Below are 144,179 nucleotides of genomic sequence, written 5' to 3'. Positions count from 1 at the left end.
GGGATCAGCAGAGGCCTATAAAAGGCCGCGAGAGGCAGCGGGAGTTCGTGGTCGCTGAGGCGTGAGTCCGGGGATCAGCAGAGGCCTATAAAAGGCCGCGAGAGGCAGCGGGAGTTCGTGGTCGCTGAGGCGTGAGTCCGGGGATCAACAGAGGCCTATAAAAGGCGTACTTGTGCAGCTACAGGGAGAAGGCAAAAAAGAAGTAGAAAGAAACAGAAAGGTGACGTCACAGCCTAGGGGGTAAGTGATTGGCTGGTGATTGGTGAGTAGTTTTTCTTTTTTTTTATATTAGTCAGTAACTTTTAACATTGTTGTTGCCAATTTAAGTGTATCTAAGGGTTAAGTCATGGCAGGAGAGCTCGGCCGGGTGTTATGCTTCTCCTGTACCATGTGGGAACTCAGGGACACTTCCGGTGTCCCTGACGACTACGTGTGCGGGAAGTGTATCCACCTCCAGCTCCTGACGGTCCGCGTTGCGGAATTGGAGCTGAGGGTGGATTCACTCTGGAGCATCCACGATGCTGAGAATGACGTGAGTAGCACGTGTAGCGAGTTGGTCTTACCGCAGGAGAAGGGTCCACAGCCAGATAGGGAATGGAAGACCAGCAGAAAGAGTAGTGCAAGGAAGGTAGTGCAGGAGTGCCCTGTGGTCATCCCCCTGCAAAACAGATACACTGCTTTGAGTACTGTTGGGGGGGATGACTCATCAGGGGAGAGCAGCAGCAGCCAAGTTCATGGCACCGTGGCTGGCTGTGTTGCACAGGAGGGCAGCAAAAAGAGTGGGAGAGCGATAGTGATAGGGGATTCAATGGTGAGGCGAATAGATAGGCGTTTCTGCGGCCGCAACCGAAACTCCAGGATGGTATGTTGCCTCCCTGGTGCAAGGGTCAAGGATGTCTCGGAGCGGGTGCAGGACATTCTAAAAAGGGAGGGAGAACAGCCAGTTGTCATGGTGCACATTGGTACCAACGACATAGGTAAAAAAAAAGGGATGAGGTCCTACAAAACGAATTTAAGGAGCTAGGAGCTAAATTAAAAAGTAGGACCTCAAAAGTAGTCATCTTGGGATTGCTACCAGTGCCACGTGCTAGTCAGAGTAGGAATCGCAGGATAGCGCAGATGAATACGTGGCTTGAGCAGTGGTGCAGCAGGGAGGGATTCAAATTCCTGGGGCATTGGAACCGGTTCTGGGGGAGGTGGGACCAGTACAAACCGGACGGTCTGCACCTGGGCAGGACCGGAACTAATGTCCTAGGGGGAGTGTTTGCTAGTGCTGTTGGGGAGAAGTTAAACTAATATGGCAGGGGGATGGGAACCAATGCAGGGAGACAGAGGGAAACAAAAAGGAGACTAAAGCAAAAGACAGAAAGGAGATGAGGAAAAGTGGAGGGCAGAGAAACCCAAGGCAAAGAACAAAAAGGGCCACTGTACAGCAAAATTCTAAAAGGACAAAGGGTGTTAAAAAAACAAGCCTGAAGGCTTTGTGTCTTAATGCAAGGAGTATCCGCAATAAGGTGGATGAATTAACTGTGCAAATAGATGTTAACAAATATGATGTGATTGGGATTACGGAGACGTGGCTCCAGGATGATCAGGGCTGGGAACTCAACATCCAGGAGTATTCAACATTCAGGAAGAATAGAATAAAAGGAAAAGGAGGTGGGGTAGCATTGCTGGTTAAAGAGGAGATTAATGCAATAGTTAGGAAAGACATTAGCTTGGATGATGTGGAATCTATATGGGTAGAGCTGTAGAACACCAAAGGGCAAAAAACGTTAGTGGGAGTTGTGTACAGACCTCCAAACAGTAGTAGTGATGTTGGGGAAGGCATCAAACAGGAAATTAGGGGTGCATGCAATAAAGGTGCAGCAATTATAATGGGTGACTTTAATATGCACATAGATTGGGCTAGCCAAACTGGAAGCAATACGGTGGAGGAGGATTTCCTGGAGTGCATAAGGGATGGTTTTCTGGACAAATATGTCGAGGAACCAACTAGGGGGGAGGCGATCTTACTGGGTGTTGTGTAATGAGAGAGGATTAATTAGCAATCTCATTATGCGAGGCCCCTTGGGGAAGAGTGAACATAATATGGTGGAATTCTGCATTAGGATGGAGAATGAAACAGTTAATTCAGAGACCATGGTCCAGAACTTAAAGAAGGGTAACTTTGAAGGTATGAGGCGTGAATTGGCTAGGATAGATTGGCGAATGATACTTAAGGGATTGACTGTGGATGGGCAATGGCAGACATTTAGAGACCGCATGGATGAACTACAACAATTGTACATTCCTGTCTGGCGTAAAAATAAAAAAGGGAAGGTGGTTCAACCGTGGCTATCAAGGGAAATCAGGGATAGTATTAAAGCCAAGGAAGTGGCATACAAATTGGCCAGAAATAGCAGCAAACCCGGGGACTGGGAGAAATTTAGAACTCAGCAGAGGAGGACAAAGGGTTTGATTAGGGCAGGGAAAATGGAGTACGAGAAGAAGCTTGCGGGGAACATTAAGGCGGATTGCAAAAGTTTCTATAGGTATGTAAAGAGAAAAAGGTTAGTAAAGACAAACGTAGGTCCCCTGCAGTCAGAATCAGCGGAAGTCATAACGGGGAACAAAGAAAAGGCAGACCAATTGAACAAGTACTTTGGTTCGGTATTCACTAAGGAGGACACAAACAACCTTCCGGATATAAAAGGGGTCAGAGGGTCTAGTAAGGAGGAGGAACTGAGGTAAATCCTTATTAGTCGGGAAATGGTGTTGGGGAAATTGATGGGATTGAAGGCCGATAAATCCCCAGGGCCTGATGGACTGCATCCCAGAGTACTTAAGGAGGTGGCCTTGGAAATAGCGGATGCATTGACAGTCATTTTCCAACATTCCATTGACTTTGGATCAGTTCCTATCGAGTGGAGGGTAGCCAATATAACCCCACTTTTTAAAAAAGGAGGGAGAGAGAAAACATGGAATTATAGACCGGTCAGCCTGACCTCAGTCGTGGGTAAAATGATGGAATCAATTATTAAAGATGTCATAGCAGCGCATTTGGAAAAAGGTGACATAATAGGTCCAAGTCAGCATGGATTTGTGAAAGGGAAATCATGCTTGACATACTTCTGGAATTTTTTGAGGATGTTTCCAGTAGAGTGGACAAGGGAGAATCAGTTGATGTGGTATATTTGGACTTTCAGAAGGCTTTCGACAAGGTCTCACACAAGAGATTAATGTGCAAAGTTAAAGCACATGGGATTGGGGGTAGTGTGCTGACGTGGATTGAGAACTGGTTGTCAGGCAGGAAGCAAAGAGTAGGAGTAAATGGGTACTTTTCAGAATGGCAGGCAGTGACTAGTGGGGTACCGCAAGGTTCTGTGCTGGGGCCCCAGCTGTTTTCATTGTACATTAATGATTTAGACGAGGGGATTAACTGTAGTATCTCCAAATTTGCGGATGGCACTAAGTTGGGTGGCAGTGTGAGCTGCGAGGAGGATGCTATGAGGCTGCAGAGTGACTTGGATAGGTTAGGTGAGTGGGCAAATGCATGGCAGAAGGAGTATAATGTGGATAAATGTGAGATTATCCACTTTGGTGGTAAAAACAGAGAGACAGACTATTATCTGAATGGTGACAGATTAGGAAAAGGGAAGGTGCAACGAGACCTGGGTGTCATGGTACATCAGTCATTGAAGGTTGGCATGCAGGTACAGCAGGTGGTTAAGAAAGCAAATGGCATGTTGGCCTTCATAGCGAGGGGATTTGAGTACAGGGGTAGGGAGGTGTTGCTACAGTTGTACAGGGCCTTGGTGAGGCCACACCTGGAGTATTGTGTACAGTTTTGTTCTTCTAACTTGAGGAAGGACATTCTTGCTATTGAGGGAGTGCAGCGAAGATTCACCAGACTGATTCCCGGGATGGTGGGACTGACCTATCAAGAAAGACTGGATCAACTGGGCTTGTATTCACTGGAGTTCAGAAGAATGAGAGGGGGCCTCATAGAAACGTTTAAAATTCTGACGGGTTTCGACAGGTTAGATGCAGGAAGAGTGTTCCCAATGTTGGGGAAGTCCAGAACCAGGGGTCACAGTCTAAGGATAAGGGGTAAGCCATTTAGGACCGAGATGAGGAGAAACTTCTTCACCCAGAGAATGGTGAACCTGTGGAATTCTCTATCACAGAAAGTTGTTGAGGCCAATTCACTAAATATATTCAAAAAGGAGTTAGATGTAGTCCTTACTACTCGGGGGATCAAGGGGTATGGCGAGAAAGCAGGAATGGGGTACTGAAGTTGCATGTTCAGCCATGAACTCATTGAATGGCGGTGCAGGCTAGAAGGGTTGAATGGCCTACTCCTGCACCTATTTTCTATGTTTCTATGTTTCTATGTGCTAGATTTTTGGCTCTGCTGTGCCTCTGTTTGTGCCCCGGAGGGGCGGTAAATGGTGATTCTAGGCGTAATGCCAGGCACCCAGCTTGTAGCACCCAGCCAGTAAATTCGCCTCATGGTTTACGGCGACTCAAAAACTTACCGCCCCGCCCTCCAATTTCACTGAGATCATGATGTCAATCGTTGTGCAACACTCCGCTAGTGCCTCGGATGCAAATTTCGGCCCTAACGCCTCATTAAACGCCGCCCCAGGAAACGTCTGCAGAACAGACATTCCCAGGGTGCAGCAGGCGGTATTGGCGGCGTATTTAAATGGTGGGATGAGGCTTCTACATCGCCGGTCACATTGACTGCAACGGTTGGGCACAGCATGCCGTGTGAAGCTCCGACTTGCAAATGGCACTTTTATCTGCCATTACAGTGCCCTTCCAAGGTCAGTGAGAGAATTTAACGGGGGCATTACTAGTTCGCCAGCGTATCATACAGGTTGCTATTACCAGGCAGCGTCAAGCTAGAAGAAGGGCTTCTGGCCCTGTTGGCTCATGGATGAGGTGAGGCCGAAGATGTCCGGGGAGGAGGGCTTACGCCCCATGGGTTTACAGGCACCAGCGCTCATGACTCCAGTTCTCAGATGAGCAGTGTGTGAGAAGGCTGCACTTCCAGGAAGTGCTGACTGAGATACGCCATCTCCTACAGGCAGACCGATGCCTGGATCACGCTGGAGGCAGCCTTCAATACTCCCCTCAACAGGTGTCTGAATTCATTGTGGTGTGCTGCATGTTGCACAGCTTGGTCATCATGAGGGGCCAGACATTGCCAGTGGGGATTGCAGGCCCACCTCAGGAGGTGGACGCAAAGAGGAGCCTGGCGAGGCCCCCATTGGATAACCACATCATCCACGGGGGAGGCAGCGTGGAGATGCTGCCGGACCAAGAGTCACACGTCACCAATTCATAATGGACCGGCTGCTAAATGTAGGAAACTGAGGGATGGAGCTAATACTGGACACACTATGTGCCCCCCATAAAAGCACATCTCTGCTGAACGTTGGAATGATACACAAGACACCAATGGCAAATGATGAATCGATGCTGCAACAAAGTAACAAAAGCTCCCCTCACCAAAAGAAAACCATACAGTACACAACGTTATGTTGCAGGGCACTGAACAACAATGAAGTTCCTTAATCAACAAAACTTTTTCTAGCAGCAATTTTTGTCTGGGACGCAAAAACTTCCTTGTGTAATGCCTGATTTTGCGCCCCCGATCATGGAACTTCATTTTTTGATGAATTTTGCAGACGAGGGTGCAAACTTTTTCCAGACGGTATCAGGACCGCCCCTCCGCCATTACCGCCCCGAAATCACTAAAGCCGAAAATCCTCCCCCATGTATTTCTAAGAACCTTGCGATAATGTACCCAGTCTTAATCTGAATATTCGAAATACGGTACATCTCCATCTAAATGGTCCATGAAATTAGAAAGATAATACGCCTGTTAAAGCAGAGAGCCTAGGAACAGACTCCAGTGATGTCAGTGCCATCAGTAGAGGATGGAAGTAAAGGGAAGGAAACCGAATTTCAGGTATAGTATTAAAACCAAGGAAGTGGCATACAAATTGGCCAGAAATACCAGCGAACCCGGGGACTGGGAGAAATTTAGAACTCAGCAGAGGAGGACAAAGGGTTTGATTAGGGCAGGGAAAATAGAGTACGAGAGGAAGCTTGCAGGGAACATTAAGGCGGACTGCAAAAGCTTCTATAGATATGTAAAGAGAAAAAGGTTCGTAAAGACAAACGTAGGTCCCCTGCAGTCAGAATCAGGGGAAGTCATAACGGGGAACAAAGAAATGGCAGACCAATTGAACAAGTACTTTAGTTCGGTATTCACTAAGGAGGACACAAACAACCCTTCTGGATATAAAAGGGGTCAGAGGGTCTAGTAAGAAGGAGGAACTGAGGGAAATCCTTATTAGTCTGAAAATTGTGTTGGGGAAATTGATGGGATTGAAGGCCGATAAATCCCCAGGGCCTGATGGACTGCATCCCAGAGTACTTAAGGAGGTGGCCTTGGAAATAGCGGATGCATTAACAGTCATTTTCCAACATTCCATAGACTCTGGATCAGTTCCTATGGAGTGGAGGGTAACAATGTAACCCCACTTTTTAAAAAAGGAGGAAAAGAGAAAATGGGGAATTATAGACCGGTCAGCTTGACATCGGTAGTGGGTAAAATGATGGAATCAATGATTAAGGATGTCATAGCAGCGCATTTGGAAAGAGGTGACATGATAGGTCCAAGTCAGCATGGATTTGTGAAAGGGAAATCATGCTTGACAAATCTTCTGGAATTTTTTGAGGATGTTTCCAGTAGAGTGGACAAGGGAGAACCAGTTGATGTGGTTTATTTGGACTTTCAGAAGGCTTTCGACAAGGTCCCACACAAGAGATTAATGTGCAAAGTTAAAGCACATGGGATTGGGGGTAGTGTGCTGACGTGGATTGAGAACTGGTTGGCAGACAGGAAGCAAAGAGTAGGAGTAAATGGGTACTTTTCAGAATGGCAGGCAGTGACTAGTGGGGTACCGCAAGGTTCTGTGCTGGGCCCCAGCTGTTTACATTGTACATTAATGATTTAGACGAGGGGATTAACTGTAGTATCTCCAAATTTGCGGATGTCACTAAGTTGGGTGGCAGTGTGAGCTGCGAGGAGGATGCTATGAGGCTGCAGAGTATCTTGGATAGGTTAGGTGAGTGGGCAAATTCATGGCAGATGACGTATAATGTGGATAAATGTGAGGTTATTCACTTTGGTGGCAAAAACAGAGAGACAGACTATTATCTGAATGGTGACAGATTAGGAAAAGGGGAGGTGCAACAAGACCTGGGTGTCATGGTACATCAATCATTGAAGGTTGGCATGCAGGTAGAGCAAGCGGTTAAGAAAGCAAATGGCATGTTGGCCTTCATAGCGAGGGGATTTGAGTACAGGGGCAGGGAGGTGTTACTACAGTTGTACAGGGCCTTGGTGAGGCCACACCTGGAGTATTGTGTACAGTTTTGGTCTCCTAACTTGAGGAAGGACATTCTTGCTATTGAGGGAGTGCAGCGAAGGTTCACCAGACTGATTCCCGGGATGGTGGGACTGACATATCAAGAAAGACTGGATCAACTGGGCTTGTATTCACTGGAGTTCAGAAAAATAAGAGGGGATCTCATAGAACCGTTTAAAATTCTGACGGGTTTAGACAGGTTAGATGCAGGAAGAATGTTCCCAATGCTGGGGAAGTCCAGAACCAGGGGTCACAGTCTAAGGATAAGGGGTAAGCCATTTAGGACCGAGGAGAAACTTCTTCACCCAGAGAGTGGTGATCTTGTGGAATTCTCTATCACAGAAAGTTGTTGAGGCCAATTCACTAAATATATTCAAAAAGGAGTTTGATGTAGTCCTTACTACTCGGGGGATCAAGGGGTATAGCGAGAAAGCAGGAATGGGGTACTGAAGTTGCAAGTTCAGCCATGAACTCATTGAATGGCGGTGCATGCTCGAAGGGCCGAATGGCCTACTCCTGCACCTATTTTCTATGTTTCTATGTTTCTATGTTTCTATGAATTAGAATCATAGATTCATACAGCACAGAGGGAAGCCATTCGGCCCATCTTGCCTGTGCCGGCTCTTTGAAAGAGCGATCCAATTAGTCCCAATTGCCTGTTCTTTCTCTATAACCTTGCAAATTTCTTCTTTCTAAGTAGATATCCAATTCTCTTTTGAAAATTACCATTGAATTTATGCACACCACCTTTTCAGGCAGTGCATTCCAGATCAGAACAAATAAAACATCTTTGCAATATGAAAGTAAATTATGAGATTAAAACCTAGTTGTCCTGTGTTGATTCTTGAGGTTAAAACCTAATTTCCACCCTTTTTTGCAAGAGGAACGATTGTATTGGGTCATGCAGAGGGTCTGCACACTTGAGCCTGCCTAAATTCCATCGCATGTTAATCTCCTTACTCTGCTATCTGTAAACTTGTCAAGTGAATTGAATTGGGGCAATTTCATCTCAGTCCCATGGAACAAAATGTTTCATGATCCACCACACTTTGGGGCTGAAATTCAACAGCCCACCGCCCGCTGCTGCCGACTGCTGCCCAGTGCTGCCGATATTCCTCCTGCAGATCCGCCCAGTGCCACTTTGGAGGTGGCCTGGAGCGGGCGGGAGGGGAGAACCGCCAGGAAGAGCCCGCTGACGTTAGTGGACGGCCAAGTGGCGCAACTGAGCTCCCGCCCGCCGAGTTCCCAGATTCCTGCGGGCGGGAGTCGGCGGAACTCGGCGGCAGAACGGGCGGGGGGGGGGGGAACACCGCTGCGAAGAGGCTGGTCTGTCCCCGACGGTAAGTCTGAAGAAAAGTTAAATGAACATTTAAAAAAAAAAATGTCAACAGAGACTTACCTGCATGGGGTCCCCTGAAGGTCTTTGGATAGTTTGTTTATTTTTTTACTTGTGATTTTTTTTTTTCAGCTCTTCGACCCTCTGTGAGCCCGACTCCATCCTCGGAGGCACTCGGGCGACAAGCGCCTCTGCCGCCGAGAATGAGACCTCCCGCCCGCTGCCGCCCAGATTGGCGGCGTACGTCGTCCATTTGCCGCCCGCTGACCTTCGAGGGACCTCGTCGATGAATATCCCGCCCAAAGTACCGTCCGTCACCTCGGCGGCCATCGGCGGCACTTTGGGCGGCACTTGGACGGGCGGGGGCCTTGCTGAAAATCGGCCCCTTTGGCACTGAACGTCCAAGCTCGCTCAGGGAGGCCATAAAAATGACCGAGGTGGGAAATCAAAACAATTCATACAACATTTAGCAATAAGCAGTTCTTTTCTTAATTGGGGGTTAAGGTGCGTGGTTGGATTCGAGTGGAAGGAGTTTTTTTTTTCATTAACGGGATGTTGGTGTCACAGGCAAGGCCAGCATTTATTGCTCATGGTGGTGAGCCAATCTCTTGACAACTGAATGGCTTGCTCGGCCATTTCCGAGGGCAGTTAATAGTCAACCACATTGCTGTGTGTCTGGAGTCACATACAGGATGGCAGATTTCCTTCCCTAAAAGGACATTAGTGAACCAGATACTAGCTTTTTTTAAATTCCAGATTTATTTAACTGAATTTAAATTCAACAGCTGCCGTGGTGTGATTTGAGCACTCATCTCCGGATCGTGAGACAGATAGATTTTTGGACTCTAGGGGAATCAAGGGATATGGAGATTGGGCAGGAAAGTGGAGTTGAGGTCAATGATCAGCCATGATCTTCGTGAATGGTGGAACAGGCAAGAGGGGCTGTAAGGCCTACTCCTGCTCCTATTTCTTCTGTTCTTATCATGAGTTCAGGCCTCTAGATTGCCAGTCCAGTAACAATGCTTTGCACGTTCTGCATCCACCCAATACAATACTTGGCCTGCTTGATGCTGCCAATGTAAGAAAGATTTATATAATGACCTCAGGACACCTCAATGCGCTTAACATCTAACTAAGTACTGTTTGGAGTGTAGTCACTGTTGCAATGTAGGAAACACGGCAGCCAATTTGCACACAGCAAGCTCCCACAAACAGCAATGTGAGAATGACCAGATCATCTGTTTTAGCGATGTGGACTGAGGAGAAAATATTGGGCAGGACACCGGGGATAACTTCGAAAAACGTGCCATGGGATCTTTTACATCCACCTGAGAGGGCAGACGGAACCTCGGTTTAACATCTCATCCAAATGACGGCACCTCCGACAGTGCAGCACTCCCTCAGCACTGCACTGGAGCATCAGCCTAGATTATGTGCTCAGCTCGTATGAGGCGGGACTTGAACCCACAACCTTCTGATTCAGAAGCGAGAGTGGCCCCAGTGAGCCATGGCTGACGCAACAGGCTCCCAAAAGTATATTGTTCCATTGTTGGACCATTGTCTTCACTCACTCTAATGGCCATTGTAATGTATTTGCTTCATGGGTTCTTGCTTAAGAATTCATAGCAACACATTGCTATTAAGAACTAGTTGGTTTATTAACAAAGGTTTGACAATCACACTACACATTACCAGTTCATCCACCGGGCTCACAACTGCATACCTCATCATGGACGACCTAGACCCAACTGACTGGGGTTTTATTGAGTCTTGTAAACATCACATGACTGGCTAAGCCACTCACAATGCAACAGCTCTACAAACCTGTGAGCATACTCACTGGTGCATACATTACAGCCATGAAAGTAATTCATTAAAACATTTAAATTAAGAAAATCATGTTTCGTCACAGCGGAATCTCTGCTGCAGGATCAGTAAATCCTGCCAGTTTCACAAGTTGATGCATTCTCTGTATAAAACTGTTTAAACTATAATGCATTTAGGAATTTTAAACCTCATCGTGACCCATTGAAATTGGATGAAGCTTGCTTTGGTTTTGAAACTCACCCACAAACGCCTCCATGCTGTAAAGGGCTGTTAAATCTAGATGACAGATGGTCACTAGGAGAAATAACTTGGTACAGTAGGCATGCTGTAACTCCTAGCTATCTGATGGTGTCGCAGAAACTGGCTAAGAAATAAGGCAGACATTTACGAAAAGGTCCCTTATGGGTGAAGCAGATGATTAGTGGAAGCAATTTAATATTTACTGTGAACCAGATAATGGCTTAAGTGTGCGGAGTTGAAAGGAACTACCACAGACTTTGTAGGCAGTAAGGAATTTGACTGCAGGAAGTTGGGAGGGTTGGTCTCAAGAGCCAAGACTATCACTTTTGATTTAATAGATTAATCCGTTGAACTTTGATTCGTGGCCGAGAGAAGGTACCTCTCAGACTAATGACGCCCCTTCTAACTTCCCACCCACCGCTGACTGCTGTGCACGGATATCAGTCAAGTCGGTAACTGTTAAGAGCATCACATGCTTCCCGAACTTCTGAATGGTCACATTCTGCATTGCAGGAGCAGTTTTAACAAGTGTGCCTTTTATGGGAAGAGCCTTACAGCAAAGGATGGAACTCGAGCAGACTCCAGTGTTTCCGTGCCAATTTGACACATGCAGTGAATCTTTAACCATTGCGTTTGTTTAAGCTGTTTTCCTGATGTCCAGTTGGTGGAAGCTATCTTTCCCAGGTCTCACCTTACATGTGGATGGACTGTGTGTGTTACTTCATCTCACAAACGATCGTCCATTTCTAATGCTTTAGATTTTGAGGCCATTAGAGTTTTTTTCAGCAGTGATCCGCCTAGGTGATGGGTCAAAGCCCAGAGTGCAAGACACCGCCCAGGCCAGAAAGAGTAAAAGAAAGTACAGCAACATACCATAAACAGCTAATCATAGAATCCATAGAAACTTACAGCAGGGAAGGAGGTCATTTCGGCCCATCGTGTCTGCGCCGGCCGACAAAAAGCTATCCAGCCTAATCCTGTTTTCCAGCTCTAGGTCCCTAGTCTTGTAGATTACGGCACTTCAAGTGCACATCCAAGCACTTTTTAAATGGTAAGGGTTTCTGCCTCTACCACCCTTTCAGACAATGAGTTCCAGACCCCCACCACCCTCAAAGTGCTCAAACACTCTAACACCACCATTACTATTCCTTAAAATCAGTCGTCATGTTAGTTCACTAGTTACGTTGCAAGACCCAATCGCCAACACTCGTCAAAAATAAGGCTTGTAGGATTGCAAAATTCATGGGGAAACCCTCCCCCCCCCCCCCCGCCAGTGTTTGGACTCATTGGAAAGGGAATTTAATTTGGAACAGTCAACCAGAAAGTTTGGGATCCTGAAATGCACATGGAAGAAACTGCGAGGTTTTATCGAATTTGGGATTTTTACAAGGCAGATTGGATCCGTGTGGAAAGGGCTGAAAACTAAAGGATAACTATCCTTCAAAGAAACCAGTTTGGGTATTGAAGTTGTCTGAGCTATCGAAGCTAAACAAATTGTCTGGGGAATTGTGTAAATTCGAAAACCTTTCTCCCCAGGAGATATTAACATAGCAACAATCAACTCAGAGATAGCCAGCCATCACTCTGAGCAGAAAACCCATCCAGTGCATACATAATGATAATGGCCCTTCCAGCCCACATGGAAACCCAGGCCTAGGCAGACATTGCAAATACCAAAGCTAATTTTTCCCGATTGAGAAACAAATTCAAACGATCAGCACATCCAAGACAGGTTACCCTTAATGGGCCCGCCAAAATATGATAAAGAGATATCGAGCCCACCAAAAATAATCGGGGCTGATTTGGCGCGTAGATTAGAATGGCTCCAAAAGTATAACTGGGGCCCGGTTTTAACGAAAGAGAGCGAGCAGGCATTTATCTATTTGAAGAGTGGAAGGATGGAGAAAGACCACCACAACAGTTTTGTGTAGCTCATCTGAGCACCAACATCTCCAACCTCGATGACACTCTGGGGCCACACTGCCCTGCTACCGAAAGAAGAAGGAAGAACATTATCACGGCAGAAAGCAGCTCCCAGTAACTTCGGACATCGCCATTGCAGCAACAACTGACCACAGCCAACGTGGTAACATCGAAAACACCGCGATCGACCAATTCCAAAACCAAAACTCCTGAAGAAGAAACTGAAGATTTGAAAGTTTCCACTCTACAATCTAGATCTAGCTACCAACAGGTGAAACATTACCTAAAAAGACTTTACAACCTATTTCTGACAGAAGAAAGTGGGCACTCACCCCATAAGTCCAATACATGCCCTACCGCATCAGCGGACACCACCCAACGAAAGACTACGCAGTCAGAAGTTCTCTACGACGTTCGGGGTACGACAAGCAGAACCTACAGAGTCCAGCGAACCCCAAAATCGTGAACCACCGCCAATGGATAATAAAGGATTGGTGAGCATGATCTCTGTTTGCCCTGGAGTTTAACCTAGTCAGAGTTAGGCATTGGGAGGTGGGAGGTGTATTATTTTCTGCAACCCCTTTGAATGTGTGATGAAGTGTTCTTTATTCTAGCCATTTCAAGCTTGACATTGTACTTTTCTTGTCTGTAATAAAATCAAAGTTCTTTGCACCAAACCAGTTGTCTCTTGCACTTTGTCACATCCCCCAAATAAATCCAAAGTTTAGAACCCAGGGAGTGGGAACGATTCGAACTGCTCTGAAGGTCAGAGGTGAATCTGACCCCACACACCACCCCCTACAGGCTTGCATTTATATAGTGCCTTTCATGACCACCGGACGTCCCAAAGCGCTTTACAGCCAATGAAGTACTTTTTTTTGAAGCGTAGTCACTAGTGTTTTTAATATAGGAAACGTGGCTGTCAATTTGCACACAGCAAACTCCTACAAACAGCAATGTGATAATGACCAGATAATCTGTTGACTGAGGGATAAATATTCTCAAGATCCTGCAAATCCATTGGCTGGGTAGGTGCACCAACATCAGTGTTCTCGCTCAGGCCAACATTCCCAGCATCGAAGCATTGACCACGCTCGATCAGCTCCATTGAGCGGGCCACATCGTCCGCATCTGACACAAGACTCGAAAAGCAACCGCTCTACTCTCAGCTTCGATATGGCAAACAAGCCCCAGGTGGGCAAGGAAACGCTTCAAGGACATCCTCAAAGCTTCAAGGACACCCTCAAAGCGCCCTTGATAAAGTGCAACATCCCCATCGACACCTGGGCGTCCCTGGCCAAGGACCGCCCTAAGTGGAGGAAGAGCATCCAGGAGGGCGCTGAGCACCTCGAGTCTCGTTGCCGAGAGCATGCAGAAAACAAGCGCAGGCAGCGGAAGGAACATGCGTCAACCCAGACTCCCCACCCACCCTTTCCTTCAACCACGGTCTGCCCCACCTGTGACAGAGACTGTGGGCCCCGCATTGGACTCTTCAGTCACCTGTGAACTCACTTTTAGAGTGGAAGCGAGTCATCCTCAACTCCGAGCAACTGCCTAAGAGACAAGAGAGAGATAAATATTGGTCAGGACATCGGGGATAACGCCCCTACTCTTCTTCGAAATAGCGCCATGGGATCTTTTACGTCCACCTGAGAGAGCAGGCGGGGCCTCAGTTTAATGTCTCATCCGAAAGACCCACTGCCATGCGTTTCTATAGCAGCAATCTTGATAAATCAAGTTGAGCAGGTGCTCAAACACTCCAGAATCAGTCACCATGTTAGTTTGCTGCCCACTTTGTAAGAACCACACGCCATTGCTCGTTAACATGTACACCGCAATCGATCACCATTCCATCGTGACACTGGCTGCGTTACCTTTCAGAATGACTCTGGTATGCACCTCTCAAGGGGCTCAATTTTCAACAATGCCATTTTTTGGCATACAGCAAGAATTACGCCCGTTTTTGTTGGCCCCGACTACTCCAAAAATATAACTAGCAAGTTTCCCCGTTCTATTTTTTTAAATTGGTGCTGTGCAGCCTGTCCTTTAGCTCCGCGGGCTGCAACCTAATGTCTGCGCCAAAAAAACCTTGCCCTCCCCCTTCTGCGCATGCGCGGGGAAAAAAAAGACGTCTTTTACATGACTGCTAGGGGCGCGCATGCCCACTACAGCTCCCGGTCTGCATTTGGCCACTGTTAAAGAGCCAGTTGTTTGTGAGAACTTTAATTCTCAGTGAAAAAATCGGAGCCGCAATACAATATGCAATGCGGCTCAAGGACCAAGAATTTCTCACAGGATGACGTGGAGGCACTAGTTACTATAATTGAGGCCAGATGGCACGAGCTGGACACCAGCAGAGGTCACATAAAAGTTTCACCAAAAGTAATGAAGAAACGCTGGAACTAACTTGCAGAAGATTACAGTGCAATGGTGACCATCCCGAGGTCTGGAGGCCAGTGCAAAAAGAAGTGGCAGGACCTTGGTCAAGTAGTTAGTGTAAGTAATATTTTCATTTATTCACTGGAACTGCAATTGTAAATGTGACCATCTGTATGTCCCACCCAGCAGAAAGACACCCTCTCTAAAAAGTTATATTTAATTTTGGCAGAGGAACGTGGCACTCGACAAAAGGGAAAGAACTCATGTTCTCACCGGGCTCAAGGGTCGGCCGGCAGAATTGTTCCCTCGCCCAGACACAGGGGCTCGACAAACAGCGCTCCCCCCCCCCGCACCCCCCCCACATCCCCGCCTCCCCTGGGCTTCTTTTGAAGCTGCCGCATAGTGTAAGACTTCTCATCCCTTCGCTTCGGCTTCCACCCACCCCCTCCCCACCCCGAGCCCCTGTGTCCAGGTGAGGGAGCGATTCTGCCGGCCGACGCTCCGACCTGCGAGCCCGGTGAGGTTCGTTGGGTGGTGCCGTGGCACTTTGAAAAAAATCCAAAATTAAAGAATTGCATTAGACTTCCATTTTCTCCGTTTTGAGTGTGAAAAAAATTAAGCTTCATAATGCATATTTAATGTCTTCTTGACTCCCTCCAAAACTTTGCATAAAAACAATGGTGTCTTTCTGCAGCGATTTTTTTAATGTGCGCTGTTTTTTCTTAAGTGCCCAGAAAGTTTTTTGGGAGTGGTCACATACACCGTCCCAGGAAAAATGTAAGTTGGCCAAACTTACATTAATGTGAAAAACTGGCGCAGACATCAGGTTACGCAAAACTATGACGCAAAAAAAATCCTAACCTAAAAAAAAATCGTAACTAAATTACTCTGGTGCAGAAACTTTGGAGAAATTTGGATATTTTAATTTACGGCAAAAAAAAGCGGCACGTGCCAAAAAAACGGCGCAGATAACTGGGGAAAATTGAGCCCATTGACAAGGAAACAGGTTGTAAGGACAACACGTGAGTGACAATCACGCACTCAGCCCAGGCACAAGAGTCGACTTGCAGTGTTCATTCTGCTGTATCTCGGAGCGTTCTCTTTACTGTCACGGGCTGGATACAGGTTGGTTTGAAAGTATGTGCGCTGTGCCATATTTCCCTGCTCCACTGGCGTCTGCTTAATTCAGGTTTCCGAAAAATGAGTTCCAAAGCTGGGGCTAAACCTTAATAAAACCTGGAAATGTCCCTTCTTGCCTCGGTGACTGTTTTCGCCAAGTCTATTTGTGAAGCTCCTTGGGATGTTCTTTACATTAAAGGCATTGCAGAAATGCAAGTTTTCTGAAAATCGTGCATCTTGCACAACTGCTTTCCCACTTTGCTACAGGAAACATTTCAAGTTCTCTCCATAGCAACCTGGAGCAACAACAACAAAAACAATAATACAGAACCTTTAAAAGAAAAGAATGATTTGCATTTATATAGCGCCTTCACGACCACCAGACATCTGAAAGCACTTTACAGCCAATGAAGTACTTTTTTGGAGTGTAGTCACTGTTGTAATGTGGGAAATACAGCAGCAAACTTGTGCACAGCAAATTCCCACAAACAGTAATGTGATAATTGACCAGATAATCTGTGTTTATGATGTTGATTGAGGGATAAATATTGGCCAGGGCACCGGGGATAACTCCCCTGCTCTTCTTCAAAATAGTGCCATGGGAACTTTTACGTCCATCTGAGAGAGCAGACGGGGCCTCGGTTTAGCGTCTCGTCCAAAAGACAGCACCTCCAACAGTGCAGCACTCCCTCAGCACTGCCCTGCAGTGTCAGCCTAGATTTTTGTGCTCAAGTCCCTGGGTGGGCCTTGAACCTACAATCTTCTGACTCAGAGGCGAGTGTGCTGAGCCACAGCTGACACGATGTAATATAGTAGAACATCCCAAGATGCTTCACAGGAGCGTGATTGGATAAAAGTTGACACGCCTTCAGTCACCTACATCACGAATGTTGTTAAGAATGTTAAAAATTTATTGGAAACAAATTCCTTCTTTTAAACTTGTTTTTCTCAGAAACTCTAATGGTTCCCAAATGTATTTATTTTTTACTTGAATCTGATCTCGCTTAAATTCAGTAAAAGAAAACACTAAATTCTAAAGGACTATTTGTCAATCACTGCATGGCCTGCCATCGGAGCTGTACATTCTTGGCTACTGCTTCCATGCCTTTTAAGGAAAATTTGCTGGTCCCACCCTCCTAGTGGGATTCATCCTTGAAGAAGTGCAGCCCTATCCCCATCCTGCTGTCCCATCGAGTATGGCTGCCTGCTGGAAGCACAGCATCAGTCAATGTGCCACATTGACTCTGACACTTTCAGCATTTGGTGCTTGTGTTTTGATCAATTGAACTGCAGGAAGTTATAGAAGCACTGTGTGTGTGTGTGTGTGTGTGTTGGGAAGCTCAACTATGAGGATGTGTGGTGACCAAAAAAAAGATCATTGCAAGAAGAAGCTAGAAATTCGTTATCGCCCCGGTTCGGGCATTAACTTTTGAGCAATTTGAAGTTTACCGGCAGGCGTTAATCAATCTCACTGCCGGCTAACTTCAGTCTCGGCACTCAAGGAAGGCAGGGGAGCGCTAAATCAGACGCAAATGGCGTAGGTGATTGGCGTTTGGCTCCAAGCAATAACCAATATGAGGTGTTGTGTGATCGGGAGTGAGCATTGGCGAAGACGCCGTTCAGAATGATTTGGGGAGTGCAGCACGGCGATATGCTGTGGGATGAAATGCAAAGTCCTTTGACGGTCCGCAACACTCCGGGAAATAAGCAACCTTTATTTGGCTGCAGATACCACCCTGCGCTCTCTGCCACTCAGAACTGACATTTGGAATGGAGGTTCCTGGACAGCTGAAGTACATCCCTTTAAGTAGTGTCCCGCCAGCTGCCAGCCAGCTGGTTCACGCCTCCACTCCCTGACAGTGTCGGCGAGAGGCGGTAAGGCGGGGGGGGGGGGGGGGGGTGGCGCTACTGAAGTTTGCAGAGCGTGCGCCCAGTGAGCGTTGCACATTCGCCGACGTCATGATCTGCATGGCAAAAGATGCCGAGGTGCCAACTATTATCGCCGACGCAATGGGGCCGGCGAATTTGCCGTGTGGCGCAGGATTCTCCCCGTCATGACGCTACTGCCTGAGCGCCCCATTAGCGCCCCCTCCAGGCACTAACTGGGGGTGCTAGCATTCCAAATTTCTCCCACCGCCTCCCCCCCCACCCCCCAATCTCTTCCATGTCAATCATAGCTTGGGTCTGGTGTGCAGTTTTTAGTTTAGATTGCGTTGGTGAATAAATGAATGAATGAGCAAATAAATGGGCCGCGTTACAAGGGCTTAGCAACTGGCTATTTTTATCTGCAGTGAAGAGGAAACCCCATGCAAGCACAATCCTGATTCAAGCATTACATTTCCTGGCAGAGAAGTTGTGTGTTTATCAGGACATGGCTCGACTTCCAAATGATACTTGTAGATCCAGACTAAATAAAAACCAGCACTTTGCGGTTAAGCTACGATCATTCAACTGCAGTGCCATACTGTTTTCCCCCTCCCCCACCCCCAACCCCGTGTACACAGACAGCAAGAACTGCTAATTGATGTCATATTTCAGATCCTACATTTAGCCAAGGCATTTACTGGGTGCCATTAGTCCCTTCCCTTTTCCATTTACATTCCTGAACGAGATTCATTAGCTCCTTGATAAATAACATACCACGAGCCTCTTTACCATTCCACAAATATCATTCGCTATACTGATGGGGTTCGGTGAAGAGGGGTGGGAAGTAATGTCCCCACTAAGCTACGTGGCCGAGCAGTGGTCTGGAGGTCCCGCGCTGGCCGCTCACCAGCTTTTAACAGGAAGAAATCCCCGCCCCCATGCATGAAAATCTGAATGGACTGCTCGGCCACTTAAAGGGACAGCGCAATAGAAAAAATTAGACGGAACATTGGTGGGAAGAGGCTTATGTGTAGCATATACACTGGCATGAACCTGTTGGGCCGAATGTAAATACTCTGCACAATACTTTATAAGAAGACCCCTGCGTCTGCTTTCACTGGCATTGCCCGAATTAATTATAGAAATTTACGTAGAAACATAGAAATTTACAGAGCAGAAGGAGGCCACCTTGGCCCATCGTGTCCGCGCCGGCCGACAAAGAACCGCACTGCCCTCGGTCAGCAGCCCTGAAGGTTTCATATAAACCTATGAACAATGAACAATGGCAGAAAGGTAAAGAGCACCCAGCCCAACCAGTCCACCCCACACAACTGTGACACCCCTTACACCGAAACATTCTACAATCCACCGCAACTGGAGCCAAGTGATCTCCTGGGAGAGGCAAACGCCAGGTAATTATCATTATCGTAGGCAGTCCCTCGAAATCGAGGAAAACCTGCTTCCACTCTAAAAGTGAGTTCTCAGGTGACTGAACAGTCCAATACGGGAATTACAGTCTCTGTCACAGGTGGGACAGACAGGCATTGAAGGAAAGGGTGGATGGGGAGTCTGGTTTGCCGCACACTCCTTCCGCTGCCTGCGCTTGGTTTCTGCATGCTCTCGATGATGAGGCTCCTGGTGCACAGTGCCCTCCCAGATGCACTTCCTCCACTTAGGACAGTCTTTGGCCAGGGACTCCCAGGTGTCAGTGGGGATGTTGCATTTTATCAAGGAGGCTTTGAGGGTGTCCTTGAAACGATTCCTCTGCCCACCTTGGGCTCGCTTGCCATGTAGGAGTTCCGAATAGAGCGCTTGCTCTGGAAGTCTTGTGTCAGGCATGCGAACAATGTGGCCCGCCCAGCGGAGCTGATCGAGTGTGGTCAGTGCCTCGATGACGGGAATGTTGGCCTGGCCGAGGATGCTAACATTGGTCAGGAAAGAAATCTGGGAAAATTCCTCTCCGACCCATCCAGGCGATCGAAAATAATCCAGGAGATCACCCTGATTGATTTGAGGTAACTCGTATTCTCCTCTTTCAGAGGTTAAGCTCTTTTTCCCAGCTGTCTGACAGAAGCAAGTCAAAGGGGCCTCTCCCCAGCATGAGCATCCTGACACTGAGAATGACTTACTGGACTGGGGCCAGCGCTGAAACAAAACAAAGTACTTTGAAAAGTATTTGCCACTTGGTGCCTGGGATTTCTTTTGTAAGCTTCTAAGATTCACATGCCAAAAGAGTTCCTGATGCTCTAACCAGAGGAAGTCAAGCATTTAGTTGGACTTTTGCTACAGACAAGAAGCAAGTGGCGCATGAGACATGAGAAACGATTGAATGAGAGAAGTCTATTCGGTACCATTTAATCCGCAGACCATATATGTGGTCTAACCTATCATGAATTTAGCCCGCACATTTAAAATATTGAGGGTAACTTTTCCATCAAAAATCTGTCTGATTCCCCCCACCAAAATATTATCACATAATATTTTCAGAATATTATTATTCAGAATCGATATCAGCTGTGGCTCAGTTGGTCAAACTCTCCCCTCTGAGTCTGAAAGTTGTGGGTTCAAGTCCCATTCCAGGCACTTGAGTGCAATAAAAATCTAGGCAGGCACTTGAGTGCAATAAAAGTCCAGGTAGACACTCCTGTGCAGTGCTGAGTGAGTGCTACATTGTTGGAGGTGCTGTCTTTCAGATGAGACGTTAAACCGAGGTGCCGTCTGCTCTCGAAAGTGGACGTAAAAGATTCCATAGCATGATTTCGAAGAAGAGCAAGGGAGTTATCCCTGATGTCCTGGCAAATATTTATTCCTCGATCAACATAACAAAAAACGATTATCCAGTGATTATCATATTGCTGTTTGTGGAAACTTGCTTGTGCGCAAGATGGCTGCCGCGTTTCGCACATTACAATAAGGGATGGTTTTCTAGACCAATATGTCGAGGAGCCAACAAGGGGGGAGGCCATTTAGACTGGGTGTTGTGTAATGAGAGAGGATTAATTAGCAATCTCATTGTGCGAGGCCCCTTGGGGAAGAGTGACCATAATATGGTGGCATTCTACATTAGAATGGAGAATGAAACAGTTAATTCAGAGACCATGGTCCAGAACTTAAAGAAGGGTAACTAGGATAGATTGGCGAATAATACTTAAGGGGTTGACTGTGGATGGGCAATGGCAGACATTTAGAGACCGCATGGATGAACTACAACAATTGTACATCCCTGTCTGGCGTTAAAATAAAAAGGGAAAGTGGCTCAACCGTGGCTTTCAAGGGAAATCAGGGATAGTACTAAAGCCAAGGAAGTGGCATACAAATTGGCCAGAAATAGCAGCGAACCCCGGGACTGGGAGAAATTTAGAACTCAGCAGAAGAAGACAAAGGGTTTGATTAGGGCAGGAAAATAGAGGATGAGAAGAAGCTTGCAGGGAACATTAAAACGGACTGCAAAAGCTTCTATAGACATGTAAAGAGAAAAAGGTTAGTAAAGACAAACGTAGGTCCCCTGCAGTCAGAATCAGGGGAAGTCATAATGGGGAATAAAGAAATGGCAGACCAATTGAACAAGTACTTTGGTTCGGTATTCACTAAGGAGGACACAAACAACCTTCCAGATATAAAAGGGGTCAGAGGGTCGAGTAAGAAGGAGGAACTGAGGGAAATCCTTATTAGTCGGGAAATTGCCTGATGGTCTGCATCCCAGAGTACTTAAGGCGGTGGCCTTGAAAATAGCGGATGCATTGACAGTCATTTTCCAACATTCCATAGACTCTGGATCAGTTACTATGGAGTGGAGGGTAGCCAATGTAACCACACTTTTTATAAAATGAGGGAGAGAGAAAACAGGGAATTATAGACCGGTCAGCCTGACATCAGTAGTGGGTAAAATGATGGAATCAATGATTAATGATGTCATAGCAGCGCATTTGGAAAGAGGAGACATGATAGGTCCAAGTCAGCATGAATTTGTGAAAGGGAAATCATGCTTGACAAATCTTCTGGAATTTTTTGAGGATGTTTCCAGTAGAGTGGACAAGGGAGAACCAGTTGATGTGGTATATTTGAACTTTCAGAAGGCTTTCGACAAGGTCCCACACAAGAGATTAATGTGCAAAGTTAAAGCACATGGGATTGGGGGTAGTGTGCTGACGTGGATTGAGAACTGGTTGGCAGACAGGAAACAAAGAGTAGGAGTAAATGGGTACTTTTCAGAATGGCAGGCAGTGACTAGTGGGGTACCACAAGGTTCTGTGCTGGGGCCCCAGCTGTTTACATTGTACATTAATGATTTAGACGAGGGGATTAAATGTAGTATCTCCAAATTTGCGTATGACACTAAGTTGGGTGGCAGTGTGAGCTGCGAGGAGGATGCTATGAGGCTGCAGAGTGACTTGGATAGGTTAGGTGAGTGTGCAAATGCATGGCAGATGAAGTATAATGTGGATAAATGTGAGGTTATCCACTTTGATGGTAAAAACAGAGAGACAGACTATTATCTGAATGGTGACAGATTAGGAAAAGGGGAGGTACAACGAGACCTGGGTGTCATGGTACATCAGTCATTGAAGGTTGGCATGCAGGTACAACAGGCGGTTAAGAAAGCAAATGGCATGTTGGCCTTCATAGCAAGGGGATTTGAGTTCAGGGGCAGGGAGGTGTTATTACAGTTGTACAGGGCCTTGGTGAGGCGACAACTGGAGTATTGTGTACAGTTTTGGTCTTCTAACTTGAGGAAGGACATTCTTGCTATTGAGGGAGTGCAGCGAAGGTTCACCAGATTGATTCCCGGGATGGTGGGACTGACATATCAAGAAAGACTGGATCAACTGGGCTTGTATTCACTGGAGTTCAGAAGAATGAGAGGGGATCTCATAGAAACATTTAGAATTCTGATGGGTTTAGACAGGTTAGATGCAGGAAGAATGCTCCCAATGCTGGGGAAGTCTGGAACCAGGGGTTACAGTCTAAGGATAAGGGGTAAGCCATTTAGGACCGAGATGAGGAGAAACTTCTTCACCCAGAGAGTGGTGAGCCTTTGGAATTCTCTACCACAGAAAGTTGTTGAGGCCAATTCACTAAATATATTCAAAAAGGAGTTAGATGTCGTCCTTACTACTCGGGGGATCAAGGGGTATGGCGAGAAAGCAGGAATGGGGTACTGAAGTTGCATGTTCAGCCATGAACTCATTGAATGGCGGTGCAGACTCGAAGGGCCAAATGGCCTACTCTTGCACCTATTTTCTACGTTTCTATGTTTCTATCACTATACAACAAAAGTAAAGCGCTTTGAGATTTCCAGTGGTCATGAAAGGCGCTATATAAATCCAAGTCTTTCTTATATTCAGTCACCTTTACATCTATTCAACCCTGACCTGGAGTCCTCCAGACAACTTGCCACAACCGAGCTGAACACTGCATCAGTTGACAACCAGAATATGGGAATGTGAGCAGAACTGGCTTTGGAATCACAGACTGAGTGTGAGGTTGAAGTGTAAGTATAAATAAACTCTCCATACATACATACCTAATATCATAGCGCTTCACCCCAGTATTATTTACATCAAGATGCTCTGTCCAGACATGACCCAAGTTTGGAATGACAAAAACTGTAATTGTACTCCCAAGTTTTAATATTTCAAGGGAATAGTGTATGAAAATATAACACTTTTTCATGCGTTACAGTAGTTCACTGACATGATTGGAATGTCACCTTTGGACTCAATCCATCAGGATTCAGTAATGTAGATTGTGATACCTCCTTGATATTTCAGTTTTGTTTCAAGTCCTTTAGGTGTGAGGGAGAAAACCGGCAGTCTTCTTGGTCATTTTACATTTGGTTATTTGCCCCAATGGTATGCTAGCAATAGAACACTTTCCATTTCAGGAACCCAGAAAGAAAGACTTACATTTATATGGCACCTTTTAAGACCGCCAGATGCCCCAAAGTGCTTTGCAACCAATAAAGTACTGTTAGAAGTGTTGTCACTCTTGTAATGTAGGAAACGTGGAAGCTAAATGTGCACAGCAAGCTCCCACAAACAACAATGTGACAATGACCAGATAATCTGTTTCAGTGATGTTGATTGAGTGATAAATATTGGCCAGGACACCGGGGATAACTCCGCTGCTCTTCTTCAAAATAATTCTATGTATCTTTTGCATCCACCTCAGAAGGCAGACAGGGCCTCAGTTTAACATCTCATCCAAAAAACAGCACCTCTGACAGTGCAGCACTCCCTCGATTGTCAGCATAGATTTTGATGCTCACATCTCTGGAGTGGGATTTGAATCCACAACCTTCTGACTCTAGAGATGAGGGTACTACCAACTGAGCCACGGCTGACCATCTGTGTCAGCATCAAGCACTCTCAGGTTAGGTATTGCACAGCAAGATGCAATGTAAAATTCCTTCAACTCTGCCCAACAATGTGGCTCAGGTGCAAGCTCAAAAAAAAACACCCTTTAATGCTTCACTGGTGCATAGTTCCATTTCTCACACTAAGGTCCCTTGGCCATTAATGCCAGTTGTGTACTGTAAGCTTGGAGCAGCGTGGCAGCCCCGACCTGCGAGAGATCATCAGCGGCAGGTTGGGGCCATAAAGAGAGTGGCGAGCGGTGGCCCCTGGAGCAGCATGGCAGCGTACCACTGCAAGGTACAGAGCGAGCTGGTTCAGGTGGGCGACGGCAGAAAAGAGGGCGACTGGATAAGATGTCATCAAGGTCCAGGTCGGTGATTGGAGCGTGGACAGGTACAGCAGGTTGGGGCGCAGGCGAGGCGAGTGATCATGGAGCGATATGATCGGGGCCCAGGAGAGGCGTGAGTTTGGGACCAAAAGAGGCGAGGGCCCAGGAGCATCATGGGCCAGCCCACACTGCGATGTGTGTGCGCACTAAGTCCGTGCAGCAGAGCTGGTCTCCAGTCGTCCTAGTTAATCCTTGCCACTGGACCAAGACCTGGCTCTGTCAAGCCCGTGCGGTGGCTGGTGTACATCGGCCTCCACACATTAAAATAAATCCACACACAGGCATCTTCCACCCTTCAGGATGTAGTTCAGGACCTGGAATATTAGGTCCTTCATTGAAACACCTGTGAACTCATCCATTTTTGGCGTGGAAACGAGTCATCTTCGATACGAGGTATCGCCTATGATGATGACTGTAAGCTCATGTTCACTGAAAATTGGATTAAGACTGCCCTAGCTCATTTCCTCTAAGACCCATCGTACAACCAGCAGATTTTCATACCATCAGTGTAAGCTGGATTTAAACCCAAGGCCCCAAAGGCAGAATGAGGGTATCTAACCCACTGTACCATCCATCTACTCCAAATGCCTCAAGTGCCTTAACTAAAACTGAAGCTAGTTATTCAAACATTGTTTCATATATTACCCAGAGTACAGTTTGTTCATACCTCTAGAATTGCATTGAGCAAAAGGATTAAACATGAGTGTAGCTCGGTTACCACAGCATGAAACCAAATTGCTTTGACTACAAATTACAGATTTTGCTTAGCAACTAGTAGAGTCTCCATTTACCCAGATGGCCTTTAATCATTACCGGGTCCTGTTTATGGTTGCCTAACTACTGCCTTGTAAATCACTCTGACTTTGGCTGTTTTTTAAATCAAAATAGTCCCAATTCCTTGCGCTTAGAAACAAAAATGCTCATTTTTACAGAACACACTCATATGGTTTAGAATTTAAATGTTTCTCTTTCAAAGCCAAGCACCAATTACCTGCTCGAGCAAAGGCACTCGCAGATCCCATCCAGGAAATTACGTTACTTAGCCAGAGTACTTATGGAAAGGTAGGTTGAGATTTGATCGCTGCGAGCATGAAAAGGAAAGACTTCCGGTATTAAAGAAGAGCGAATCGGCCCACAATTGAAGGAAGGAGGGTGCAGCTGATTGTCACGAGCCCTGGCCACTTCAATTGATTGATTGCCTATGGACAATTCTACAGCCCTTTAGAAACATAGAAATTTACAGCGCAGAAGGAGACCATTTCGGCCCATCGTATCCGCGCCGGCCGACAAAGAGCCGCAAGGCCCTCGGTCAGCAGCCCTGAAGGTTACATATAAACCTATGGACAATGAACAATGGCGGAAAGGTAAAGAGCACCCAGCCCAACCAGTCCGCCCCACACAACTGACAGCCCTTGCACCGAAACATTCTACACTCCACCTCAACCGGAGCCATGTGATCTCTGGGGAGAGGCAAAAACCAGATTAAAAACCCAGGCCAATTTGGCAAAAAAAAATCTGGCAAAGTTCCCCTCCAACCCATCCAGGCAATCAAAACTAATGCAGGAGATCACCCTTTCTCCCCCTTTCACCTACATTATTGGAGGGAAAGAAAGAATTGCATTCATATAGCAACTTTCACGACCACCGTAAGCCTCAAAGCGCTTTACAGCCAATGAAGTATTTTTGGAGTGTAGTCACTGTTGTAATATGGGAAACACAGCAGCAAGCTCCCACAAACAGCACTGTGATAATAACCAGATCATCTGTTTTAGTGATGTTGATTGAGGGATAAATATTGGCCAGGACACCAGGGATAACTTCCCTGCTCTTCTTCGAATTAGTGCCATGGGATCTTTGATGTCTACTTGAGAGTGCAGATGGGACATCGGTTTAACATTTCATCCAAAAGACAGCACCGCACTCCCTCAGCAATGCACTGGGGTGTCAGCTTAGATTTTTGTGCTCAAGTCCCTGGGGTGGGACTTGAACCAACAACCACCTGACTCAGAGGTGAGTGCGCTACCCACTGAGCCACAGCTGACACAGTAGGGCACAAAAGCAAAGGAGAAAGAAGAAATTAGAAAGGGGAGTTACAGGATCCAATTGGGGCAAGGTGGCCGAGTGGGTAAAATGATGGACTATTGATCCATTTTGTGTTTGCACCCGTGGGTTCAAATCCTATGAAGACTGATTATTTTGCTTAGCGTCTAAATGGGGTGGAGGAGCAAAGGGCAGGGGTAGAGATACATAAATCACAAAAAGTAGCAAAGCAAGTTAATAAGGCCCTAAAAAAAAGTACTAAAGTTCATTTCTAGAGGCGTAGAACTGAAAAGCAGAGAAGTTATTGTTAACTTGTATAGAACCTTGTCTAAACCACACTTGGAGTACTGTGAACAGTTCTAGTCCCCATATTATGAGGCTTGATGAGGGCAATGTGGTTGACGTGGTGTACATCGATTTCCAAAAGGCATTCGACAAAGTGCCACATAATAGGCTTACCATCAAATTTGAAGCCCATGCAATAAAAGGGACAGTGGCAGCATGGAGACAAAATTGACTAAGTGACAGGAAACAGAGAGTAGTGGCAAACTGTTGTTTTACGGACTGGAGGACGGTATACAGTAGTGTTCCACAGGGGTCTGTACTAGGACCACTGCTTTTCTTGATATATATTAATGACTTGGATGTGGGTTTACAAGGGCACAATTTCAGAATTTGCAGATGACACAAAACTTGGAAGTATAGTGAACAGTGAGGAGGATAGTGATAGACTTCAAGGGGACATAGACAGGCTGGTGGAATGGGCGGAGAGGTGGCAGATGAAATTTAAAGCAGAAAAACTATGATCTTATTGAATGGCGGTGCAGGCTTGAGGGGCTTAATGGCCAACTCCTGCTATTTCTTATGTTCTTACTGTCATGTATTCAACCAGCATTGTAACCCATGTATAAACTGACCTAAGTTGTACACCATGAGAACACTGACCACTAGGTGGGAGACACTCCTAACCTGGACCTTCAGGTATAAAAGGGGAAGCTCCACCCACCTTCATCACTTGAGTGCTAAGGAATAAAGGACAGGTCACAGACTGACCTTCTCTCAAGCATGGGCCTCGTGTGCATTTATACTGTGTAGTAAGGACGTATCAATGGCGACAAGAAACTGAGATTTAAACCACGCGAGCATGGCCACTAGCAGAACAGATGAGAGGTACTGTGTTAAGGAATGGTTGGGACAGAGATTCAACATTGTTAAAGCAGCACACAGTTCTCCAGACAGACAAGGGCAGTCAGGCATGCCCCAACATGTAGTCGAACCCAAAGGGGGAGTTCAACAGAGACAATGGTAAGCTGAACAGTGATTCACGCCATTGCAAGGGACAATGCAGCCAGTAATGGGGCCATCAACACCTGTTAATGGTGCACTCAAGGACAATAACAGGGGCAGTCAGGGACGATCGACTGGCATGGGACCTTTTGTTTCAAACCGCAATTCATGCTGGAGGCGTGGAGGCATACATTCAGCCGGAGTTTGCAGAGATGAGCAAAATACCTGCAGAAATTGCAGAAATGGACACTGGGGGAAATCGCTGGAAGCTGAAGTTCAGCGAGTTCATGTGGATCACGTATACAGTTCATACACCAGGACGCCACTGATAATGATGAAAGTGCTCCTCAATGGCATCCCAGTATCAATGGAGTTAGACACGGGTGTCAGCCAATCCCTGATGGGTATCAAACAGTTCGAAAAGTTGTGGGTATCCAAGGCCAGGAGGCCAAAATTATCGCCAATTGACGCACAGCTACGGACTTACACAAAGCAGATCATTCCGGTGCTAGGCAGCGCCACGGTAGTCGTGACCCACAAAGATTCGGAGAACAGGTTGCCACTCTGGATTGTCCCAGGGGACGGTCCCGCACTACGGGGGAGGAATTGGCTTGCTGTCATGAACTGGAAATGGGACGATGTCAATGCAATTTCCTCTATGGAGCGAGTATCATGCTCACAGATCCTGGACAAATTTGACTCATTATTTCAACCCGGCATTGGCACTTTCATGGAGGCCAAGGTAGTGATTCACATAAACCCAGACGCCAGACCAGTACACCACAAGGCCAGAGCGGTGCCGTACGTGATGCGGGAAAAGATAGAAGGCGAATTGGACCGCCTGTTGAGGGAAGGCATCATCTCGCCAGTTGAATTCAGTGACTGGGCGAGCCCGATTGTGCCGGTGCTCAAGGCGGATGGGTCGGTCAGGATATGTGGTGATTACAAGGCCACCATCAATCGGGTGTCACTCCAAGACCAGTACCCGCTACCGAGAGCAGAGGACCTCTTTGCGACGCTATCCGGTGGCAAACTTTTTTCAAAATTGGACCTGACCTCAGCTTACATGACCCAGGAGCTGGCGAGTGAGTCGAAGAAGCTGACCACCATCATGACACACAAGGGGTTGTTTGAGTACAACAGATGTCCGTTCGGGATTCGCTCGGCCGCCGCGATCTTCCAACGAAATATGGAAAGCCTCCTCAAGTCGATTCCAGGGACGGTGGTTTTTCAGGACGACATCCTCATTACGGGTTACGATACTGAAGAACACCTCCACACCCTGGAGGAGGTGCTACGCAGACTGGACCAGGTAGGTCTGTGACTGAAAAAGGCGAAGTGCGTCTTCCTAGCTCCAGAGGTAGAATTCCTGGGGATGAGGGTAGCAGCAGACGGGATCAGCCCTACTGCATCCAAGACGGAAGCGTTCCAGAGAGCACTCAGGCCCCGTAACACGACGGAGCTGCGTTCGTTCCTGGGGCTCCTGAACTATTTTGGTAACTTTCTTCCCAAATTGAGCACGCTGCTAGAGCCGCTACACGTGCTCCTACGCAAAGGTCGTGAATGGGTCTGGGGGGACAGCCAGGAAAGGGCTTTTAATAGAGCACACAATTTGTTATGTTCCAACAATCTGTTAACGCTATATGACCCATGTAAGAAACTTGTGTTAACGTGCGATGCGTCGTCCTATGGTGTCGGGTGTGTGTTGCAGCATGTCAATGCCAAGGGTCAGTTACAGCCGGTAGCTTATGCCTCCAGGAGTCTGTCCCAGGCAGAAAGGGGCTACGGGAGGGTAGAAAAGGAGGCGCTCGCATGTGTATATGCGGTAAAGAAAATGCATCAGTACCTGTTTGGCAGGAAATTTGAGCTGGAGACAGATCACAAACCCCTAACGTCCCTTTTGGCCAACAACAAGGCCATAAATGCAAACGCATCGACCCACACACAGAGGTGGGCACTCACGTTAGCTGCCTATGACTACACAATTCGGCACAGACCGGGCACCGAAAACTGCGCTGATGCAATCAGCAGGCTCCCACTAGCCACCACTGAGGGGGCTACCGAGCATGGTGCTGAGATGGTCATGGCTGTTGAAGCTTTCGGAAGCGAAGGCTCACCCGTGACAGCCCGTCAGATTAAAGTCTGGACAAATAGAGACCCGCTATTGTCTCTAGTCAAGAAATGTGTCCTGAATGGGGACTGGGCAGCCATGTACAGGGCATGCCCTGAGAAATTTAAACCATTTCACAGGCGCAAGGATGAACTCTCGATTCAGGCCGATTGCCTACTGTGGGGAAACCGCGTAGTCATGCCCCAGATGGGCAGAGAGGTGTTCATCAGAGAACTCCACAATGGGCACCCGGGCATTGTCACGATGAAGGCAATTGCCAGGTCACACGTTTGGTGGCCAGGGATAGACACAGATCTGGAACTTTGTGTTCGCAGGTGCAACACGTGTGCCCAGCTGGGCCATGCGCCCAGGGAAGCCCCCCTTAGCCCCTGGCCATGGCCCGCCAAGCCTTGGTCACGCATCCATGTGGACTACGCAGGTCCTTTCATGGGGAAAATGTTTTTGGTTGTAATAGACGCCTACTCCAAATGGATCGAGTGTGACATTTTAAATTCAAGCACATCCTCTGCCACGATAGAAAGTCTACGGGCAATGTTCGCCGCCCACGGTCTACCGGACATCTTGGTCAGCGACAATGGCCCATGCTTCACAAGCACTGAATTCCAGGACTTCATGGCAGGCAATGGAATTAACCATGTTGGAACGGCACCGTTCAAGCCGGCCTCAAACGGCCAGGCAGAACGAGCAGTGCAGATAATCAAACAGGGGATGCTCAGATTCCAAGGGGGTTCCCTACAAACCCGCTTATCACGCCTCCTGTTGGCCTATAGATCCCGACCACACTCGCTCACAGGGGTTCCACCCGCAGAACTACTCATGAAAAGGACGCTCAAAACCCGATTATCCCTTATACACCCCACCATGAAACAAATTGTCGAGAGCAGGCGTCAATCACAATATCACTACCATGACAGGAATGCGAGGGCGCGATGTATTGATGTAAATGATCCTGTTTTTGTCCTCAACTACGCTGCAATGCCCAAATGGCTCGCAGGCACTGTGGTTGCCAAAGAGGGAAATAGGATTCTGGTAGTTAAACTTACCAATGGACAAATCTGCCGCAAACATGTGGATCAAACAAAAAGGAGGTTCAGCAACCCCATAGAAGAAGCAGATAAAGAACACGATTTAGAGTTCACTCCACCACAGATGACCGAACACCGGAACCAAAGGGAGGAGAGCCCAGTCACTGTGGGCAGTCCGGACAGGCCTGAGGCACTGCAAATAGCAGACACTCAGGCCAGCGCCCAACAACCAGAGCCCCAACTCAGGCACTCTACAAGGGAGCGTAAACCACCCAATAAGACTTTGGGGGGGGAGGTGATGTCATGTATTCAACCAGCATTGTAACCCATGTATAAACTGACCTAAGTTGTACACCGTGAGAACACTGACCACTAGGTGGGAGACACTCCTAACCTGGACCTTCAGGTATAAAAGGGGAAGCTCCACCCACCTTCATCACTTAAGTGCTAAGGAATAAAGGACAGGTCACAGACTGACCTTCTCTCAAGCATGGGCTTCGTGTGCATTTATACTGTGTAGTAAGGACGTATCACTTACATTATTATGTAAAAGTGTGAAGTGATACATTTTGGTAGAAAGAATTAGGAGAGACAATATAAACTAAAGGATACAATCCTAAAGCGGGTGCATGAACAGAGAGACCGAGGGGTATATGTGCACAAATCGCTGAAGGTGGCAGGGCAGGTTGAGAAAGCGGTTAAAAATGTTTACTGGATCCTGGTCTTCATGAATAGAGATATAGAGTAAAAAAGCGTGAAAATTATGATGAGCTGTATAAAACACTGGATCGGCCCCAACTGGAGTATTGTGTCCAATTCTGAGCACCGCACTTTAGGAAGGATGTGAAGGCCATAGCGAGGGTACAGAAAAGATTTACGAGAATGATTCCAAGAATGAGGGACTTCAGTTACATGGTTAGACTGGAGAAGCTGGGGTTGTTCTCCCTGGAGTAGAGAAGAACATAAGAACATAAGAAATAGGAGCAGGAGTAGGCTGGCTCTGCCGTTCAATAAGATCATGACTGATCTGATCCTGGCCTCAACTCCACTTCCCCGCCTGCTCTCCATAACTCTTGACTCCCTTTTCATTCACAAATCTGTCTATCTCCATATTAAATATATTCAAAGACCCAGCCTCTACAGCTATCTGGGGCAGAGAATTCCAAAGATTCATGATCCTCTGAGAGAAGGATTTCCTCCTCATTTCTGTTTTAAATGGGCGACCCCATATTCTGAAACTCTGCCCCCTAGTTCTAGATTCCTCCATGAGGGGAAACATCCTCTCTACATCTACCCTGTCAAGCCCCCTCAGAATCTTATATGTTTCAATAAGATCATCTCGTATTCTTCTAAACTCCAATGAGTATAGGCCCAATCTGCTGGACCTTTCTTCATATGACAACAGCTTCATCTCAGGAATCAACTTCGTGAATCTTCTCTGAACTGCCTCCAATGCAAGTATATCCCTCCTTAAATAAGGAGACCAAAACTGTACGCAGTGTGTGGTCTTACCAACGCCCTGTACAGTTGGAGCAGGACTTCCCTACTTTTATACTCTATCCCCCTTGCAATAAAGGCCAGCATTCCATTTGCCTTCCTGATTACTTGCTGTACCTGCATGCTAACTTTTGCGTTTCATGCACAAGGACCCCCAGATCTCTGTGTACTACAGCATTTTGTAATCGCTCCCCATTTAAATAATAATTTGCTTTTTTATTTTTCCTGCCAAAGTGGATAAGATTGAGACGAGATTTGATAGGGGTGTTCAAAAATCATGAGTGGTCTGGCCAGAGTAGATGGAGAGAAATTGTTCCCATTGGCGGAAGTGTCAAGAACCAGGTTTAAGGTGATTGACAAAAGAACCAAAGGCGACATAAGAAAAAACGTTTTGACACAGCGAGTGTTTAGGATCTGGAATGCGTTGCCTTAAAGAGTGGTGAAGGCAGACTCGATCACGGCTTTCAAAAGGGAGTGGGATAAGTACCTGAAAGAAAACAATTTTCAGGGCTACGGGGAAAGGGTGGGGGAGTGGGACTAGCTGAGAGTCAGCACAGGCTCAACAGGCCAAATGGCCTTCTTCCGTGCTGTAACCATTCTATGATTATAAAAAGGATATAGAGGCATTGATGAAGGTGGGGAAAAGAAACACAAGGATATATCAGGACAGGCTGGGTCTCTTTTCTCTGGAAAAGAGAAGGTTGAGGGGTGACCTGATAGAGGTCATTAAGATAATGAAAGGATTTGATGGGCTAAACATGGGGGAAATGTCTCCACCTGGGGGGGGGGGGGGGGGGCAGTCCAAAACTAGAGGCCATAAATATAGGATAGTCACTAATAAATCCAATAGGGAATTCAGGGGAAACTTCTTTACCCAAAGAGTGGAACTCGCTACCACAGGGAGTAGTTGAGGCAAGTAGCATGGATGCATTTAAAAGGAAGTTCTATACGCACATGAGGGAGAAAGGTATGGAAGAATATTCTGATAGGGTGAGATAAAGATGGATGGGAGTAGCCTCATGTGGTGGATATATGTCGGCATAGACCCGTTGGGCCGAATGGCCTCTTTCTGTGCGGTACACTCGATGCAACTCGATATACAATGAGAAGCGGATTTCATGGAGACCTCTTTCCAATTTAAGATATGGGCATAGTGCCACGATGAACAATAGAATCACTCTAGGATGATTGAGGACCATGAAGGACAGCCAAACATTCCACTACTCTGAAGAACAACGAAGCCTTTCCAGGACTGTGAAGAACAACATAAACACTGCGGCGGTATGACGAACAGAGCAGATGTGCGAGCAGCAAATGTTGCTCTTCAGTCTTAAACTTGCGTGCAGGATGCTTACAGTCAGCCAAAAGTATGCAGGAAGCTCTCGCTGCCACAAGTGAGAACCTTGACTAACTGTTTTCCCTTCCTTGCTCAGGACCATTGCGCACTCTTCTCACTACCCTGGCTGAGATCAATTAAACTAACAAAGATGAAAGGAAGACTTGCATTTAGATAGCATGTTTGACAACTACTGCATGTCCCAAAGCGCTAATGAAGTACTTTTTGGAGTGTAGTCACTGTTGTAATACAGGAAACACAGCAGCCAATTTACACACTGCAAGCTCCCACAAACCGCAATGCGATAATGAACAGATAATCTCTTTTAGCGATGTTGATTGTGGGATCAATATTCGTCAGGACACTTGGCATAATTCCGTTACTCTTCTTTGAAATAGTGCCGTGGGATCTTATATGTCCACTTGAGAGAGCAGACGGGGCCTCGCGTTTAACATCTTATCTGAAAGACGGCACCTCCGACAGTGCAGTATTCCTCAGCACTGAATTGGGTGTCAGCCTAGATCTTTGTGCTCAAGCTCCTGGAGTGAGACTTGAACCCCCAACTTTCCGACTCAGACGTGAGAGTGCTACCCACTGATCCACGGCTGAAGCTTGCACCTCCTTGATCTGCATGGATCCTCAGCACGCAAGCTATTTACCAACGATGTTATTGGGAAGCTGCATATCTTTCTAAAGATTAATTTCAAGTGAATTGTCACTCCCACGACCTGCAACAGACACAACACAATCGGCTCGCCATCCAATCTCTCCAGCTGCAGAGAGCAGAACTGGTTAGGGATATGGTAGAGCAAGGACTAGATTTTAGGCTTTTTGGATTTTGGGGCGTTAATCGCGGCAGGGCTTTCGGAAGTGCAGCCTTCTCACACACTGCTCCTCAGAGAGCTGGAGGTCTGAGCGTTGGGGCCTGTAAACCCATGGGGAGTAAGCCCTCCTCCCCGGACGTCTTCAGCCTCTCATCATCCGTGGGCCGACATGGCCAGGAGTCCTTCCTTTAGCTTGACACCGTCTGGCAATAGCATGGAGTATGATACGCTGGTGAACTAGTAATGCCCCCCATTAAATTCTCTCAGTGAAGTTGCAAGGGCACTGTAATGGCAGATAAAAGTGAAGTTTGCAAGTTGGAGCTTCAGACAGCGTTATGTGTGCGACCGTTGTAGTCAATCTGACCTGCGATGTAGGATCCTCATCCCTCCATTTAAAAATGCTGCCAATACCGCCAGCCGCACTCTGGGACCACCTGGTTTATTCAGGCGTTTCCTGGAGCTGGCGTTAAATGAGGCGTTAAGTCCGAATGTTTCATCTGGGGCACTAGCGCAGCGTTGCACGACAATTGACGTCATCATCATGCTAAAAACGGAGCGCGGGGCAGTAAGTTTTTGCGGCGGTGCAAACCAATAGCCGAATCTTCCAGCTGGGTGGTGAATCCTGGACGCCAGGCATAACGTCCAAAATCAGCATTTAATGCCCCGCCGGGGCACTAACAGAGGCAGAAATGAGCCAAAAATTGTATTTGCCTTTTTTGCTTTTGGTTGAGAATCGTGTTAAGAAGCAGGAGCTAAAAGATTATCCTCTGATTTACAGTGGATTTAGGCCCGGTGTCCCGACGAATATTGATCCCACATTCATGATGTTATTTGTCCAGCTCATTACATCATTCAGTGCAACACTTCACATATAACGGGCCGTAATCTGCTGTAGGAGTGAATCTAATGATGTGTGGCGTTACTTAGACTTGCCCTTTGCACGCTCAGGTGTCTAAATTGTATGCGTGACAAGTTGCTGGCTGTGTGAGCTGATAACGCGGTGAGAGAAACCGGGCATCCTGGACCTGAGTGAACAGGGCAAGCAACTGTGTATCTCCTTAACCAATCAGCGCAAGGACAGAGAAGGAAGTGTAAATTAGAGGCTGTGAATGCAATGCCGAATCAGGTACAGAAAGAGAAATAAAGAGAGGAAAAAATGAATGGATTAAGAGAGAGAGAGAAAAAAAAGAGACACAAAGGATAAGTAAAATATAATTGAATTGAAAATGTTACTGAAACAAAAATCTCCAACAATTATTAAAACCTGAAGGAATGAGACACCACACATGTAATAGTTAATTTTTTGTGCCAGAGGGATTGACTGGCAGTAATTAACACTTATCATGTTGTTAAAAAAAAACTTAGACTGAAATGGACAAGACTGAACTTCCTTCAGTGAGTGTAGTTTGTATCTACTGTGCAAATTCACATTGTTCAATGTAGTTCAATGGTGAGCCAGACAGCGAGATGCTGGTTTCCCAAAACTAAAGTCAGTGTAACTTGCACAGCAAGTTTGGGATGTTTGAGTTTAACCTCGCATCTGCCCTCACCTGAAGTTGTTGTGGCATTTACGCTTAAATAATGGCAAACGCTATTATTAATAATCAGCCTCACCATTATTTTATAAGAACATAAGAAATAGGAGCAGGAGTAGGCCATTTGGCCCCTTGAGCCTGCTCTGCCATTTAATAAGATCATGGCTGATCTGATCATGGACTTAGCTCCACTTCCCTGCCCGCTCCCCATAACCCTTTACTCCCTCATCGTTGAAAAATCTGTCTATTTCCACCTAAAATATATTCAATGACCCAGCCTCCACAGCTCTCTTGACAGCAAATTACTGGCCAATGTTCATTTGACAGTGGAAGTTAAAAGTGGCAAGTTTAACATTTTAATCTTTTCGACACTAGATTTTGATAAGCTGTCAATTTTAGGGAAATAAATAGGCGGAAAGTTACTGTCATTATTCCCCGTGGCTCAGCTGATACATGCACTAAGCAATGTAACACTGAGCCACCAAGAAAGTCACAGTCTTGAATGTTGGCCAGTGTAGAGTTAGCTGATTGTAGCAGGACAATGGTGGAGGTGTGACAATTGGGAGCAGCATGCTCGAGCTAGAGACAGAAGATGGTACACAAGGTTCCAGTTTTAGATAATTGTCCTGCTTCAAAGGGCATATATGTGAACACAAGGTGAGGGAAATATTAGGCTTAACTAGGTTGCAGCCCCACCTCATCATCATCATAGGCAGTCTCTCGAAATCGAGGAAGACTTGCTTCCACTCTAAAAATGAGTTCTCAGGTGACTGTACAGTCCAATACGGAAATGACAGTCTCTGTCACAGGTGGGACAGATAGTGGTTGAAGGAAAGGGTGGGTGGGGAGTCTGGTTTGCTGCACGCTCCTTCCGCTGCCTGCGTTTGATTTCTGCAAGCTCTCGGCGATGAGACTCGAGGTGCTCAACGCCCTCCCGGATGCTCTTCCTCCACTTAGGGTGGTCTTGGGTCAGGGATTCCCAGGTGCCGGTTGGGATGTTGCTTGACCCTGTCCGGACATGGATTGGGCCTGTGGTGGATCCATTGGTCAGGATCACGGCTTGCATGTCGTTGTAGAACAGGTGGAGGATTGTGACAAACTTTTGGGGGCAGCCGAAATAGAGGAGGATGCTCCATAGTCCCTCGTGGTTGACAGTGTCAAAGTCCTTTGTAACTTCAAAGAAGACTATGTACAAGGGTCGGTGCTGTTTCCTGCATTTCTCTTGTAGTTGTCGTGCGGTGAAGATCATGTCCATTGTGCCCCTTGGTGTCTGGAACCCGCATTGTGACTCTGGGAAGAGCTGTTCAGCCACACGGAGAAGACGGTTGAGGAGGATTCTTGCGATGACTTTCCCAGTGGCCGACAGCAGGGAGATTCCTCTGTAGTTGCCACAGTGGGACTTGTCCCCTTTTGTGAAGATGGTCACGATTACCACATCTCTGAGATCTCCCGGCATGCTCTCCTCCAACCAGGTAAGAGAGATGAGGTCATGCATTCATGCCAGTAGTGCTTCTCCGCCACACTTCAGTGCCTCAGCAGGGATTCCATCTGCCCCTGATGCCTTGTTGTTCTGGAGCTGATGGATGGCCTTTTCTACCTCATGCTGGGCTGGGGTTTTGCTGAGATGGTGGTGGGTAGCATGTTGTGGGACGGAGTCGAGGACACTTGTGTCGAAGGCAGAGTCTCGGTTAAGGAGATCTTCGAAGTACTCTTTCCAGCGGGCCCTGGCTGCCTTGGTGTCCTTAATGAGTGCATCCCCGTTCTTGGCCAGCAGTGGGGTAGGGCCTTGGGTGCTTAGACCATAGGTGGACTTAACTGCGGTGAAGAATCCTTGCATGTCATGGCTGTCGGCCAGCTGCTGGCTCTTCTGTGCTTTCTCCACCCACCAACTATTCTTTAGGTCACGGGTTTTTTGTTGGACCTCGGCTTTCAGCCACCTGTAGAGCTGCTTTGCTGCTCCCGAATTTGGCCTGCTTTAAGTTCAGAAATGTTTGCGGCTTATTAGCTCCTGGATCTCCTGGTCGTTCTCGTCAAACCATTCTTGATGTTTCCTGGTTGAGTGACCGAGCGTCTCTTCGCAGCCGCTGGTTATGGAGGCCTTGAGGGCAGACCAGGCGCTGTGGGCACTCTGCGTCTCGGGGTCAGCGAGGGTCGCCAGGTTGGCAGTGAGGCGCTGGCTGTATAGGGCTTTCTTAACTGGGTCTTTGAGTGCCCCGGCGTTGATTTTTCTGCGGCATTGTTTCTGTTGCCGTCTCTGCTTTGGGGCTATATTGATGTTGATGATGGAGCGGATTAGGCAGTGGTCCATCCAGTAGTCATCAGCTCCTGTTATGGCGCGGGTGATGCGCATTAACTTGCTGTCCCTCGCTCGGATGATGACATAGTCGAGCAGATGCCAGTGCTTGAAGTGAGGGTGTTGCCACAATGCCTTGTACTTGTCCCTCTGAATGGAACAAGGTGTTGGACATCATAGTCAAATCGCTTGCTGACACTCACTGAGAGTCAGGCCTCACGTAGGAAGTATAGCTACTTGGGCAAGGTACCGAGGGCGGCTGGTACTTGTGGAACTGGTCCCCACCACAAGTCAACGCAGTCACCAGTGGTGGGAAGAAAATAACTGCTGTTGAGTTCGCGTTGGATTTAAAAGGAGGGAAGGAGTGCGTATCCTCCTATTCCGACAATTACCATCTGTACCGTGTCGGACACACAGGGGTTGAAGGACCGGAAGAAACGATGTAAGTTCCCAGCAAGTGGCGGCAAGAAAGGCAGGAAAAAGTGTGGAGCTGCACAGTAAATAATGATCAAATAGCACGAATGGCTTTACTCGGGCAGTGCAATGGGAAATTGAGTAAAGGCCTGAGCAGCTTAGCAAAACAGGGAGAAAAGCCTTAAGGGAAAGGGAAGATTCAATAACCTGATAATAAGAAAGAAAGACTTGCATTTATATAGTGCTTTTTACAACTACCTGATGTCTCAAAGCACTTTACAGCCAATGAAGTACTTTTTGAAGTGTAGTCACTGTTGTAATGCAGCAGCCAATTTGCACTCAGCAAGCTCCCACAAACAGCAATGTGATAATGACCAGATAATCTGTTTTTTGATTGAAGGATAAATATTGGCCAGGACACCTCCCCTGCTCTTCTTCGAAATAGTGCCACGGGATCTTTTACATCCACTTGAGGGAGCAGATGGGGCCTCAGCTTAACTTCTCAGCCAAAAGACAGCACCTCCGACAGTGCAGCACGGCACTGAATGTCAACTTAGATTTTTTTATGTTCACGTCCCTGGAGTGGGATTTGAACCCACAACCTTCTGACCCAGAGGTGAGAGTACTACTCACTAAGTCACAACTGACACACAAGTCAAGTCTCACACATGAACTTTAGGCACCTGGATGAACTACTAAAAGATGCCCATGGGATCATGCCCCAGGTCGGAGTCAATGCCTTCCTGAGAGAAGGGCAGCAAAGAAAATGAGTGTACAAAAAGTTAAATCATTTCTTTCTGACATGGAGGAGGAAGGCGCTGGGGGTAATTGTCAGAGAACGTTCTCACGCTGGGAAACCGACTACAATTTTCTGGCCCTGGATGTGCCTCGCCTCCAGTACGTACTCGGAAAATTACCCATCGTTAACTAAACCTACGTCTCAGCAGGGCCCCGCAGTGAAGGAAATTAAATTTAACTCCAGTCAATCAATTAAAGCCCATATTTGAACATTACTTCGCATAATTGGATATAAAATAAATGTAGTTTCAAATTTTTTTTAAAAGACAAATTACAACATAATTAAATCACTGCTGGGTATAAAATTAAAATAAATACATGTCAATAGAAATAAAGGTGCTTTGCAAAACCAGGACCAGAGTCTATCTGAAGATCTTGATATTAGGAATGGCTCATACGTGATATCATTTCACTTCTTACTTAACATCCCATTTCATATATCATCATCATCATCATAGGAAGTCCCTCAGAATCGAGGAAGACATGCTTGCACTCCTGAAGTGAGTTCTTTGGTGGCTGAACAGTCCAATTCAAGAACCACAGTCCCTGTCACAGGTGGGACAGATAGTCGTTGAGGGAAAGGGTGGGTGGGACTGGTTTGCCGCACGCTCTTTCCGCTGCCTGCGCTTGATTTCTGCATGCTCTCGCCGTTGAGACTCGAGGTGCTCAGCGCCCTCTCAGATGCACTTCCTCCACTTAGGGCGGTCTTTGGCCAGGGACGCCCAGGGAAGCAGTTGAGGCTAGCTCATTGAATGGATTCAAATCACAGATAGATAGATTTTTAACCAATAAGGGAATTAAGGGTTATGGAGAGCGGGCGGGTAAGTGGAGCTGAATCCACGGCCAGATCAGCCATGATCTTGTTGAGTGGCGGAGCAGGCTCGAGGGGCTAGATGGCCTACTCCTGTTCCAAATTCTTATGTTCTTATGTGTCAGTGGGGAGGCTTTGAGGGTGTCCTTGAAGCGTTTCCGTTGCCCACCTTTGGCTCGTTTGCCGTGAAGGAGCTCCACGTAGAGCACTTGCTTTGGGAGTCTCGTGTCTGGCATGCGGACTGTGTGGCCTGCCCAGCGGAGCTGATCGAACGTGGTCAGTGCTTCAATGCTGGGGATGTCAGCCTGAATGAGGACGCTGATGTTGGTGCGCCTGTCCTCCCAGGGGATTTGTAGGATCTTGCGGAGGAAACTTCAGATTGCACAACATGACAGGGTGTCATTCTTATCAATCCATACCTTGGCCTCTCCCCCTACGCCTTCTCACTCTCTTCTCCTTTAAGCACCTCATCCCCTGTACCACCCCTGATATAGCCTCCGTCTTTGTCCCCTCAAGTCAAGCATATCTGCTGCACATGTGGCCTTGGCAACGGTCGGCATTTCTGGCTTGACCACGGCAAGTATTACCTTGCTTCACTCTCCTCAGGAAAAGCCGCCCATTGCCCCAGGAAGGTAGGGACAACTTCAGGCTCCTCGACTAACTGCCTCCTTAAAACCTTCTCCCTCCACCCTCACCTCAAATACCAAACGCGAAGCTCAAACAGATTTTTCGATCTTCGAGATCGTGATCATCCATGCAGCTGCCTCTACAACCTCCCTGTCTTCATTGCACCAGTCTGAAGGAGGAGACCGAAAGAAAAAGAAAGACTTGCATTTATATAGCGCCTTTCATGACCACTGGATGTCTCACAGCGCTTTACAGCCAATGAAGTACTTTTGGAGTAAAAACAGAAAATGCTGGAAATTTCAGCGGGTCAGGCGGCATCTGAGGAGATAAATAGAGTTAACGTTTTGGATCTGAAATGTTAACTCTGTTTCTCTCCACAGATGCTGCCTGACCCGCTGAGATTTCCAGCATTTTCTGTTTTTATTTCAGATTCCAGCATCTGCAGTATTTTGCTCAAGTACTTTTGGAGTGTAGTCACTGCTATAATGTGGGAAACACGACAGCCAATTTGTGCATAAGCAAGCTCCCACAAACAGCAACGTGATAATGAACAGATAACCTGCTTTTTTTTTTTTACATTGATTGAGGGATAAATATTGGCCAGGACACCGGGGAGAACTCCCCTGCTCTTCTTCAAAATAGTGCCATGGGATTTTTTTACTGCCACCTGAGAGAGCAGACAGGTTTAACGTCTCATCTGAAAGACGGCACTCCAACAGTGCAATGCTCCCACAACATTGCACTGGAGTGTCAGCCTAGATTTTTTTGGTACTCAAGTCCCTGGAGTGAGACTTGAACCCACAACTTTTATGACTCAGAAGAGAGGGTGCTACCTACTGAGCCAGAGCAGAAGGCATCATAGGATGTGCCAACGTAAGAGAAAGGGCAGGCTGGTAGGATGTTTTAAAAACAATAACTGTTCTTTGGAAGAAATGTCGTTCTCTACTTGCCCCCGTTGTTTAAACACTGGACAGTGACCCCTGCATCCGGCTTTGAAAGAGTGCCAACAGTGGGAAATATTGCTGATATTTGAACTCAATACTACGAGGCTACCAGGTCCAGTATGTGCCCCTTTATATTTACTTTGTCGCTCAGCAAAAATTGATTTTTGTGTTACTTGTCAAAAAAAGTGAACGTTGCAGACAGCACTTCTCAAAAGACACATTTGCTAACTTTGATAAGTGATGTTTGTACTTGGGAATCAAATAATTTCCATTTTGGGATCCCATATTCCCAATACTGAAGCAATGTCCCTTTTAATGTAACATGCAGGACACATCTGTAATTCGGTCTATGGAAACTGTCACAATGGCATGAGCTGAGGAATTTCTCAGCTTGCAGTATGATAGTACCACCCAGTGGTCAAACAATGTCTCTCTGCTCCTTATAACCCAGACTAGGATTTAAAAAGAATGTTTCAGACATTTTTTTCAGTATCAAAGTTAAATGCATGGCTACCTTTATAGCTGCTTTCAGTGCTGTTCCTAGTTGTGAATTTGTCTGTGGGTCTTCCTGAAGCAATTGGTACAGGTTGGTAACTGCCTCTCTGCTAAACCTGTGTGGCTCAGAGACGTGGACCATATACAGTAGACACCTCGCTGGAGAAATAGCAGCAACGAAGTCTCCGCAAGATCATGCAAATCCCCTGGGAGGATAGCTGCACCAATGTCAGCGTTCTCGATCAGGCCAACATTCCCAGCATCGAAGCACTGACCACACTCGATCAGCTCCGTTGGGCGGGCCACATTGTTCGCATGCCCGACACAAGACTCCCAAAGCAAGCGCTCTACTCGGAACTCCTACACGGCAAGCGAGCCCCAGGTGGGCAGAGGAAACATTTCAAGGACACCCTCAAAGCCTCCCTGATAAAGTGCAACACCCCCACCGATACCTGGAAGTCCCTGGCCAAAGACCGCCCTAAGTGAAGGAAGAGCATCCTGGAGGGCGCTGAGCACCTCGAGTCTCATCGCCGAGAGCATGCAGAAACCAAGCGCAGGCAGCAGAAGGAGCGTGTGGCAAACCAGTCCCACCCACCATTTCCTCCAACCACTGTCTGTCCCATCTGTGACAGAGACTGTAATTCCCATAATGGACTGTTCAGTCACCTGAGAACTCACTTTTCGAGTGGAAGCAAGTCTTTGATTTCATAGAAACATAGAAAGATAGAAAATAGGTGCAGGAGTAGGCCATTTGGCCCTTCGAGCCTGCACCACATTCAATAAGATCATGGCTGATCATTCACCTCAGTACCCCTTTCCTGTTTTCTCTCCATACCCCTTGATCCCTTTAGCCATAAGGGCCATATCCAACTCCCTGTTGAATATATCCAGTGAACTGGCATCAACAACTCTCTGCAGTAGAGAATTCCACAAGTTAACAACTCTCTGAGTAAAGAAGTTTCTCCTCATCTCAGTCCTAAATGGCTTACCCCTTATCCTTAGACTGTGACCCCTGGTTCTGGACTTCCCCAACATCGGGATCATTCTTCCTGCATCTAACCTGTCCAGTCCCGTCAAAATCTTATACGTTTCTATGAGATCCCCTCTCATACTTCTAAACTCCAGTGAATACAGGCCCAGTCGATCCAGTCTCTCCTCATATGTCAGTCCTGCCATCCCGGGAATCAGTCTTGTGAACCTTCACTACACTCCCTCAAAAGCAAGGACGTCCTTCCTCAGATTAGGAGACCAAAACTGAACACAATATTCCAGGTGAGGGACTGCCTATGATGATGATGAAACCTGAGCCTCCAGAGCCAGTGCTCTTCATTCATGGTCAGGTAGCTGTTTCTGGCCTTGTAAACGCAGGGGTGCTTCAATAAACTGTGTATCTTCTTCATGTCTCCATCTGCTAAGAGAGGGAGCAGTGTCAACCTTGTCCCAATGGGTTACACCCTCACCTCTGAGTCACTAAGGGTTGTGGGTTCACGTCCCAATCCAGAGACTTCAGCACAAAAATCGAGGCTGAATCTCCAGAGTGGTACTGAGGGAGGCCTGCGCTGTCAGAGGCGCCTGTTAGAGGGTCGGCGGCAGTCGGGAGCAGCGTCGAGGAGGTTCGTTGGTGAGGCCTATAAAAGGCACAGCAGGGAGTCCGGGGCCCAGCGTCGGCGGCAGTCGGGAGCAGCGTTGAGGAGGTCCGTTGGTGAGGCCTATAAAAGGCACAGTAGGGAGTCCGGGGCCCAGTGTCGGTGGCGGTCGGGAGCAGCGTTGAGGAGGTCCGTTGGTGAGGCCTATAAAAGGAACAGCAGGGAGTCCGGGGCCCAGCGTCGGGAGCAGCGTCGAGGAGGTGCGTGGAGAGGCGTGAGTTCTGGGGTTGGCGAGAGGCGAGCCGGTGCAGCTACAGGGAGAAGGCAAAAAAGAAGTAGAAAGAAACAGAAAAGTGACGTCACAGCCAAGGGGGTAAGTGATTGGCTGGTGATTGGTGAGTTGTTTTTCTTTTTTCTCTTCTATAACAGTGAGTAAACTTTAGCATCGTTGTTGCCTATCTAAGGGTTAAGTCATGGCAGGAGAGCTCGGTCATGTGTTATGCTCCTCCTGTACCATGTGGGAACTCAGGGACGACTCCAGTGTCCCTGACGACTACGTGTGAGGGAAGTGTATCCGCCTCCAGCTCCTGACGGACCGCGTTGAGGAGTTGGAGCTGAGGGTGGATTCACTCTGGAGCATCCACGATGGGTGAGAATGACGTGAGTAGCACGTGTAGCGAGTTGGACTTACCGCAGGTAAAGGGTCCACAGCCAGCTAGGGAATGGAAGACCAGCAGGAAGAGCAGTGCAAGGAAGGTAGTGCAGGGATCCCCTGTGGTCATCCCCCTGCAAAACAGATACACTGCTTTGAGTACTGTTGAGGGGGATGACTCATCAGGGGAGGGCAGCAGCAGCCAAGTTCATGGCACCATGGCTGGCTCTGTTGCACAGGAGGGCAGGAAAAAGACTGGGAGAGCGATAGTGATAGGGGATTCAATTGTAAGGGGAATAGATAGGCGTTTCTGCGGCCGCAACCGAGACTCCAGGATGGTATATTGCCTCCCTGGTGCAAGGGTCAAGGATGTCTCGGAGCAGGTGCAGGACATTCTAAAAAGGGAGGGAGAACAGCCAGTTGTCGTGGTGCACATTGGTACCAATAACATAGGTAAAAAAAAAGGATGAGGTCCTACGAAATGAATTTAAGGAGCTAGGAGCTAAATTAAAAAGTAGGACCTCAAAAGTAGGAATCGCGGGATTGCTACCAGTGCCACATGCTAGTCAGAGTAGGCATCGCAGGATAGCGCAGATGAATACGTGGCTTGAGGAGTGGTGCAGAAGGGAGGGATTCAAATTCCTGGGGCATTGGAACCGGTTCTGGGGGAGGTGGGACCAGTACAAACTGGACAGTCTGCATCTAGGCAGGACTGGAACCAATGTCCTAGGGGGAGTGTTTGCTAGTGCTGTTGGGGAGGAGTTAAACTAATATGGCAGGGGGATGGGAACCAATGTAGGGAGACAGAGGGAAACAAAAAGGAGATAAAAGCAAAAGACAGAACGGAGATGAGGAAAAGTGGAGGGCAGAGAAACCCAAGGCAAAGTACAAAAAGGGCCACTGTACAGCAAAATTCTAAAAGGACAAAGGGTGTTAAAAAAACAAGCCTGAAGGCTTTGTGTCTTAATGCAAGGAGTATCCGTAATAAGGTGGATGAATTAACTGTGCAAATAGATGTTAACAAATATGATGTGATTGGGATTACGGAGACGTGGCTCCAGGATGATCAGGTCTGGGAACTCAACATCCACGCGTATTCAACATTCAGGAAGAATAGAATAAAAGGAAAATGAGGTGGGGTAGCATTGCTGGTTAAAGAGGAGATTAATGCAATAGTTAGGAAGGACATTAGCTTGGATGATGTGGAATCTATATGGGTGGAGCTGCAGAACACCAAAGGGCAAAAAACGTTAGTGGGAGTTGTGTACAGACCTCCAAACAGTAGTAGTGATGTTGGGGAGGGCATGAAACAGGAAATTAGGGGTGCATGCAATAAAGGTGCAGCAGTTATAATGGGTGACTTTAATTGCACATAGATTGGATTAGCCAAACTGGAAGCAATACGGTGGAGGAGGATTTCCTGGAGTGCATAAGGGATGGTTTTCGAGACCAATATGTCGAGGAACCAACTAGGGGGGAGGCCATCTTAGACTGGGTGTTGTGTAATGAGAGAGGATTAATTAGCAATCTCGTTGTGCGAGGCCCCTTGGGGAAGAGTGACCATAATATGGTGGAATTCTGCATTAGGATGGAGAATGAAACAGTTAATTCAGAGACCATGGTCCAGAACTTAAAGAAGGGTAACTTTGAAGGTATGAGGCGTGAATTGGCTAGGATAGATTGGCAAATGATACTTAAGGGGTTGACTGTGGATGGGCAATGGCAGACATTTAGAGACCGCATGGATGAACTACAACAATTGTACATTCCTGTCTGGTGTAAAAATAAAAAAGGGAATGTGGCTCAACCGTGGCTATCAAGGGAAATCAGGGATAGTATTAAAGCCAAGGAAGTGGCATACAAATTGGCCAGAAATAGCAGCGAACCCGGGGACTGGGAGAAATTTACAACTCAGCAGAGGAGGACAAAGGGTTTGATTAGGGCAGGGAAAATGGAGTACGAGAAGAAGCTTGCAGGGAACATTAAGACGGATTGCAAAAGTTTCTATAGATATGTAAAGAGAAAAAGGTTAGTAAAGACAAACGTAGGTCCCCTGCAGTCAGAATCAGGGGAAGTCATAACGGGGAACAAAGAAATGGCAGACCAATTGAACAAGTACTTTGGTTCGGTATTCACTAAGGAGGATACAAACAACCTTCCGGATATAAAAGGGGTCAGAGGGTCTAGTAAGGAGGAGGAACTAAGGGAAATCCTTATTAGTCGGGAAATTGTGTTGGGGAAATTGATGGGATTGAAGGCCGATAAATCTCCAGGGCCTGATGGAGTGCATCCCAGAGTACTTAAGGAGGTGGCCTTGGAAATAGCGGATGCATTGACAGTCATTTTCCAACATTCCATTGACTCTGGATCAGTTCCTATCGAGTGGAGGGTAGCCAATGTAACCCCACTTTTTAAAAAAGGAGAGAGAGAGAAAACATGGAATTATAGACCAGTCAGCCTGACCTCAGTAGTGGGTAAAATGATGGAATCAATTATTAAGGATGTCATAGCAGCGCATTTGGAAAGAGGTGACATGATAGGTCCAAGTCAGCATGGATTTGTGAAAGGGAAATCATGCTTGACAAATCTTCTGGAATTTCTTGAGGATGTTTCCAGTAGAGTGGACAAGGGAGAACCAGTTGATGTGGTATATTTGGACTTTCAGAAGGCTTTCGACAAGGTCCCACACAAGAGATTAATGTGCAAAGTTAAAGCACATGGGATTGGGGGTAGTGTGCTGACATGGATTGAGAACTGGTTGTCAGACAGGAAGCAAAGAGTAGAAGTAAATGGGTACGTTTCAGAATGGCAGGCAGTGACTAGTGGGGTGCCGCAAGGTTCTGTGCTGGGGCCCCAGCTGTTTACACTGTACATTAATGATTTAGACGAGGGGATTAAATGTAATATCTCCAAATTTGCGGATGACACTAAGTTGGGTGGCAGTGTGAGCTGCGAGGAGGATGCTATGAGGCTGCAGAGTGACTTGGATAGGTTAGGTGAGTGGGCAAATGCATGGCAGATGAAGTATAATGTGGATAAATGTGAGGTTATCCACGTTGGTGATTAAAACAGAGAGACAGACTATTATCTGAATGGTGACAGATTAGAAAAAGGGGAGGAGCAACGAGACCTGGGTATCATGGTACATCAGTCATTGAAGGTTGGCATGCAGGTACAGCAGGCGGTTAAGGAGGAAAATGGCATGTTGCCCCTCATAGCAAGGGGATTTGAGTACAGGGGCAGGGAGGTGTTGCTACAGCTGTACAGGGCCTTGGTGAGGCCACACCTGGAGTATTGTGTACAGTTTTGGTCTCCTAACTTGAGGAAGGACATTCTTGCTATTGAGGGAATGCAGCGAAGGTTCACCAGACTGATTCCCAGGATGGCGGGACTGACCTATCAAGAAAGACTGGATCAATTGGGCTTGTATTCACTGGAGTTCAGAAGAATGAGAGGGGACCTCATAGAAACGTTTAAAATTCTGATGGGCTCAGACAGGTTAGATGCAGGAAGAATGTTCCCAATGTTGGGGAAGTCCAGAACCAGAGGTCACAGTCTAAGGATAAGGGGTAAGCCATTTAGGACTGAGATGAGGAGAAACTTCTTCACCCAGAGCGTGGTGAACCTGTGGAATTCTCTACCACAGAAAGGTGTTGAGGCCAATTCACTAAATATATTCAAAAAGGAGTTAGATGAAGTCCTTACTACTAGGAGGATCAAGGGGTATGGCGAGAAAGCAGGAAAGGGGTACTGAAGTTGCATGTTCAGCCATAAACTCATTGAATGACGGTGCAGGCTAGAAGGGCTGAATGGCCTACTCCTGCACCTATTTTCTATGTCTCTATGTTTCTATGTCTTTCAGATGAGACGTTAAAGTGAGGCCCTGTCTGCTCTTTCATGTAAAAGATCCCATGGCACTATTTTGAAGAAGACCAGGTAAGTAATCACCGGTGTCCTGGCCAATATTTATCCCTCAATCGACATCACAAAAACAGATCTTCTGGTCATTATCACATTGCAGCCTGTGGGATCTTGCTGTGCGCAAATTGGGTGCCGCGTTTCCCACATTACAACAGTGACTAAACTCCGAAAAGTAGTTAGAAACATAGAAACATACCTGCATGCCAAACTTCATTGGCTGTAAAGCGCTTTGGGACTTCTCGTGGATGTAGAGTGGGGAAGGCAGAGTGATGGGGATATAGAAACATAGAAACATAGAAAATAGGTGCAGGAGTAGGCCATTCGAGCCTGTACCGCCACTCAATAAGATCATGGCTGATCATTCACCTCAGTACCCCTTTCCTGCTTTCTCTCCATACGCCTTGATCCCTTTAGCCGTAAGGGCCCTATCTAACTCCCTCTTGAATATATGCAATGAACTGGCATCAACAACACTCTGCGGCAGGGAATTCCACAGGTTAACAACTCTCTGAGTGAAGATGTTTCTCCTCATCTCAGTCCGAAATGGCCTACCCCTTATCCTAAGACTGTGTCCCCTGGTTCTGGACTTCCCCAACATCGGAAACATTCTTCCTGCATTTAACCTGTCCCATCCCGTCAGAATCTTGTACCTTTCCACGAGATCCCCTCTCATCCTTCTAAACTCCAGTGTATAAAGGCCCAGTTGATCCAGTCTCTCCTCATGTGTCAGTCCAGCCATCCCTGGAATCAGTCTGGTGAACCTTCACTGCACTCTCTCTATAGCAAGAACGTCCTTCCTCAGATTAGGAGACCAAAACTGAACACAATATTCCAGGTGAGGCCTCACCAAGGCCCTGTACAATTGCAGTCAGACCTCCCTGCTCCTATACTCAAATCCTCTCGCTATGAAGGCCAACATGCCATTTGACTTCTTCACCACCTGCTGTACCTGCATGCCAACTTTCAATGACTGATGTACCATGACACCCAGGTCTCGTTGCACCTCCCCTTTTCCTAATCTGCCGCCATTCAGATAATATTCTGCCTTCGTGTTTTTGCCACCAAAGTAGATAACCTCACATTTATCCATGTTGTACTGCATCAGCCATGCATTTGCCTACTGACCTAACCTGTCCAAATCACCCTGCAGCCTCTTAGCATCCTTCTCGCAGCTCACACCACCACCCAGTTTAGTGTCATTTGCAAACTTGGAGATATTACACTCAAATCCTTTATCCAAATCATTAATATATATTGTAAAGAGCTGGGGTCCCAGCACTGATCCCTGCGGCACTCCACTAGTCACTGCCTCCCATTCCAAAAAGGACCCATTTATCCCGACTCTCTGCTTCTTGTCTGCCAACCAATTTTCTATCCACACCAGTACATTACCCCCAATACCATGTGCTTTGATTTTGCACACCAATCTCTTATGTAGGACCTTGTCAAAGACCTTTTGAAAGTCCAAATACACCACATCCACTGGTTCTCCCTTGTCCAATCTACTAGTTACATCCTCAAAAAAGTCCAGAAGATTTGTCAAGCATGATTTCCCTTTCATAAATCCATGCTGACTTGGACCAATCCTGTCACTGCTCGGCAAATGCGCTGCTATTTCATCGTTAATGATTGATTCCAACATTTTCCCCACTACTGATGTCAGGCTAACCAATCTATAATTACCTGTTTTCTCTCTCCCTCCTTTTTTAAAAAGTGGTGTTACATTAGCTACCCTCCAACCCATAGGAATTGCTCCAGAGTAGATGAGTGGCACAGCAGGATGAGGTTGAGTGTGGATTTGCAGTAATGTTTCGTGATCTACTGAGATCAGTGAAAGCTTTGCACCACTGCAGCCAGCTGCTCCAGACAAGATCCCTGCTTGTTCCCTCCTGTGCAATGTGCAGCCAGGCTGCTTTGGTCGCCTGGGGAAGTCTCTTCCGCCCATTTGAAGGGAAGAGAACCTCCCTGCGTGCTGTGACTCCCTCCATAAGCATCTGTGGGGAGTCATGGGAGAGCCTGGGTGCTGTCATGCACCTTTGTGCAGTGCTTGTCAAGTGTTTTCCGTAGTTCAATGCTGCAAAACACTTCCAGGAGAACTGTCAAAAAAAAGTTGGAAATGGTTCCTTGAAGGAAAATGGCTGATGACGCGTCATCAGATGACTTCATCAGACCCACTTCCAGTTAGTTGCCTGGGAAACCCGCAGGGCGGGCTTAACAAGCCCCAGCCACGGAAGATTGAAGGGAGAGGGCGGACTGCACTTGGGAGCGGGTCTCCCACGCTGCACCAATGCCACCCACATCGAACTCGCCTCTGTTGGCGAAACCCCAGCCTGCATGTGCAAATAATTAGTGGAGAGGCTGGATTGAAGAAATAAGTAGCACGGTTGCAAAAGGACGTTCATTTATGTCACTATAATTTGCCAGTAATTGCTTGCTGATTACAAATCGACGGTTAAGATTTGTTTCTGAGATTGATATAAATTGGTGAGATTAATTTCGGTTTAGACTCCTTAGACAGATGGCAAGTTAACGGCATTTGATAGCCAGTCTGCAATTAGTAATGGGCCAGAATGCGTTGCCAAAATACAGGTGACCAAGCACACATGCCACATGAGTACAGCCCGATGACCTCCGACCGCGGTGCCCTCTGGTGTCTGGTGACCCCCAAGCATTAGTACATAACAACATCCCCCTTTTAAAATCTTAACAACAGTCTTTTTACAAATTAAGATGGTCTGGGACTTTCCTCTCATGAGTTGATCGCCTCAGTTCAACTTTGGCTCTGGGCGAGTGTTCTGAGTCCGATGAGACTGAGGGCTGAGTAACCGATCTGATGGGAGTGGTCATGACCAGATCAGAGACTGAAGGTTCAGAGTCAGTAATGTCAGCAGAGTCCTCTGATGAGTGAACAATGGTTGGTTGGTCACTGACTACATCTTCCTCACTCGGTTCCAGTTCATCCGTGAGCCGCAGTTTAACCTGGTCAAGATGTTTCGTGCATGTTTGCCCATTCTTGAGCGCAACAATAAACACTCTGTTACCCTCCTTGGCTGTAACAGTGCCGGTGATCCACTTTGGACCTTGACCATAGTTCAGTACATAAACCAGATCGTTGACCGAGATGTCATGTGACACAGCAACACGATCATGACACCATTGCTGACTTTGACGCCTGTTTTCAACACGATCATTCAAATCAGGATGAACAAGAGAAAGCCTGGTCTCGAGATTTCTCTTCATCAGTAGTTCAGCAGGAGGAACCCCAGTAAGCGATTGAGGTCTTGACCTGTAACTGAGCAATATACATGACAACCGTCTCTGCAGTGAGCCCTGAGTTATATGTTTCATACTTTGCTTGAGCGTTTGAATGGCATGCACTGCTTGACCATTAGAAGCAGGCTTGAATGGAGCTGATCTCACATGTCTGATGCCATTGAGTTTCATGAACTCCTGGAACTCAAGACTTGTGAAGCAAGATTCGTTGTCGCTCACAATATCAGGCAAACCATGAGTAGCAAACATGATACGAAGGCTCTCAATTGTAGCTGTAGACGTGCTGGATGATATAATTACACATCTTTCCCAGGAACGGGCCCGCAAAATCAATGTGGATTCTCGACCATGGTTTAGATGGCCACGACCAAAGACTCAGCGGAGATTCCGCTGGTACTTTACTTAGCTGCATGCAAGTATTGCACTGATTCACGCATGATTCCAGATCAGAGTCAATTTCAGGCCACCATATATGAGACCTGGAAATGGACTTCATCATGACAATACCAGGATGACTGCTATGAAGTTCACATACAAATTTTTCTCTACCTTTCTTAGGCATGATTACACGACTACCCCACAGTAAACAACCTGACTGAATGGACAGCTCATCCTTGCGACGGTGGTAAGGTTTGGTCTCCTCACGCATCTCCATAGGTATGGTAGACCAATCACCACTGAGTACACATTGTTTCACAACTGATAAAATAGGGTCATGGCTGGTCTAGATCCTAACTTGTTGAGTAGTGACAGGGGTTTCTTCACTCTCAAAAGCATCCATTACTAACAATAGATCTGCAGGTTGAGGCGTCTCCATCTCAGTTGTGGGTAAGGGCAGACAAATCAGTGCATCGGCACAATTCTCAGTACCAGGTCTATGACGTAATCATAGGCAGACAATGTCAGTGTCCACCTTTGAATGCGGGACGATGCATTGGTAGTAATACCTTTGTTTTCCGTAAACAATGAAATGATTGGCTTGTGATCGTTTCTAGTTCAAAACGAAGACCAAACAGGTACTGGTGCATTTTTTTTACCCCATACACACAGGCCAAAGCTTCTTTCTCTACCGCACTGTAAGCTCTTTCCACTTTAGACAGACTTCTCGAAGCATACACAACAGGTTGTAGCTTGCCCGATTCATTTGCTTGTTGGAGTACGCAGCCAACCCCATATGATGAAGCATCACAAGACGCTTACACGGACCATAATGAACAAGCAACTTGTTTGAACATAGCAGATTCTTGGCTTTCACAAAGGCTCTATCTTGAGACACACCCCAGACCCAACTGTCGGCTTTTCTTTGTAACACATGCAGTGGCTCTAGTAAAGTGCTCAATCTGGGTAAGAAATTACCAAAGTAGTTGAGTAGCCCAAGGAACGAGCACAGCTCCGTCACATTCTGAGGCCTGGGTGCATTTTTGATGGCCTCGGTTTTTGAATCAGTAGGCCTGATGCCATCAGCAGCACTCTTCCTCTTGAGGAATTCGACTTCAGGTGCCATGAATACACACTTTGAGCATTTCAGCCTGAGTCCCACTTTGTCCAGATGCTGTAGGATTTCTTCAAGATTGTTCAGATGTTCAGCAGTGTCATGACCTGTGACCAGAATGTCATTTTGAAACACAACAGTTCTAGGAATGGACTACAGTAAACTCTCCATATTCCTCTGAAATATGGCTGCAGCTGAACGAATCCCAAAAGCACACATGTTGTAGACAAACAGTCCTTTATGGCTGTTGATGTAGGTGAGTTTCTTCACAGTGTCGACAAGCTCCTGGGTCATATAAGCTGACGTCAGATCCAGTTTCATGAACGACTTTCCACCAGCTAGCATGGCGAATAGGGCATCAGCCCTCGGTAACGGATAGTGATCCAATTTCAAAAATCCATTAATCGTAACCTTGTAGTCTCCACAAATCCTGACAGTGCCATCACTCTTTAACACAGGAACAATGGGACCAGCTCACTAGTTAAACTCGAACGGTGATATGATCCCTTCACGCTGGAGTCTTTCAAGCTCAATTTCAACCTTCTCCCTCATCATGTACAGAACAGACCGAGCTTTGTGATAGACAGGCCTTGCATTTGAGTCCAGGTGAATCTGCACCTTGGCTCCTGTAAAATTACCAATGCCCGGTTCAAACAAAGAAGGAAATTTTTTCAATACTTGAGCACACTGTTATGTATGGAGAAAGAGTCAGACTGAACACTGTGAGCTCAAAGTAAAGTGTGACCTTAGTCTTTTATTGCAGGTCTCCAGAGAACCTCTCCAACCTTAAACACCTGTGCTCCCAAGGGATTATGGGATTCCTTGGGACTCCAGGGGATGAGCCCTCTGATGGCTGGACAGAGTAAATACAAGTCCACATATATAACACACAAGAAGTATAGAAACATCGAAACAGTGAAAATAGGTGCAGGAGTAGGCAATTCGGCCCTTCAAGCCTGCATCACCATTCAATATTATCATGGCTGATCACGCACTTCAGTACCCATTCCTGCTTTCTCTCCATATCCCTTGATCCCTTTAGCCATAAGGGCCACATCTAACTCCCTTTTGAATATATCTAACGAACTGGCCTCAACAACTTTCTGAGGAGAGAATTCCACATGCATACAACTCTCTTGAGTGAAGGAGTTTCTCCTCATCTCGGTCCTAAATGGCTTACCCCTTATCCTTAGACTGTGATCCCTGGTTCTAGACTTCCCCATTCTTCCTGCATCTAACCTGTCCAATCCCGTCAGAATTTTATATGTTTCTATGAGAACCCCTCTCATTCTTCTAAATTCCATTGAATAAAAGCCTAGTCATTCCAGTCTTTCTTCATTCGGTCCTGTCATCCCGGGAATCAGCCTGGTGAACATTCGCTGCACTCCCTCAATAGCAAGAATGTCCTTCCTCTGATTAGGAGACCAAAACTGTACACAATATTCAAGGTGTGGCCTTACCAAGGCCCTGTACAACTGTAGTAAGACCTTCCTGCTCCTAAACTTAAATTCCTCTCACTATGAAGGCCAAAATGCCATTTGCCTTCTTCACCGCTTGCTGTACCTGTATGCCAACTTTCAATGACTGATGTACCATGACATCCTGGTCTCGTTGTACCTCCCCTTTTCCTAATCTGTCACCATTCAGATAATAATCTGCCTTCCTGTTTTTACCACCAAAGTGGATAACCTCACATTTATCTACATTATATCGCATCTGCCATGTATTTGCCCACTGACCTAACCTGTCCAAGTCACCCTGCAGCCTTTTAACATCCTCCTCACAGCTCACACCGCCACCCAGCTTAGTGTCATTTGCAAACTTGAAGATAGTACATTTGATTCCTTCATCTAAATTATTTATGTATATTGTAAATAGCTGGGATCCCAGCACTGAACCTTGTGGTACCCCACTAGTCACTGCCTGCCATTCTGAAAAGGACCCGTTTATTCCCACTCTTTGCTTCCTGCCTGCCAGCCAGTTCTCTATCCACGTCAATACATTACCCCCAATATCTTGTGCTATAATTTTCCACACCAATCTCTTGTGTGGCATCTTGTCAAAAGCCCTTTGAAATTCTAAACACACCACAGCCACTGGCTCCCCCTTGTCCACTCTACCAGTTACATCCTCAAAAAATTCTCGAACATTTGTCAAGCATGATTTCCCTTTTTAAATCCATGCTGACTTGGACCGATCTTTACACTGCTATTAAATCTTTAATAATTGATTCCACCATTTTCCCCACCACCGATGTCAGGCTGACTGGTCTATAATTCCCTGTTTTCTCTCTCCCTCCTTTTTTAAAAAGTGGGGTTACATTAGCTACCCTCCCGTCCATAGGAACTGATCCAGAGTCTATAGAATGTTGGAAAATGACCAGCAATGCGTCCACTATTTCTAGGGCCACTCCCTTAAGTACTCTGGGATGCAGATTATCAGGCCCTGGGTTTTTATCGGCCTTCAATCCCATCAATTTTCCTAACATCATTTCCTGACTAATTAATTCCTTTTCATTCCTCCTTCTCGCTAGACTCTCGGTCCCCGGAAGTTTATTTGTGTCTTCCTTAGTGAACAAAGTATTTGTTCATTTGTCTGCCATTTCGTTGTTCCCCATTATAAATTCACCTGATTGTAAGGGACCCACATTTGTCTTCACTAATCCTTTAATCTTCATGTATCTGTAGAAGCTTTTGCAGTCAGTTTTTATGTTCCCTGCAAGTTTTCCCACATATTCTATTTTTCCCACTCCTAATTAAACCCTCTGTCCTCCAATCTCTTGTGGCTATACGCCACTTGTCCCTCTAAGAAGTTGGAAGGGATGTGATTGGGATTACAGAGACGTGGCTCCAGGATGATCAGGGCTGGGAACTCAACATCCAAAGATATTCAACATTCAGGAAGGATAGAATGAAAGGAAAAGGAGGTGGGGTAGCATTGCTGGTAAAAGATGAGATTAATGCAATAGTTAGGAAGGACATTAGCTTGGATGATGTGGAATCTATATGGGTAGAGCTGCAGAACACCAAAGGGCAAAAAACGTTAGTGGGAGTTGTGTACAGACCTCCAAACAGTAGTAGTGATGTTGGGAAGGGCATCAAACAGGAAATTAGGGGTGCATGCAATAAAGGTGCAGCAGTTATCATGGTTGACTTTAATATGCACATAGATTGGGCTGAACAAACTGGAAGCAATACGGTGGAGGAGGATTTCCTGGAGTGCATTAGTGATGGTTTTCTAGACCAATATGTCGAGGAACCAACTAGGGGGGAGGCCATCTTAGACTGGGCGTTGTGTAATGAGAGAGGATTAATTAGCAATCTCGGTATGCAAGGCCCCTTGGGGAAGAGCGACCATAACATGGTGGAATTCTACATTAGGATGGAGAATGAAACAGTTAATTCAGAGACCATGGTCCAGAACTTAAAGAAGAGTAACTTTGAAGGTATGAGGTGTGAATTGGCTAGGATAGATTGGCGAATGATACTTAAGGGGTTGACTGTGGATGGGCAATGGCAGACATTTAGAGACGGCATGGATGAACTACAACAATTGTACATCCCTGTCTGGCGTAAAGATAAAAAAGGGAAGGTGGCTCAACCGTGGCTATCAAGGGAAATCAGGGATAGTATTAAATCCAAGGAAGTGGCATACAAATTAGCCAGAAATAGCAGCGAACCTGCAGACTGGGCGAAATTTAGAACTCAACAGAGGAGGACAAAGGGTTTGATTAGGGCAGGGAAAATAGAGTACGAGAGGAAGCTTGCAGGGAACATGAAGACGGACTGCAAAAGCTTCTATAGACATGTAAAGAGAAAAAGGTCAGTAAAGACAAACGTAGGTCCCCTGCGATCAGAATCAGGGCAAGTCATAACGGGGAACAAAGAAATGGCAGACCAATTAAACAAGTACTTTGGTTCGGTATTCACTAAGGAGGACACAAACAACCTTATAAAAGGGGTCATAGGGTCGAGTAAGGAGGAGGAACTGAGGGAAATCCTTATTAGTCGGGAAATTGTGTTGGGGAATTTGATGGGATTGAAGGCCGATAAATCCCCAGGGCCTGATGGACTGCATCCCAGAGTACTTAAGGAGGTGGCCTTGGAAATAGCAGATGCATTGACAGTCATTTTCCAACATTCCACAGACTCTGGATCAGTTCCTTTGGAGTGGAGGGTAGCCAATGTAACTCCAATTTTTAAAAAAGGAGGGAGAGAAAACAGGGAATTATAGACCGGTCAGCCTGACAATCGGTAGTGGGTAAAATGATGGGATCAATTATTAAGGATGTCATAGCAGCGCATTTGGAAAGAGGTGACATGATAGGTCCAAGTCAGCATGGATTTGTGAAAGGGAAATCATGCTTGACAAATCTTCTGGAATTTTTTGAGGATGTTTCCAGGAGAGTGGACAAGGGAGAACCAGTTGATGTGGTGTATTTGGACTTTCAGAAGGCTTTCGACAAAGTCCCACACAAGAGATTAATGTGCAAAGTTAAAGCACATGGGATTGGGGATAGTGTGTTGACGTGGATTAAGAACTGGTTGGCAGACAGGAAGCAAAGAGTAGGAGTAAATGGGTACTTTTCAGAATGGCAGGCAGTGACTAGTGGTGTACCGCAAGGTTCTGTGCTGGGGCCCCAGCTGTTTACACTGTACATTAATGATTTAGACAAGGGGGTCAAATATAGTATCTCCAAATTTGCGGATGACACTAAGTTGGGCGGCAGTGTGAGCTGCGAGGAGGATGCTATGAGGCTGCAGAGTGACTTGGATAGGTTAGGTGAGTGGGCAAATGCATGGCAGATGAAGTATAATGTGGATAAATGTGAGGTTATTCACTTTGGTGGTAAAAACAGAGACAGACTATTATCTGAATGGTGACAGATTAGGAAAAGGGGAGGTGCAACGAGACCTGGGTGTCATGGTACATCAGTCATTGAGGGTTGGCATGCAGGTACAGCAGGCGGTTAAGAAAGCAAATGGCATGTTGGCCTTCATAGCGAGGGGATTTGAGTACAGGGGCAGGGAGGTGTTACTACAGTTGTATGGGGCTGTGGTGAGGCCACACCTGGAGTATTGTGTACAGTTTTGGTCTCCTAACTTAAGGAAGGACATTCTTGCTATTGAGGGAGTGCAGCGAAGGTTCACCAGACTGATTCTCGGGATGGCGGGACTACATATCAAGAAAGACTGGATCAACTGGGATTGTATTCACTGGAGTTCAGAAGAATGAGAGGGGATCTCATAGAAATGTTTAAAATTCTGACGGGTTTAGACAGGTTAGATGCAGGAAGAATGTTCCCAATGTTGGGGAAGTCCAGAAGCAGGGGTCACAGTCTAAGGGTAAGGGGTAAGCCATTTAGGACCAAGATGAGGAGAAACTTCTACACAGAGAGTGGTGAACCTGTGGAATTCTCTACCACAGAAAGTTGTTGAGGCCAATTCACTAAATATATTCAAAAAGGAGTTAGATGTAGTCCTTACTAGGAGGGGGATCAAGGGGTATGGCGAGAAAGCAAGAATGGGGTACTGAAGTTGCATGTTCAGCCATGAACTCATTGAATGGCGGTGCAGGCTAGAAGGGCCGAATGGCCTACTCCTGCACCTATTTTCTATGTTTCTATGTTTCTCTGTTGAATTCTAAATTTCTCCCAGTCCTCAGATGTGCTGCATTTTTGGCCAATTTATATGCCTCTACTTTGGATTTAACACGATCCCTAATTTCCCTTGTAAGCCACGGTTGAGCCACCTTCCCCATTTTATTTATACTCCAGACAGGGATGTACAATTGTTGAAGTTCATCATGTGATGTTTAATTGTCTGCCATTGCCTATCCACCGTCAACCCTTTAAGAATCATTCGCCAGTCTATCCTAGCCAATTCATGCCTCATACCATTGAAGTTACCTTTCTTTAAGTTCAGGACTTTAGTCTCTGAATTAACTGTGTCACTCTCCATCTTAATGAAGAATTCTACCATATTATGGTCACTCTTCCCCAAGGGGCCTCGCGCAACAAGATTGCTAATTAATCCTCTCATTACACAACATCTGGTCTCGGATGGCCAACTCTCTAGTTGGTTCCTCGGCATATTGATCTAGAAAACCATCCCTTATACACTCCAGGAAATCCTCCTCCACCATATTGCTACCAGTTTGGTTAGCCAAATCTATATGTAGATTAAAGTCACCCATGATAACTGCTGTACCTTTATTGCACGCATCCCTAATTTCCTATTTGCTGCCATCCCCAACCTCACTATGACTGTTTGATGGTCTGTACACAACTCCCACTAGCATTTTCTGCTATTTGGTGTTCCGCAGCTCTACCCATACAGATTCCACATCATCCAGGCTAATGTCCTTCCTTACTATTGCATTAATTTCCTCTTTAACCAGCAACGCCACCCCACCTTCTTTTCCTTTCTGTCTATCCTTCCTAAGTGTTGAATACCCCTGGATGTTGAGTTCCCAGCCTTGGTCACCCTGGATGACCGTGATGCCAATTACATCATATCCGTTAACTGCTATCTGCACAGTTAATTCGTCCACCTTATTACGAATACTCCTCGCATTGAGGCACAGAGCCTTCAGGCTTGTCTTTTGAATACCCTTTTCCCCTTTAGGATTTTGCTGTAATGTGGCCCTTTTTGCTTTTTTGCCTTGGGTTTCTCTGCCCTCAACTTTTACATTTCTTCTTTCTATCTTTTGCTTCTGCCCCATTCTACTTCCCTCTCTCTCCCTGCATAAGTTCCCATCCCCCTGCCACTTTAGTTTAACCCCTCCCCAACAGCACGAGCAAACACTCCCCCTCGGACATTGGTTCCGGTCCTGCCCAGGTGCAGACCGTCCGGTTTGTACTGGTCCCACCTCCCCCAGAACTGGTTCCAATGTCCCAGGAATTTGAATCCCTCCCTTCTGCACCACTCCTCAAGCCACGTATTCATCTGAGCTATCCTGCGATTCCTACCCTGACTAGCACGTGGCACTGGTCACAATCCTGAGATTACTACTTTTGAGGTCCTACTTTTTAGTGAGTTGGTCTTAACATGCTGGAACTGTATAAAAAGAGGGAGCTTGGTGCAGTCTTGCTTGGAGTGCAGCGACAGGTCAATGTGCAAAGGTAAGAGTTTGCTAAGTGGGAAAGTTTGGGCAAGTGGGGGCGGGAGGTGTTGCTTTGTCTTGATTGATTAAGGAAATACCGTGTTCACTGACGTCCCAGATACCCTGTATAAGACCAAAATAATTAGAAGCTGGAGTCAGCCATTCGGCCCCTCGAACCTGCTCCGCCATTCATTAAGATCATGGATGATCTTTAACCTCAACTCCACTTTCCTGCCCGACCCCCATATCCGTTGAGTCCCCCAGAGTCCAAAAATCTATCTCTCTCAGCTTTGAATATACTCATTGACTCAGCATCCATAGCCTTTTGGTGTAGAGAATTCCAAAGCTTCACAACCCTGTTTCCTTCGCTGTGTCGTTATCAGCTCACATTTTCAGCAACTTTGTGGCCAAACATTTTTTGAGTTGAAGGCTGCAGGGGCAAGTCTGACCAACGGCAAATGCCATGAGATAGCCTGCTACAGCAAATTCAGGCCCATTAGTGTTTCTTGACCTAATCTTACCTTGTCATAAGAACATAAGAAATAGGAGCAGAAGTAGGCCATTCAGCCCCTCGAGCCTGCTCCGCCATTCAATAAGATCATGGCTGATCTGATCTTGGCCTCAACTCCACTTCCCTGCCCGCTTTGCATAACCCTTGACTCCCCTGTAGTTCAAAAATCTGTCTATCTCCACCTTAAATATATTCAATGACCCAGCCTCCAAAGCTCTCTGGGCTAGGGCATTCAAAAGCTTCACAACCCTCTGAGAGAAGAAATTCCTCCTCATCTCCGTCTTAAATGGGCGACACCTTATTCTAAAACTATGCCCCCTAGATCTTCATTTCCCCACAAGGGGAAACATGCTCTCTGCATCTACCTTGACGAGACCCCTCAGAATCTTATACATTTCAATAAGATCACCTTTCATTCTTCTAAACTCCAATGAATATAGGCCCAACCTGCTCAACCTTTCCGCATAAGACAATTCCTTCAATCTCAGGAATTAACCTAGTGAACCTTCTCTGAACTACCTCCAATGCAAGTATATCCCTCCTTAAATAAGGAGACCAAAACTGTATGCAGTACTCTAGGTGTGGTCTCACCTGGGCAGCGTGGCGGCCCCGACCTGCGAGAGACTACCAGCGGCAGGTTGGGTCCATAAATGGAGCGGCGAGCAGCGGCCATGGGCAACACGGCGGCGTACCACTGCAAGGTACAGCGCGAGCTGGTGCAGGAGGGCGACGGCAGCGAAGAGGTTCCAGGCCGCTGATTGGAGCATGGGCAGGTACAGCAGGAGCGGCGAGGTTGGGGCAAAGAAGCAGCGAGAGATTGTAGAGGGACGTGATCGGGATCCAGGAGAGGCACAAGTTCAGGGCCAGGAGAGGCGTGGGCCCAGGTGCAGCACGGGCCAGCCCACAGTGTGATATGTGTGCGCACTAGGTCCGTGCAGCAGAGCTGGTCTCCAGTCATTATGCAACCGGACCAAGACCTAGCTCTGTCAAGCCCATGTGCAACGGCCACCACACGTTAAAAAAAATCCACACACAGGTATCTTCCACCCTACACTATGTAGTTCAGGACCTGGAATATTAGGTCCTTCATTGAAATACCTGTGAACTCATCCTTTTTTCACGTGGAAACAAGTCACCTTCGATACGAGGAACTGCTTATGATGATGATGTACAGTTGTCCTAATCAACAGGTGAACTAGTTGCCTCTGGGAGGACGGTGTCCACCTTCTGAGACATCAGAGTGATATCCTCTGTCTTTCCTCTTAGATCCTCTGCTCTTGTGTAAATTCATCTTCTGTTAGTATCTGGACTTGTCTTCCCATAACATAAGAAATAGGAGCAGGAGTGGCCATTTTGCCTCTCAAGCCTGCTCCACCATTCAATAAAATCATGGCTAATCTGATCATGGACTCAGCTCCACTTCCCTGCCCGCTCCCCAAAGCCTTTTAGTCCCTTATTGCTCAAAAATCTGTCTATCTCTGCCTTAAATATATTCAATGACCCAGTCTCCACAGCTCTCTGGGGCAGAGAATTCCACAGATTTACAACCCTGAGAGAAGAAATTCCTCCTCATCTCAGCTTTAAATGAGCGGTCCCTTATTCTGAGACTATGTCCCCTAGTTTTAGTTTCCCCCATGAGTGGAAATATTTTCTCTGCATCCACCTTATCGAGCCCCCTCCTTATTGTATATTTTTCAATAAGATCACCTCTCATTCTTCTGAACTCCAATGTGTATAGGCCCAACCTACTCAACCTAACTTCGTAAGTCAACCCCCTCATTTCCGGAATCAACCTGGTGAACCTTCTCTGAACAGCCTCCAATGCAAGTATATCCTTCCTTAAATACGGAGACCAAAACTGTACGGAGTCATCATCATCATAGGCAGTCTCTCGAGTTGAGGATAACTTGCTTCCACACCAAGAAGTTCACAGGTGTTTCAATGAAGGACCTAATATTCCAGATCCCAAACTAAATTTTGAGGGGTGGAAGATGGCTGTACGTGGATTTTTTTAACATGTGGTGGCCATTGCACATCAGCCACTAGATGGGCTTGACAGAGCTAGGTCTTGGTCCAGTGGCGAGGATTAACCAAGACGACTGGAGACCAGCTCTGCTGAACGGACCGAGTGTGCATACATATCACAGTGTGGGCTGGCCCGTGTTGCCCCTGGGTCCCTCGTCTCTTCTGGGCCCCAAACTCACGCCTTTCCTTGGCCTCGATCACGTCCCTCTACTCAAGGTGTGGCCTCATCAATATCCTGTACAGTTGTAGCAGGACTTCACTGCTTTTATACTCTATCATCCTTGCAATAAAGGCCAATATTCCATTTGCCTTCCTGATTGCTTGCTGTACATATTACCCTACCAATAAGTGCTTTGCAGGGTTAAGAAACAGGTGGGAAGAATCCAGTAGCCAGGGGCAGGTCTGCTCCTCCAGGCCCCACAATGTGCTGGGCTGACTGGCTATTCGTGAACATCCTCAAAGTCTGTCACAGAAGCTTGACTTGTTTGAATCTCTTGACACTCGCATGTCATCTTGCAGCCAACGCAAGCTTGAAGAAATTCCACTTAACTCTCCCAATATTATACTATACTGTGCTAATGGACCTGCAAATAAATAAACTGACTCCACTGCAATAACTTTGTGAGAACATTTTTATTGCAATTAAATTATATCCAGACCAAAAATTAAATTAAAATGCATGAAAACCAAAGAGAATCATAAATCTTCAAGCACAAACTAGATGAATACAGAGGGATTGTTTGCAGTTCATTTCACTTCATCTTCCGTTGCATCATCATCATCACCATAGGAGGTGCCTCGAACGAGGATGACTTGCCTCCACATGAGTTCACAGATGTTTCAATGAAGGACCCGATATTCCAGTCCTGAACTCCAATTGAGGGGGTGGAAGATGCCTGTGCGTGGATTTTTTTAACGTGTGGTGACCGTTGCACATCAGCCACCACACGGCCTTGACAGAGCAAGGCCTTTATCCAGTGGCAAGCATTAACCAGGACAACGGGCGACCTGCTCTGCTGCACAGACATACTGTGCACACATATCGCAGTGGGGGCTGGCCCGTGCTGCCCTTGGGCCCTCGGCTCTTCTGGGACCCGTACCCTCATTTGCCGCACCTCCGCCATGCTTCTCGCCGCTCCTCCGCCACAAAAACACTCACCGCACCTCCGCCACGATCTCTCAGTGCTCCTCCGCCACAAAACACTGCTTGATACTGAGGATCTGATGATTCTGCAGTGTCTTGCCAAGTGCAAGGTTCTGTGCAACATCCGGGGCTATTAGTACTTCTGCATAGTCAGTGTGGGAGACACCTTCCGTTGCATTGCTTTTATGTCAAACATTAAAGTCAGAGCCACTTCACAGGTCTTTACAGTAAATGTAGAACAGTACAAGAGGACTTCGGATTTTTTAAATAACATTAAGAAATGTAGGAAGTGGCAAAATCTACAATGCAGAGCAACACCATTCTGGTGGTGTTACTCCAGGCAGGACAGCCCAATATAGCGTGGTCATAGTGCCATTACAGCAAGAACCACCTTCTGGAGAATTTTAGCTATGAGGAATGATTGGACAGAAAGGAAAAGGAGGTGAGGTAGCGTTGCTGGTTAAAGAGAAGATTAACGCAAGAGTAAGGAAGGACATCAGCTTGGATGATGTGGAATCTGTATGTTAGAGCTGTGGAATACCAAAGGGCAGAAAACGCTAGTGGGAGTTGTGTACAGACCACCAAACAGTAGTAGTGAGCTTGAGGATGGCAGCAAACAGGAAATTAGGGATGCGTGCAGTAAAGGTACAGCAGTTACCATGGGCGACCTTAAGCTACATATAGATTAGGGTAACCAAACTGGTAGCAATACGGCGGAGGAGGATTTCCTGGAATGTATAAGGGATGGTTTTCTAGACCAGTATGTCGAGGAACCAACTAGAGAGCAGGCCATCCTAGACTGGATGTTGTGTAATGAGAGAGGATTAATTAGCAATCTTGTTGTGTGAGGCACCTTGGGGAAGAGTGACCATAATATGGAAGAATTCTTCATTAAGATGGGGAGTGACACAGTTAATTCAGAGACTAGGGTCCTGAACTTAAAGAAAGGTAAATTCGGTGGTATGAGATGTGAATTGGCTAGGATAGACTGGTGAATGATACTTAAAGTGTTGATGGTGGATAGGCAATGGCAGACATTTAAAGATCACATGGATGAACTTCAACAATTGTACATCCCTATCTGACGTAAAAATAAAACAGGGAAGGTGGCTCAACCGTGGCTAACAAGGGAAATTAAGGACAGTGTTAAATCTAAGGAAGAGGCATATAAATTGGCCAGAAAAAGCAGCAAACCTGAGGACTGGGAGAAATTTAGAATTCAGCAGAGGAGGACACAGGGTTTAATTAGGAGGGGGGAAATAGAGTATGAGAGGAAGCTTGCAGGGAACATAAAAACTGACTGCAAAAGCTTCTATAGATATGTGAAGAGAAAAATATTAGTGAAGACAAATGTAGGTCCCTTGCAGTCAGATTCAGGTGAATTTATAATGAGGAACAAAGAAATGGCAGACCAATTGAACGAATACTTTAGTTCTATCTTCACTAAGGAAGACACAAATAACCTTCCGGAAATACTAGGGGACCAAGGGTCTAGCGAGAAGGAGAAACTGAAGTAAATCCTTATTAGTAAGGAAATTTTGTTAGGGAAATTGATGGTATTGAAGGCCGAAAAATCCCCAGGGCCTGATATTTAAATACTCTGGGATGCAGACTAAGTGGCCCTAGAAATAGCAGATGCATTGGTGGTCATTTTCCAACATTCTATAGACTCCGGATCAGTTCCTATGGATTGTAGGGTAGCTAATGTAACCCCACTCTTTAAAAAAGATGGGAGAGAGAAAACAGAGAATTGTAGACTGGTTAGCTTGACATCGGTAATGAGGAAAATGCTGGAATCAATTATTAAAGATGAAATAGCAGCACATTTGGAAAGCAGTGACAGGATCGGTCCAAGTCAGCATGGATTTATGAAAGGGAAATCATGCTTGACAAATCTTCTAGAATTTTTTGAGAATGTAACTAGTAGAGTGGATAAGGGAGAACCAATGGAAGTGATGTATTTGGACTTCTAAAGGCTTTTGACAAGGTCCCACACAAGAGATTAGTGTGCAAAATTAAAGGGGGGTAATGTATTGATGTGAATAGAGAACTGGTTGGCAGACAGGAAGCAAAGAGTAGGAATAAACGGGTCCTTTTCAGAATGGCAGGCAGTGACTAGTGGGATACCGCAAGGTTCAGTGCTGGGACCCCAACTATTTACAATATACATTAATGATTTAGACAAAGGAATTGAATGTAATATCTCCAAATTTGCAGATGACACTAAGCTGGGTGGCAGTGTGAACTGTGAGGAGGATGCTAAGAGGCTGCAGGGTGACTTGGACAGGTTAGGTGAGTGGGCAAATGCATGGCAGATGCAGCATAATGTAGATAAATGTGAGGTTATCCACTTTGATGGCAAAAACATGAAGGCAGAATATTACCTGAATGGTGACAGATTAGGAAAGGGGAGGTGCAACGAGACCTGGGTGTCATGGTACATCAGTCATTGAAAGTTGGCATGCAGGTACAGCAGGCGGTAAAGAAGGTAAATGGCATGTTGGCCTTCATAGCAAGAGGATTTGAGTATAAGAGCAAGGAGGTCTTACTGCAGCTGTACAGGGCCTTGATGAGGCCACACCTTGAATATTGTGTACAATTTTGGTCTCCTAATCTCAGGAAGGACATTCTTACTATTGAGGGAGTGCAGCGAAGGTTCACCAGACTGATTCCCGGGATGGCAGGACTGACATATGAAGAAAGTCTGGATCAACTAGGCTTGTATTCATTGGAATTTAGAAGAATGAGAGGGTATATAAAACATATAAAATTCTGACAGGATTGGACAGGTTAGATGCAGGAAGAATATTCCCGATGTTGGGGAAGTCCAGAACCAGGGGTCACAGTCTAAGGATAAGGGATAAGCCATTTAGGACCGAGATGAGGAAAAACTTCTTCATTCAGAGAATTGTGAACCTGTGAAAGTTGTTGAGGCCAGTTCGTTAGATATATTCAAAAGGGAGTTAGATGTGGCCCTTACGGCTAAAGGGATCAAAGGGGAAGGAGGGAAAGCAGGAATGGGGTACTGAAGTCGCATGATCAGCTATGATCATATTGAATGGTGCTGCATACTCGAAGGGATGAATGGTCTACTCCTGCAACTGTTTTCAAGGTTTCTATGTTTCCATGGCTCCGTCCTCACAGCTCAGCGTTGCATTGTGATTGCAAGGAAATGAAGCAAAGTTCCAGGATGTAGCTACCTATTACCGTCACTGGAAGTTCCAGCCCGAATACTGTATTAGTCGCTACATTTGTCCTTGTAGCAGACTATAGAGTTCTGCATCTGGATCTTTGTTGATACAGACCCTGTGAAGACAATTTCCCATGGCTAATGTCTAGCGGGGTCGGGGGCAGCTCGTGTCTGAGGATATGGTTCATGGCATCTTGATGGATTTGGCCAATAGAATACACTGGCATGTTGATCACTCTGTCATGTTACTTTTCATGCAATACTTTCATGGGATAATTCCACCATAAGAGAACATAAGAGCATAAGAACATAAGAAATAGGAGCAGGAGTAAGTCATTTGGCCCCTCGAGCCTGCTCCGCCATTCAATAAGATCATGGCTGATCTTGGCCTCAATTCCAATTTCCTGCACTGTACCCATAACCCTTGAATGCTACAAGTCAGGCATTTGTGTATCATTGCGACACTGTCCTATGCACTGTCCCCGCTACCTTTGGGATTAGGAGACTCCATATGCCAAAGCAAGATATATTCAGCTCCCTCTGCAGATGAAGGTACCACCAGGTGGGCATTGAACACCTCTCATATAGCCTGACCTGTTTGGAATTACTTGATGAATCTCCTCTTGTTCCAAAACACTCAGGATAGGGGCAAATTCTCACAGGAGCTAGTAATGGTGCGGAGGGCATGAAAAGGAGGAAAATTGGCAAAAGGCTCATGAGAAACTGTGGTCCAACAAATAAAAGTAAGGTATTGGCTAAAATACTTTAAATGACTTTAAAATTGCTGTGTCCTCATGACATGCAATGTCAACTGTGTCTCAGTTGGTAGCACCCTCACCTCTGAGTCAGAAAGTTGTGGGTTCAAGTCCCACTCCAGAGACCTGAGCACAAATCTAGGCTGACAATCCAGTGCAGTGCTGAGGGAATGCTGCTCTGTTGGAGGTGCTGTCTTTTGGATGAGATGTTAAACCGAGGCCCCGTCTGCTCTCTCAGGTGGACGCAAAAGATCCCATGGCACTATTTCAAAGACGAGCAGGGAGAGTTATCCCCGGTGTCCTGGCCAATATTTATCCCTCAATCAACATAACAAAAACAGATGATCTGGTCATTATCACATTGCTGTTTGTGGGAGCTTGCTGTGCACAAATTGGCTACGGCATTGCCCACATTACAACAGTATCTACACATCAAAAAGTTCTTAATTGCTGTAAATCACTTTGGGACGTCCGGCGGTCGTGAAAGGCGTTATAGAAATGCAAGTCTTTCGTTGCATACTTATTAGCAGCGAGTGGCCAATTCAAATGGGCATGATTACAGATGTATGCCCTACACATCCGAACATCAGGAAATGGCATGTAAAATATCCCATCCCAAAATTCATACTTGAATGAAGCTCACAATATTCATCACCTACGGGAAACTGAGCGACAAAGATCAGAAAATCCATGCTCAAATGTGAGGTCAATGAAGTATCATTGAGCAGAGAAGGTCCATCGTCCAGCACAACGGCAGTTAAGGGGGTAAATCTCGCAGAGATAACATTAAATGGCATGAGTAAGCAAACATAGAGCATTACTTCATGTTGAGAACATAAGAATTAGGAGCAGGAGTAGGCCATTCGGCTCCTTTGAGCCTGCTCCGCCATTCAATAAGATCATGGCTGATCTTCTACCTCAACTCCATCTTTCTGCACTATTCCCATATCCCTTGATTCCCTGAGTATTCAATGTTAAACCAGAGAAGTCGAACCAGAGGACACATTTGTAACTTTTTAGATCTTAATATGCGCTCTCTTAAAGTTCACGGTAGACCGTTTAATTGAAGGAACAGGAAGCTGACTGTGTTTATATCTCTTGACTGACAGATTGTGTGCGCATATGTTGATTCATGGAAACTACGCAAAAAATGTTGAAACCAGATTAACACGTGTAACCGAACCTCTGGGGCCGAAATTCATCAACTCACTGCCCGTTGCCACCGACATTCCTCGTGAAGAACCGCCCAGTGCCACTTTGGAGGTGGCCTGAAGCGGGCGGGAGGGGAGAGCCGCCGGGAACCACCCGCTGACGTCAGCGGACGGCCGAGTGGCGCAACTGAGCTCCCGCCCACCGAGCTCCCAGATTCCTGCGGGCGGGAGTCGGCGGGAGAACGGGGGTGAACCGTTGGCTGCAGGCTGGTCTGTCCCCGACGGTAAATCTGAAAAACCTGAAAAAAAAGGTAAGTGAACATTTTTTTTTAAACCTGGATGGGGTCCCCTGAAGGTCTTCCGATAGTATTTTTACTTTTTACTGCTGATTTTTATTTTTCAGCTCTTCGACCCTCCGTGGGCCCGACTCCATCCCCGGCGGCACTTGGACGGCAAGCGCCTCCGCCGTTAGAGAATGAGAGCTCTCGCCCGTTGCCGCCCAGATTGGCGGCGTACGTTGTCCATTTGCCACCCGCCGACCTTCGCGGGACCTCGTCGATGAATATCCCGCCCAAAGTACCGTCTGGTACCTCGGCGGCCATCGGCGGCACGTTGGGCAGCACTCGGGCGGGCGGGGGCCTTGCTGAAAATCGGCCCCATAAGATCTTATCTGTAACATTCAACTGATTGTCACTGTTGATTAAAGTATTGAAGTACAAAACTGAGCCATCAGTTGACAAGTCTATTACTGATATTCTGATCAAATCCAGGATGTGTTTACAGCACAATGCTTGTCTTTCCAGTACTCAATAATTTCTTCTCCACCTTCCCAAACCATGAATAAAGAACTGCGCAGTGACAGGCAATTAAAATGTCACTTTTAAAAGCATTATCATGGAGGTTCAGAAAAAAAAGTAAAGGCCTGGATGCTGCTTGGCAACAGATAAGATATCCCAAGGAATTCGACATCTATTATTTTCCAGGTAGAAATCAAGGCATGACAGCTCAAAGGGTTTGTGATCTCCATAAGTTCTATCTTAAAGTGGCAATGCAAGGAAAACATTCAGTCACAAGTGCTGTTAAAAGCAGAAAATGCTGGAAACACTCAGCAGGTCAGGCAGCATCTGCGGAGAGAGAAACAGAGTTAACGTTTCAGGTCGATGACCTTTTGTCAGAATTGGAAAATGTTAGAGATGTAACAGGTTTGAAGCACGTGCAGGGGAAGGGGAAGAAGGGAGGGGAGGAATGACCAAAAGGGAAGGTCTGTGATCGGGTGGAAGGCAGGAGAGATTAAATGACAAAAGGGATGGTGCATGGCAAAATGAGACGGTAATGGGACAAGTTAAGAAACAAAAGATGGGTCTAGCGGAGGCGTAAATGGGAATAGCAAGAACATTACCAACAGCTGCTGTCCAAAAAATGGGGGTAGAGGTTTATGACCTGAAATTGTTGAACTCAATGTTGAGTTCGGAAGGCTGTAAAGTGCCTAATCGAAGGATGAGATGCTGTTCCTCGAGCTTGCATTAAGCTTCATTGGAACAGTGCAGGAGTCCGAGGACATAGTGGGAGTGGAGTGGGGAATTAAAGTGACAGGCAACCGGAAGCTCGGGGTCACACTTGCGGACTGAATGGAGGTGTTCAGCAGAGTAGTCACCCAATCTGTGTTTGGTCTCCTAAGTGTAGCGGAGGCTACATCGTGAGCAGCGAATACAGTATACTAAATTGACAGATAGAAACATAGAAAATAGGTGCAGGAGTAGGCCATTCGGCCCTTCGAGCCTGCACCGCCATTCAATGAGTCCATGGCTGAACATGCAACCTCAGTACCCCATTCCTGCTTTCTCGCCATACCCCTTGATCCCCCTAGTAGTAAGGACTATATCTAACTCCTTTTTGAATATATTTCATGAATTGGCCTCAACAACTTTCTGTGGTCGAGAATTCCACAGGTTCACCACTCTCTGGGTGAAGAAGTTTCTCCTCATCTCGGTCCTAAATGGCTTACCCCTTATCCTTAGATTGTGACCTTATCCTTAGATGGACTAAGAAATCACTGTTTCACCCGGAAGGGTTTTTTTTTTGGGCAGTGGGAAGTGGGGGGCGTGGGGGTTGGGGGGCGAGTGGTAAACAGCAGCTGTTGGATCTATTGGTCGGATCCTTGCAATTTATTCGAATCATCTGAGTCCTCATCACACCAACAGAATGGGAATGTACCACAGCAGGGCTGAAGCCACGGTTTCCAGAGAATATTATCCCAGGAGAGCTGAAGAGGAACTGGAGTCAAGGTCTTCCGATGTTCTTCCACCCCGGACCGGATCCGGCTTTGGATTTCGTGGTAAAGTGGTTCTGTTGCAGGCGATAAAGGGTGTGCTTCTGAGGGGTCCTTTGAGAGGTCAAAGAGTAAAGGTGGGTCATGGTAGGAGACATGATTGCCATGACACCAGCAGGTCTCACTCTGGTAGCAAGCGCCTACCTCAAATTTGGGAGTGAAAAAATGAGCCTTCCACACAGAATCACCTAAAGAAAAGAAAAACAAAATTGAAGAAATACATAATCCCTTCGAACTGTAGCAATCTGATAACAAAGCAAACATGAATATAAGGTCACAACACAGTTAACAGTGCAATTTTACATTTTTATTTATAGGATGTGGGCATCGCTGGCATTTATTGCCTAATTGCCCTTGAGAAGATGGTGATGAGCCATCTTCTTGAACCGCTGCAGTCCATCACAGAAGTTCTTTTTGATACAACACAGTGGTTTGCTAGTGGCCATTTCAGAGGGTAGTTAAGAGCCAACCACATTGCTGTGGGTCTGGAGTCACATATAGGCCAGACCAGGTAAAGGCAGCAGATTTGTATAATGTGGATAAATGTGAGGTTATCCACTTTGGTGGCAAAAACACAAAGGCAGAATATTATCTGAATGGCGGAAGATTAGGAAAAGGGGAGGTGCAACGAGACCTGGGTGTCATGGTACATCAGTCATTGAAAGTTGGCATGCAGGTACAGCAGGCGGTGAAGAAGGCAAATGGTATGTTGGCCTTCATAGCTAGGGGATTTGAGTATAGGAGTAGGGAGGTCTTACTGCAGTTGTACAGGGCCTTGGTGAGGCCTCACCTGGAATATTGTGTTCAGTTTTGGTCTCCTAATCTGAGGAAGGACGTTCTTGCTATTGAGGGAGTGCAGCGAAGGTTCACCAGACTGATTCCTAGGATGGCAGGACTGACATATGAGGAGAGACTGGATTGACTGGGCCTGTATTCACTGGAGTTTAGAAGGATGAGAGGGGATCTCATAGAAACATATAAAATTCTGACGGGACTGGACAGGTTAGATGCGGGAAGAATGTTCCCAATGTTGGGGAAGTCCACAACCAGGGGACATAGTCTAAGGATAAGGGGTAAGCCATTTAGGACTGAGATGAGGAGCAACTTCTTCACTCAGAGAGTTGTTAACCTGTGGAATTCCCTACCGCAGAGAGTTGTTGATGCCAGTTCATTGGATATATTCAAGAGCGAGTTAGATATGGCCCTTACGGCTAAAGGGATCAAGGGGTATGCAGAGAAAGCAGGAAAGGGGTACTGAGGTGAATGATCAGCCATGATCTTATTGAATGGCGGTGCAGGCTCGATGATTACATCTGTCGGTTATGTGTTGTATTAGTGTCTGTGACAGTACCTAGCAATGATATCATGCAATGATCTCATGCCATGTCGTCCTGTCACCTTTTACAGAAGAAACTATCGACGATGACGTCCGTGCAGAGGCGAACGGGTGGGGGGCCACCAATCACCAACGACATCACTGAGATGGAGGAGCGAGTGCTCGCACTTGTGGGGAAGCAGACCTAGACAGCCACGGATGCATCTGCAGATCCTGAAGTGATGCCACGTGAGTAAAGTTTATACCATTGCGTAATTTAAAGTCAATAGATGCCACACCCACGCATATCCGAACAATCATGTATGATAGATGATTTCTAAAATTGTCATAGAAATAATGCTGACCTAATGAAAATTATTGGAATGCAAATGTGCTGATGGTCATGAAATGTGATGTCTGCGATGATTTTGAGAGCGGTGGTGCTTTTGTCGTGCATATGCTGTGTGTAGCGCTGGACTCACCTTGTGACCCTAGCACCCCCTTCTCCTCTAATAACCTCATTTGTGTTTTTCAGCTCAGCCAGCAGCACGTGCCAAGGCAAGACCTCAGAAGCCAGAAGGTGGGGGTGTGGGGCAGGAGTCGACAGGCGTTCCTACATCTGGTGCTGAGGAGCTCTGATTCTCGCCCATCAATCTGCTGGGTCTGTTCTCCACGGATAAGAGCGCGTATTTTGAGGAACCTGCATCGCCACGCTCCAGAAGCCATTCCACCCCAAGGCCATCTAGTGGTCCTCCGGTCATTCCCGCCTCCACTCTGGAGGTGCCGGCCTCAAACACCTCGGCACTTGTCCCCAGGACGGCTCCGACCCCGTGGAGGTCCCATGGACATGGCAGGTCTGTTCCACAAGCGCCACATGACAGCGGAGAGATGGTACAGTTGTCCAGGAGGACTGTAGACCAGCTCATCGAAGCATTGGAAGGCATATCCCGACAGCTGGCCACCATGACCGAGTACATTCCGCGGATGGTGGAGGCCCTGGATGCGATAGCCAAGAACACTGCTAGCACAGGCCTTCCAGTGTTCCCCGAGTGTGGCACTCCGCCCCCAGGTTCCGCACCACCACTGCGAACGACAGATGAGAGCAAGGACCAAGATCCTGCTTCTGCATCAGAGAATGTTGCCCCTTCGGCAACCCCTGCTCCCATACCCGTCCAACCAATGCATCTGCTTTCATCCCCCCCAATGGGGCACCGCCTGAGGAGTTGTAGAGGTGGGGAGAAGAAGCGGAGGGGGGAAGGAAAGTGAGGTGCATGTCCGCAGGTGATGGCTGTGTTATATCTCCATCTGGGTGTATGCAATTTGTTGTAATGTATGGGGGCTGGGGACCATGCTCCTGCTTTGCCTTTGCATTCTGTGTTGCTGGACATGTTGAACATTTGATTGATGTCAATGGTGGAAAAAGTGGGGTGTGGGCGGGGGTTGGGTGTTATTGCCTGTGATACTTATGATTTCAGACCAATGTTGGTATTAAACTTTTGTTATTGAACATAACCTTGTTGCGCATTGTCTCAGATAGCTGCACCGCTACACACTGTTGATTCCTTAACATTGAAAGGGTTAAATACAACTTAACATCAATCAATGTAAACTTTAACTGGCACCAAGGTGATGGGCACCATTGATGGCTGAACTGCACACACACAGCAGTGTGTCAGTGTTGTCACTCACATCAGCGCTCTTTCAGGCAAATCGTTCAGATTTCAGCTCCACACGGAAGAGTGGGATTTTAAATAGGCCAGCCACACTGCTGGCGTTCGTTCAGAACAGTTCCACATTTTGTGGGCATTTTTTGGGGCGAGTGATATTGTGGAAAATACGTGTGCAAGGGGGGGAAATGACGGTGTTCAATCTCCTGGACATTAGTTTCGGCAAATGTACCCTTTATGACAAATAAAAGTGGGCGGGCGTTAATATTGAATTTCGGCGTTAAATCTGTGCAGAAAGTAACGCTGGACGATATTATGGGTGTTGAATTCGTCCATTCTGATGATTCCCGCCCAAAAAAAGTAGCCGGGCGGTAGTATTTTTTCCCAGCGTTAAGCACATGGGAAAAGTAACGCTCTGCAATAAGTTTCCGAAAAATGCCCGTCAGTTTCCATTTTGTGCCAAAATGGCCGATATATGGGTGTTATACGTCATTTCAGCGGTAAAATAGGCATTAAGTGGGCGTTAAGCATGCAAAAAACATGGAGGTTCTAGCCCCAGGCCTCTGGATTACTAGTCCAATCATATAACCACTATGCTACTGTACCAGTCAATGTCAGTAATGATTTCTGTCGCAAAGGGAATATGTAGCTAATGACCCCTGCTTCGCCACGATTTTAACTCCAGGTGGATTCCCCATTCAGGCCTGAGTTAAAATTACAGCTTGGTCCCAATTATGTCATCAGGCCACAACATGCCTATGTAAAGAAGGACCCTGTAGGCTCCGGGCACATGTCCTTGTTGCCTGCTCAGGAGAGCAGGTTAAACATAGAAACATAGAAAATAGGTGCAGGAGCAGGCCATTCGGCCCTTCGAGCTTGCACCACCATTCAATATGATCATGACTGATCATACAACTTCAGTACCCCATTTCTGCTTTCTTTCTGTACCCCTTGATCCCTTGAGCCGTAAGGGCCACATCTAACTCCCTTTTGAATATGTCCAACGAACTGGACTCAACAACTTTCTGTGGCAGAGAATTCCACAGGTTCACAATTCTCTGAATGAAGAAGTTTCTCCTCATCTCGGTCCTAAATGGCTTACCCCTTATCCTTAGACTGTGACCCCTGGTTCTGGACTTCCCCAACATCGGGAACATTCTTCCTGCATCTAACCTGTCCAGTCCCGTCAGAATTTTATATGTTTCTATGAGATCCCCACTCATTCTTCTAAATTTCAGTGAACATAAGCCTAGTCGATCCAGTTTGCAGATGTTGCGATCATAGCGACTTTCGGACAGCTAAGAGCTGGGGCGATTTGAACTGCCCACCCGCCAGGTTTCTGCTGAGTGAGTCAGCTTAAAATCAGCGGCAAGCACAATTGGTGACATGATTCTGTTTGGATATTACAACAGTTGCCAGGTACTGAATACTTACTGCCCTTTGGATTCCATCGCGCTGCAGTCAAAGCATTTCCACAGTAATGAAACAAGAACTCGTGCACCGAACCCTGTGCATCACCCTCCAATAGTGGCATCAAGTCTCGGCCGTCTATTACCCTAGTAAAGTGCAAGTAACAGGTAATGTTTTATATTCCAAGATCGTTGGAAAGTGCATGTTATCGTTCCCTATGTACTTCAATCACATTCCTTTTGTGGAACCATAGTTCCAATAATTGTGATCCCCTTACTGACTAAACGCGAGAGAAAGTTACAACTTGTGAGACCGATTTAATGGGGGGAATTTTAACAACAACAACTTGTATTTATATAGTGCCTTTCACTTAGTAAAACGTCCCGAGGCGCTTCACAGGTGTGTTATCAGACAAAACAAATAAATTTGACACCGAGCCACATCAGAAGAAAAAGTTTGATCACAGCGGTAGGTTTTAAATAGCGTCTTAAAAGGAGGAAAGAGAGGGAGAGAGGCGGAGAGGTTTAGGGAGGGAGTTCCAGAGCTTAGGGCCCAAGCAGATGAAGGCACGGCCACCAATGGCTGAGCGATTATAATCAGGGATGCTCAATGGGCAGAACTTGAGGAGCGCAGGCAACTCGGGAGGGGGTGCGGGGGTAGGTGGTTGTGAGGCTGGAGGAGATTACAGAGATAGGGAGGGGTAAGGTCATGGAGGAATTGGTAAAAAAGGATGAGAATTTTGAAATCGAGATGTTGCTTAACCGGGAGCCAGTGTAGGTCAGTGAGCACAGGGGGTGATGGGTGAGCGGGGCTTTAGCCCAAAAACAGGTGGGTTTGGGTTTGTGTGGGAGGTTAAAGTAATAAAAATGTGAATCCTGACCCCAACCTGCCCACTTCCGGGTTCAACGGAGGCGGGAGGGTCGACGGGCAGCCCGCCCGCTACCAGAGATGGGTTGGCACTTTAAATATTATGATGAGGCTGGAAGCCTCTGATTTAACCCCTCGAGGTTGGGTTCGGACTTCCCAAGCTCTACTGTCCCCACTGTACTCCACTATAGCTCAAGCCTGGAGCAGCCGGAGGGAATTTGAAACAAAAGCGTCTCCCTGACAACGGAGGCAGCTCAAGCCTGAAGCAGCTGGAGGGAGTTTTAAACAAAAGCGTCTCCCTGACAACCGAGGCAGCTCGAGCCTGGAGTCATTATAGGTCCTGTGAAAGGGACAAAATGAAAAATAAAAAATAATACAATTATGACATCACAAAGATGTAGGGCGGTGATTGGTTCTTCCATATTAATTGAATCACTGGACAGAGAATGAATTTTAAAGAAAGCTAATAACTGATTTAATTTGCTTCAATTGCTGATTTCTAATTTTAACTTAATTTATAATTATGATATATATTATTTAATTTTGTTTAATTATAATTAATCTTTATTATACTGATTTTATTATTGTATACTCCTTATTGTATTATTTACAATGTAATTTGAATTCTTTTTTTTCCCGTTTTTTTCGCCTGTGTCTATCTGCGTGTGCATTTTGGCTGCAGCTTCAGCCTTTAACCTGTTGTTAAACTTCCATCTCCCACTTTTTCTCTCTTTATCTCAACAGTCAATATCTAACGTGTTGTAAAATTGTTGTGAAGCGTCTTGGCACGTTTTACTACCCGCTCCTGCGAAATTGCACGCGAGTTTGCGAAGGCACAAAACCGGCAGCGTCGTGCATGGCGCCCCCTTTTCGCCCTGCGACAGAAATTGGGCAGCGCCCGGTGTGGCCACCGCGAGCAATGTCAGCGACAGCCTCACGGGTCATGAACCGGGCCACACCCCGCTCGCGTGCCGGAAATTAAAGGGGAGGTGTGCGGCGCCCTTTTGAATTTTCGGCCGACTTACCGGCCCAGCCTTGGAGCGGTTTTCGCCGGGGTCCGTGCCGTGATGGTGTAACCCGGCACTCTGCTTTGGTGCCGGGATGCGACCAGGGCACCCCATATCCCCAGTGGCCTAGTGGAGGACCCTCAAAACCCCAGCAGAGCTCGTAGCGTGCCTGTTCCTTTAACAAAAGAGGAGGGACCTGTGATCGTGTCGGTAAAAACTGTGTTACATAAGAACATAAGAAATAGGAGCAGGAGTAGGCCATACGGCCCCTCGAGCCTGCTCCACCATTCAATACGATCATGGCTGATCCAATCATGGACTCAGGTCCACTTCCCTGCCCGCTTCCCATAACTACTTATCCCCTTATCGTTTAAGAAACTGTCTATCTCTGTCTTAAATTTATTTAATGTCCCAGCTTTCACAGCTCTTTGAGGCAGTGATTCTCACAGATTCACAACCCTCTGAGAGAAGAAATTTCTCCTCATCTCAGTTCTAAATGGGCGGCCCCTTATTCTAAGATCATGCCTCTAGTTCTAGTCTCCCCCCCCATCAGTGGAAACATCCTCTCTGCATCCACCTTGTCAAGCCTCCACATAATCTTATACGTTTCGGTAAGATCACCTCTCATTCTTCTGAATTCCAATGAGTAGAGGCCCAACCTGCTCAACCTTTCCTCATAAGTCAACCCCCTCTTCCCCGGGATCAACCTAGTGTTGCGCGCGCTTAACGTCCCAGATGCAGGTCCCGAGAGGAAATGGCACGCCCGACATCCGAGAGGAAATGGAGCTCCCAACACTGTGCCCCACTTCCTCTCGGGGCGGGACTTCTATGTCGGCGCAGGAAGTCCCGCCTCCAAAAGGGGCGCTCCCGAATTTTGACCCGAGGAGATTTAGAATGTAAAAGTTGACAAGCGTGACAAAAAAAAGTGACAACAGAAAGTAAGGTTTTCTAGACAGGAAGTGCATGCAGATGGAAGGATTTTCGTGTATATATGATAGGTTCTTTACCTATCCTGTGGCAGCGAAGCACCTGCTAGGTTGGCAATAGTTGGGTAAATGTCCATAAGGCTGGTAGGCTCATCAATTTTCTTGTTCGAAGGCAACAGCCCTGGCCACCTGAATATCCCAGGGACACGGATGCCACCTTCCCAACCAGCCAATCCCTTTTTACCTACAATACAGAAAATCACCACAATATAGAGTCTTTCATTTGCTTATTACATTTGGTATCAATAATTTAATTTCCTCTCTCCTGTTTTACCCGCTTTTCGTCTCTCCTTTCCTTATCACCGGTAAGATGCATTTACGCAATCCCGTCTGTCCTTTGCATTTTGCCTCCAGGAACTCAGACTTTAAGTATCAGGGAGACACTACACTGTGAGGGCACGACAGAAAAATCCAATCCGACCATCCACATATACAACTTTTTAAGAAATGTCACTGTCGAGTGAACAGGAGCGAAAATCCCTGTTAAATCCTTGGAGTTATGTGTCGAATTGTGAGCGCCACACTTTCAGATGTCAAAGTCTTGGAGAGGGTACAGAGGAGATTTACTAGAATGGTACCAGGGATGAGGGATTTCAGTTCTGTGGAGAGACCAGAGAATCTGGGATTTTTCTCCTGAGAGCAGAGATGTTAAGAGGAGATTTAATAGAGGTGTTCAAAATTCTGAAGGGGTTTGAGAGACTCATCATCATCATAGGCAGTCCCTCGGAATCGAGGAAGACTACTAAAGTGAGCTTTTTGGTGGCTGAACAGTCCAACACAAGAGCCACAGACCCTGTCACAGGTGGGACAGCTATTCGGCAGGGGGGGGGGGAGGGGGGGGGGGGGGCGATGGTGTGAATGATTTGCCGCACGCTCCTTCCGCTGCCTGCGCCTGACCTCTTCACGCTCGCAGCGTTGGGATTCGAAGAGCTCAACGCCCTCCCGGCTGCATCTTCTCCACCTAGCGCGGTCTTCGGCCAGGGTCTCCCAGACGTCAGTGGTGATGTTGCCTAACAGACTAAATATGGAGAAACTAGTTCCAGTAGCAGAAGGGTTGGTAACCAGAGGACACATATTTAAGGTGATTGGTAAAAGAACCAGATTTGTGATGATCTGGAATGCATGGCCTGAAGGGGGGGGGAAGTAGATTCAGCAGTAACTCTCAAAAAAGGGGAATTGGATATATACTTGAAAAGAAACAATTTTCAGGGCCATGATCAAAGAGCAGGGGAGTGGGACTAATTGGATAATGTTCAAAGAGCCAGCATGGGCAAGATGGGCCAAATGGCCTCCTTCAGTGCTGTAGGATTCTATGGTTTTATGAAATTTCCTCCCTAGCCAGGACATGGAGGCAAACAGTAGACCTCCACTGCTGCCCCAGCTAACTCAGCACAACAACATTTATTTGTGAAGCGCTTTTAACGTAGTAAAATGTCCCAAGGCACTTCACAGGAGTTATAAGACAAAACAGATAAATGTGACACCGAGCCACACAAGAGAAAATTACGACAGATTAACAAAAGCTTGGTCAAAGAGGTAGGTTTTAAGGAACGTCTTAAAGGAGGAAAGAGAGGTAGAGAGGCAGCAGGTTTAGGGAGGGAGCTCCAGAGCTTGGGGCCCAGGCAGCTGAAGGCACGACCACAAATGGTTGAGCAGTTATAATCGGGGATGCTCAAGAAGGCAGAATTTGAGGAGCGCAGATATCTCTTGGGGTTGTGAAGCTGAAAGTGATTACAGAGATAGGGAGGGGGCAAGGGTCATGGAAGGATTTGTAAATAAGAACAAGACGGACAATTTCATTTTAATACCTACCCGCTAGCTGGCTACAAGCTTGAAAATCGGACTTTGACACAATAATAGTCTTACAGGATTTAAGATATAAACTAAACAAGATTAAGAAGGACAGACTTGGTGGGATTTATTTTCTTTCTTGGAGAACTTTTGAGTTCACAGAATGTATCCGGTTTGGTTTCCTTGAACAGTACGTTGCGGAACCAACCAGGGAGCAGGCTATCCTGGATCTGGTACTGTGTAATGAGACAGGATTAATAAATGATCTCACAGTAAAGAATCCTCTAGGAAAGAGTGATCATATCATGGTTGAATTTCAAATTCAGTTGGAGGGTGAAAAACCAGTGTCCTGATTCTAAATAAAGGCGATTACAAAGGTATGAAAGCATAGTTGGCTAAAGTGCACTGGAAAAATAGATTAAAATGTAAGACAGTTGATAAATAGTGGCAGACATTTAAGCTTCACAGGGTTGGGGGTAATATATTCGCATGGATAGAGGATTGGCTAACTAACAGAAAACAGAGTCGGGATAAATGGGTCATTTAAGGATAACTCTCAACAAAAATATATTCCAGTGAGAAGGAAAGACTTGGCTAGCTAAGGAAGTAAAGGATGGTATCAAATTGAAAACAATGGGATAAAAAGTAGCCAAAATTAGTGGGAGGCCAGAGGATTGGGACGTATGAGAGTAAATTAGCAAGAAATATAAAAACAGATAGTAAGAGCTTCTACAAGTATATAAAAAGGAAGAGAGTAGCTAAACATTGATCACTTAGAGGATAAGACTGGGGAATTAATAATGGTGATCAGAGAAATGGCAGAGACTTTGAACAAATATTTTGTATCGGTCTTCATGGTAGAAGACACTAAAAATATCCCAATAGTGGATCATCAAGGGGCTATTGGGAGGGAGGAACTTAAAACAATCACTATCACTAAAGAAAAAGTACTCGGTAAAATAATGGGACTAAAGGTGGACAAGTCGCATGGACCTGATGGCTTGCATCCTAGGGTCTTAAAATAAGTGGTGGCAGAGATAGTGGATACATTGATTGTAATCTACCAAAATTCCCTGAATTCTGGAGAGGTCCCAGCGGATTGGAAAACCGCAAATGTAACGCCCCTACACACAGGAACTCTGATCGTCTTGATTTTAATTTTAATTGATTTAATATTTCATAAAAGTACTGCAAATTATGCTGGAATCCTTCTTTCACCTTCAATTTGCAACGTGCTTCCGCACTCTCAATCCTGTATTTAAATGAGATGTCTAGCTGAACGCACATCCTGTGCTCCCCTTCCCCTGGGACAGCTCCGTACTCTGCTACCTATCGTCACTACTGTACACTGAAGCAGAGCATAGTGCTGGCTATTTGATAGTTAGTAAGGATCGAAAGCTATTCTTTAATCTTCACAATTAATGTTTAGCATCCTCTAAGGGATGACACTGAGCTGATATCCACTGAAGTCTAATTAATGTTATCCAGTACATTGAGATTAAGAGAGATTTTTGTAATACCTTTTTTAGGATACGATTGCACTGTAAATTATAACTTAACCGCTTCTCACTAGACTTAAATATTTGTGTCTGTGAGTGTGTGTGCGCGTCTGAGTGCACGCGTCTGAGTGTCTGTGTCTGTGTGTCTGTGTCTGTGCGAGTGTGTCTGTGTCTGTGTCTGAGTGTGAAGAGAAGAATGTGCAAGCATAAATACAAAGAGAAAAAATAACCAGTGAAGGATCAGTCTGCCCTGTGTACAGTGGAATTATGGATAGTAGCATTGCAAAAATGAAGTATAGTACATGGCACAAAAGACCTCAGCGAAGATGAAGCTGATGAAACAGTAACACCGAGAGATCATATAAGCTAACACTTAAGGTATTGTTATGAATCTCAACCAGGACAAAACTGCAGAGAATTGAGGCCTAATCGAGCTTGATATTGTCCGGGATCAGTACTACATATCACAACGTTCACTCAACGAAAGGTTCTGGACATGATTTTTATGGCTCCAAATAATTCAGCAAGAGGAAATGAGTATTTTATGGAACATACGAAATCAGTGGGCATGAAAAGATCAGCTGTTCCATCAAGCCAGCCCCACATTCATGGCCGGAGCATCATGATTATACACCCCCCGCCCCCCACCCCACCCCACACTACTTAACCTCCAGCCCAGCCACAGCCATGTAGTCTCCTGGGAGAGCCCAAAAAATGGACAATAAGGGAGAAATACTCAGAAAATCCCTTTCCAAACCCTCCGGCGATCAAAATCAGTCCTGAAGATCACATGGACAAAGAACAACTTGTATTTATATAGCGCCTTTAACATAGTAAAATGTCCCAAGGTGCTTCACAGGAGGGATTATCAAACTAATTTTGACACAGAGCGATACAAGGAGATATTAGGGCAGGTGACCAAAAGCTTGGCCAAAGAGATAGATCATAAGGAGCGTCTTAAAGGAGGAAAGAGAGAGATGGAGACGGAGAGGTTTATGGAGGGAATTCCAGAGCCTGGGGCTCAGGCAGCTGAAGGAACGAATGCCAATGGATAAGCAGACATTATACCATGTGGAAAAATAACGATTAGAAGATGGGCAAGCAATAATATGTTGAGGGGGTGTGGGAGGGGTGCATAAGGACCAATGTTTGGGATAGCTTTCTCCCCAGTGATTACAAGAAGTACAGATCTCTCAAGATCACCAGCGTCATCAAGTCCTGACCCACAATGGTCCCAAGGGTCAAGTGAGAACATTGGGGCTCATGTACCTTGCCTGATTCACAGTCATTTAAAGGAGGAGTAAATGTGCGGGCCCAGGGGCAGCACGAGCCAGTCCACACTGCGTGCGATATGTGCGCGCACTAGGTCCGTGCAGCAGAGCAGGTCTCCAGTTGTCTTGGTTAACCCTTGCCACTGGACCAAAACTTAGCTCTGTCAAGCCCGTGTGGTGGCTGGTGTGCAACAACCACCCCACGTTAAAAAAATCCACGCACAGGCACCTTCCACCCTTCAAGATTTAGTTCAGGACCTGGAATATTAGATCCTTCATTGAAACGGAAACGCTATAGAATTTTTTGACGTGGAAGCAAGTCATTCTCAATTCAAGGGACTGCCTATGATGATGACTTAAAAAAGGAGGCAGACAAAAAGGAGGAAACTATAGACCAGTTAGCCTAATATCTGTTGTTGGAAAATTCTGGAGTCCATTATTAAGGAAGCAGTAGTGGGACATTTGGAAAAACATAATACAGTCAAGCAGAGTCAGCATGGTTTTATGATAGAGAAATCATGTTTGACAAATTTATTGGAGTTCTTTGAGGATGTAACGAGCAGAGTGGATAAGGGGGAACCAGTGGGTGTGGTGTATTTGGATTTCTAGAAAGCATTCTATAAAGTGCCACATAAAAGGCTACTGTACAAGTTAAAAGCTTGGGGAATTGGGGGTAATATATTAGCATGGATAGCGGATTGGCTAACTAACAGAAAACAAAGTCAGGATAAATGGGTCATTTTCCGGTTGGCAAACGGTAACTAGTGGGGTGCCACAGCGATCGGTGCTGGATCCTCAACTATTTACAATCTATATTAATGGCTTGGATGAAGGGACTGAGTGTAATGTAGCCAAGTTTGCTGATGATACAAAGATGGGTGAAGAAAGTTGTGAGGAGGACACAAAAAGTCTGCAAAGGGATATAGACAGGCTAAGTGAGTGAGCAAGAATTTGGCAGATGGAATATTGTGTGTGAAAGTGTGAGGTTATCCACTTTGGCAGGAAAAATTAAAAATCAAATTATTATTTAAATGGAGAGAGATTACAAAATGCTGCAATACAGAGAAATATGGGGATCCTTGTGCGTGAAACACAAAAAGTTAGAATGCAGGTACAGGAAGTAATCAGGAAGGCAAATGGAATATTGGCCTTTATTGCAAGGGGGATAGAGTATAAAAGCAGAGAAGTCCTGCTACAACTGTACAGGGTATTGGTGAGGCCACACCTGGAATACTGCATACAGTTTTGGTCTCTATATTTAAGAAAGGATATACTTGCATTGGAGGCTGTTTAGAGAAGGTTCACTAGGTTAATTCCGGAGATGAAGGGGTTGACTTATGAAGATAGGTTGAGCAGGTTGGGCCTATACTCATTGGAGTTTAGAAGAATGAGAGGTGATCTTATTGAAACATATAAGATACTGAGGGGGCTCGACAAGGTAGATGCAGAGAGGATGTTTCCCCTCATGGGAGAATCTAGGACTAAAGGACATAATCTCAGAATAAGGGGTCAACTGAGATAAGGAGGAATGTCTTCTCTCAAAGGCTTGTATATTTATGGAATTCTCTGCCCCGGAGCTGTGGAGGCTGGGTCATTGAATATATTTAAGGTGGAGATAGAGAGAGTTTTGAGTATTAAGGTAGTGAACGGTTATGTGGAGCGGGCAGGGAAGTGGAGTTGAGACCAGGATCAGATCAGCCATGATCTTATTAATGGAAGAGCAGGCTCGATAGGCCAAATGGCCTACTCCTGCTCCTATTTCTTATGTTCTTATGTAACTGCACACTTATACTTCATATTTCCATTTATGTTTCTGAATAACAAATCTATATGTAGCTCCAGTTTAATAACAACCTACATTCAGATGGTGCCTTTCAGCCAATGAAATGTCCCAGGGCAGTTTACAAGGTGTAGACACTCAGCAGAAGTAGGAGAGAAACATTATGGGAAGCAAATGAAGGCGTGGTCAGAGTGAGAAACTGAAGGAGGATTTTGATTTGGGGGAGAAAGGTAGCAGGGCGAAAAGATTTTGGGGAAAAAAATCATGTGTGCAGAGGCATGGCAGCTACACATTAATTGAACAGAACCAATTCCAGTTTATGATATTGAGGGGATGCTCAAGGGGGCATTCAATGGAACATGGATACAATAAATGATACCCTGTACCTGGGGGTGGATCTGCTATCCAATAAAATTGGACTGTTGATGTAATGTATGCACGTGTGAGCATGCTCACAGGCTGGTGGAGCTGATGCACTGTGAGTGGCTTAGCCAGTCACGTGGTGTTCACAGGACTCAATAAAACCCTAGTTAATTGAGTTCAGGTTCTCCACAATGAGGTGTGCAGTTGTGAGCCTGGTGGTGAATTGGTAGGGTTCAGTTTGATTGTTAAACCTTTGCTAATAAACTAGCTAGTTCTTTACAGCAAATGTGTGGCTGTGAATTCTTAAGCAAAGAAGCAAAGAAATGAAGCAAATACAGTACAGTTGGTTCCCTCTGTTTTGCAGACTCCATTTGAGAGCATGATGAGTTGAGATGCCTGCCGCCTGAACATAGTCTTGGTTACCTTCTTAATACAGTGGTACATATCTGACTAACTAAGGTCATTACAAATTGCTTGGAAGGACCCAATTGCACGATACTGTGGTCACTTTTACAGCCCCTGATAAGGCTGTGATCCTTGTGGATGTGTGCTACAAGTCTTAGCCCATAAACTGACATAACTTCCCAATAACCTTTGGGGGAATGGAAAGCCTTTTAATACATTCTTCTCGTAGATTTACGAGAAGGATTCCAGGGATGAGGGACTTCAGTTACGTGGATAGACTAGAAAAGGTGGTGTTGTTCTCCTTAGAGCAGAGAAGATTGAGAGGAGATTTGATCGAGGTGTTCAAAATCATGAGGGGTCTGGACAGAGTAGATGGTGAGAAACTGTTCCCATTGGTAGAAGGTTCGAGGACACAGATTTAAGTTGATTGGCAAAAGAACCAAAGGAGACATAAGAAAAAACTTTTTCGCACAGCGAGTGGTTCGAATCTGGAATGCACTGCCTGAAAGGGTGGTGGAGGCAGACTCAATCGTGGCTTTCAAAAAGGAGTTTGGATAAGTACCTGAAAGAAAAAAAATTGCAGGGCTGCGGGGAAAGGGCGGGGGAGTGGAACTAGCTGAAGTGCTCTTACAGAGAGCCGGCACGGGCTCGCCGGGCCGAATGGCCTCCTTCTATGCTTCTGCGGTTGTTGGTGTGAGAAGTCAAGGTATTCTCTCCAAAGTCAGTAAGCCCTGGATATCAATGCTATAGACGCCTTCACTCTCCTAACCTCCATCCTGTCTCCTCCATCTACTCATCGTTTTCCTGTTTCTAGGTATTTCCATAGAGAAATCCATTATTTCCCTGAACAATTGCTGATATTTTTCTGAACTCACTTTAAATTTCAGGAGTACAGTTAAGTGCTGAGGAAGTGAAAAAGGCTCCAAAGAGATGCTGTGCCTTTACATTCTGAAAGACCTACGGGTAAGAAAGCATTCAGAAAAGCTGGGCCTCCTCTCTGCTGTACCATCTCTGGGACACCATGCCTCATTCCTGGAAATGGCAGCGAAGCAGGAACAGAGGGAAATAGCAGGGACCAGTGTGACTGAGCTCCGCCTAGTGGACTACTAATGTAATGCAACTACTGATGTAACAACAATAAAAGGTCATGTGGCAAGGTCACATGATGACAGTTGCTGTTAAGGAGCCATCTTGTAGGGTGTGTGTTTGAGTAGCTGTATAAAGATATCAGTGACTAATACTTTTTAAAGTGAAGTCACTGTTGCAATGTAGGAAAATGTAATTTAATAAAAGAGCTGGAGCGGCAGGCCCTAGAACACTGTGGGTCACCCCGACCTGTGCGAGAACACCTCCGCAGGTTGGGGCCACAAAAAGAGCTGGAACGGAGGCGCGGCGAGTGTTTTGTGGCGGAGGAGTGGCGAGAAATCGTAGCGGAGGAGCGGCAAATGAGGGTACGGGATCCAGAAGAGCCCAAGGCCCAGGGGCAGCACAGGCCAGCCCACACTGTGATATGTGTGTGCACTAGGACTGCAGAGCAGGTCTCCAGTCGTCCTGGTTAACCCTTGCCACTGGATAAAGGCCGAGCTCTGTCAAGCCCTTGTGGTGGCTGATGTGCAACGGTCGCCACACGTTAAAAAAATCCACGCACAGGCATCGTCCACCCCCTCAATTAGAGTTCAGGACTGGAACATCGGGTCCTTCATTGAAACATCTGTGAACTCATGTGGAAGCAAGTCATCCTCATTCGTGGGACCGTCTATGATGATGATGATAAATATATCACAACCATTAAACCAGAGCCCTCCTTCTAGCACCATGAATCTTCAGTGGGACAGGCTCAGGGCAGGCAAAGTCACTGGTGGGTTTGAGGAGCAAAGATGCTGCTGGTCTGTTTTTGGGATGGTGTTCCGGTATTTCCTTTCAGTTTCTGCCGCTCAACCTCTCAAATAACGGCAGTTTGAGCAACAAAAAGCCAGCCCTTGCATTCTCACAATAAAAGTGAATTACAAAAATAATTATTCATAAGAGTTCATATTAAAAATGATAATAAGTTTAACGGAGGCTATTTTGTTACAGAATGTACTTACCTCTGTATATTCCATTCCAGCCTCCTTCACGCTCTCCATTTGTTCCTACAGAGTCCCATTCGCCCCCGTGATCCGAGGTGAAATATATGAGGGTTTTATTCGCAAGACCGGCATTGTTGATGCCGTTCACAATCTGACCTGGAAGTGACATAAAAGGAACATTAGGAGCGATAGGATCTCGATGACTGAACTTTTTCCTACATTACGACAGTGACTGCACTCCAAAAATTGGCTCTAAAGCGTTTTGGGACGTCCATCAAAGGCGCTATATAAATGCAAGTCCTATTTTTAACGAGTGTTGGCGAGTGGGTCTTACAAAGTGGGTAGCGAACCAACATGACGCCTGATTCTAAGGAGGCACACCTGGAGTATTGTGTGCAGTTTTGGTCTCCTTACCGAAGAAAGGATATACTTCCCATAGAGGGAGTGCAGCGATGGTTCACCAGACTCATTCTTGGGATGGCAGGACTGTTGTATGAGGAGAGATTGGGCCGACTAGGCCCGTATTCACTAGAGTTTAGAAGAATGAGAGAGGATCTCATTGAAATGTATAAAATCCCGACGGGGTTTGACATACTGGATGCGGGGAGTATGTTTCCCCTGGCTGGGAAGTCTAGAACAAGGGCTCACAGTCTCAGGATACGGGGTAGGTAATTTAGGAACGAGGTGAGGAGAAATTTCTTCACTCAGAGGGTGGTGAACCTGTGGAATTCTCTACCACAGAAGGCTCTGGCAGCCAAGTCATTGAATATATTTAAGAAGGAGATAGATTTCTAAACACAAAAGACATCAAGGGGTATGAGGAAAAAGCGGGAATATTGGATGGCGGTGCAGGCTTGAAGGGCCGAATGGCCTACTACTGCTCCTATTTTCTATGGTAGAGTGCTCAATTTGATTGATAAAGATTGCTGCTATGGAAATGCAGGGTAGTGGGCACTTAACACTGGCACCAATGACTGGCAAAGGGATGGCGAGGCACCATCACCACCCTAAGGGTCATTGGTCATCTCCCATCTACAAACCTGTTAAAATGGCATCTCATTACCATTTCTTTTTCCTTTTAAACCTAAGCCACAGATTCATTGGTTCATTTGGCCACATCCTTATTCCGGTTGCTGTTGCAAGGTGAATCAGTCAACAGCTCCTTTAGCGCAGACAGGAATAAACGTTGACCTGTTCACATCTACTACAGAACATTATCAGTTTCGATCTCAGACACTTAGCTAAACAGATTTCATCTCCTTGCTGTTTGTAGGCTCCTGCTGTGCCCACAATTGATGCTGCACTTGCCTTCATAATAAAGCACTCGCTTCAAAGTAATTTACTGCATGTGAAGCGCTCTGCGATGGCTTGTTTCGATATTAAAAAATGCAACAGATACCAGCGAAAGCGATAGCAGCAAAAGGCAAAGTACGACACGGTAATGATTGAGAACAACTTCCATTTATGTGGCACGCTTAATGTAGAAAAACAAATATCCCAGTGCGCTTCACAGATCTGTAATCAGACGTCAAGCCAAAAAATAGAAATATTAGGGAAAGAGTGACCAAATGCTTGGGCAGAGACATGGGTTTGCAGGGGGGTCTTGAAGGGGGAGAGGGAATTGGGGAGAAACGAACCCTTTAAACTGCACAGCCACGCAGTGCTCGAGGGAGCAGGCGCAATCGGCCTGCCGGTTTTTCAATTTAAATCGGTGGTAATTTGAATGGTCCATGCAGCCCCTTAAAGGGGCCGCGTGACACCCAAAAAAAAATCAGAGAGAACATTAGTGGGGAGGTGAACTGAATGCTTTAAAATTAAAGAGTCTAAAACTAATTAAAACCAAGAAGGCTTGTGTAATAAAATGCATTCCTTATTGGTGATGGAAGGCCAGCTTTGAGGACACATGCCTTGTGTGGAACTGCCTAAGACGCTTTGTTAGAGAAGAATTGAGGAGCTAGAGAGTAAATGTATGATCTGGTGTACTTAGGTGCACATGCATCATTAATGTGGAGGTCTTAAAGGGCACTTACAGGGCTGTTTGAAGTCACTGACACCAAGAGAAATGAACACTTCTGACAAACATGTCACTCAGATTATCAATTGAATGGAAAGGGATTTTTCTTTGAAATTAAGATATACATGAGGGTGCTTGGCACATTTCTCTTTATTCGCTTCCATCCTCCTTAGTTCCTTCTGTTTCTCTTAATCTTTACCTAAGAAGTGCAAGGTATGCACAAGTTGGATCCAAAATTGGCTCAGAGGCAGGTAGCAAAGGGTAATGGTTAATGGGTGTTTTTGTGACTGGAATGCTGTATCCAGTGGGGTTCCGCAGGGCTCAGTACTAGCTCCCTTGCTTTTTGTGGTATACATCAATGATCTATACTTGAATATAGGGGGTATGATTAAGAAGTTTGCAGATGATATTAAAATTGGCCGTATGGTTGATAATACAGTTGTGGACTGCAGGAAGATATCAATAGACTGGTCAAGTGGGCAGAACAGTGGCAAATGGAATTCAATCTGGAGAAGTGTGAGGTAATGTAGTTGGGGAGAACTAACAAGGCAAGGGAATACACACTAAATGGTATGACACTGAAAAGGGTAGAGGATCAGAGGAACATTGGAGTGCATGTCCACAGATCCCTGAAGATAGCAGAACAGGTAGATAAGGTGGCTAAGAAGGCATATGGGATATTTGCCTTTATTAACTGAGGCATAGAATATAAGAGCAGGGAAGTTATGCTTGAACAGTATAAAACACTAGTTAGGCCACAGCTAAAGTACTGCATGCAGTTCTGGTCACCAAATTACAGGAAAGATATGATTGCACAAAAGAGGGTACAGAGGAGATTTACAAGGAGGTTGCCTGGACAGGAGAATTTTAGCTATGAGGAAAGATTGGACAGGCTGAGGTTGTTTTCTTTGGAACAAAGGAGGCTGAGGAGAGACCTAATTGAGGTGCATAAAATTATGAGGGGCCTAGATAGAGTGGATAGGAAGGATTTATTCCCCTTAGCAGAGGGTTCAATAACCAGGGGGCATAGATTTAAAGTAATTGGTAGGAGGTTTAGAGGGGATTTGAGGAGAAATGTTTTCACCCAGAGGGTGGTGGGGGCCTGGGACTCACTGCCTGAAAGGGTGGTAGAGGCAGAAGCCCTCACCACATTTAAAAAGTACTTTGATGTACACTTGAAGTGCTGTAACCTACAAGGCTGTGGACCAAGAGCTGGAAAGTGGGATTAAGCTGGATAGCTCTTTGTCGGCCAGCACGGGCACGATGGGCTAAATGGCCTCCTTCTGTGCTGTAAATTTCTATGGTTCAATGGTTCTGTGGGTGCCTCGAAAAGAGCCAAAGTGTATCCAGAATATGGACGGAAGTGTAAATGTAAAAGTCTGCCTGAGAGCAAGGAAGGTGTGATTTAAGCCAGCCATTTCAGATCCAGTTCCTAGGTGGATGTAGCCTGGAGCAGACGATTGGAGAGGAATGGATAACCCTGCCACAGATGAAAGTTCATCAACCCGGTGCCTAAGGAGCACCCACCATCGGCCCGGGGGAGGCAGAGACCAGCTCAGCCACGCAGCTCATAACGACAAGGTCGTATAAGTTCTGGAAACATTCCTCACGACCATGGACTCTAATCGATCCAATAGACTAGAGATTTAAAGCTGTTAGCTATATTAGGAGTTTAATGCTAAACAATCTCAGCAATCTGTAGTAATCTCAATCACTGATCTTCACTATAATTTGATAACCAATGATCCAGTTATTGTCACCTCTGTTATTTAAATTGCTAGGTCGCGCTATCTACAATTATTTATACCTCTTAATTATTTGCTTACTTGGTGCTTAAGTGTGGCTAATTATTCACGTTCTGGACAGTCAGCTAGCAGCCCAGTTAAAGAGGGCTCCAAAAACGTGAATTGCTTTTCACTTTTGTTGGACTGGATGGAGCAGGAGTGCTCCTCCGAAACTCACAAAGCCAGGTTGAGCCACTGCCAATGGTTTTTTTTGGAGGGAAGCTGCACGATCGATTCAAAAGTCACCACCTGTGCACTTTCTACAATTGAAACGCTGGCTCACCATCAGTGCGGAACCCCGGGGTGCTGTGCGGTAGTGCAGCTTAAAGGGGACATCTGCCACTGCTGCTACAGCTCACCGCACCCCTGCCCAGCCCATCCCTATCCCACCCACAGCTCAGTATCACCCACCCCCAACCCCTGCCCAGCCAATCCCTATCCCGTCCACAGCTCAGCATCACCCCCCCGCAACCACCCACCCCGGCCCAGCCCATCCCCATCCCGTCCACAGCTCAGTATCAACCCCCCACCGAGCCCCCACAACACCCCCCACCCCTGCCCATCCCACCCCATCCCATCGATAGATTAGCATCACCCCCATCCCATCCACAGCTCAGTATCACCCCCACCCCCTGCCCATGCCACTCCCATCCCATCCCTAGATCAGAATCATCCTCCCCCACAGTCACCCCCCACCCCTGCCCATCCCATCCACAGATTAGCACCCCCCCCCCAAACCCCCCCATCCCTGCCCACCCCACCCCCATCCCATCCACAGATTAGCAACACCCCTCCGAACCCCCGCCCCCACGCCAGCCCGCTCCGCCACCCTGCGTTCCTCTGACCTCCCGCCTGATATTGAGGTGCCCACAGCTAGCGGGATGTCCGAGGCCGCTCGTTTTCCACCTGCAGCACAACTCAAATTAGGCCCGGTCCTTAAAATGGACCGTTTATTCCCTATGGAACTACCAGCAGGCTGGCTGCCCAGATACGCGTCTGGGGGAAATCCACCCTTATATCGTTTATAAATGTAAAAAGGTGACTGTGAAATAGGAATCTAACTCTTACAGTGGAGTGGAAGTTTTCACAGTAAGTTCCTCCCATCACGGTTCCTTGTGACCACTTCAGGTACTTGAACTGGTATCTGATGCAATCATATTTTTGTGATTACTCTCTGATTATCCCTCAAACTACTCACCTACATGCCAATCCATCTCCTCCACATTGTCTCCATAAGAACCATGTTTACTCTTCCCAATGAATGCCTTGGTGGTAAAGAAAGGCGTATGAACGTGTAACAACGACACAAAGAGAAGAAATGGTTTCTTCTGGTTTCTACAATTTGAAAAATATAATTGTGTTAGAATGACTTTTAAAAAAAAAACGAACCCAAGATACAAATTAGACAGTTGTTTGGGTTAAATTGTTTGACTGGCAATTGTAATTTCGCAGATAACGTGTACCATCTCACGTTGGCAAATGGGCTCATTCTCGGGATGCGGGCATCATTGGCAAGGCCGACATTTATTTCCCATTCCTACTTGCTCAAACCTGAGTGGCTTGCTCTGCCACTTCACAGGGCAGTTGAGAGTCAAGCAGGTTATACATAAATAGACTTCACATTATATACAAACAAAATAACCTCATAAACATATTTAGCAGCATCTAGTCATGCTGCAAAATAAGTGGAGACTACATTAAAAGCGTTGACATGGCGATTGTAGACTGGATTGAAATATACGTACACTGCTAGATAAAAACAATTTTGATCACCTGACAGAATCATAGAATGGTTACAACACAAGAGGCCATTCGGCCCATCGAGCCTGTGCCGGCTCTCTGCAAGAGCACCTCAGCTAGTTCCCACTCCCCCGCCCTTTCCCCGTAGCCCTGCAATTTTTTTTCCTTCAGATACTTATCCAATTCCCTTTTGAAAGCCACGTTACCTGTTACTTATGCTCCACAAATTGAATCCTCAATTAGGATTCTTCAAAACTACATGTAAAATATGATGATATTTTAGCAATGCAGCAATGAGGATGCTGGGATTTTACGGCTGCATTTACATCAGTCTGACACCAATATTGACATAAATCAGTTCCCGCCAGGAGTATCTTGTTTACATAGAATTTATAGCACAGAAACTGGCCCAAATGGTCCATGCTTCACACGAGCCTCCTCCCACCATTTCATCCAACCCTATCAGCACATCCTTCTATTCCTCATTTAAATGCATCTATGGTATTCACCACAACTACAGCATGCCTGACATTCTTAGCACTCTTTGTGTAAAGACGTTTCTCCTGAATTCTCCACTGGATTTATTAGCCATCTTATGGCCCCCACATTTCATCTCCCCACACGTGGGAACATCTGATTAACGTCTACCATATCAAAACCTTTCATAATTCTAAAGATGTCTATTCGGTCACCCCTCAACCTTCTTCTTCACTAGAGAAAAGAGACGCAGCCCGTTCAGCCTTTCCTGATAAGTATAACCTCTCAGCCTTGCAAATTTTTTGCACCTTCTCCAGTGCCTCTATATCCTTTTTATAACATGAGCAGAACAGTTCTCAGTTCGATACTTGTTTAACATAACTTCTCAGCTTTCTAATTCTATATCTTTAGAAATGAACCCCAGTGCTTTGTTTTTTTGTGAAATGGCCTTATTAACTTGCATTGCCACTTTCAGTGATTCTGTGTATCTGTACCCTTAGATCCCTTTGCACCTCTGCCACATTTAGACTTAATTTTCAAGCAGTATGTGGCCTCATTGTTCTTCCGACCAAAATGTACCATCTTGCACCTTCACAATGCCTGACTTCAGATTAAAAAGGTGATGGAGGCCATGGTTTTTTATTCGTTCCGAGAGTGATTATCTGCACGAACATTTTTGTGTCCTTCTGTACAGGGACTCCGCCCCTCTTTGAGCATGCAAGCTTGATCGGGTCGCGCATGCGCAGCACAATATGTGAGGGAGCCCGATATGGGGCTGATCCACTTTGCCGATCCTGGAGCTCATCATCGCTTGAGACTGAGCCGGCTACTGAAGCTTTTGGGTAACCTGCCGCAAATCAAAACCTAAAATAAAGTTAGGTCTTCAGGTCTTTTACCGAGAATATCGCTGTGATTACCCACACAAACATTTTTGCGGACTACTGAGAGAGAGAGAGGAAGTCGGAGGTGGGAGAGAGAGAGTGCCACGTAAAGGTTACTGCACAAGGTAATAGTTCACGGGGTTGGGGGTAATATATTCGCATGGATAGAGGATTGGCTAACTAACAGAAAACAGAAAGTCGGGATAAATGGGTCATTTTTCCAGTTGGCAAACAATAACTAGTGGGGTGCCACAGGGATCGGTGCTGGGGCCTCAACTATTTACAATCTATATCAATGACTTGGATGAAGGGACCAAGTGTAATGTAGCCAAGTTTGCTGATGATACAAAGATGGGTGGGAAAGCAAATTGTGAGGAGGACACAAAAAATCTGCAAAGGGATATAGACAGGACAAAAATTTGGCAGATTGAGTATAATGTGGGAAAATGTGAAGTTATCCACTTTGGCAGAAAAAATATAAAAGCAAATTATAATTTAAATGGAGGAAAAATGCAAATTGTTACAGTATGGAGGGACCTGGGAGTACTTGTGCATGAAACACAAAAGTTAGTATGCAGGTACAGCAAGTAATCAGGAAGACAAGTGGAATGTTGGCCTTTATTGTAAAGGGGATGGAGTATTAAAGCAACTGCTTCAACTGTACAGGGTATTGGTGAGGCCACACTTGGAGTACTTTGTACAGATTTAGTCTCAGCATTTAAGATAGGATATACTTGCAATGGAGGCTGTTCAGAGCAGGTTCTCTAGGTTGATTCCGAAGATGAGGGGTTGACTTCTGAGAATAAGTTGACTAGGTTGGGCCGAAACTCATTGGAGTTCAGAAGAATGAGAGGTGATCTTATCGAACATATAAGATAATGAGGGGGCTCGACAAGGTGGATGCAGAGAGGATATTTCCACTCATAGGGGAAACTAAAACTAGGGAACATAGCCTCAGAATAATGGGCCGCCCATTTAACACTGAGATTAGAAGGAATTTCTTCTTTCAGAGGGTTGTAAATCTGTGGAATTCTCTGCCCCAGAGAGCTGTGAAGGCTGGGTCATTGAATATATTTAAGGCGGAGATATTTTTGAGCAATAAGGGAGTAAAGGGAGTGGGCAGGGAAGTGGAGCTGAGTCCATGATCGGATCAGCCATGATCTTATTAAATGGCGGAGCAGGCTCGAGGAGGCTAAATGGCCTGTTCCTGCTCCTATTTCTTATGTTCTTATGTTCTGTCCCACTTTCTCTCTCTCCGTTAGAAAAGTAGTTCCAGGAGTTTGACCCAGTGACGATGAAAGACCGACGATACATTTCGAAGTCAGGATGGTGTATGTGGCTTTGGAGGGGAACATGGATGTGATGTGGTTCATCCTTCCAACATCCCCCGTCACATTATGCATTGGAACAATTTTTGTTTTAAAGATACCTTTTAATGAACGCCAGTGCTTCCTCAGTCATTCTGGCCGAGAGAGTTTCTGAATTTGATGGCTGCTGGACAACTTCAAGGTTCCTCATGACCAGACAGTTCCACCGCCGCAGGAAACCGAAAACAGAATACCAAGATCCAAAGAACAGCAAACAGGAAACTGCGAGCCACACAATCGTCTTCCAGCCAACATTGGCGAAGCCAGCCCACCTCAGAACAAGTAGCATCAGAAGTCCCGTGCCGAGCGCCTCAGTGGCCACACCCAGCGTGGCTTGATAATCAACTAAAATGCCGCTTCTCTCTCCTGGCTTACAGTCGTTGACGTTAGTGAAAGGCGTGCCGTAGAAGTAATCAAACCCGTGGCTGAGTGGATGGTGACAGTAATCATTGCGGGTTTCACAGTTTACACCCAGGTGCCATTTCCCTGTGAAGAGTTCACACGCGGCAGTCTATTAATTCTTCAAGGCAAACCATTCTAATGATATCCCCTATTCACTTCAAATTCCTACATCTCACGTAAGGGCATAAGTAAGACCGCCTATTTCCATCTCCGTAACATTGCCCGGGCTCTGCTCCTGCCTCAGCTCATCGGCCACTGAAGCCCTCATCCATGCCTTTGTTACCTCTAGACTTGACAATTCCAAAGCACTCCTAGCTGGCCTCCCACATTCTACCCTACGTAAACTAGAGGTGATCCAAAACTCGGCTGCCCCATGTCCTAACACGCACCGAGTCCCGCTCACCCATCACTCTGCTTGGTGACCTACATCTTGCCTCGATTTCAAAATTCTCATCCCTGTTTTCAAATCCCTCCATGGCCTCGCCCCCCCCTATCTCTGTAATCTCCTCCTGCCCCACAACCACCCCCCCCCCCCCCCCCCCGAGATGTCTGCGCTCCTCTAATTCTGGCTGCTTGAGCATCCCTGATTATAATCCCTCAACCATCGGTGGCCATGCCTTCTGTTGCCTAGGCCCCAAGCTCTGGAATTCCCTGCCTAAACCTCTCCGCCTCTCTACCTCTCTTTCCTCCTTCAAGATGCTCCTTAAAACGTACCTATTCAACCAAGCTTTTGGTCACCTGCCCTAATTTCTCCTTATGTGGCTCGGTGTCAAACTTTTTGTCTCATAATAATCTTGTGAAGCGCCTTGGGATGTTTCACTACGTTAAAGGGGCTATATTAATGCAAAAAAAGAGGGAACAGAAAAACTGGGGAGGGGAAGGGAAGTGGATATCGCGTCAAAAAATGTACTTAGCATACTGTTTTTTAAAAATATTCGTTCCTGGGATGTGGGCATCGCTGGCGAGGTCAACATTTATTGCCCATCCCTAATTGCCCTCGAGAAGGTGGTGGTGAGCCGCCTTCTTGAACTGCTGCAGTCCGTGTGGTGAAGATAATCCTATAGAAACTGTTCGGGAGGGAGTTCCAGGATTTTGACCCAGCGACGATGAAGGAACAGCGATGTATTTCCAAGTCAGGATGGTGTGTGACTTGGAGGGGAACTTGCAGGTACCTCCTGCCTGGTGACTGGGGCCAATATTAATTCAGTGGCTAAATTTCCCGCATCTGTAGGCTTGCCAATTCAGATCTCCTCGCGCACACTGCCCAACAGTGCAGGTAATGGCACAATTTCCTGGATTTGTGCCCCTGCATCAGCAGATAGGGTCAATCTGAAAAGCCAACTTTCACTGAAGTACATGCGACCCACTCTGTCCAACCACATCCACCGACAGGTGTCGAGGAGTAACTTGGAGAAGCCAAGAGGGGAGACCTTATTGAGGTGTATAAAATTATGAGGGGCCTATATAGAGTGGATAGGATGGAACTATTTCCCTTAGCAGAGGGGTCAACAACCAGGGGGCATAAATCTAAAGTAATTAGCAGGAGGTTCAGTGGGGATTTGAGGGCAAATCTTTTCACCCAGAGAGAGGTGGGAGTCTGGAACTCACTGCCTGAAAGGGTGGTAGAGGTAGAAACCCTTACCACATTTAAAAAGTACTTGGATATGCACTTGAATTGCCGTAAACTATAAGGCTACAGACCAAGAGCTGCAAAGTGCGATTAGGCTGGATAGCTTGATGGGCCAAAATGGCATCGTTCCGTGCTGCAAATTTCTCTGATTCTATGATTCAAAGCCATTTCTTTTTTTAAGCTATTTCCTATCAAAAAGGAAAAGGGTAAGTACTGTAGGAGAGTGTTCATAAGAACATCAGAATTAGGAACAGGAGTAGGCCATCTAGCCCCTCGAGCCTGCTCCGGCATTCAACAAGATCATGGCTGATCTGGCCGTGGACTCAGCTCCACTTACCCGCCCGCTCCCCATTACCTTTAATTCCCTTATTGGTTAAAAATCTATCTATCTATGATTTGAATACATTCAATGAGCTAGCCTCAACTGCTTCCTTGGGCAGAGAATTCCACAGATTCACAACCCTCTGGGAGAAGAAATTCCTTCTCAACTCGGTTTTAAATTGGCTCCCCTGTATTTTGAGGCTGTGCCCCCTAGTTCTAGTCTCGCCGACCAGTGGAAACAACCTCTCTGCCTCTATCTTGTCTATCCCTTTCATTATTTTAAACGTTTCGATAAGATCACCCCTCATCCTTCTGAACTCCAACGAGCAAAGACCCAGTCTACTCAATCTATCATCATAAGGTAACCCCCTCATCTCCGGAATCAGCCTCGTGAATCATCTCTGTACCCCCTCCAAGGCTAGTACATCCTTCCTTAAGTAAGGTGACCAAAACTGCATGCAGTACTCCAGGTGTGGCCTCACCAATACCCTGTACAGTTTCAGCAGGACCTCCCTGCTTTTGTAATCCATCCCTCTCGCAATGAAGGCCAACATTCCATTCGCCTTCCTGATTACCTGCTGCACCTGCAAACTAACTTTTTGGGATTCATGCACAAGGACCCCGAGGTCCCTCTGCACCTCAGCATGTTGTAGTTTCTCCCCATTCAAATAATAATCCATTTTACTGTTTTTTTTTCCCAAGGTGGATGACCTCACATTTTCCGACATTGTATTCCATCTGCCAAACCTTAGCCCATTCGCTTAACCTATCTAAATCTCTTTGCAGCCTCTCTGTGTCCTCTACACAACTCGCTTTCCCACTAATCTTTGTGTCATCTGCAAATTTTGTTACACTACACTCTGTCCCCTCTTCCAGGTCATCTATGTATATTGTAAACAGTTGTGGTTCCAGCACCGATCCCTGTGGCACACAACTAACCACTGATTTCCAACCCGAAAAGGACCCATTTATCCCGACTCTCTGCTTTCTGTTAGCCAGCCAATTCTCGATCCATGCTAATACATTTCCTCTGACTCCGCGTACATTTATCTTCTGCAGTAACCTTTTGTGTGGCACCTTATCGAATGCCTTTTGGAAATCTAAATACACCACATCCATCGGTACACCTCTATCCACCATGCTCGTTATATCCTCAAAGAATTCCAGTAAATTAGTTAAACATGATGTCCCCTTCATGAATCCATGTTGCGTCTGCTTGATTGCACTATTCCTATCTAGATGTCCCGCTATTTCTTCCTTAATGATAGCTGCAAGCATTTTCCCCACTATAGATGTTAAACTAACCGGCCTATAGTTACCTGCCTTTTGTCTGCCCCCTTTTTTAAACAGAGGCGTTACATTAGCTGCTTTCCAATCCACTGGGACCTCCCCAGAGTCCAGAGAATTTTGGTAGATTATAACGAATGCATCTGCTATAACTTCCGCCATCTCTTTTAATACCCTGGGATGCATTTCATCAGGACCAGGGGACTTGTCTACCTTGAGTCCCATTAGCCTGTCCAGCACCCCCCTAGTGATAGTGATTATCTTCAGGTCCTTCCTTCCCACATTCCCGTGACCAGCAATTTTTGGCATGGTTTTTGTGTCTTCCACTGTGAAGACCGAAGCAAAATAATTGTTTAAGGTCTCAGCCATTTCCACATTTCCCATTAATTAAATACCCCTTCTCATCTTCTAAGGGACCAACATTTACTTTAGTTACTTTCTTCCGTTTTATATATCGGTAAAAGCTTTTACTATTTGTTTTTATGTTTTGCGCAAGTTTACTTTCGTAATCTATCTTTCCTTTCTTTATTGCTTTCTTAGTCATTCTTTGCTGTCGTTTAAAATGTTCCCACTCTTCTAGTTTCCCACTAACCTTGGCCACCTTATACGCATTGGTTTTTAATTTGATACTCTCCTTTATTTCCGTACTACAAATACTCATCCTGTCCTCTCCCCTCTCCCACCCCATGCTATCATTTGTTTCAGTACAAAATAAGTAAAAGACATAAAGCAGATGAAAATAAAAACATCACAACCAATCTAGGACAATTTTACCAATTTAGTTGAGCTACAAGTCATAGAATGTGCATTTTGAAACATGAAGTAAAATGTTGTAATGGCCACAGAAAATTCCCTTTCGCTTTAAAGCTGATTATATTTATATGACAATCAATGTCCCCTGTAATTTTTTGCCACCGAATGTCCCTTTGAAGGGACTGTTCAAAATACTGCGCATGCACGGTTGTTGCACTTATATGAAGATAAGAACGTAAGAATTAGGAGCAGGAGTAGGCCACTCAGCCCTTTGAGCCTGCTCCGCCATTCAATGAGATCATGGCTGATCTTTGACCTCAGCTCCACTATCCTGCAGTATTCCCATATCCCTTGATTCCCTTAATATCCAAAAATCTATCGATCTCTGTTTTGAATATACTCAAAGACTGAGCCTCCACAGTCCTCTGGGGTAGATAATTCCAGCGATTCACCACCCTCTGAGTGAAGAAATTTCTCCTCATCTCAGTCCTAAATGGTCGTCCCCTTATTCTGAGACTGTGACCCCTGGCTCTAGACTCCCCAGCCAGGGGAAACATCCTCCCTGCATCTACCCTGTCAAGCCCTGTAAGAATTTAGAATGTTTAAATGAGATCACCTCTCATTCTTCTGAACTCTAGAGAATATAGGCCTAGTCTCCTCAATCTCTCCTCGTAGGACAATCCCCCCCATCCCAGGATTCAGTCTGGTGAATCTTTGTTGCACTCCCTCTATGGCAATTATATCCTTCCTTAGGTAAGGAGACCAAAACTGTGCACAATACTCCAGGTGTGGTCTCACCAGGGCCCTATATAATTGCAGTAAGCCGTTTTTACTCTTATACTCTGGAGATAGACAGATTTTTGAGCGATAAGGAAGTAAAGGGTTATAGGGAGCGGGCAGGGAAATGGAACTGAGTCCATGATCAGATCAGCCATGATCTTATTGAATGGCAGAACAGACTCGAAGGGCCAAGTGGCCTAATCCTGCTCCTATTTCTTATGTTCTTATACACAAATCTTCTTGTAATAAAGGCCAATATACCATTTGTTTTCTTAATTGCCTGCTGTACCTGCATGTTAACTTGCAGTGATTCGTGTACAAGGACACCCAGGTCCCTCTGAACACCAACACTTCCCAATCTCACACCATTTAAAAAATACTCTGCTTTTCTATTTTTCCTACCATAGTGGATATCTTCATATTTCTCCACATTATATAAGCCAGCAAGCTGGCTGCACAGGATTTCTGGAGCGTTACGCAGCCTCGCAGCTTACAGGGAGCATTGATGATAATGTGCCTTTTGTTGGCCAGGTCACAATATTTCATGTTATTTGGTAAAAACAATGATATTGATTAAAACTCTGTCAGGACATACCTATAATGCCAGTGGCATATCCTTGGTTTTGCAATATTGATGCAAAGGTTGTTTCATTCTTAGGAAGGCCTCCAGAACCACCAACAAACAGAAGAACACGGACTCTGTAACCATTATCCATCCCTTAAAGCGAAATGCAGACAATCAAATTCAGTTACGGGTTTTTTTATGTTCTCAATTAAAGGTTGCATTGGTTCCGCTGGTGGCCTCGTGAGTGAAGGCACTGCCAGGTGTAATACTAAGCCATAAAGCACTATTCGAAGAAGAGCAGGTGGAGATCTCCTGGCGTCTTGGCCAATATTTACCCCTCAACCACAACCCGTTTTCTATAGGAACTCCAGGGTTTTATCCTGGTTTAGCTTTGGAGTTATAATACGTGAGAGTTGAACTCAATAGATTCACAATAAGATAAGATCAACAAATGGATCTGTTATCTAAGACATTGAACTTCGGCACACAATTAGATTGAACAGGTTGGAGGTCTTGTTCCTGGGATGTGGACGTCATTGGCAAGGCCAGCATTTATTGCCCATCCCTAACTGCCCCCAAGGTATTGGTGAGCTGCCTAAGTCTGTGGTATACCTTTTTGTAGCAGTTTAGCACAATTGAGTGGTTTGCTAGGCCATTTCAGAGGGCAGTGAAGAGTCAGCCACATTGCTGTGGGTCTGGCGTCACATATCAGCCAGCAGGTTTCCTTCGGACATTCGTGAACCAGATGGGTTTTTACAACAATCCAGTAGTATTTCATAATCACCATTGCTGATACTAGTCTTTTAATTCCAGATTTATTTAATTGAATTTAAATTGCCCATGCCGTGGTGGGATTTGAACACTTGTCTCTGGTTCATTGGTCTAGGCCTCTGGATTACTAATGCAGTAACATATCCACTACGCTACTGTTTCCATTCTTTAAAATGATAAGTTTAATAGGGTAGAATAAAAGATGTTTCCACATGTGGGGAGTCAAAAGCTAGGGACCATAAATGTAAGATAGTCATTAATAAATACAATAGGGAATTAAAGAGAAACTTTTTTAGCCAGACAGTGGTTAAAATGTGGAACTTTCTACCACATGGAGTGGTTAAGGCGAATAACATTGATTAATTTAAGGGGAGGCTAGATAAATACATGAGGGAGTAAGGAAGCGAGGGATATGCTGATCATCACAGGCAGTCCCTCGGAATCGAGGAAGACTTGCTTCCACTCCCAAAGTGAGTTCTCTGGTGGCTGAACAGTCCAAGACGAGAGCCACAGACCCTGTCACAGGTGGGACAGACATTCGTCGAGGGAAGAGGTGGGTTGGTTTGCCACGCGCTCCTTCCGCGGTCTGCGCCTGACCTCTTCACGCTCTTTGCGTTGAGACTCGAAGAACTCAACGCCCTCCCGGATGTACTTTCTCCACCTCGGGTGGTCTTCGGCCAGGGTCTCCCAGGTGTCAGTGGTGATGTCGCACTTTACCAGGGAGGCTTTGAGGGTGTCCTTATAACGCTTCCGCTGCCCGCCTTTGGCTCGTTTATCATGACGGAGCTCCGCATAAAGCATTTGCTTAGGGAGTCTCGTATCTGGCATGCGAACTATGTGGCCGGCCCAGCGAAGCTGATCGAGTGTGGTCAGTGCTTCAATGCTGGGGATGTTAGCCTGGACGAGGACACTGATGTTGGTGCGCCTGTCCTCCCAGGGGATTTGCAGGATCCTGTGGAGACATCGTTGGTGATATATCTCCAGCGACTTGAGGTGCCTTCTATACATCGTCCATGCCTCAGATCCATACAGGAGGGCGGGTATTACTTCAGCCTTGTAGACCATGAACTTGGTGGTAGATTTGAGGGCCAGGTCTTCAAACACTCTTTTCCTCAGATGGCTGAAGGCTACACTGGCGCACTGGAGGCGATATTGAATATCCGCATCAATGTCTGCCTTTGCTGATAAGAGGCTCCCGAGATATGGGAAATGGTCCACGTTGTCGAGGGCCGCGCCGTGAATCTTGATGGTTGGAGGGCAGTGCTGTGCGGCGGGGACAGGCTGGTGGAGGACCTTTATCTTACGGATGTTAAGCGTAAGACCCATGCTTTCATATGCCTCAATGAATACATTCGCTATATCCTAGAGTTCAGCCTCAGAATGTGCGCAGACACAGGCATCGTCCGAGTACTGCAGCTCAACGACAGAGGTTGGGGTGATCTTGGACCTGGCCTGGAGGTGGACAGCTCCCCGCTGGAGTGGAACTAAACTGCAGAACCAGTGGGAAGCTGTTTTACCTACGTCGCCTCCATATGCTGATAGGGTGAGATGAAGTAGGGTGGAAGGAGCCTCGTGTGGAGCATAAACACCGGCACGGACCTGTTGGGCCGAATGGCCTGTTTCTGTGCTGTAAAATTCCAAGTGTCAACTTGTTATGACTACAGGGAACGCCTGCTGCCGAAGTGGCCATTATCAGTTTGAAAAATCAGTGGACCAAGACAATCAAAAGATGTTCTCTGCTTCTTGAATTTAAAAATGAACCACGGTAAAATTCCACATGTGTGACAGGGGCCAAAGGCAGGGCAGGAGCTCTACATGTGTAAACGTTCTCTTACCCGAGCGGATAGGGTACCTGCCCGTCAAAAAGGCTGCTCTGCTTGGCGTGCACAATGGAGCGGCAGCTATATGATGGGTCAGCATCACTCCTTCCTTTGCCAGACGATCAATATTGGGAGTTCTATTTGAAAGCCAAAATGATTATAATAATACATTGGCATGAGTTCATTATTGACATGGCTCCTACCAACTGTACAATATTCTTATGCTTTAAGATCGACATACGTTGATTTTTTTAAAAATTCATCCTCTGGCCTCCACTGAATTCCACCTCTGTAATAGAGCTCCCCCTCATCATCATAGGCAGTCCCTCGAAATCGAGGAAGACTTGCTTCCACTCTAAAAGTGAGTTCTCAGGTAACTGAACCGTCCAATACGGGAATTACAGTCTCCGTCACAGGTGGGATAGACAGTCGTTGAAGGAAAGGGTGGGTGGGGAGTCTGGTTTGCCGCACGCTCTTTTCGCTGCCTGCACTTGGTTTCTGCATGCTCTCGGCGACGAGATTCGAGGTGCTCAGTGCCCTCCCGGATGCTCTTCCTCCACTTAGGGTGGTCTTTGGCCAGGGACTCCCAGCTCCCCCTAGTGGACGGCTGATGTGCTGCGACTACTGATGTAAATAATAAAGGATCGTGTGTGAGTGTGCTTCTTAGTGATGTAGTAAGAATATATCACAACCTTACCAGTAAATGGCAATAAGACCAGAAGAATTAGGAAACGGAGTAGGCTGTTCGGTCCCCTGAGCCTGCTCCACCATTCAATAAGATCATGGCTGATCTTCGACCTCAACTCCACTTTCCTACACTATCCCCATATCCCTTGATTACCTTAATATCCAAAGATCTATCGATCTCTGTCTTGAATATGCTCAAAGACTGAGTTTCCACAGCCTTCTGGGGTAGAGAATTCCAATCCCAAACAGGCCAGCTTGCAGTAGAGGTGTCACGTTGGTTGTCCGATGCATGGTCAATGCACAGCACCACAAAATGGTACGTCAACCCACTAGATACCAATGGGAGGTGCCAAACTATAGCCAGATCCTGGCTAATACAGGGCATTGGCGAGGCCACACCTGGAGTTCTGGTGTCCTTATTTAAGGAAAGACAAACTTGCCTTCGAGAGATTGCAACAAGAGTCCACCAGATTGGTTCCTGGGACGAGGAAAATGCCCTATGAGGAGAGATCGAGCAGACTAGGCCTATATTCCCTCGAGTTTAGAAGAATGAGAGGTGATCCAAATTGAAACATATAAAATTCTTAAGGGGATTGACAGGGTTAATGCTGAGAAAATGCTTCCCCTGGCTGGGGAATGTAGAACCAGGGGTCACAGTCTCAGAATAAGGGGTCGGCCATTTAGGACTGAGATGAGGAGAGATTTCTTAACTCAGAGGGTGGTGAATCTTTGGAATTCTCGACCCCAGAGGGCTGTGGATGCTCAGTCGTTGAGCATATTCAAGACAGAGGTTGATAAATTTATGGAAATTAAGGGAATTAAGGGATATGGGGACAGTGCGAGAAGGTGGAGTTGAGGTAGAAGATCAGCCATGATCTTATTGAATGGAGGAACAGGCTCGAAGAGCCAAATGGCCTACACCTATTCCTAATTCTTATGTTCTTATGATCTTATGCAATATTTATCTCTCAATCAGCACCTAAAAACAGATGATCTGATTATTATCACATTGCTGTTTGTGGGAGCTTGCTATCTGCAGATTGGCTACATTACAGTAGTGACTACACTTCAAAAGTATTTCATTGGTTGTGAAAGGTGCTATATAAATATATTTCTTTCCTTTATATCGGAGGTGAGGGAAAATTTGGAGGAGAAGTCATCCATGCTGCACAGTTATGTCTCGTGGCTGACCAGAACTGATGAAGTCCTGCGTGTAGGGCACCTCCCTACCTTTACTATCACAGGTGGTTCGTGGATAAGATGCAGATTGGAAGGAGGAAAACTGGGTGGCAAGACAGGACACCATTAAAGGAAAAGGTGCATCACACCAGTACAGCAGAAGCAACACTACTAAGGTTCTGATAACAGTGTTGCTCAGGGATTGAAGAGAGAATTTTATTCTCTTCTTATGTTACACTTGTCACACTGATTTTACACACATGATGCCTCAATTTTAAAATTCTCATCCTTGTTTTTCGATCCATCCATGGCCTCCCTCCCTCCTTATCTCTGTAATCTTCAGCCTCACAACCCCTCGCAACATCTGCGTCCTCTAATTCTGCCCTCTTGAGCATTCCCGATTATAATCGCTCAACCATTGGTGGCCATGCCTTCTGTTGCCTAAACCCCTAAGCTCTGGAATTCCCTCACTAAAACTTTCTGCCTCGCTATCCTCCTTAAAGACACTCCTTAAAAGTTACCTCTTTAACCAAGCTTTTGGTTACCTGCCCTAATATCTCCTTATGTGGCTCGATGTCAAATTTTTGTGTTGTAACACACCTGTGCAGCACATTGGGACGTTTCACTCCGTTAAAGGTGCTATAGAAATACAAGTTGTTGTTCTTGTGTAGTGCTTTGGGATGTCATGAGGTCACGAAAGGTGCTATATAAATGCAAGTCTGTGCTCCTCTAATTCTGGCCTCCTGCGCATCCCCAATTTTAATCGCTCCACCATTGGTGGTCGTGCCTTCAGCTGCCAAGGCACTAAGCTCTGGAACTCCCTCCCTAAACCTCTCCACCTCACTACCTCTCTTTCCTCCTTTAAGCCACTTCTGAAAACCTAACTCTACACCAAGCTTTCGGTCACTTGTCCTAATTACTCCTTATGTGGCTTGCAGTCAAGTTCTGTCTGATAATTAAGACTAGGCCTGGAATAAAAATTCCGAATTGGGGAAAAAGCTAATTTTGCTAAGTTAAGGAGTGATTTGGCCATAGTGGATTGGAAACAGCTACTTGTGCGTAAATCGGTGTCGGAACAGTGGGAGGCATTCAAGGAGGAGATCCGAAAGGTTCAGACCAAACATGTGCCCTTAAAGAAAAAAGCTGGGAAAAATAATTCTAGAGCCCCCTGGATGTCTAGGGACTTACAGGGGAGGATTAAGAAAAAAAGTGACGCTTATGTCACATATCAACGGCTAAATACTTTAGAATCTTTAGAGGAATATAGAAAGATAAGAGGTAAAATTAAAAAGGATACTAGGAATGCTAAGAGAGAGCACGAGAAATTCTTGGCCAGTAAAATTAAGGAAAACCCTAAGATGTTCTATAAATATATTAAGAGTAAGAGGGTAACTAAGGAAAGGGTAGGGCCTATTAGAGACCATGAGGGTAATCTTTGTGTGTAGGTGGAAGATGTTGGTAGGGTTCTTAACGAATACTTTGCATCTGTTTTCACAAAAGAAAGGGGCAATGCAGATACTGCTATCGAGGAGGAGTGTGATATTCTGGATGAAATAAATATAGAGAGAGGGGAAGTATTAAGGGGTTTAGCAGCTTTGAAAGTAGATAAGTCCCCAGGCGCGGATGAAATGCATCCCAGATTGTTGAGCAAAGTAAGAGAAAAAATAGCAGAGGCCTTGACCATCATTTTCCAGTCCTCTATGGATATGGGCATGGTGCCGGAGAATTGGAGGACTGCTAATGTTTAAGAAGGGAGAAAGGGATAGGCAGAGTAATTACAGGTCTGTCAGCCTAACGTCAGTGGTGGGAAAATTATTGGAAAAAATCCTGTTGGTCCCTTAGAAGATGAGAAGGGGGATTTAACATTGGGAAATGTGGAAATGTGGAAATGGCTGAGACCTTAAACAATTATTTTGCTTCAGTCTTCACAGTGGAAGACACAAAAACCATGCCAAAAATTGCTGGTCACAGGAATGTGGGAAGGGAGAATCTTGAGACAATCACTATCACTCGGGGGGTAGTGCTGGACAGGGTAATGGGACTCAAGGTAGACAAGTCCCCTGGTCCTGATGAAATGCATCCCAGGGTATTAAAAGAGATGGCGGAAGTTATAGCAGATGCATTCGTTATAATCTACCAAAATTCTCTGGACTCTGGGGAGGTACCAGCGGATTGGAAAGCAGCTAATGCAATGCCTCTGTTTAAAAAAGGGGGCAGACAAAAGGCAGGTAACTATAGGCCGGTTAGTTTAACATCTGTCGTGGGGAAAATGCTTGAAGCTATCATTAAGGAAGAAATAGCGGGACATCTAGATAGGAATAGTGCAATCAAGCAGACGCAGCATGGATTCATGAAGGGGAAATCATGTTTAACTAATTTACTGGAATTCTTTGAGGATTTTAGGAGCATGGTGGATAGAGGTGTACCGATGGATGTGGTGTATTTAGATTTCCAAAAGACATTCGATAAGGTGCCACACAAAAGGTTACTACAGAAGATAAAGGTACGCGGAGTCCGAGGAAATATAGGTTAAGCGAATGGGCTAAGGTTTGGCAGATGGAATACAATGTTGGAAAGTGTGAGGTCATCCACCTTGGGGAAGAAAAACAGTAAAAGGGAATATTATTTGAATGGGGAGAAATTACAACATGCTGAGGAGCAGAGGGACCTGGGGGTCCTTGTGCATGAAACTCTTTTTGGGGGAAACAAAAACATTAAATCGTGGCCCCCCGATCTGGGGGACATACCAAACATTTACAACGCCCATTTTTTTTTTGTGTGTGTTTTTTTTTAAGTTTTTTTTGGGGCTCTAAAATCATATTATTTTTTTTCTCCAAGTGCCCCTATAAAAGGGGAGGGGGACACTAAAAAAAACACCGGCAATTAAAAACAAATTAAACTTTAAAACATAAAATCAAATTAAAATTTGGTTGCCGGGCGTGATGATGCACTCCAGTCCCTCCAGTGCCCACCTCTCGCGGAAGGCCACGAGCTTGTGCATGAATCCCAAAAAGTTAGTTTGCAGGTGCAGCAGGTAATCAGGAAGGCGAATGGAATGTTGGCCTTCATTGCGAGAGGGATGGAGTACAAAAGCAGGGAGGTCCTGCTGCAACTGTATAGGGTATTAGTGAGGCCGCACCTGGAGTACTGCGTGCAGTTTTGGTCACCTTACTTAAGGAAAGATATACTGGCTTTGGAGAGGGTACAGAGATGATTCACTAGGCTGATTCCGGAGATGAGGGGGTTACCTTATGATGATAGATTGAGTAGACTGGATCTTTACTCATTGGAGTTCAGAAGGATGAGGGGTGATCTTATAGAAACATTTAAAATAATGAAAGGGATAGACAAGATAGAGGCAGAGAGTTTGTTTCCACTGGTCGGGGAGACTAGAACTAGGGAGCACAGCTTCAAAATACGAGGGAGCCAATTTAAAACCGAGTTGAGAAGGAATTTCTTCTCCCAGAGGGTTGTGAATCTGTGGAATTCTCTGCCCAAGGAAGCAGTTGAGGCTAGCTCATTGAATGTATTCAAGTCACAGATAGATAGATTTTTAACCAATAAGGGAATTAAGGGTTACGGGGAGCGGGCGGGTAAGTGGAGCTGAGTCCACGGCCAGATCAGCCATGATCTTATTGAATGGTGGAGCAGGCTCGAGGGGCTAGATGGCCTACTCCTATTCCTAATTCTTATGTTCTTATGTTCTTATGTTCTTATGTTCTTATGTAAGACAAAGTAAATCTGCATTTGGATATGCAAGGATTAATTAGGAACAGTCGGCATGGATTTGTTAAGGGAAGATCATGTTTGACTAACCAGAATGAATTTTTTGAGGAGGTAACCAAGAGGGTCGATGAGGGTAGTGCGTATGATGTAGTATATATAGACTTTAGCAAGGCTTTTGACAAGGTTCCGCATGGTAGACTGGTCAAGAAGGTTAAAGCCCATGGGATCCAGGGCAAAGTGGCAAGTTGGATCCAAAATTGGCTTGGAGGTAGGAAGCAAAGAGTAATGATTGATGGATTTTTTTGTGACTGGAAGGATATTTCCGTAGGGTTCATTACTGGGTCCCTTGCTTTTTGTGGTATATATCAACAATTTAGATTTGAATATAGGAAGTATGATTAAGAAGTTTGCAGACGACACTAAAATTGGCTGTGTGGTTGATAATTAAGAGGAAAGTCATGGGCTGCAGGAGGATAGCAATCTACTGGTCAGGTGGGCAGAGCAGTGGCAAATGGAATTTAATTCAGAATGATGCACTTTGGGAGTGCTAATAAGGAAAGGGTATACACATTACGCGGTAGGCCACTTAATAGTGTAGATGAACAAAGGGATGGAGTGCTTGTCCACACATCCCTGAAAATAGCAGGCCAGATGGCTAAGGTTGTTAAGAAGGCATACGGAATGCTTGCCTTTACTGGCCAAGGCACAGAATATAAGAGTAGGGAGGTTATGCTTAAATTGTATAATAATTTAGTTAGGCCACACTGGAGTACTGCGTGCAGTTCTGGTCGCCGTATTATAGGAAGGACGTGATTGCACTAGAGAGGATGCGGAGGAGATTTACTAAGATGCTGCCTGGAATGGAGAATCTTAGTTATGAGGACAGATTGGATAGGCTGGGTTTGTTCTCATTGGAACAGAAGAGGTTGAGAGGAGACCTCATCGAGGTGTACAAAATATTGAGGGGCCTGGACATAGTGATTAGTAAGGGCCTATTTCCATTGGTGGAGGGGGCTATTACGAGGGGGCATAGTTTTAAGGTGGTTGGTGGAAGGTTTAGAGGGGATTTGAGGGGGTGTTTCTTTACACAGAGGGTTGTGGGGATCTGGAACTCAGTGCCTGGAAGAGTGGTGGATGCAGAAACTCTCACCACTTTTAAGAGATGGTTGGATGGGCACTTAAAGTGCAGCAACCTGCAGGGTTACGGACCTCGAGCTGGTAATTGGGATTAAACTAAATGACCTTTTGTTGGTCGGCGCAGATATAATGGTAAGTACTGCAGGGAATAGAATTTGGCCAGCGTGATCTCCTGGACTAGTTTCGATCACCTGAATGGGTCGGAGAGGAATTTTCCCAGATTTTTTCTCCCTAAATTGGCCTGGGTTTTTATCTGGTTTTTGCCTCTCCCAGGAGATCACATGGCTCCAGTTGGGGTGGAGTCTAGATGTTTTTAGTATAAGGGGTGTCGCAGTTGTGTGAGGTGGACCGGTTGGGCTGAGTGCTCTTTGCCTTACCGTCATTGTTCATGGGTTTGTATGTAACCTTTAGGGCTGCTGACTGAGGGCCGTGCGGCTCTTAGTCGGCCGGCGCGGACACGATGGTCCGAAATGGCCTCCTTCTGCACTGTAAATTTCTATGTTTCTATAACACTCCTGTGAAGCACCTTGGGATGTTTTACTATGATAAAGGCGGTGTTTAAATGCAAGTTATTATTGTTGTACATGCAGGATAAAAATCATAGAACTGCCAATTCCAAAACAGCATTGTCACAGTACCTTCACCAAGCCAAAATGGTATAGGCAGGTGTGCTTCACCGAGATTGATGCAATGCCAGTGTATCGAATGCACAGGTAAGATGTACAAAGCAGGATATAAATACTGCGCACACAGAGCATCCTGGCTCTCCCGGAAACTCTACCCATTGAGCAGGCACATGCACAGGGATGGAGTATAAAAGCAAGGAAGTCCGACTACAACTGTACAGGGTGTTGGTGAGACCACACCTGGAGTACTGCATACAGTTTTGGTTTCCTTATTTAAGGAGGGATATACCTGCATTGGAGGCAGTTCAGAGAAGGTTCACTGAGATGAAGGGGTTGTCTTATGAAGGACCGTTAAACAGGTTGGGCCTATATTCATTGGAGTTTAGAAGATTGATAGGTGATCTTATTGAAATGTATAAGATTCTGAGGGGACTTGACAGGGTGGATGCAGAGAGGATGTTTCCCCTCGTGGGGAAATCTAGAACTGGGGGGCATAATTTATGAATAAGGGGTCGCCCATTTAAAATGGAGATGAGGAGGAATTTCTTCTCTCAGAGGGTCGTGAATCTTTGGAATTCTCTATCCTAGAAAGAGGCTGGATCATTGAATATATTTAAGATGGAGATAGACAGATTTTTGAATGATAAATGAGTCAAGGGTTATGGGGAGCGGGCAGCGAAGTGGAGTTGAGGCCAAGATCAGATCAGCCATGATCTTATTAAATGACGGAGCAGGCTCGAGGGGCCAAATGGCCTACTCCTGCTCCTATTTCTGATGTTCTTATGTACGTTATGTGACGCAGCACTCACATGCATGTTCAATATTGGTCAAACGAAATCTGAGCATCTGATTGGCTGCACTGTATAGCCTGACTCCTGTGACCTACACAACATTATACAATGCCGTTCACTTGTGCCAGATGGGATAGTCGTAACAGAAATAAAAACAGAAAATGCTGGAAACACCCAGCAGGTCAGGTAGCATCTGTAGAGAGAGAAACAGAGTTAACGTTTCCAGTCGATGAGCCTTCATCAGAACTGGAAAACGTTAGAGTTGCAACAGGATTTTCAGCAAGTGCAGAGGCAGGGAATCGTGGGAGAGGAGGAAAGAACAAAAGGGAAGGTCTGTGATAGTGTGGAAGACAGGAGAGATTAGAGAGACAGAAGGAATGATGGTGCGAGGCAAAAGCAGATGGTAATGGGACAAGTTAAGAAACAAAAGATGAGTCGAGAGAGGGTGTAAATGGAGATGGCAGACTCATCAACATCTGCCGTGGGAAAGAGAGAGAAAAAAGAGAGTTACAGGGGTTTAGCTCTGCATTATACCAGACCTGGGAGTGTGCAATACCTGCGATTACTCAATGCCAACACTGGATGCCAAAAATGCAAACTTTTTTATTTCTCAGTAAGTCATTTTGAGAGCCACTTTTGTTTTATTGAAATATATTAAATAAATAAATGTATCACTGTCTCCAGAAACATTTACCACTATGCCGATTTCCTGGTCTGGTTTTGATTGCCTGAGGGAATCAGAGAGGAAATCTCCAGAGCATTTATTCCCACTTAATGGGGCCAAGTTTTGGCCTGAGTTGCAGCTGTTTTTTTGGAGCAACTGGTTTAGAATGGAGTATCTTAGAAATTTGAATTCTTGGCATTTAATTTGCTCCAGTTCTAGTTAGTTAGAACAGTTTCACTTTGGAACAGAATTTTTTTTTTCAATAGAGGGCGTGTCCGGCCACTTACACCTGTTTTCAAAGTTTAGGCAGTGAAAACTTACTCCAAACTAACTTAGAATGGAGTAAGTGAAGATGTTCGAAAAAACCTTGTCTACACTTTAGAAAATCAGGCATAGGTTACAAATTAGGCGTAGGGAATGGTGGGGAGGGCGGGGTTTAAAGGGAAGTTTACAAACATTAAACACTTCAGTTTTACAAATAAAAAGCCATCATCAATAATAAATGATAAATACATCAATAAATCAACCAATAAATCAATCCAAAAAAATTAATAAAAAATAAAAAAAATTTAAAAAATCAATAAATAAAACATTTTCTACTTACTGACTGCAGCACCGGGAGTCCTCCAACAGCATGCTGGGACGGCCCCCCCAGAGTGTCCTGTCAGTGTCTCTATCGCTCTGTCTGTGTGTGTCTCTCACTCTCTGTCTGTCAGTGTCTGTGTTTCTGACAGCGAGGGGAGGGGGAGAAGGGGGGTGGAAGAGAGAGGGGGAGAAGGGGAGAAGGGGGGTGGGAGGGAGAGGGGGTGAAGGGGGGGAGGGGGAGAAGGGGGGTGGGGAGAAGGGGGGGAGGGGAAAAGGGGGGTGGGGGCGGGGGGGAGAAAAGGGTGGGCGGAGGAGGGGGTTGGGGGGAGGGGGAGGGGGAGGAGGGGGTTGGGGGGAGAGGGAGGAGGAGGAGGGGGGTTGGGGGGAGGAAGAGGAGGGGGTGGGGAGGGAGGAGGTGGGGGGTGGGGGGGAGACGAGGGGGGTGGGGGGGAGGAGGAGAGGAGGGGCGAGGAGAAGGGGGGAGGAGAAGGGGGAGAGGGGGAGAAGGGAGAGAGGATGGAGGGAGGGAAGGAGAGAGGATGGAGGGAGAGAAGGAGAGAGGAGGGAGGGAGGGAAGGAGCAAGGAGGGAGGGAGGGAAGGAGAGTGGAGGGAGGGAGGGAGGGAAGGAGAGAGGAGGGAGGGAGGGAGGGAAGGGAGGGAGAGAGGAGGGGTGAGGGGAGGGGAGGAGGGAGGGCGGGGGGGAGGAGGGAGGGGGGGGAAGGGAGAGAAGGAGGCTGAACGGCCAGGCCCAAGACTTCGGGCTAGATTTACAGGTAGGTGGCGTCTGGTCTCGGAGCGGGGGGGGGGGGTCGCGGAGGTCCGGGGGGGCGGGCGAGTCGCGGAGGTCGGGGGGTGGGGGGGGAAGAGTCGCGGAGGTTGGGGTGGGTCTGGGGGGGGGAGCGGAGGTCGGGTCACCGGGGGGGGGGCGGGGGGAAGCAGAGGTCGAGTCGCCGGGGGGGGCAGTGGGGGAGAGAGCGGGGATCGGGTCGGGTCCGGTCGGGTGGGAGGAGCCTTATTTACGCAGCCCCAGTGAGGCCATTCGGCCAGGGCTAGGGGCTGTGTGCTTCGGGCCCCTCCCACAGTTTTGGGCGCCTGGAGCTACTGCACATGCGCGGCCACTGTAGCGTGCATGTGCAGAGGTCCCGGCACTGTTTTCAGCGCAGGGACCTGGCTCCACCCACCACAGCTCGTGCTGCGCCGCGTCCAGCTCAGAGGACCTGCAGGGAGCCGGAGAATAGGTAATTTTTTTTAGGCGCACTTTGTGGCGCGAAAAACGGGCGTCCAGATCCGGGCTGTGCGGTTTTAAGCGCGGCCCGAAACTTGGGCCCAATGGCCCTGGGTTTTTCTCTGGTATTTTGCCTTTCCCAGAAGGTTACATGGCTAGGTGGGAGGGTGGGGGAGTGTCTAGTCACGATGTTCCCAGCATCAAGAGTGTGAGGGAGGCTTGTTGGACCAGCTTGTCTTTTCCCGCCCGTGATTTTCGTATGTCCGTTTGCTAATATAAAACAAGCACTTCGAGCACAAGCAAAGGAACTTAGCTCACAAGCCCCTTACCTGATGGTATCATTTCCATAGCAGCCAATATCCCCAATGCCGAGGTCATCAGCCATAATTAGTACAATGTTAGGCTGGAGATTTATCTTTGTGCATGTTATACAAGTCATCAGCACAGAGCTGCAACACAATATAATGGCCACAACATTCCTGCACAGATAGAGGGGGAGAAAATAAATAGAATAAAAATAGGCACCCAACAGACCGTAATGCATTTCGTCATCAACATATCCTACTTTAAAAATATATATATTTTGGCATTGAACCATTTCAAGGGGTGAAATTCGGTTGGTTAGTGCCACCCGTTAGCGCCCCAGAGGGCATCCTATTGCCAAGAAATTGAGTCGGCCTCCTGCGCTATCGCTCTGTTAGCGCCCGAAGAGGAGTGTGGAACGCTTCCCTTAGAGCCCCACTCTCCTCTTGGGGCGATACAACTGAATATCCCACTTTGAGGCGGTAGACATCGCCCGACGCTAAAGGTAACGCCCCGGCGCCGTCACCGCCTCAAAGCGGGCCATATCGAATTTCTAGCTAATGGCTTTAAAAAAGACGTGCATTTATATAGCGTCTTCAGAACCACCGGACGTCTCAAAGCGCTTTACAGACAATGAAATACTTTTGATGTGTAGTCACTGTTGTAATGTAGTATACGCAGCAGCCAATTTGCGCATAGCAAGCTCCCACAAACAGCAATGTGATAATGACCAGATAATCTGTTTTAGTGATGTTGATTGAGGGATAAATATTGGCCAGGACACTGGGGATAACTTCCCTGCTCTTCATCAAAATAGTGCCATGGGACCTTTTACATCCACCTGAGAGAGCAGACAGGGCCTCGGTTTAACTGCTTTTCCTATAGATAGCATCTCCAACAGTGCAGTGCTCCCTCAGCACTGTGAGTTTCAGCCTAGATTTTTTTGCTTAAGTCTCTGGAGTGGTAGCTTGAACCCACAACTTTCCTGACTCAAATGCGAGGGTGCTACCCACTGAGCCACAGCTGACATTTTGGAACAAAAGCTTGACACCAAGTTAATCCAAGCTGACACTCCAATGCAGTGCTACACTGTCGGAGGTGCCGTCTTTCCGATGAGACATTAAACCGAGGCCCCATCTGCTCTCTCAGGTGGACGTAAAAGATGCCATGGCATTATTTGGAAAAAGAGCAGGGGAGTCCTGGCCAATATTTATCCCTCAATCAATGTCATTAAAACAGATGATCTGGTCATTATCACGTTGCTGTTTGTGGGAGCTTGCTGTTTGCAAATTGGCTGCCGCGTTTCCTACAACAATGACTACACTTCAAAAGTACTTCATTGGCAGCAAAATTTCAAAATTCTCATCATTGTTTTCAAATCCCTCATGGCCTCGCCCCTCCCTATCTCTGTAATCTCCTCCAGCCCCACAACACCCCCCCCCCCCCCGAGATATCTGCGCTCTTCTAATTCTGCCCTCCTGAGCATCCCTGATTATAATCGCTCAACCATTGGTGGCTGTGTCTTCTGTTGCCTAAACCCTATGCTCTGGAATTCCCTCCCTAAACCTCTCTACCTCTCTCTCCTCCTTTAAGATGTTCCTTAAAACTTACTTCTTTAACCAAGCTTTTGGTCACCTGCCCTAATATCTCCTTTTGCGGCTCGGTGTCAAATTTTTGTCTTATAACACTCCTGTGAACTGCCTTGGGGCGTTTTACTGTGTCAAAGCTGCTATATAAATACAAGTTGTTGTTCTTGTAAAGTGCTTTAGGAAATCATGAGGTTGTGAAAGCTGCTATATAAATGCAAGTATTTTTTTTCATTGCAGGACTTGGAAATTTTGCTTACACGGCAATCTTCGAACCACGATTTACTGTGCAAAGTCCATTCAGTTCTCATCATACTTACTTAAGATTTATACATGGGTCCATGGTTTTAACTTCTGTCCCACGTAGACTAAAGTAGTTTCATTCAAATTTTCTAAAGTAGGAACAGACAATGTAAACATTCAGTACTCCCTGAAATAATATTACAACAAACATTTGTGCTCACAAACGGACACAGATGAGATTAAGAGTAATGCCTAACTGGGAGTGATTACAAGTCAATAACCTGAACACGACTTCAATTCATATTACAAACCACTTGAGCACAGCCAAATTAGTATATAACAGCAAAATGAGCCTTCCAGTCTTGAAGTAAGGTATTTAATATATATACTGTGAGCTTCATGGTGATAATTTTGCTCCATTTCTGGGAGGATAACGGCGGCTTAAATTGGATCAATAATCCATGATATCCATAATCGGGGAGCAGTGATTGTGATGGAATCACCCAATGTTCAGATGCTGCGGTGGTTCAGTGAGCTTTCAAGTGTCAGGTGTGGCTCAGTGAATATCACCTTGGCCTGTGAGCCAGAAGGTTGTGTGTTCAAGTCCCACTCCAGAGGCTTGAGCACAAAAAATCTAGGCTACCACTCCAGAACAATACTGGGGGAGTGCTGCACTGTCAGAGGTGCTGTCTTTCTTGCAGGGCTACGGAGAAAGGGTGGGGTAATAGGATGAGCTGAAGTGCTCATGCAGAGAACCGGCTCGGGCCGAATGGCCTCCTTCTGTGCTGCAATGATTCTGTCAGATGAGACATTAAACTGAAGCCCTGCCTGCTCTCTCAGGTGGACGTAAAAGATCCCATGGCATTATTTCAAAGAAGAGCAGGGAAGATATCCTCGGTGTCCTGGGCCAATATTTATCCCTCAATCAACATCACAAAAACAGATTATCTGGTCATTATCACAACGCTGTTTGTGGGAGCTGAGCACCTCGAGTCTGGTCACCGAGAGCATGCAGAAAACAAGCGCAGGAAGCGGAAGGAGTGTGCGGTAAACCAGACTCCCCACTCACCCTTTGCTCCAAAACTGTCTGCCCCACCTGTGACGGAGATTCTAAATCCCGTATTGCACTGTACAGTCATCTGAGAACTCACTCACTTTTGGAGTGGAAGCAACTCTTCCTCGATTTCGAGGGACTGCCTGTGATGATTACATAATCCAGGCTGGCACTTCAGTGCGTAACTGAGGAAGTTCAGAATTGTTAGATATCATCATCATCGACGGTCCCTTGTATCGAGGAGACTTGCTTCCACGCCAAAAAGGGCTGAGTTCACAGGTGTTTCAATGAAGGACCTAATATTCCAGGTCCCGAACTACATCGTGAAGGGTGGAAGATGCCTGTACGTGGATTTTTTTAACGTGGGGTGGCCGTTGCACACCAGCCACCACACGGGCTTGACAGAGCCAGGTCTTGATCCAGTGGCAAGGATTACCCAATCTGACTGGAGACCAGCTCTGCTGCACGGACCGAGCGCGTACACGTATCGCAGTGTGGGCTGGCCCGTGCTGCCCCTGGGCCCTCGCCTCTTCTAGGCCCCAGATTCACGCCTCTCCTGGGCCCCAGTCACTTCCCTCTACGGACTCTTGCCACTCCTTCGCCCCTCCTGCTGTGCCTGCCCACACTGCAATCAGCAACCCTGCAGTGGTATGTCGCCGCACGCTGCTCCCTCCAATGGCCCCGGCCTGCTGATGGTCTTGCAGGTCAGGACAGCACTGATTTCCGGGCCTGGCCGCCGCACACTGCTCCCTCTTTTGGTTGAGACATTAGACTAAGGCGCAATCTGCCTGCTGAGATGAACGTAAACGATCCCAAGGAACCTTTGAGGAAGAGCAGGAACATTCTCCTGGGGTTTTGACCAATATTCCTCCCTCAACCACTATCACCAAAACAGATTCACTGATCGTTTATCTAATTTGCTGCTTGTGAAACCTTGCTGTGAGCAAATGGAGAACTGCATTTGTCTACAAAACTACAGTGCCTATACTTCCAGAGAACTTCATTGCTTGCAATACAACATCCTGACCGCATGAAGTGCATTTTATAAATGGAAGTTCTTAATTTGCTTAGGTTTAGCAACATTTTAAACAGAGCAAAAATGAAAAAGCTTCCTGTTGTATTCCTAACACAGAAGAGACTGCACACAGGGAGGTTAAAGTAACAGTGACCTCAGTCTTTATTAAGACACTCCAGAGTAAGGAACAGGCCTTAGGGGCCGGCTTATATACAGTGCTCCCAAGGGATGCTGGCATTACTAAAGGTGCCTACATACACTACAGTTTCCATATTTATATGCTTGCTTTGGAGGCAGTTCAGAGAAGATTCACTAGGTTGATTATTGAGATGAGGGGGTTGACTTATGAGGAAAGGTTGAATAGGTTGGGCCTCTACTCACTGGAATTCAGAAGATTAAGAGGAGATCTTATCGAAACGTACAAGATTATGAGGGGGCTTGATAAGGTGGATGCAGAGAGGATGTTTCCTCTGATAGGGGAGACTAGAACTAGAGGGCATAATCTTAGAATAAGGGGCCGCCCATTTAAAACTGAGATGAGGAGAAATTTCTTCTCTGAGGGTTGTAAATCAATGGAATTCGCTGCCTCAGAGAGCTGTGAAAGCTGGGACATTGAATAAATTTAAGACAGAGATAGACAGTTTCTTAAACGATAAGGGGATAAGGGGTTATGGGGGACAGGCAGGGAAGTGGACCCGAGTCCATGATCAGATCAGCCATGATCGTATTAAATGGCGGAGCAGGCTCAAGGGGCCATATAGCCTACTCCTGCTTCTATTTCTTATGTTCTTATGTTCTTACGTAGGAAGGACTGTTGGCCATGTCGGCCCACGGATGATGAGAGGTTGAAGACGTCCGGGGAGGAGGGCTTACTCCCCATGGGCTTACAGACATCAACACTCAGAGCTCCAGCTCTCTGAGGAACAGTGTGTGAGAAGGCTGCGCTTCCGAAAGGAAGTGCCGAAAGGAAGTGCCATCTCCTTAGGCAGACCCATGCCGGCACCACTCTGGAGGCAGCCTTCAATACTCCCCTCAACAGATATCCAAATTCATTGTGGTGTGCTGCATGTTGCAGGGGAAAAGCAGAGGAAGGGACTAATTGGATAGCTCTTTCAAAACACCAGCATCAGCACGATGGGCCGAATGTCCTCCTTCTGTGCTGTGTGATTCTAAGAGTTTTTACAAGGGAAATTCTACAGGGCTACATAGTTCTCCAATCACAGGAGGGAAGTGTTGTGTATCTGTAAAGCATGCACACCCATGTTCCGCCACCAGGGAGCGCAGGGTATGATACTTAAACGGTGTAGACCTGTGGTCCTTTATTTGCAGCTCCTGAGTGCTGACAACAAGCTGTGAGTTCCCTCTTATACTGGGTTACCTGCCGTATGCAGGCAATCCCTAGGTCTCCAGCAGCAGCACCCTCTGGTGTACCGGTAAGTTGTGTACAGTATAAGGGTACATTCAATGTGGCATAACAGTGTTACAGACATCACACAGTAAACAGGCATGCATACACAACAGAAACCAAAACTGTACGCAGTATTCCAATACCCTGTACAACTGTAGCAAGACTTCTCTGCTTTTATACTCCATTCCCTTTGCAAGAAAGGCCAAGATTGTGCAGTGAGGAAGCATTTCATCCTCGACTGCGGGGGACTGTCTAAGAAGAAGAAGAATAAAAGAATCATGTGACTAGGTCACATGACAAGTTCCTGTCGAGGCATCTTGTATATGTGTGTGTTTATGGAGTCGTGGAGAATATATGACAGTAGCACAAATTGACGGAGGAGACAGTGTGCTCATTTCGTCCAATGGGCAGGACTGAGACAGGGTTTTCCACCAATGAAAGAATATCCTTTTGAAATGTTATGGAGATAAAAGCACATTTTACTTCTAACATGTTAGGATGATCTTATTTTCGAAACCGATTCTGGGGACGCACAGGGTGGCAGCACAGCAAATAGCCAGGATGGAAAATATAAGCAGCGCAGCGTAGCGAGGCACGATTTATTAGCAGCCTGTATTTTAACAGTTGCACATAAACACTACAATTAAAAAACAAATTTGCACATAATTCATCATCATCATCGGCAGTCCGTCGGAATCGAGGAAGACTTGCTTCCACTCCTGAAGTGAGTTCCTTTGGTGGCTGAACAGTCCAATCGGAGAGCCACAGACTCTGTCACAGGTGGGACAGATAGTCGTTGAGGGAAAGGGAGGGTGGGACTGGTTTGCTGCACGCTCCTTCCGCTGCCTGCGCTTGGTTTCTGCATGCTCTCGACGATGAGGCTCGAGGTGCTCAGCGCCCTCCCGGATGCACTTCCTCCACTTAGGTGTCAGTGGTGATGTTGCACTTTTTCAGGGAGGCTTTGAGGGTGTCCTTGTAACGTTTCCTCTGTCCACTTTTGGCTCGTTTGCCATGAAGGAGCTCCACAAGGAGCACTTGCTTAGGGAGACTCGTGTCTGACATGCAAACTATGTGGCCTGCCCAGCCAAGCTGATCAATACTGGGGATGTTAGCCTGGACGAAGACACTGATGTTGGTGCGCCTGTCCTCCCAGGGGATTTGTAGGATCTTGCAGAGACATATAATTACCACAGATGTGATGTCAGACACCCACTTCCCCCCAGTGACTGAGGTCACACCTGACCCCACCCCGTTAGGTAGAGAGAGCCGGCGGGTGACTGGGGGGGGAAGAGAATGAGAGTCTGGTTCTTGTGGCGGGAGGGGAGAAAGAGTCTTTATTTTTGGGGGAGCGGTGGTGGGGGGGAGAAAGAGAGCCTGGTTGTTGGGGGGGGCGGGGAGGGGGGAAAGAGAGCCTGGTTGTTGAGGGAGGGGGGTGAGAGTCCGGTTGTTGGCAGGGTGGAGGGGGGGCAGAAAAGAGAGTCTGGTTATTGAGGGAGGGGGGGGGTGAGAGTGTGAGAAAATTTGGTTGCGTAGACCACCTGAGAGATTGAATCTATAAAAACAATAAGACCTTGGGGGAGGATGATGTCATGTATCTAACACTACTGTACACAACTGTATCTTACCATGCTATACATGACTATAACTAGATATGACCTGTAACCACAAGCATACCTTACCACCAGGGGTGCACTTGCAGGAGACACTGCATACCTGTCCCACACAGGTATATAAAGGCAGGTCTCAGGCAAGTGTGGCATTGGAGAGCAGTGAAATAAAGGTGCAGGTCCTGAGTGACCTTGACTTCAGCATGTGCCTCGTGTGAGTTTGTACTGCAGGGACAGGACTTTACAGTGGCGACGAGTTACGGGATCACAGAATCCACAGAATGGCGACCAATGGCTCAGATGAAAAATACAATGCTGGAGATAATTGGGAGGACTTTATAGAAAGGCTCCAGCAAAGCTTTGTAACCAAAGACTGGTTAGGCGACAAGAAGGCAGACAAGAGAAGAGCCCATCTCTTGACCAGCTGTGGCTCGAAAACATACGCCTGAATGAAGGACCTGCTGGCACCCGAGAAACAAGCAAGCAAGTCGTTTGAAGAGTTGAGCACACTGGTAAGAGACCACCTGAAGCCAGCGAGCAGCCTACACATGGCCAGACACAGGTTCTACAACTACAGACGCTGTGTGGGCCAGAGCATACCCGACTTTGTGGCGGAACTTCGGAGGCTGGCTAATTTATGTGAGTTCTCCGATGAACTAAGAAGAGAAATACTGAGAGACTTTTTTATTGAAGGAATAAGCCACGCAGGCATATTCCGAAAGCTCATAGAGACCAAGAACTTGACCCTAGAGGCAGCAGCACTGGTCGCACAGACATTCTTGGCAGGAGAAGAAGAAACGAGGTTGATCTATAATGCAGGTACGACAACTAACGAAACATCGGAACAAGGGGTACACAGCGTGAAACAAGCCGCTACCCCCACACATAGACAAAGGCAGGAGAGCAGGCCCTCAACAGCAGGCAGTGGCACCAGAAGCCATCAAGGGCCACATGAATGGCCGTTCACATCTCATCAACCCAAAATGCGAGCAATCAACTACAAACTGAGAGAAGCTCAAGAGAAATCAGCCAGACGCAGCTCATCCTTCGGAAACAATAGAAGCGGCCTGTGCTGGAGATGTGGGGGAGGGCACTCATCACAGGGGTGTCGATTTCAGCATGCCGTTTGCAGAAACTGCAAGTATACAGTGCATCTGGCCCGCATGTGCAGAAAAACAGCAGCTCGGCTGGTATACGAATCGGAAGGGTCGGAAAGCAGACCAGAAGGCGGTGTGGACAGTGCCCAGGACACCGAGGTACAGTGGGTCAACACGATCAATGGCCACTGTTCTTACAACAAGACGCCTCCAATAATGATGAGGGTCCTACTCAACGGGATATGCGTCAACATGGAACTGGATACGGGAGCGAGTCAATCTCTCATGAGCGTTCAACAATTTGAACAGCTGTGGCCGCACAAAAGCAACAGGCCAAAACTCACAAGAGTCGACACAAACTAAGGACCTATACCAAAGAAATCGTCCCAGTCCTTGGCAGCGCCATGCTCTCAGTCACACACAAAGGGACGGTGAACCGACTTCCCCTGTGGATTGTCCCCGGAGATCTCCCAGCACTGTTGGGGAGAAGCTGGCTGGCAAAACTAAATTGGAAATGGGATGATGTTCACACCATGTCGTCAGAGGAACGGACCTCCTGCTCAGCAGTTCTAAGTCGATTTGAACATCTCTTTCAGTCGGGTGTGGGCACCTTCAAAGGGGCTAAAGTTAAAATCTACATCACACAGGATGCTAGACCGGTCCATCACAAGGCTAGAGCTGTGCCCTATGTGATGATGGAAAAGACTGAACATGAACTGGACAGGCTTCTGTGGGAAGGCATTATCTCACCCATGGAATTTAGCGACTGGGCAAGTCCCATCGTCCCAGTCATGAAGCCTGATGGATCCGTACGAATCTGTGGGGATTACAAGTCTACCATAAACAGAGTCTCCCTACAGGACCAATACCTGCTGCCCAAAGCGGAGGACTTATTTGCCACATTGGCTGGAAGAAATCTTTTCTTGAAACTAGATCTCACATCTGCGTATATGACGCAAGAACTGACCTACTGATCCAAGCTACTCACCACCATCAACACACATTGAGGCCTTTTCATGTACAATCGATGCCCATTCGGCATCAGGTCGGCAGCTGCTATATTCCGGCGCAACATGGAGAGTCTGCTCAAGTCCATCCCGGGGACGGTTGAGTTTCAAGACGACATACTCATCACGGGCAGGGACACCGACTCCCATCTCCGCAATTTGGAGGAAGTATTAAAGCAGTTGGATCGGGTAGGCCTAAGAGTTAAGAAATCCAAGTGTCTGTTTCTCGCGCCCGAGGTTGAATTTTTGGGCAGAAGGATTGCCGCTGATGGAATCCGCCCAACAGAATCCAAAACCGAAGCAATTTGTCTCGCACCCAGGCCCCGGAATGTCTCGGAACTGCACGCCTTTCTCGGGCTACTTAATTACTTTGGGAACTTTATGCAGAACTTAAGCACGCTGCTGGAGCCTCTCCACGTGCTCCTCAGAAAGAGGTGCGATTGGTTTTGGGGGTACGCCCAGGAACGCGCCTTCAATAAGGCACGCAACCTTCTATGTTCCAACAGTGTTTTGGCTTTTTTTGATCCAGGTAAAAACTAGTTCTTACATGTGATGCGTCAGCGTACGGAGTCGGGTGCTTTTTACAGCATGTCAATAGTGCGGGTAAATTACAACCCATTGGTTATGCCTCCAGGTCACTTTCGCGGGCGGAGCGCGGGTACAGTATGGTGGAGAAGGAGGCGCTCACGTGCGTGTACCGTGTCATAAAGATGCACCAATACCTTTTTGGGGCCAAGTTCGCGTTAGAAACCGACCACAGGCCCCTCACGTCCCTGCTATCCGAGAGCAAGGCAATAAACGCCAATGCCTCGGCGCGCATTCAACGGTGGGCACTCATACTGGCGTCTTACAATTACACCATAAGGCACAGACCAGGCACAGACAACTGTGCCAACGCGCTTAGCAGGCTACCCCCTGGTGACCACAGAAGGGTCTGACGAACAGGATTGTGAGATAGTCGTGGCAATCAATGCCTTTGAGTCCACAGGTTCGCCCATGATGGCTCGCCAAATCAGAGCCTGGATGACCAGCGACCCCACGTTATCCTTAGTCAAAAGATGTGTCTTAACCGGTAACTGGGCAGAGGCTCGTGATACCTGCCCCGAGGAGATCAAACCTTTCCATAGGCGCATGCATGAACTATCACTACAGGCAGACTGCCTGATGTGGGGCAGCCGAGTAATTATGCCTCTGCGAGGCAGAGAGGCGTTTGTCCGGGAGCTCCACCGCGAGCACCTGGGGATCGTTCTCATGAAGGCCATAGCCAGATCCCACGTTTGGAGGCCTGGCATTTACGCGGACTTGGAGCTCTGCGTCTGACGGTGCACCATCTGTGCCCAACTCAGTGATGCCCCCAGGGAGGCCCCCCTAAGCCCCTGGCCGCGGGTGCATGTAGACTATGCGGGCCCATTCATGGGCAAAATGTTCCTTGTATTCGTCGATGCATTTTCAAAGTGGATCGAATTTTAACCTCGAGCACCACCTCCACCACTGTGGAGAGCCTTAGAACCATGTTTGCAATGCACGGCATTCCTGACATATTGACCAGCGCAGAATTCCAAGATTTTGAGTGATTTTATGAGTGACCACGGCATAATTCACGTTAAGACGGCGCCGTTCAAGCCGGCCTCCAATGGCCAGGCGGAGCGAGCAGTGCAGATCATTAAACAAGGCATGCTCAAAATCCAAGGTCCCAGGCTGCAGAGCCGCCTGTCGCGACTGCTGCTGGCATACAGATCTCGTCCGCATTCGCTGACTGGGGATCCCCCCGCGCAACTATTGATGAAACGGACCTTAAAGACAAGGCTCTCGTTAATCCTCCCAGACATGCATGAAATCGTTGCGGCAAAGCCAGGAAGCTAACTGATTACCATGACTGAAATTCGAGGGGGAGGTGGAATGAGATAGGGGACAAAGTATTTGTGCTAAACTATGGCAGGGGTCCCAAATGGCTTGCAGGGACAGTAACAGGCAAGGAAGGAAACAGATACTGGTGGTACAAATGGACAATGGCCAAACCTGCCGGAGGCATGTAGACCAAGTAAAAAGTAGATTCACCAACAACACTGCTGAACCAGAGGCAGACTACAATGTGGAACTCACACCACACCTGGTGGACAGACAGAGGGAACAACCTGAGGAAAGGGCAATCTCAACAGACAGCCCAGGCGAGATATAAACAATCACACTGAACGAAACAGACAGCCCAGGCGAGATACCAGCAATCACACCGAAAGAAAAACAGGCACCAAGGCAAACAACTGAACCACAACTAAGACGCTCCACGCAAGAGCGTAGACCACCTGAGGGACTGAATCTATAAAGACAATAAGACTTTGGGGGAGGGTGATGTCATGTATCTCACACTACTGTACACAACTGTATCTTACCATGCTATACATGACTGTAACTAGATATGACCTGTAACCACAAGCATACATTACCACCAGCGGTGCACTTGCAGGAGACACTGCATACCTGCTCCACACAGGTATATAAAGGCAGGTCTCAGGCAAATGTGGCATTGGAGAGCTGTGAAATAAAGGTGCATGTCCTGAGTGACCTTGACTTCAGCATGTGCCTCGTGTGAGTCTGTACTGCAGGGACAGGACTTTACAGAGGGAAAGAGAGCCTGTTTGTTGGGGGAGGGAGGGAAGAGAGCCTGGCTGCTGGGGGGAGGGGGAGGGAAAAGAGAGCCTGGTTGTTGGCAGGGTGGGGGAGGGGGGGAGACAGGCTGGTTGTTGGGGAGGGGGGGGCGGGGAAGAGACAGCCTGGTTGTTGGGGGGGAGGGAAAGAGAGCCTGGTTGTTGGCGGGGGGAGGGGAAGACAGGCTGGTTGTTGGGGGGGGCGGGGAAGAGAGAGCCTGGTTGTTGGGGGGGGGTGAAAGAGAGCCTGGTTGTTGGAAGGGGGGGTGAAAGAGAGCCTGGTTGTTGGAAGGGGGGCGGTGAAAGAGAGCCCGGTTGAAGGAAGGAGGGTGGGGGGGAAAGAGAGCAGAGAGCCTGGTTGTTGGCGGGGGGGGGGGGGGGGCGGGGAAAGTCAGGCTGGTTGTTGGGGGAGGGGGAGACAGGCTGGTTGTTGGAGGTCGGGGGGGGAAGGGAGAGCCTGGTTGTTGTGGGGGGAGGGAAAGAGAGCCTGGTTGTTGGGAGGGGGGGAAAAAAGAGCCTGGTTAATGGTGGGTGCAGGGGAAGAGAGCTTGTTTGGGGCAGGGGAGAGAGCTTGGGGGGAGAGTGTGCTTGGGGGCAGGTTAGAGAGTCTGGGGAAGAGAGAGACTGGGAGAGAGCATATGAGGGAGAGAGCGAGCTTGTGAGGGGGGGCTGTGGGGAGAGCTTGTGGCGGGGGGAGAGAGACAGAGAGAGACTGGGGAGTCTGGAACTCGGTGCATGTGTTACAAGGGACATCTTTGGGGTGGATGAAATCCAGAAGTCACGACTGTCACTATTCACTTCATACCCAATAAACGGGCGGGCGGGGGCGGGGGGGTGTGTGGGGGTAAGGGACTTCAGCTGTGGGAGGGAGCACATGTGCTGGAGTAAGGGTCTTCAGCTGGCGGAAGCAGCACTTGCGGCTGGAACTTGGTGGATTTGGGGGAGATCTATCCTCTGTGGCTTCTGAAGTCAAAATGGATCGAGTTACAAATTGGAAAGTCACTCAGAAGTTGGGCTGGATGGTTCCAGTTACACATTCCAGAGGAACTTCAGGGTGTGGCATATCCTCCACGGAGACCAATCAGCAGTAGGTCATGTGAAAATGGGCAGCCAATCAGAGAAACGACTGTCTTTCAGTTAGTACAAATAGACGCATCCATATTTATCCCTCAATCAACATAACAAAAAAAGCAGATTATCTGGTCATTTTCACATTGCTGTTTGTGGGAGCTTGCTGTGCGCAAATTGGCTGCCGCGTTTCTCACATTAGAACAGTGACAACACTGCAAAAAGCGCTTTGAGACATCCGGTGGTCGTGAAAGACGCTATATAAATCAAAGTCTTGCTTTCTTTTTCCTATAATAGGTCATATTAGCATCTGCACAGAAACGTGGAGCCTCGAACAACAAACTAAATACACGTGTCAGCTTTGCAACAAGTAATAAAAACTGTTTGGACTGCATCTGGTCACCACGGGGAGTCTTTTCGTAAAACATTGCAAATGAGCAGAGTGAAACAATTGTGAGAGAGCAAGAAAAAAAACAGGACACTTCCACCAGCACCAACCATACACGATGCAAGGGGACTGTTCTGTGCAAAACGCGCAATTCCATTTTCCTTCCACGGTGAAAAAATAAACAATTTTTGGGCGGGTGTGGGGGGCGGGGAGGACTGGAGACAAAGAACAAGACTTTTCTGAAGGGCAACCATTCATCTTCAAAAGAACAATTCACTTATATTTCCAAGATTTCCATTCCGGGGCTAATTACAATCCAACTCCAGTTTAGTTTATTCAAGTTTATTTCTTTTTAATTCTATCTTGAGGTGTATGCATTGCTGGCAAGGCCAGCATTGATTGCCCATCCCTAATTGCCCCGAGAAGGTGGTGGTGTACCTTTCTCTTGAACCGTTACAGTCCGTGCGGTATTCTTTGGCTTGTTAGGCCACTTCACAGAGCAGTTAAGTGTCAACCATGTTGGTGTGGGAGTGGTGTCACATATAGGCCAGACTAGATAAGTAAACTGATACTTTATTCGTTCATGGGACGTGGGCGTCTCTGGCAAGGCTGGCATTTATTGCCCATCCCTGATTTCCCTTGAGAAGGTGGTGGTGAGCCGCCTTCTTGAACCGCAGAGGGGCAGTTAAGAGTCAACCACGGTACTGTGGGTCTGGAATCACATATAGGCCAGACTGGGTAAGGACGGCAGATTTCCTTCCACTAAAGGAAATTAGTGAACCCAGATGGGTTTTTATAACAATCTGATAGTTTCATGGTCACCAGGACTGATACTAGTTTGTTATTCCAGATTCCAGAGGAAGAGAGTGTAAAAAGATCAGGACCTCAATTCTGGCACCAAGCTTATGGTTTACAGGGCTGTAGTGATACCCGCCCTCCTGTATGGCTCAAAGACATGGACTATATACAATAGACACCTCAAAGCACTGGAGAAATACCACCAATGCTGCCTCCACAAGATCCTGCAAATCCATTCGGAGGACAGACGCACCAATGTCAGTGTTCTCGATCAGGCCACCATCCCCAGCATCGAAGCACTGACCACACTCGACCAGCTCTGTTGGGCAGGCCACATCGTCTGCATGCCGGACACGATACTCCCAAAGCAAGCACTATATTCGGAACTCCTACACGGCAGGCGAGCCCCGAGGTGGGGAGAGGAAACGTTTCAAGGACACCCTCAAAGCCTTCTTGATAAAATGCAACATTCCCACCGTTGCCTGGGAATCCCTGGCCAAAGACCACTCTAAGTGGAGGAAGTGTATCCGGGCGGGCGCTGATCACCTTGAGCCTCATCGTCGAGAGCATGCAGAAAACAAGCGCAGGCAGCGGAAGGAGTGTGCGGCAAACCAGACACCCCACCCACCCTTTCCTTCAACCACTCTCTGTCCCACCTGTGACAGAGACTGTAATTCCCATATTGGACTGTTCAGTCACCTGAGAACTCACTTTTGGAGTGGAAGCAAGTCTTTCTTGATTTCGAGAAACTGCCTATGATGATGATTCCAGATTTATTTAATTAGATGAATTTAAATTCCCCAGCTGTCGTGGTGGGATTTGAACTTATCTCTCCAGATCATTAGTCCAGGCCTCTGGATTACTGGTCCAGTAACGTAACTACTATGCTATCGTACCCGATGTAATATAATGCAATTAAAATTATAAAACTTACTTTTACGACCTGCATGGCAATCTCATCTGTAGAATAGCTTTTAAGCAATTCTCTGGTTTGCTGTTTGATTAAACATAAGAACATAAGAAATAGGAGCAGGAGTAGGCCATACGGTCCCTCGAGCCTGCTCCACCATTTAATACGATCATGGCTGATCTGATCATGGATTCCGGTCCACCTCCCTGCCCGCTCCCCATAACCCCTTCTTCCCTCATTGGTTAAGAAACTGTCTATTTCAGTCTTAAATTTATTCAATGACCCAGCTTCCACAGCTCTCTGAGACAGCAAATTCCACAGATTTACAATCCTCTGAGAGAAGAAATTCCTCCTCATCTCAGTTTTAAATGGGTGGCCCCTTATTCTAATATTATGCCCCCTAGTTCTCGTCTCCCTTATCAGTGTACAGTTTACAGAATCAGGGCAGGAGAGATTGAAACAAGAGGGTAACATTTGCTAATGCAGTTCGGGAGTGTTTAAACTAATATGCCAGGGGGATGGGAACCTATGCAGCGAGACAGGGAGAAGTAACATGGAGTCAGAAACAGATGGTAGAAAGGTAAAAAGCAATAGTGGAAGGCCGAGTAAACAAAGGCAAGAAACAAAAAGGGCCACACTACATCATAATTCTAAAAGAACAAAGGTGTTAAAAAAACAAGCCTGAAAGCTTTGTGTCTTAATGCAAGGAGTATCTGTAATAAGATGGTTGAATTAACTGTGCAAATAGATGTTAACAGATATGATGTGACTGGGATTACAGAGACGTGGCTCCAGGATGTTCAGGGCTGGGAACTCAACATCCAAGGGTATTCAACATTCAGGAAGGATAGAATAAAAGGAAAAGGAGGTGGGGTAGCATTGCTGGTTAAAGAGGAGATTAATGCAATAGTTAGGAAGGACATTAGCTTGGTTGATGTGGAATCTATATGGGTTTTGCTACAGAAAACCAAAGGGCAAAAAACGTTAGTTGGAATTGTGTACAGACCTCCAAACAGTAGTAGTGATGTTGGGGCGGGCAACAAACAGGAAATTAGGGGTGCGTGCAATAAAGGTGCACATGGGTAACTTTAAGATGCATATAGATTGGGTTAACCAAACTGGAAGCAATATGATGAAGGAGGATTTCCTGGAATGCATAAGGGATGGTTTTCTAGACCAATATGTCGAGGAACCAACTAGGGGGGAGGCCATCTTAGACTGGGTGTTGTGTAATGAGAGAGGGTTAATTAGCAATCTCGTTGTGTGAGGCCCATTGGAGAAGAGTGACCCTAATATGGTGGAATTCTACATTAGGATGGAGAATGAAACAGTTAATTCAGAGACTATGGTCCAGAACTTAAAGAAGGGTAACTTTGAAGGTATGAGGCGTGAATTGGCTAGGATAGATTGGCGAATGATACTGAAGGGGTTGACAGTGAGTGGGCAATGGCAGACATTTAGAGACCGCATGGATGAACTTACAACAATTGTACATCCCTGTCTGGCGTAAAAATAAAAAAAGGAAGGTGGCCCAACTGTGGCTATCAAGGGAAATCAGGGATAGTATTAAAGCCAAGGAAGTGGCATACAAATTGGCCAGAAATAGCAGCGAACCTGGGGACTGGGAGAAATTTAGAACTCAGCAGAGGAGGACAAAGGGTTTGATTAGGTCAGGGAAAATAGAGTGCGAGAGGAAGCTTGCAGGGAACATTAAGACGGACTACAAAAGCTTCTATAGATATGTAAAGAGAAAACGGTTAGTAAAGACAAACGTAGGTCCACTGCAGTCAGAATCAGGGGAAGTCATAACGGGGAACAAACAAATGGCAGACGAATTGAATAAGTACTTTGGTTCGGTATTCACTAAGGAGGTCACAAACAACCTTCCGGATATAAAAGTGGTCAGAGGGTCTTGTAAGAAGGAGGAACTGAGGGAAATCCTTATTAGTCGGGAAATTATGTTGGGGAAATTAATGGGATTGAAGGCCGATAAATCCCCAGGGCCTGATGGACTGCATCCCAGAGTACTTAAGGAGGTGGCCTTGGAAATAGCGGATGCATTGACAGTCATTTTCCAACATTCCATAGACTCTGGATCAGTTCCTATCGAGTGGAGGGTAGCCAAGGTAACCCCACTTTTTAAAAAAGGAGGGAGAGAGAAAACAGGGAATTATAGACCGGTCAGCCTGACATCGGTAGTGGGTAAAATGATGGAATCAATTATTAAGGATGTCATAGCAGCACATTTGGAAAATGGTGACATGATAGGTCCAAGTCAGCATGGATTTGTGAAAGGGAAATCATGCTTGACAAATCTTCTGGAATTTTTTGAGGATGCTTCCAGTAGAGTGGACAAGGGAGAACCAGTTGATGTGGTGTATTTTGACTTTCAGAAGGCTTTCGACAAGGTCCCACATAAGAGATTAATGTGCAAAGTTAAAGCACATGGGATTGGGGGTAGTGTGCTGACGTGGAGTGAGAACTGGTTGGCAGACAGGAAGCAAAGAGTAGGAGTAAATGGGTACTTTTCAGAATGGCAGGCAGTGACTAGTGGGGTACCGCAAGGTTCTGTGCTGGGGCCCCAGCTGTTTACATTGTACATTAATGATTTAGACGAAGGGATTAAATGTAGTATCTCCAAATTTGCGGATGACACTAAGTTGGGTGGCAGTGTGAGCTGCGAAGAAGATGCTATGAGGCTGCAGAGTGATTTGGATAGGCTAGGTGAGTGGGCAAATGCATGGCAGATGATGTATAATGTGGATAAATGTGAGGTTATCCACTTTGGTGGTAAAAACAGAGAGACAGACTATTATCTGAATGGCGACAGATTAGGAAAAGGGGAGGTGCAATGAGACCTGGGTGTCATGGTACATCAGTCATTGAAGGTTGGGGCATGCAGGTACAGCATGCGGTTAAGAAAGCAAATGGCATGTTGGCCTTCATAGTGAGAGGATTTGAGTACAGGGGCAGGGAGGTGTTACTACAGTTGTACAGGGCCTTGGTGAGGCCACACCTGGAGTATTGTGTACAGTTTTGGTCTCCTAATTTGAGGAAGGACATTCTTGCTATTGAGGGAGTGCAACGAAGGTTCACCAGACTGATTCCCGGGAAGGCGGACTGACATATCAAGAAAGACTGGATCAACTTGGCTTGTATTCACTGGAGTTCAGAAGAATGAGAGGGGATCTCATAGAAACGTTTAAAATTCTGACGGATTTAGACAGGTTAGATGCAGGAAGAATGTTCCCAATGTTGGGGAAGTCCAGAACCAGTGTCACAGTCTAAGGATAAGGGGTAAGCCATTTAGGACCGAGATGAGGAGAAACTTCTTCACCCAGAGAGTGGTGAACCTGTGGAATTCTCTACCACAGAAAGTTGTTGAGGCCAATTCACTAAATACATTCAAAAAGGAGTTAGATGTAGTCCTTACTTCTAAGGGGATCAAGGGGTATGGCGAGAATGCAGGAACAGGGTCCTGAAGTTGCATGTTCAGCCATGAACTCATTGAATGGCGGTGCAGGCTCGAAGGGCTGAATGGCCTATGTCTATGTTTCTATGAAAAGGTGGAATTTTAAAAAATATGTTTGATCTCTCCACATCCTCTGTTGTCTTGGAATATATTTGCATCTGCTTTTCAAACTACTTTACCTGTGAAACAGTGACTACACATGAAGCAAACCATTTTGGGAGGCTCGGAGGATATATAAGTTGCAATCTAAACATAAAGGGGGTGAAATTCAGTAACCCTCAAAAACAGGCGATGTGCGATCCACCCGGGCCTACTGAGAGGAGTTCACGTCAAATTCGTGCTGCCTGCTACTTTAAATGAATGTCGTGCACAGTTGACAGGCTGTGTGTGCGCCCAACAGGGGGCCAAAGTTCCAGACGTTCTCAGCCTTTACCTCAAGCTAGCCTGTGTCCCTTAAACGCAGTCTGCACCTCTTAAAGGTGAGCTGTCTTCTGGTGATCATAAAAATGTTAAACACGCTTCAGCACTAACCCAAATGGCTCCACAGGCCAGGAAAAGGGCACTCAAAGAAGTTTCAAAGGCTGAATGACAGTGAACATTGCCAGTTCACCGTCATCGGGACCACAAATTCCGGGCCATTATAATGTTGTCAGTAAGCCGACAGACTACTATTATCTCATTCAGCAAAGGCATCTGTATACATGTTGGCTGAATGTGTTATTTAAGAAAGGATATACTTGCATTGGACGCTGTTCAGAGAAGGTTCACTAGGTTAATTGCGGAGATGAGGGGGTTGACTTCTGAGGTTAGGTTGAGCAGGTTGGGCCTATACACATTGGAGTTCAGAAGGATGAGAGGTGATCTTATCGAAACATATAAGATAATGAGGGGGCTCGACAAGATAGGTGCAGAGAGGATATTTCCACTCATAGGGGAAACTAAAACTGGGGGACATAGTCGCAGAATAAGGGGCCACCCATTTAAAACTGGAATGAGAAGAAATTTCTTCTCTCAGAGGGTTGTAAATCTGTGGAATTCTCTGCCCGAGAGCTGTGGAAACTGGGTCATTGAATATATTTAAGATGGAGATAGACAGATTTTTGAGCGATAAGGGAGTAAAGGGTGATGGGGAGCAGGCAGGGAAGTGGAGCTGCGTCCATGATCAGATCAGCCACGATCTTATTAAATGGCGGAGCAGGCTCAGGGGGTCAAATGGCCGACTCCTGCTCCTATTTCTTATGTTCTTATGTTATACTCACTAAGTATTACCTCCTTGTGACTTGTAATTACTTATCTTTTTATATATATAATACCTTGTTTTGGGCATCAAATGGATGTAGAGAACTCTTTTCATCTATTCCAAAAGATTCCTTCTCATATGGCACAAGAGTGCAAGTAGTCTCCATCACTGCTATCATTTCTATGATTTAATTGATTTTACGGTTCAAATTAAAGTTGGGTGGACAGGCTAGGGTTCTAGAGGGAAGAGCTTTTATGAGTTGAATACTTTTGGTCGGCAGCTGCAAGGACTATATTGCATGGCGGTGTATTGGAGCCAAGTGAAGGGGTGATGATAACGGGCAGCATTTTAAAAATGTTTTTTGTAAAGCATTTTCAGATGCAGTAATCTAGTTTCTGTAAAGTGCTGTGACCTGTTACAGATTGAATAAAGTCACTAATGAGGAAGGAAGGAAGGAGAGAAAGAGGAAAGAAAGCAAGAGAGAGAGAAAGGAAGAAAGACTTGCATTTATATAGCACCTTTCATGTCCTCAGGATGTCCCAAAGTGCTAACCTTTCAACTGGAGCTAACCTAATCCCATTTCCTTTCCCCATATGATTTGGCATTCATTACTTTTCAAATATTTATCCAATTTCCTTCTAAGTAATATTATAATGCCTATCTCAATAGCCACTGAATGAACAACGTGGATGTCGGAAGTGGCGGTTGGCCATTCCGACCTCCGCTCCTCACCCATTCCGACCGCCACACCCCTCCGCCCCACGCCGCTCCTGACCTCCGCACCTTGCCACTGTCGACCTCCGCCCCTCGCCGCTTCCGGCCTCCAATTACCCTCATAGGAGAGTCCTAACTCCCAAAGGCCTGTTTCACTCGCCGATATAGAGAACCCGTCACATCTATTCCAAAAGATTCCTTCCATCTTCAAATGTGACACCAACAAAAATCTTGCTTAAATGGCAAAATAAATTAAAACAGTAAACAAGTATATTGACAGTTGTTATATTAACCTCATAAGGAAGATGATTCATAACATCAATGGCAAAGCTGAATTTCTAATTAATATTATATATACATAGTTGTTTTTTTCCTCACCGACTACAGGAAGAGTCTAGTTAACTAATTCTCTCTCGAAAAAAACCAGGAACGGTCACTTGCAGCCCACAGCACAGAGTGCAGTTTGGAAGCAAAGCAGCAGGAACAGGAAGTAAGAAAGTCACCAAAGCTGTGGAATAGCAGCAACTACCCAGCTAAGGCTTCTTGGAGCAGTAAATCAGCTTCTCCATCCCCAGCTCTTAACTTGTTATCCCAAGGGAGCTGTTTTTTTTCCACCAGGGCTGACCTTGGCAATAGAACTGAAAGAATACACGCTTTATATCGGAACATTCCACGCGGCAGCTTGGTACGTCCATAATTAAAAAGTCAAAAGGAAAGGTTATGATGGAGGAAGCCAGTTTACTCAAGTGCACCGAATCAGCTTGTTCAGCCCTGGAAATAATGTACACAGAGTTCTGGTTGAAAATTATCACCCATTTTCATGTATAGCATCACCCACCTATTTAAAAAAAAGAGTTGCCTATAATTTAAAAAAAGGCAAATACTGAGAACCTAAATTAAAAGTCAGCTGCTGAGGGGGGGGGCGGGCTATGTGTTTCAACTGGTCTTTGTTCTTGCTGTGTAGTGTTAAATGGGGTTCTGATCACAAATTTGATAGACACACAAACACACTCACTCACACACACAGAAAAACACACTCACAGACACACTCACACACTCACAGACACTCACTCACACACACACACACTCAGACACTCACTCACACAGACACTCACTCACACTCAGACACACACTCACTCACATACTAACTCATACACACAGACACATACTCACTCACCCACACACACACTCACTCACACACATACTCGGACACACAGACACTCACTCACACACTAACTCACACAGACACACACAGACACTCACACAGACACACACACAGTCACAGACACTCAGACACTCACATAGTAACTCACACACAGACACTCAGACATTCACATACTAACTCACACACACACTCAGACACACACACAGACACTCACATACTAACACACACACTCAGACACACACACACTACCTAACACTGCTCGATGTTGCCAGTCTGCAGGAGAAAGGACGGACTGTGCAGTGCAGTTCCCTCCCAAAGCTCTGTGCAGCCGTTGGCCGGGTGAAAGCCAGTGGGCGAGCACTGAGCCGGCTTTGTTCGGCATTTTCCTATTCCAGTAACTTCACCTTTGGAGCACTGTCAGCTGTAACTGACCGCAGCAAAACTACTTTTGAAAAAAGTGCTCAATCTGCGTGCATTGCTCCAGAAACTGCTTTATAGACAGACATGCAGTGGATAATGTTCTTCCCACCTTTAATCTTTCGAGATTCAAAAAATGTGCTTACCTCTGGGGAACATTCAACGGATCCGGGATCCGGAAATCACTTGCTGGCAATGAGCTGTTGAACAAAATGTTCAGGGGAGGAGGAAACAGACTGAATCAAGCGCATGACAGAGTTTGGCGACTTTCACCACAAGGCTTGGCGAATAGAGTGAGGTGAAGAAATTTAGGTCACCTTCTGTATAGACTGTGGTGCAGGAGGATTTATACAGGGGCGGGTTTACTATGTGTGTCTATCTCCTGCATACCTGCAGCTCGGGTGGGCAGTGCCCCAGGCTGGCGCCTCCTCAAAGCTCTCGCCCATTGGGCAGCACCCTCGTTCAAGGGTTCAAGTCCCTGAACTTGAGCACATCAATCTAGGCTGACGCTCCCATTGCACTGCTGAGGGAGTGCTGCACTGTCGGAGGTGCCGTCTTTCAGATGAGACGTAAAACCGAGGGCCCCCGTCTGCTCTCTCAGTGGACGTAAAAGATCCCGTGGTCACTATTTCAAAGAACTGCAGGGGAGTTATCCCCGGTGTCCTGGGGCCAATATTTATCCCTCAATCAACGTAACAAAAACAGATGATCTGGTCATTGTCACATTGCTGTTTGTTGGAGCTTGCTGTGCACAAATTGGCTGCTGCGTTTCCCACATTACAACAGTGACTACACTCCAAAAGTATTTCATTGGCTGAAAAGTGCTTTGAGACGTGCGGTGGTTGTTAAAGGTGCTATAGAAATAGAAACATAGAAAATAGGTGCAAGACTAGGCCATTCGGCCCTTCGAGCCTGCACCTCCATTCAATATGATCATGGCTGATCATTTTTGCAACTTTAGTACCCCATTCCTGCTTTCTCTCCATACCCCTTGATCCCTTTAGCTGTACGGGCCACATCTAACGGCCTTTTGAACATATCTAACGAATTGGCCTCAACAACTTTCTGTGGTAGAGAATTCCACAGGTTCACAATTCTCTGGGTGAAGAAGTTTCTCCTCATCTCAGTCCTAAATGGCTTACCCTTACACTTAGACTGTGACCACTGGTTCTGGACTTCCCCAACATTGGGAACATTCTTCCTGCATCTAACCTGTCCAATCCCGTCAGAATTTTCTATGTTTCTATGAGATCACCTCTCATTCTCCTAAATTTCAGTGAATCTAAGCCGAGTTGATCCAGTCTTTCTTCATATGTCAGTCCTGCCATCCTGGGAATCAGTCTGGTGAACCTTTGCTGCACTCCCTCAATAGCAAGAATGTCCTTCCTCAGATTAGGAGACCAAATCTGTACACAATATTCAACGTGTGGCCTCACCAAGGCCCTGTACAATTGCAGTAAGACCTCCTTGCTCCTATACTCAAATCCTCTCACTATGAAGGACAACATGCCATTTGCCTTCTTCACCGCCTGCTGTACCTGCATGCCAACTTTCAATGACTGATATAGCATGACACCCAGGTCTTGTTGCATCTCCCCTTTTCCTAATCTGTCACCATTCAGATAATATTCTGCCTTCCTGTTTTTGCCACCAAAGTGGATAACCTCACATTTATCTACATTATACTGCATCTGCCATGCATTTGCCCACTCACCTAACCTGTCCAAGTCACCCTGCAGCCTCTTAGCATCCTCCTCACAGCTCACACTGCCACCCAGCTTAGTGTCATCTGCAAACTTGGCGATATTACATTCAATTCCTTTGTCTAAATCATTAATGTATATTGTAAATAGCTGGGGTCCCAGCACTGAACCTTGCGGTACCCCACTAGTCACTGCCTGCCATTCTGAAAAGGACCCGTTTATTCCTACTCTTTGCTTCCTGTCTGCCAGCCAGTTCTCTATCCACATCAATACATTACCCCCAATACCATTTGCTTTAATTTTGCACACTAATCTCTTGTGTGGGACCTTGTCAAAAGCCTTTTGAAAGTCCAAATGCACCACATCTACTGGTTCTCCCTTGTCCACTCTACTAGTTACAACCTCAAAAATTTCTAGAAGATTTGTCGAGCATGATTTCCCTTTCATAAATCCATGCTGACTTGGACCGATTCTGTCACTGCTTTCCAAATGCGCTGCTATTACATCTTTAATAATTGATTCCAACATGTTCCCCACTACCGATGTCAGGCTAACTGGTCTATAATTCCCTGTTTTCTCTCTCCCTCCTTTTTTTAAAAATGGGGTTACATTAGCTACCCTCCAATCCATAGGAACTGATCCAGAGTCTATAGAATGTTGGAAAATGACCACCAATGCATCCACTATTTCTAGGGCCACTTCCTTAAGTATTCTGGGATGCAGACTATCAGGCCCTGGCCTTCAATCCCATCAATTTCCCTAACACAATTTCCTGACTAATAAGGATTTCCTTCAGTTCCTTCTTCTCGCTACACCCTCAGTCTCCTATTATTTCCAAAAGGTTTGTTGTGTGTTCCTTAGTGAAGAGAGAACCAAAGTATTTGTTCAATTGGTCTGCTATTTCTTTATTCCCCATTATAAATGCACCTGATTCTGACTGCAAAGGACCTACATTTGTCTTCACTAACCTTTTTCTCTTCACATATCTATAGAAGCTTTTGCAGTCAGTTTTTATGTTCCCTGCAAGCTACTCTGATACTCTGTTTGCCCCCTCCTAACTAAACCCTGTGTCCTCCTCTGCTGAATTCTAAATTTCTCCCAGTCCTCAGGTTTGCTGCTTTTTCTTGCCAATTTATATGCCTCTTCCTTGCATTTAACACTATCCCTAATTTCCCTTGTTAGCCACAGTTGAGCCACCTTCCCCGTTTTATTTTTATGCCAGACAGGGATATACAATTGTTGAAGTTCATCCATGTGATCGTTAAATGTCTGCCATTGCCTATCCACTGTCAACCTTTTAAGTATCATTCACAAGTCTATCCTAGCCAATTCACGTCTCATACCATCGAAGTTACCTTTCTTTAAGTTCAGGACCCCAGTCTCTTAAGTAACTCTGTCACTCTTAATGAAGAATTCTACCATATTATGCTTACTCTTCCCCAAGGAGCCTCGCACAACAAGATTGCTAATCAATCCTCTCTCATTACACAACACCCAGTCAATGATGGCCAGCTCGCTAGTTGGTTCCTCAACGTATTTTTCTAGAAAACCATCCCTAATACACTCCAGGGAATCCTCCTCCACCGTATTGCTACCAGTTTGGTTAGCCCAATCTATATGCAGATTAAAGTCACCCATGATAACTGCTGTACCTTTATTGCACACATCCCTAATTTCCTGTTTGATGCCATCCCCAACCTTACTACTGCTGTTTGGTGGTCTGTACACAACTCCCAATAGTGTTTTCTGCCCTTTGGTGTTCCGCAGCTCTACCCATACAGATTCTACATCATCCATGCTAATGTCCTTCCTTACTATTGTGTTAATTTCCTCTTTAACCAGTAATGCTACCCCACCTCCTTTTCCTTTCTGTCTATCCTTCCTGAATATTGAATACCCCAAATGTTGAGTTCCCAGCCTTGGTCGCCCTGGAGCCATGTCTCCGTAATGCCAATTACATCATATCTGTTAACAGCTATCTGCGCAGTTAATTCATCCACCTTATTACAAATGCTCCTCGTATTGAGACACAGAGCCTTCAGACTTGTTTTTTTTAGCACCCTTTGTCCTTTTAGAATTATGTTGTAATGTGGCCCTTATTGATTTTTGCCTTTGATTTCTCTGCCCTCCACTTTTCCTTATCTCCTTTCTACCTTTTGCTTCTGCTTCCATTTTACTTCCCTCTGTCTCCCTGCATAGATTCCCATCCCCCTGCCATATTAGTTTAACTCCTCCCCAACAGCACTGGCAAACACTCCCCCGAGGACATCGGTTCCAGTCCTGCCCAGGAGCAGACCATCCGGTTTGTACTGGTCCCACCTCCCCCAGAACCGGTTCCAATGTCCCAGGAATTTGAATCCTCCCTCTTGCACCATTCCTCAAGCCACATATTCATCTTAACTATCCTGCTATTTCTATTCTGACTAGCACGTGGCACTGGTAGCAATCCTGACTTTGAGGTCCTACTTTTTAATTTAACTCCTAGCTCCCTAAATTCAGCTTGTAGGATCTCATCCAGTTTTTTATTTATATCGTTGGTACCTATATGCACCATGACAAATGCAAGTCTTTCTTTTCCTACCTGCAACTTAGGTGGGCAGCTGGTGAGACAGGATGGTAAGTGGGTACTCATTTCTCTCAGGGTCATCAAGGGATGCCAGGTTATCCTTTCCTTCAACCACTGTCTGTCCCACCTGTGACAGAGACTGTAATTCCAGAATTGGACTGTTCAGTCACCTCATTTTTAGAGTGGAAGCAAGTCTTCCTCGATTTTGAGGGACTGCCTATATTGATGACTCATTTGTATTTTCCTTCATCGACAGCAGTCGCAATTAAATGAGATAACAGCAATCTTAATGTTACTTTTTTAAACTAACCTTGTTGATCATTGAGCTTCTATACTTCCACCTGTGACAGGGAAAGTGGTTCTCATATTGGACTGTACAGCTACCTAAGGAGTCATGCTAAGAGTGGAAGCAAGTCTTCCTCGATCCCGAGGGACTGCCAATGATGATACTTCTATTCTTACCCTGCTATTTACCCAACACTCAGGGGTGTCATCTTCTGTCTAATCACTGGGCAAGATAGGATCATGTTTGAATTTACTGAGAAGAAAATGAATATTTAATTTCTTCAATAATTCTAAAAACGTCACAGAAGTAAGTGTAGGGAATGCATTTTCTTTTACTTTTTAAAGCAGTAGGCTTTTCTGGCAAGTTTAGATTTTAGTAAATTCTGAACAAATAACAAGGGAACGTAAGAAATTGGAGCAGGAGTAGGCTATAAGGCTTCCCCTAGCCTGCTCTGCCATTCAGTAAGAACATGGCTGATCTTCTACCTCAACAGGTACAGCAAGCAATTAAAAAAGCAAATGGCCTTTATTACAAGAGGATTTGAGTGTAATAGTAAAGACATCTTACTGCAATTATATCATCATCAAAGGCACTTCCTTGTAATCGAGGAAGACTTGCTTCCACTCTAAGAATGAGTCCTTAGGTGACTGAACAGTCCAATACGGGAACCACGGTCCCTGTCACAAGTGAGTCAGACAGTCGTTGAGGGAAAGGGTGGGTGGGACTGGTTTGCCGCACGCTCTTTCCGCTGCCTGCGCTTGATTTCCGCATGCTCCCGGCGATGAGACTCGAGGTGTTCAGCGCTGGAAGTTGTAGTGGTAAGCTCTTTTATAGCCCAAACTGCGGAGGTGTTCTCTCACAGGTCGGGGGGCCACGACGCTTGTGTTATGTATGTAACTATGTAATACTTGCCACCAGAGGGCGTGAGTGTTGGAGTCCTAATGGTCACCTGCACACACATGCAGGGCCAATATAAAAGGTTGGCTGCCATGTTGTTTAGGCACTCTGGAATTGTAATAAAGAAGACTAAGGTCACATTAAGTTTAGCTCACAGTATTCAGCCTCGTGGAGTTCTTCTACACATAACAATTGGCGACGAGTAACAGAATACGGACCTTCATGCAACCATGGCTGCCGTTGGAATATTAGAGAGATTCATCGAGGGTGATGATTGAGAAGCCTTCGTCGACCGTCTCAAGCAGTACTTCGTGGCCAACGAGCTGAAAGGAGACACTAACGCGGTCAAGCGCAGGGCTGTTCTCCTCACCGTCTGTGGGCCTAAAATATACGGCCTCATCAAGAATTTGCTCGCACCGACAAAACCAATGGAGAAAGAATACACAGAGCTGTGCACGCTGGTTCGGGACCACCTCAAGCCGAAGGAGAGTAACCTCATGGCCAGATATCGTTTTTATACACACCATCGCTCCGGGGGCCAGGACGTGGCGGATTATGTCACCGACCTGAGACACCTCGCGGGACCTTGCGACTTTGGAGCTGTATTGGGGGAAATGCTGCGGGACTGTTTCGTGTTTGGCATCAGCCACGAGGTCATTCTTCGAAAGCTGCTGGCTGCTGAAACCCTAGACCTGAGCAGGGCCATCGCGATCGCCCAGGCATGCATGGGCACGGACGATAACACCAAACAGATATCCTCTCAACATCGAAGCTCACCGGCAAGTATTCTGCATAAAATGACATTGCTAGCAGGCCGAACTGCATATGGCAGGGCCTATACGTCTGCGGCTGCAAGACCTGTGATGACTCAGAGTCCGCCATCGGGGGTGAAT

At 46.4% G+C, this 144,179-nt stretch overlaps 1 protein-coding gene across 1 annotated transcript; it reads right to left on the bottom strand.

Moving 5' to 3' along the window:
• Positions 1-71,868: 71,868 nt before the first annotated feature.
• On the bottom strand, positions 71,869-138,035 carry LOC139274666 (arylsulfatase H-like). The gene is made up of 11 exons (XM_070891343.1): positions 137,981-138,035; positions 117,907-117,978; positions 116,027-116,176; positions 105,092-105,213; positions 102,516-102,638; positions 96,810-97,233; positions 93,481-93,617; positions 88,503-88,640; positions 79,328-79,490; positions 76,471-76,592; positions 71,869-72,242 (listed from the first exon to the last, which is right to left on the bottom strand). The coding sequence occupies exons 2-11, from the start codon at positions 117,927-117,929 to the stop codon at positions 71,869-71,871; spliced, it is 1,776 nt and encodes a 591-aa protein (XP_070747444.1). The 5' UTR covers positions 117,930-117,978; positions 137,981-138,035.
• Positions 138,036-144,179: the final 6,144 nt, after the last annotated feature.

Source organism: Pristiophorus japonicus, chromosome 10 (assembly GCF_044704955.1).
Source record: "Pristiophorus japonicus isolate sPriJap1 chromosome 10, sPriJap1.hap1, whole genome shotgun sequence".
Lineage (NCBI taxonomy): Eukaryota > Metazoa > Chordata > Chondrichthyes > Pristiophoridae > Pristiophorus > Pristiophorus japonicus.
Note: the sequence above shows the minus strand (reverse complement) of the source record. Positions and strands in the feature narration are given on the sequence as shown.

Excerpts from the sequence above, each read along its gene's own strand:
- LOC139274666 (XM_070891343.1), bottom strand. The coding sequence starts at position 117,929 with ATGGACCCATGTATAAATCTTAA. Across the intron at positions 79,491-88,502 it reads CTGGAATGGAATATACAGAG|GTAAAAAGGGATTGGCTGGT; the intron begins GTAAGTACATTC and ends TCTGTATTGTAG. Across the intron at positions 76,593-79,327 it reads GCTTCGCTGCCACAGGATAG|GGTAATAGACGGCCGAGACT; the intron begins GTAAAGAACCTA and ends GCACTTTACTAG.